At 37.2% G+C, this 144,179-nt stretch overlaps 2 long non-coding RNA genes across 3 annotated transcripts; both read right to left on the bottom strand.

The window, feature by feature from the left end:
* Window positions 1-69,301: 69,301 nt before the first annotated feature.
* Window positions 69,302-93,802, bottom strand: LOC127544656 (uncharacterized). The gene is made up of 6 exons (XR_007949504.1): window positions 93,393-93,802; window positions 83,695-83,797; window positions 78,385-78,493; window positions 71,348-71,490; window positions 70,630-70,744; window positions 69,302-70,184 (listed from the first exon to the last, which is right to left on the bottom strand). It is a non-coding gene; the product is annotated as an uncharacterized LOC127544656 (long non-coding RNA).
* Window positions 93,803-122,559: 28,757 nt separating this feature from the next.
* Window positions 122,560-127,446, bottom strand: LOC127544653 (uncharacterized). 2 transcript variants are annotated; one of them, XR_007949502.1, is made up of 5 exons: window positions 126,609-127,446; window positions 125,830-125,940; window positions 124,420-124,534; window positions 123,689-123,802; window positions 122,560-123,227 (listed from the first exon to the last, which is right to left on the bottom strand). It is a non-coding gene; the product is annotated as an uncharacterized LOC127544653 (long non-coding RNA). The 2 variants fall into 2 exon arrangements; XR_007949501.1 differs by lacking the exon at window positions 122,560-123,227 and having other exon boundaries at window positions 123,234-123,802; window positions 126,609-127,443.
* Between the last annotated feature and the right edge of the window lie 16,733 nt (window positions 127,447-144,179).

Below are 144,179 nucleotides of genomic sequence, written 5' to 3'. Positions count from 1 at the left end.
TGTCAAACACTAGATTGCTATAGTTGACTATTCTGTCTTGTGAACCTACCTATTTCACTGATCAAGTAATCTATTTCTTAGCCAATACCAAATAGTTTTGGTGATTGCTGCTTTATAATATAGTTTTAGATCAGGTATAGCTAGGCCATCTTCATTTGATTATTTTTTTCATTTATTCCCTTGAGATTGTTGCTCTTTTATTCTTCCATATGAATTTTGTTGTTATTTTTCTAGATCATTAAAATATTTTCTTGGGAGTCTGATTTGTATAGCACTAAATAAATAGATTAGTTTAGGGAGTATTGTCATCTTTATTATATTCGCTCAGCTTATCCAAGAGCACTTAATATTTTTCCAATTATTTAAGTCTGACTTTATTTGTGTGGAAAGTTTTTAATAATTTTGCTCATATAATTCCTGACTTTCCTTTGGTAGATAGATTCCCAAATATTTTATGCTGTCCACAGTTATTTTGAATGGAATTTCTCTTTGTAGCTTTTGCTGTTGAATTCTGGTGGTGATGTATAAAAATGCTGAGGATTTATGGGGATTTATTTTGTCTCCTGCAACTTTGCTAAAGTTATGAATTATTTCTAATAGCTTTGTAGTAGAATCTCTGGAGTTCTCTAAGTATACCATCATATCATCTGCAAAGAGTGATAGTTTGGTTTCCTCATTGCCTACTCTAATTCCTTTAATCTCTTTCTTAACTCTTATTGCCGAAGCTAGCACTTCTAATACAATACAATATTGAATAATAATGGTGAGAGTAGGCAACCTTGCTTCACTCCAAATCTTACTGGGAAAGGTTCCAGTTTTTCCCCATTGCATATGATGCTTACTGATGGTTTTAAATAGATGCTCCTGACTATTTTAAGGAAAAGTTCATTTATTCCTATGCTCTCAAGGGTTTTTATTAGGAATGGATGTTGGATTTTATCAAATGCTTTTTCTGCATCTATTGAGATGATCATATGGTTTTTGTTTGGTTGGTTATTGATATAGTCAATTATGCTAATAGTTTTCCTAATATTGAACCAGCCCTGCATTCCTGGTATAAATCCTACTTGGTCATAGTGTATTATCCTGGGGATGATTTTCTGTAATCTTTTTGCTAATATTTTATTTAAGATTTTAGCATCAATATTCATTAGGGAGATTGGTCTATAATTTTCTTTCTCTGTTTTCAGCCTCCCTGGTTTAGGTATCAGTACCATATCTGTGTCATAAAAGGAGTTTGGTAGGACTCCTTCAATCCCTATTTTTTCAAATAGTTTATTTAGCATTGAAGTTAATTGTTCTTTAAATGTTTGGTAGAATTCACATGTAAATCCATCTGGTCCTGGGGATTTTTTCTTAGGGAGTTGATTGATAGTTTGTTCTATTTCTTTTTCTGAGATGGGACTGTTTAGGATATTTATTTCTTCCTCTGTTAGTTTGGGCAAGCTATTTTTTGGAGGTATTTTTCTATTTCATTTAAGTTGTCGAATTTATTGGCATAAAGTTGGGCAAAGTAACTCCTAATTATTGCTCTAATTTCCTCTTCATTAGTGGCGAGTTCTCCCTTTTCATTTTTAAGACTAACAATTTGATTTTCCTCTTTCCTTTTTTTAATCAGATTTACTAAGGGTTTGTCTATTTTGTTGGTTTTTTTCATAGAACCAACTCTTAGTTTTATTAATTAATTCAATATTTTTTTTACTTTCAATTTTATTGATCTCTCCTTTTATTTTTAGAATTTCAAGTTTAGTGTTTGACTGGAGGGTTTTAATTTGTTCCTTTTCTAGCATTTTTAGTTGCAAGCCCAATTCATTGACCTTCTCTTTCTCTATTTTATACAAATAGGCCTCTAGAGATATGAAATTTCCCCTTATTACCGCTTTGGCTGCATCCCATATATTTTGGTATGATGTCTCATTATTATCATTTTCTTGGGTGAAGTTATTAATTATGTCTATGATTTGCTGTTTCTCCCAATCATTCTTTAGTATGAGATTATTTAGTTTCCAATTATTTTTTGGTCTACTTCCCCCTGGCTTTTTGTTGAATGTAATTTTCATTGCATCGTGGTCTGAAAAGGATGCATTTATTATTTCTGCCTTACTGCATTTGAGTTTGAGGTTTTTATGTCCTAATATATGGTCGATTTTTGTATAGGTTCTGTGAACTGCTGAAACGAAAGTGTACTCCTTTTTGTCTTCATTTAGTTTTCTCCAGAGATCCATCATATCTAACTTTTCTAATATTCTATTTACCTCTTTAACTTCTTTCTTATTTATTTTGTGGTTTGATTTATCTAATTCTGAGACTGCAAGTTTAAGATCTCCCACTATTATAGTTTTACTGTCTATTTCTTCTTGCAGCTCTCTTAATTTCTCTTTTAAGAATTTATATGCTACACCACTTGGTGCATATATGTTTAATATAGATAGTGCTTCGTTATCCATGCTACCCTTTAGCAAGATATAGTGCCCTTCCTTATCTCTTTTAATTAGATCAATTTTTGCTTTAGCTTGATCTGAGATCAGGATGGCTTCCTCTGCTTTTTTGACTTCACCTGAAGCATAGTAGATTTTGCTCCAACCTTTTATCTTTAACCTGCATGTATCTCCCCGCTTCAGGTGTGTTTCCTGTAAACAACATATTGTAGGATTCTGGCTTTTAAACCATTCTGCTAACCGCTTCCTCTTTATGGCGGAGTTTACCCCGTTCACATTTATGGTTAGAATGACCAATTCTGTATTACTTGCCATCTTGTTAACCCCTGTTTATGCTTTTCTCCCTTCTTTCCCCTTTACCCCCCTTCCCAGTATTAAGCTTGTGAGCACCACTTGCTTCTCACACCCCTCCCTTTTTAGTATCCCTCCCCCCGCCTTAGAGTTCCTCCCCCTATCTTACCCCTTTCCCTCCCATTTTCCATATTCCCTTCCACTTAGCTTATTCCTTCCCTTTTCACTTTTCCCTTCTCACTTTTTAATGAGGTGGGAGAAGTTTCACCATAGATTGAATATGTCTAAAATTTTTCTCTTAAAGCCAATTCTGAAGGCAGTAAGATACCCACTATATTCATCCTCCTCCATTCTTTCTCTCAGATATAATAGGTTTCCTATGCCTCTTCATGAGATGTACTACCCTCACTTTACCCTTTTTCTGGTACAATGTCCTTTCCACATCAGTTTCTAGAACAAGGTATACATGTATTCTTTATACATCTTTATAGCCGAAATATAGTTCCCAAGATTAATCTTTACCTTTTTAGATTTCTCTTGAGTTCTATATTTGTAGATAAATTTTTTGTTAAGTTCTGGCTTTTTCATCAAAAATAGGTGAAATTCGCTTACTTCGTTGAATGTCCATCTTCTTCCCTGGAAAAAGATGCTCATTCTGGATGGGTAGGTTATTTTTGGTTGCATACCAAGTTCCTTAGCCATTCAGAATATCATATTCCAGGTCCTTCGATCCTTTAATGTGGATGCTGTCAGATCCTGGGTGATCCTTATTGTGGCTCCTTGATACTTGAATTGGGTTTTTCTAGCCGCTTGCAATATTTTTTCCTTCGTCTGAGGATTCTGGCATTTGGCCACTATATTGGGTGATCGATGAATCCTTTCAATGTTTATTTTTTCCTCTGTTCCTATGACTTCTGGGCAGTTCTCTTTGATAATTTCCTGGAAAATAGTGTCCAGGCTCTTTTTTTTCATCATGCTTTTCTGGGAGTCCAATGATTCTCAGATTGTCTCTCCTGGATCTGTTTTCCAGGTCTGTTGTCTTCCCCAGAAGGTATTTCACATTCTTTTCCATTGTTTGATTTTTTTGGATTTGCTTGACTGATTCTTCTTGTCTCCTCGAGTCATTCAATTCCAATTGTTCAATTCTGATTTTCAGTGAAGTATTTTCTTCACTCACTCTTTTAAAATCTTTTTCTAATTGTCCCATTGAGTTCTTTTGTTCTGTGGAATTTTTTTCCATTTTGTCAATTTTGTTTTTTAGAGAGCTATTTTCTGTTTCCAGTTCACCAGTCCTATTTTTCAAGGATTTTATTTCTTTATCCACTCTCTCTTTAACTGACTTCTCCAGGCTCTTTTGTCAAGCCTCCCTCTCCTTTTCCCACTTTTCTTCTAGCTCCCTTGTGAGAGCCTTTTTAATTTCCTCCATGAAATTCATCTGTGCTGAGGAACAGATGATCTCCTCCTTTAGGGATTCACCTGGGGCCTGTCTGTTTTTAGTCTCCTCAGGGTTTAGAGTCTGCTCTCTATCTGTATAGAAGCTGTCAAGAGTTAAAGTCTTCTTCAGTTTCTTGCTCATTCTGTCTAATAATCAAAGACAAACTAGCAAAGAAAAAAAGAAAAAACTGGAGTCTTTCTTTGGGGGAGGGGCTGGGTTGTGTTACCGAGCTTCCTCTACAGACTGCGGGGGGGGAGGGGGGGGAAGGGCCGGAAGTGAGGCACTAGCCCTACTGTGCTGCGCCTGTGCTCTGAAATCCCAGAGCGTGCTGAGTCACTGCTGGGGGGGGGGGGGGAGGGGGGGGAAGGGCCCAGGTCCCGAGAGACTCCAGCTGTTTGGGGTTGTATTCTTCACCCCCGGTGTTTTTAGCTTCTCCGCTGGGCTGCTGACTTGCTGCCGGAGCAAAGTATCCAATCCTGTAGCAAAGCTCTCCCCGCAGAGACGGCTGCGATCACTCCCCACCCCCTCTCCAGTCTGCTCCCGTGCTCTCACTGCCGCTGCCCGCCGCCTGCGCCCGATCTAAAACCATCCCGGCCCTCCAGTAAAAACAGACCTTTCTTGGTGAATCTCAAGGATGGCTTCTCTTGGTAACTATTTGTGGTTTTTTTTTTCCCAGTCAAGCATTAATTCAGAGGCTTGTAATGAAATGGATAGTGAAAGAAAATGCGGAGCTTATGCAGCTGTGAGCCTCCTCTCCGCCATCTTAACCAGAAGTCCCCACATCATTTTATCATAGAAAAAAAAAAAACAGTCAAAAGACAGAGGAGGCTTACAGAAGGTCACACATGATATTTGTTACATTCCCTACCTTGGCATCCAGAGGAGATCCCCTACAGCGTGGCTATCCTTAGTGTTCTATCTAAAAGTGAAAGTTCAAAAAACATATTGTCAGCTCAATATTGTGAAATGGCAAAAGCCCATTGGGTAGAGGGGGGTCAGATGACAAGCCTTCTTACTGTCATCAAGTAGATGGAGCTCTAGAACAATATCTGGAAGTAGAAAATATGAAAGATATCTGCAGATGGACTCTGAACTGGAAGCAGTCTTGTTAAAAAAAAGTGATGTGCAGGAGTAAAAAGCTACTGTGAAGGGAAAAGTGAGGCTCAAGATAAAATACAGTGGTTGTACAAGGCAGCATTAGGGACAGTCTCTGAAGAAACCTTAAATTGGTGGTGTCTGGTGCCATGGGTTATTCTTCAGTCTATTCATTGTAATCTCTCCATCCTGTCTGTGCTCAATGATAAAATGGCCTCTGGTTTGTGACAGGCTGTAATTAACTGGAGCTGAAGGAATAAACAGCATGGAAACCAGATCATAGGGTCACAGGAGAGTGGGGAGAAAAGGGAAAAACACTCACTCATTCAAAATGTGAGCTGCTCATCCAAAGCATTCAGTTTCAAGAAAACAAACATGTATTAGTTGCTTACTATAGGAAGGGCTTCAGCAATGGGAGTCATAGTAGAGGGGGAGAGACAGAGACACGCAGGGTTGGGGAGACAGACAGATAGACAGACAGAGACAGAGACCTAGTAAGAGGAAGAGACACAGAGAAAAACATAGACAAATAGATTCAGAGACCCAGACAGACAGAGACAAAAAGAAATAAAGACAGAGATAGAGAATTATGTTACAATATGTTAAATGGATAGGAGAGGTCAAGTAATGAAATGAGAGATTCCCAATCTGTGGAATCAGGAAAAGTTTCTTGGAAACAGAAATGACTGAGCTGGGTATTAGGAAGGAACATCATTAGGAATGATCATTCTCAGACTACAATAATGCAAACTTTACTGTCTCATTAAATGATGCAGGAATCAAGAACTTTACAAACCTTAAAGTGCTATTTAAATGCTAGCTATTAGAAGGGGCAAGATGTTGTAGTGAATAGATATAATGTTGGACCTGGAGTCAGGAAGACATGGAAAGCAATTTGGGAACACAAATTTGGCTTAGGAAAATCACATCATATACCCTAATAAGCTTGAAAAAGACAGGTGACTTGAATATCAAAGAGCATGGCATTAAACATGCTTATAAGATATCTTTCACAGTTATAGTTGGGAGATGGAAAAAAGAGAGGGAGAAAGAGAGAAGGAAAAGAAGAGAGATATAGAACAATAGTCAGTCAGAAAGGATTACACTGATCACCAAAGAAAAGATAAATAATCTTTGTTACATGTAATTGACATTGTGTTATATAAATAAAATGAACATCACAAGGATTTAAAAAAAGGGAAGAATATGCATCATGTTATTTCTTTTCTACGATTATGATAGCCAATATATATAGGGAACCAATAGAAATATAAGAGGCTAAGAGCCATTTCCTAATAGATAATTGGTCAACGAATATGAGCAAAAGGGTAGTAAATGATCAAATACTGTAAAAATTTGTACCAGATCAAATTTCCCCCATTAAATTGGCAAAGATGACAAAAGTTAGGAGAATTCAATATTGCAGTAGTTGTAAAGAGATAGTCACACTGAGGCACTGCTGGAGGGTGTACAATTTGGTGTAAGTATTCTGAGAAACAATTTGAAATAATGTTACGAAAATGACTAAAATGTCTATAGCTTTAATACAGATTCCACCACTAGGGAAAATGCCATAAGGAAAACAAAGACAGAAATATAAGTATATATGTATGTGTATATATATATATATATATATATATATATATATATATATATATATATATATATTTACCAAGATATTTATGGCAGTGTTTTGTAGGAGAAAAGAATGGGAAATAAAGGAGATGCCAACTGATTGTGGATTTGCTAAAAAATTGTTACACAGGAATTTATTGGAATATTACTCTGTTTTAAGAGTATATAGGAAGAATATCGACAAACATCAGAAGAAATAGAGATTGATGCAAAGGGAATTAAGGTGAACTGAAAAAACTATATATACAATGAATACAGTAAAATAAAAGGAAAACAACCATACATAATTCTTGTTTAATTTTTTTATGTAAATTGGTCTAAAAGAAGAGATAATGTATTTCTAAATGTGCAGGGTATTGCATCTGTTGGGAAATTTGGTTAATTTGCTGGTTAGTTTTCCTGTGCTGTGTTTTTTTTTCTTTCTCTTATTACTTGTTACAGAGAATACTTGTTAGAGAATACAGTCAGAGATACTGAGTAAAGGTGGTGAAGAATCAAGTTGGTAGCTCAGAAGATCTTCAAAGGAGAAAGAGCTGAAATGGGAAATTAAGGTGATGTGGAATCAAAAGATAGCAATTTTTTAAATTAATGGTATAATTTGATTATTGTATGCCTTAGACATTAAAATATATTTTCTCTTTCTTCAAGTGGTTCATAGATCCAATTCCTTTGCTGTATTTATTGAAAAATTCTGGGCCATATTAATTTTCTGTTTTATGGGATTCAAGCTTTTCATTGGTTTTATATCTCTTGGGGAAGCCTTTGATTCTTAAGTTGTCTGTGCACATCAGGTCCACTAGGTTACAGTACAGTTAATAAAGTTGTAGAGATGGATTCCAGAATATATAATAGCACTGTTCAATTAAGTACTTAAAGGTCTGCCATGTTAAAAATGAATTAATTTCTTCACTACCTGGTTTCAGTAGATAGATATTATTTAGAATCGTAGTTAGGGCCGACGTGAAGACAAGATTCCTTTCAATTAGAGCTGTGAATTGAAGCAACTGAAGCCACCAAGCAGAGGTTGGATAGCTGTTTGTCAGGCACACTGGAATTTGTATTTCTTTTTCCAAGACAGATTGTCTCTTCTCACAAAATTACATAATATTAGAGTGGGCAAGGCTTTAAGAGACCACCTATTGGACCTATGCATAGAAAACCAGTCTTACTACCGAATACCCAGTAGGCTTTTGTTTAATGATCTTTTGCAATGGTTCTATAAGGCATCTCATTCCACTGATGGGCAGTTTAAACTTTTGAGAGGTTTTCTCTAGCATCAAGCGAAATTTGCCTCTTTGTAGCATTCACTCCCTTTTTCCTAGTATTACACCATGTGGTCAGATAGAATAAGACTAATCTCATTGAGGTCTCTTCTAAATCTGGCATTCTGTTATTCAAGAACAATAATACTAACAACTGATTAGGGACAATTATTTAATTTTTTAAAAATAATGCATTAAAATTTGTATTGCTAAGTGTTTGAATTCTCATAATATTCTAACTACACAGAATGTTTTCAAAACTTGAGAATCTAGTGGAAGACATCAGAACCATGTGGGAATAAGATAAAGTATATATAATTCCCATCATCCTCTCTGTTATCAGGGGTGTCCGGAAGATACCTTCAATGAGCCTAACAAAAATGCAGCTTACATGCCAATGCTTCTCTTACACTGCAAAGATCAGTCATATTAATCATCTGTGTAATAGCTGAAAGTATTTTGGTTTGCCCTTAGCCTAGGGTGCTAGATGAGAGATCTGACTGAAGATACTGAATAAAGGTGATGAAGAATCAAGTAGGTAACTCAGAAGATCTTCAAAAACCACCAGACTGCAGGGATAAATCAGGTCAGGTTTCAGGATGCATTTGGTGACCAATGTCAACAATCATCTCAGAGTACTATGTCCCTGAGGAAAACATGAGACCTGCAATTCCTGGATATATCCCAAGACCTGTTCAGAGTCCTGGAACTTTTTGCTGAGAAGAATGAAGGGTGAACAAGAGAGTGATCAAAAGAAACAGAGATTTAATGTGGAGTTATAGGTACTGAGGCAAATTCCCTGGGGGTGGAAAGGGTAGGGATAGGATGTATGTGTTACGTATAAGTAGCGTCTAGGATATAATAACTACTCCTATGCATTGTTGATACAAAATGAAAATAATATTTTCTGATATTAACTGATATTAACAGTTTCCTTGAGGTAGGGGAGAGAAGTGCAGTCTTCTCTTCCCCTTTGAGAAACTTCCCTAGGAAAGGAGCATGTTTACCATGAAGCATTTGGGGGTTGGAAGCACAGTGAAGTTGTGGACTAGCTGGTACTAGAAGAAATGACAGAAAGGGGAAGCAACACCCCTTCCATCCCAGGGAAGGATGTGGCAATGAGGGATCTTGTCCTGGTTGTTAGGTGCTAGTTCTAGCTTTAGACAGAAAGAAGGAAGGAAAGAGTGAGCAGGAAGAAGAGAAGAAAATTGGTAAATGCCAGAAAGCTTAAAAAAAGGAGGTAAAGAGTAGAGATGGGGAACAAAAAGGGATTGTGATCTTATTTTTTTATCATAGTCCACACCTTCTTCCATAGGTGACTTCAGGTCATGTCCTGAACCTCCCGAATTATTTTCTTCCTTGGGTCATCTTTTTTTTTTATTTCATTTTGGTTGCCTTCCCCTTGTGACCATTCACTCACTCCCTCCCAAGTGGAACATCAGTGACTCTGAATGATGTCCTAAACTTCTTCAGGGCAGTCTAACCATTTTCAGTATATCAGCCAATCAAGGGGACAAGCTCCAGTTACCTGATTCCTCCCTTGTGGAGATAAACTGATTATGGTTTAAAATTACCTTTAGTGCAGGCAGCACAAGGATTCTGCTCTCAATATTGGTGAAATTTGTGGAAAACATCAGTATCATAAGAAAGAAGGGAAAATATCCATTCCTGAAATTCCTAAAAGGGTGAGAAATAACAACATGAAACTCTAATCAAGTCAGTCCACCCAATCCTCCTTGAGAATAATCCTTGCAGAGTAGACCAAGTCTTATTACCTCTCAGAGTGCTTCAACATAAATTAATTTTTTTTCCAGTTTCCTTTCCCTTCTGTAGGATGTCTAGAACCACATGTTTATTCATCCACCTCCAGTCACAGCTTACAGTTGTCTTTCTGTATCACCCCTGGATTAACTGATACACCAAATTATACACAACCTGTTCCATCCTTAGGAACCCTCCCCTCTCTCCACCACCAAATTCCTCATGAGATATCTAGCTCAGTATCCAGGTGACAGTGAAATCCACAGGAAAAGAGAAATCCAAATGCTGCTATGGTAACCTAGGATGAGTCACACCTGCCTTTGAAAGGGAAAAAGAGATACTTTGGGGTAAGGATTGTTTAGATATTGAAGTGAGGATAGAATGAGGATGGATAGTTGATACTCAGTGAGTATTTCATGAGGACTTCCTTTCAATATTATACACTTACCCTTCCCCAATTCTGGCCCCCAGATCCCTTGGCAACTATATATTGTCCATAATTAACAAATACAAACACTCACTTCAGTTGAATTAAGTCACTGCCAGGACCTTGATCAACTGACACCAAAAAGTATATTTTTGAAGATCTGCAAGAGGTCACCAAGGCCAAGGACATAACTAAACAGATTCTTTCTCCCACCCTCTGGACCACCTTCCTCCTTCCTTTTCCTTCCTTCCTTCTTTCCTTCCTTCCTTCTTTTCTCCCTCACTTCTTTCCTCCCTTCTTTCCTTCCTCCCTCCCTTCTTTCTTCCTTCTCTCCTTTCCTCCTTCCCTCCTTCTTTCTCTCCCTCCCTTCTTACCTCCCTTCTTCCCTCTCTCTCTCCTTCCTTCCTTCCTTCGTTCCTTCCTTCCTTCTTTCCTTCCTTCCTCCCTTGCTTTCTTCCTTATTTCCTTGACACTTGCTGTGAAGATAATGGTTAGCAAACTCTAAGCTGTGACAGCAATGGAAATGATCTCAGAGTCTCTCCTGGACTCATCATTCCCATTGATCATTGTCCTTTGTATATTACCATTGCATTTAAAAGTCAGTGGGTCGGGCAGCCCTGAAGTCAGGAGGCCCTGGGTTCAAATCGGGCCTCAGATACTTAACACTTCCCAGCTGTGTGACCCTGGACAAGGCACTTAACTTCAATAGCCTCAAAAAAAAAAGTCAATGGATCCAAGCATAAACTGATAACCATCATCCCTAACCAGCTCTAGATCTCATATGATTTAAGAAGAAGAATGAGAAGTATCAGAGCCAAATAGACCAGTATATCTTACACACACACACACACACACACACACACACACACACACACACACACCTTGTGCTAGTGTAAAATGTGTAAAATATTAAAGGAGTCAAAGGCACCTGCTGAGACCAACCTCTTGTCTCTCTTGACTTGGCCTCTATTCTTATTTCAAGAAGCCTTTGTCTTCCCTACACACTTGTCAAGTACAGGAGAGTAACTGCTGTCTCAACCTAGGAGAAGGCCTGCTGGTCTATCAAAAGGGGGACATGCTCAGAAGTTTGGGGAAAAAAATAGAATAAAAAACTAGGACCTGGATTAGTTAAACCTTGGGCACAAAAAAGTCATAGCAAAGAATGGTTCTTGCTTTAATATACAAGCTACTGGTGATAGCCACACAGGGGTGAGTAGGGGAATGCTAGAAATTTATTTTTTATATATATTTTATTTTATTTTATTTTATTTTATAATAACTTTATATTGACAGAATCCATGCCAAGGTAATTTTTTTTACAACATTATCCCTTGCACTCATTTCTGTTCCGATTTTTCCCCCTCCCTCCACCCCCCTCCCCTAGATGGCAAGCAGTCCTATATATGTTGGATATGTTGCAGTATATCCTAGATACAATATATGTTTGCAGAACCGAACAGTTCTCTTGTTGCACAGGGAGAATTGGATTCAGAAGGTAAAAATAACCCAGGAAGAAAAACAAAAATGCAGATAGTTCACATTCGTTTCCCAGTGTTCTTTCTTTGGGTGTAGCTGCTTCTTCCATCATTTATCAATTGAAACTCAGTTAGGTCTCTTTGTCAAAGAGATCCACTTCCATCAGAATACATCCTCATACAATATCGTTGTCGAAGTGTATAATGATCTCCTGGTTCTGCTCATTTCACTTAGCATCAGTTCATGTAAGTCTCGCCAGTCCTCTCTGTATTCATCCTGCTGGTCATTTCTTACAGAACAATAATGAAATGCTAGAAATTAAAAAAAAAAAAAACATAAAGTGAGGTGGTGAAAAGCAATAAGAATAGATGGATTTGAAAAGTTTGTCCTACGGGGTATCACCAGGAATGAATCTTGATGGAAACAAAGAGCTCTAAGACTAGAGGATTAGAAGTTCAGGAGGGGGAAGAGTAGTTACAGGTTTGGAGAGAAGATAACGAGTTACATTTCAGATAAACCCAGTTTGAGATACATCCAAGATATCTACGTGAAAACGTACTTTAGGTAAATTTTGGTAATCTCTGGAGCCTGAATTTAGGAAAAAAGATCAAGGCTAAAGTATATAAAGAGTACTTTGCAAAGAGAGGCTAATTGAGCACAGTGGATTTGATGAAATCATCCAGAAAGAGGTGGCAGAAAGAGAAGAAATCACCAGATCAATTTAAGTCTATCTGGGACTCACTACTTATTAGATGAACTTTCCTTATCTGCAAAAGGAGGATAATAATGTTTGTATTAATTCATCAAAAGGTTATTTTTGGAAAAAATGCTTTGGAACCTTGAAACCCTGTAGAAATCTAAGACATTAGCTTTGATATTATCATTATCTCAGATTGGAGCTTGGAAATCTGCAAGATTCTACACAATCATGAGGAAAAAGTTCATAAGTACTTATGATAATGAGACTTTGACTTGTGGACACCCCAAATGAACCTTGACTTTTAAAAGCATTAATTAACATGGTGACATTGCCCCCAAGTGGCAGTACTGAGGAAGCACCTAGTTGGTTGCTAGAACCAAATATATGGTATTAAGAAAATCGATGAGAATTACATGGTCTTTGAGCTAGATGTGACCTTTGAGATCATCTACTTCAATACATTCAGAGTCAGTGAATGGTATTTCTAGGACTTGAGCCCAGATGTTTTGTCTCTTCCTTTATTTAGTCACTACACCATACTACTTTTGTGGGAAGAGGTTTACATATTTATTTATTATTAGGCACTATAGAGTATAGACCCTAGAGAGAAGCAAAACAGAGAGATTCAGGATTCTTGGATTAGTAAGAAGGCAGATGAGATTCAATTTTATGCTGACAGCAACAACCCAAAGTGCTTCTACAATGCTCTGAAGACTATTTATAGTCCAAAGATGTGTGGGCCATCTTAGTTACTTAGTGGTGATGGAGCTGCACTGACTAGTGATAAGAACAAGATCCTTATCACTATTCTAAGGATGAATACAGAGAGGACTGGCGAGACTTATATGAACTGATGCTAAGTGAAATGAGCAGAACCAGGAGAAGTGGGCTGAACATTTCCATAGTGTTCTTAACAGATCCTTATCAACCAATGCCATAGCTACAAGATTTGAATTCTGTGGTTAATTTAATTTATCCTGGCAATATACTTTCCAGGGATGTCTATATAGAAGATGAAGTTGATACATACAGAACTAGTTCAGTGATTGCAGGCTCCAAAAGAAAGTGTGGGAGAGTAGAGGTGATAGGCTGCATACCAAACTGAAAATCTGCATAGCCATTGCGCTAACTTCATTATCGTATGGCTGTGAAATCTGGCCCGCTCTATCAGTGCCATGCCAGAAAATTAATCTGCTTCCATTTGAATTGTCTTAGGAAGATTCTGAAGATCACCTCGCACGATGAGAAACAGGAACTGAGGTACCTCTTGAGCCGAACTGCCTGGCATTCAAAATCTTTGGCAGGGAGCACAACTCTGATGGACTTACCACATATCACTGCAAATGCCAAGAATAAACCTAAGAAACTATTATTTTATTAAAGCTTTTTATTTTTCAAAATATATGCATGGATAACTCTGCAACATTAGCCTTTGCAAAACATTGTGTTCCACTTTTCCCCCACTTCTCTCATCCCCTACCCTAGATGGTAAGCAGTCCAATATATGTTAAACATGGTGGAAATATGTTAAATCTAATAAATGCATACAGATTTATACAATTATCTTTCTGTGCAAAAAATCTAATCAAACAAGAAAAAAATGATGAAGAAAATAAAATGCTAGCCAACAACTACAAAATGAGTGAGAATATTATATTGTAATCCACACTCAATTACCACAGTCCTCTCTCCAGATGTAGATGTCTCTTTGGATCACAAGACCATTGGAACTGGTCTGAATCATCTCATTGTTGCAGAGAGCCACATCCATTAGAACAAATTATCATAAAATATTGCTTTTGCTGTGTACAATGATCTTCTGGTTCTGCTCATTTCACTTAGCATCAGTTCATGTAAGTCTCTCTAGGACTCTCTGAAATCATCCTGCTGGTCATTTCTTATAGAACAATAATATTCCATAGCATTGATATATATATAATTTATTCAGTCATTTGCCAACCAATGGGTATCCACTCAGTTTCCAGTTTCTTGCCACTACACAAAGGGCTGCCACAAACATTTTTTGTACATGTGGGTTCCTTTCCCACCTTTAAGGTGGGAACAGCTTAAAGAGAACAGCTTTGGGAGAACAGCTAGGTGGCACAGTGGATAGAGTAACCAGCCCTGAAGTCAGAAGGACTTGAGTTCAAATCTGACCTCAGACACAACACTTTCTAGCTGTGTGACTCTGGGCAAGTCACTTAACCCCAATTGCCCCAACCAAAAAAAAAAAAAATCTCCTTGGGATATAAGCCCAGTAGAAATACTGCTGAATCAAAGGGTATGCACAGTTGATAACTTTGTATAGTTCCAAATTGCTCTCCAAAATGGTTGGAACCATTCACAACTCCACCAATGATGCATCAGTGTCCCAGTTTTCCCACATCCCTCCCAACATTCATCATTATTTTTTTATTTGGAATACCTTTTCATATGACTAGAAATAGTTTCAATTTCATCATCTGAAAATTGTCTGTTCATATCCTTTGACCATTTATCAGTGGAGGATGGCTTGATTTCTTATAAATTAGAGTCAATTCTCTATATAATTTGGAGATGAGGCCTTTATCAGAACCTTTAGCTATAAAAATGTTTTCCCAATTTATTGCTTCCCTTCTAATCCTGTCCACATCAGTTTTGTTTGTACAAAAGCTTTTTAACTTAATATATTTGAAATTGTCCGTTTTGTGATCAATAATGACCTCTAGTTCCTCTTTGGTCACAAATTCCTTTCTCTTCCACAGGTCTGAGAGGGAAACTATCCTATGTTCTTCTAATTTATTTTGATCTTATCTTGGTGTACAGTGTTAAGTATGTGTAATGACCGCATATTTAAAATCAGCCAGAGTCAGGAATTCAGGGTAAGGGAAAAATCTTCAATCTTTATTGAGGTGAAGAGATATATAAGGATTGCGATAGCAATATGGGCAAGAAAGATTGCGATAGCAATATGGGCAGCTGCAACATGAAGCCAGCTAACAGAGAGAGATCTGAGCTGAGCAAACCGTCCCAATGGCCATGCAAAAAGTCTCTCCTTCCCCTTCCTTTTCCACTCCCTTGCCTCCACCCACCAAAATCGTCATTTCCTATATAACACATCAGGACTTGCACAAAGAGTGGGCGGGGGCCAATCTTTCTCCAAGCTTATATATTAATAGAGTATGGTCCAATTACTATTTAGCCTCATGTGCTTGGGACCTCAGTGCATCAACTCAAGCCTCAGCCCATTACATCTCCCGCTTTCTTTTGTTTTAGAATACAGGTGATCATGCCATCCCTGACTCCTCAGGGAGGTCAGAGCCCCCAAGGGGAGGTGATCACATCCTCCCTGACTTCTCAGGAAGGGAGGTGAAAGCACCGAAAAGGAGGTGATCATGACCCCCCTGACTTCTCAGGAAGGTAGGTGAAAGCACTAAAAAGGAGATAATCACGCCCTCCCTGACATCTCAGGAAGGGAGATGAAAAGCACCAAAGGGAAGTGGGGATTGCTAGCAGGTTTCTGGGCTGAAGGGTCTTATTATGCACAAACCCATCAGCATGGGAAGTATTACACAAGCACATAGCAACAACGCAGAGGCTATTCCTCACAGTCAGTGCAGGCTTGATGTGGTGTAACAAACATGAATTATACACCCAAGTAATGGTATAACAAACAATATGAATCAACATGGTGTTGTAAAAGATTGCCAGAAGTCCTAGAAGGAGAGTATGTAAACAGCAGTCACACATATGTCTTCTTCAGCAGTCAAGAGATAGTCCAAAACCAATCTATTGTCCATTGCTTCACATATCAGGGAATCCAATGATCCCCCCAAGTTTTTAAAGTCCAGCAAAAGTTTTTTTATGTCTTAGGGAATCCAATGATTCTAGCAGATTTTGAAGTCCTGTAACAGTCTTATCATTTCTCAGAAAATCCAATGATTCCTGAGGGCTTTCAAGTCTTAAGTCTCAAAGAATCCAATGATTCCTGGGAGATTTAAAGTCCTACAACAATCTAATGTCTCAGAGAATCCAATGATTTCTGAGGGTTTTGAAGTCCAATGATTTTCTATGTCCATGAGTCAAACGCCATAACTGCCACACTCTTTCAATGGTGAGCACAATCAGCAACAGCACCACCCTATGTTTCTTGGGTCTTCTCCTGCATTTCAAGGGTCTGCTCTGTCTCTCTGCAATGGACAAGGCGAATACGGCTCGTTGGCGCCTATCTGATTCCTTCTCCACCTGTAGAGATACAAGCAAACCCTCTCCCCCAAGCAGTTAGCCTATCTGGTCCCTTCCATTTACCACTTTCTGGGTCTCTTCACATCGCCTGGCAATTATCTAAAGATAGTGGAGCTGCTCGCACTGGACACTGCCCTTCCGGTGGGTTATAAAACCTGTCTGCCGGAGCCAGTGCATCTTTGTCAAAAATCAAGAAGTTAATAGTATAAAGTGCTAGATTTAGTAGTTCTCTAGGGTTACCTGTGGCTCCCCCTTTCTTTTGTTTTTGGAGGAGCATCTTAATGTCTCTGTTTCTCCTCTCCACTATTGCCTGTCCTTGAGGATTAAAGGGTATGCCAGTGGTGTGTAAAATCTTATACTGTGCACAAAAGTGTGCAAAATGTTTGGAGGTGTCTGCAGGACCATTGTCTGTTTTTATTGCTTGTGGCACACCCATAATGGCAAATGCTTGCGTGAGGAATTCAGTGACCACTCGGGCTGTCTCTTTTGCTGCTGGTATGGCAAAAGTGAATCCTGAAAATGTGTCTACCACAACATGGATAAAAGACAGATGACTGAAAGATTTATAATGGGTCACATCCATTTGCCAGATTTCATTGGGTCTCAAACCACGAGGGTTCTTCCCTGGAGGCAGTGTAGGAGCATGGAAAGGAAGGTAAGCTGTACAGCTTTTTACTATGCTCCTAGCTTCCTCTTTTGTAATCCCTAATTGTAAACGCAAAGCTCGAGCAGCCTGATGGTATTTAGAATGGGATTCCTGGGTCTCCTGAAATAAAGGTGTACTGACTAACATAGTTAAAAGGCTGTCTGCCTTTGAATTCCCATCAAAAATAGGGCCTGGGAGTCCACTATGTGAGTGGACATGCAACATATAAATCTTACCTGGATATTTTCTCACTTGCTCCTGAAGTTCCTTAAAGAGCTGATATATATTAGAAGCTGCAAATTTTATTTGGGCTGTGGCAATTCTTTGTATCACACCTACTGAATAGGCTGAATCAGATATTATATTTATGTCTCCTGGGTAATAAGTGAGAGCTAACATGATTGCATATAATTCGTTCTGCTGAGTGGACTGAAAAGGAGTTCTGACTACTCTCTTTATAGTTAAGTCATGAGAGTATACAGCATAAATATTGTGTTTGGATGCATCTGTAAAGATAGTTGGTCCTTTAAGAGGAACTTTAGAAACTTTTTCTTCAAGAATCCATCGCCAATTATGTAAAAGTCTGGTTATCTTTAATGGAGACCCATGTGTAAAATTTGGAGCCATGGCTAATAAAATTTGCCACTCTGGGATGGTCTCACAACACACATTAATTTGTATATTGGTGTAAAAGGTGTATATATTATTAGGTCTTGCCCCAGATAATTGTACTGCTCACTTAATGGCCTTTAACAAAATTCTAGCCACAAGCACTGGGTAAGGAGTAAGGCTTTGTTCTGGTTGTGCCAGGAGGTTTACCCACTCTATCACACTGTCTCCTTGATGAAGGACTGCTGTGGGTGCCTCTTGTGTGGCAAAAACTGATATTTCCAAGGGTTTTTGAGTGACTCTTTCAACCACATTGGATAAAGCCAGTTCAACTTCTCTCAAAGCCTCTTGAGCTTCTTTTGTAAGCTGGCGTGGTGAATTTAAAGCACTGTCTCCCCTTAAAATATCATATAATGGTTGTAATTGATAGGTAGTCAAGCCTAACACTGGTCGCATCCATTGGATATCTCCTATCAATTTCTGAAAATCATTTAAGGTGTTTAGCTTCTCTGTTCTTAAGGACAGTTTTTGTACTGTAAGCACCTTAGGGTATACTTCATATCCTAAATATTGAAAAGGAGCATGTCTTTGAATTTTCTCTTCAGCTATGTATAATTTGTAGTATCTTAGTGTTTCTATGGTCTTTTGTAGACATGCTTCTAGCATTTGTTCCTCAGGTACACATCCCAATATATCATCCATATAATTTAATAGCATAACTTTTGGAAATGCTTTTCTTATTGGAGCAAGAGCAGCAGCAACATACATTTGACACATAGAGGGGCTGTTTTTCATTCCCTGTGGCAAAATTGTCCATTTATATCTTTTATAAGGCTCAGCTAAATTAACGCTGGGCACTGAAAAGGCAAATCTTTTCATATCCTCCTTACAGAGGGATAGAATAGAAACAATCCTTAATATCGATGACCCAAAGAGGCCACTCTCTAGGCAATTGAGTAGGACATGGAAGTCCAGGCTGAAGAGTTCCCATAGTTTCCATCTGTTCATTTACTTTTCTTAAATCAGTGAGCATCCTTCATTTTCCTGATTTCTTTTTTACAACGAACACTGGGGAATTCCAAGGACTTAGAGAAGGTTGTAAATGCCTTGTTCAAGCTGCTCCTGTACTATATCTAATAAGGCCTGAATTTTATCGCTACCTAAGGGCCACTGTTCTATCCACACTGGTGTATCAGTTTTCCATTGGATAGGAACAGGTGAAAGTGTTGGCAGGCCTTCAACAGCAGCCCTGCTTAAAAAACCGAAGTACTCATTTTTAACTCTAATTGTTGTAAAACATCTCTTCCCCATAGATTGATGGGGAGTTTTTCAACTATAAAAGGAGTAAAAACTCCTGTTTTGCCTTCAAAAGTCCATCTCATAGGGGTAGCACTAACTTCAGCTGTTATTGATCCTCTTACTCCAGACATATAGGTGTCTGCTTTAATCTTTGGCCAGTGACTGGCCAATTGGCACCTCTAATAACTGTACGATCTGCACCTGTGTCTACCAATCCTTCCAATGGTAGGCCATTTATATAGATTGTGAGCATAGGTCGGTCAGCTGTTACAGCTGCTGTCCAGTATATTCCTGGATTTTGTGGTCTGGAGTCAGAATCTGGGTGACTATCACCAGGTTGCTTATTAGGATTCTGTATGAGTAAACCTGATGCTATTACTTCTCCTGGGTGATAAGTCACACATTGTCTACCTGTATTAGTGACTGGGATATTATCTACATATTCCCCAGTTTTCCCACATCAGTGTGTGGATGGACACTGTTTTGTACGTACAAAAAGGAGGTGAAATGGTCAAGCCTACTGTGCCTGGAGGTAAGGGATCCATAGGCTGGAGAGGAACAGATTTCACCTCTCAGTTGTCCCAGCTGCATACAGCTCTATTCTCCCCAATTGTAATTCCTTTCTGCCATCAGGTTGCTTCCTGGCTGGTTGATTGTGTAATCCCCTTCTCCCATCATATGGCTTTCTGGCTGATTGGTCATGTCTGGGTACTGGACTTCTAGGCACTCTCTGGGTGCACCATTGGCTGCCATCATGCCCCAAGTGTTTTTTGCCTTGGGCCCTGGGGCTGGGCCCCTCATCCTGTTTCCCTGAATCTGTCTACATTCTGAGGCCCAATGGAAGCCTCTGTTGCATTTTGGACATGGGGTATTGGGTCTTGTTCTCCCACCCTGTTTTCCCATTCTATCTCTATACCAACATTGAGCTTTCAGATGCCCTACTTTTCCACACTGAAAGCATCTATGAGTCTCTCTGGAAGTCCCTTGCCAGGAGGGACTCTGTCTTCCCATGTTTGGATTTTGGGAAGTCTGCATCATAGCCTGGCTATAAAAGGCATCTGTGCCCACTGTGGCACAGCGTCTTATGAGCTCCTCTAAAGGAGCATCCTTGCGCAGTCCTAGTATAATTCTTCTGCAAACCTCATTAGCATTTTCCTTAGCAAGTTGTCTTATCAAAATGTCTGTTATTGGATTTTCTCCATTTGTTCTTGTGATAGCTGTCTGCAAACGTCCCACAAAGTCAGCAAAGGATTCATTTGGCCCTTGTGTTATTTTTGTGAAGGCCCCACCCTTGTCATCTTTATTGTGGTGAGAAGCCCACTCTTTGATAGTATTAGCAGCAATTTGCTCATATGCTGCTATAGAATAATTAATCTGTACTGTGATGTCTGCATAGGAATCTACACCTTTTAGGTGATTGCAACATGAACTCCACTCTGACTATTTTGTTGGGCTTGTATCCTACAGAGCTCACTATATTCAGAAAGCCACAAGTAGTTTTGTCCAGGTTCTAGGCATATCTTTGCTATAGATTTCCAGTCATTAGGGGTCAAGATTTCAAAAGCCAAATTCTGTAATAACATCTTAACATAAGCTGATGTAGCCCCATAAAGAGTGCAAGCTTTTTTCAGGTCTTTGAGGATATCTATATCAAAAGGAGAGTATCTTCTACTTTCTTGACCTGAAGAATTAAACTGTTGAATAACTGGAAAAATATGGTGTTGAAATTCCAATACATTTCTCCCTTCCTCTTTGGCCTTAATTAGTCCCTTTTGCAATCTACTCAAAGGAGCAGCTGGATGCAGGGGGGAAGGTGTTGGTGCTGTCACTGCTCCCCCCCCCCACTACCCCTTCTCCCTCCATCCTGGAGGGTGGAGTTGATGGAGGAGAGTCAATTACTTGCTCCTTAGGTGGGGCTGAAGCTGCCTCAGATTCACCTCACCCTTGAGCCTCACTTAAGTCTCCATGCCCTGTGGGGATATGGCCATTAATCTGTTCTTTGTCTTCCTCCTTTATCTCAGGCTTCCCCATTTGGCTATTCCTAGAGTTTTTTCCTTTTCTCTTAGAACTTATACAGTATCTTAAGGCCAACTGTATCATATTGTATAAATAGAATGCCTCGATGGAAATTGAATGAGGACCGTTTTCACTGTAATATACAGAGAGCTTTGACCAACCAATGCCCAGTTATCTAGAGAGATTTGCTCTTCCTCTATGAACCAAGGGGAGTTGCGTTTTAATGTACCTAGAAGTCTAGCTGCCTGTTCCCAAGTTACAAGTAGCCCTTGATCTTCTATCAGCTTAAGCAGGCTTTCTATAGCACCACTCCTGGGTGGGGCTGGGGGTGGAGGAGTTGGGGTGGGGGATGGAGAATCTTTACCTAGGAACTGTCCCATTTCAGCCAAAAAGTTACTAGTTTAGTCTTTAAGAAAATAAGTTCCCTGTTTGTCTTATACTCACCTAAGTTCCTGGTCACTGGAGACTTCTTAAGTGAAAGTAGGGTCCTTGGTTCCCACAGTTGGGCGCCAAATGTAATGACCACGTATTTAAAATCAGCCAGAGTCAGGAATTCAGGTTAAGGGAAAAATCTTCAATCTTTATTGAGGTGAAGAGATATATAAGGACTGCGATAGCAATATGGACAAGAAAGATTGCGATAGCAATATGGGCAGCTGCGACAGGAAGCCAGCTAACAGAGAAAGATCTGAGCTGAGGACCCAGTCCCAATGGCCATGCAAAAAGTCTCTCCTTCCCCTTCCTTTTCCACTCCCTTGCCTCCACCCACCAAAATCGTCATTTCCAATACAACACATCAGGACTTGCACAAAGAGCGGGCGGGGGCCATTCTTTCTCCAAGCTTATATATTAATAGATTATGGTCCAATTACTATTTAGCCTCATGTGCTTGGGACCTCAGTGCATCAACTCAAGCCTCAGCCCATTACAAGTATGGATCAATGCCTAGTTTCTGCCATACTAATTTCTAATTTTCCCAGCAGTTTTTGTCAAATAGTGAGTTCTTATCCCCAAAATTGGGGTCTTTAGGTTTGTCAAACAATAGATTGCTATAGTTATTGACTATTTTGTCCTGTGAATGTAATCTATTCCATTGATCAACTAGTCAATTTCTTAGCCAATACCAAATATTTTTGGTGACCGCTGTTTTATAATATAGTTTTAGATCAGGTACAGCTAGGCCACCTTCATTTGATTTTTTTTCATCAATTCCCTTGAAATTCTTGAACTTCTATTCTTCCAGATGAATTTTGTTGTTATTTTTTCTAGACCAGTAAAATAGTTTCTTGGGAGTCTGATTGGTATAGCACTAAATAAATAGATTAATTTAGGTAGTATTGTCATCTTTATTACATTCCCTTGATTATTTTAAGGAAAAGTCCATTTATTCCTATTCTCTCCAGTTTTTTTTAATAGGAATGGATGTTGGATTTTATCAAATGCTTTTTCTGCATCTATTGAGATGATCATATGGTTTTTGTTAATTTGGTTATTGATATAGTCAATTATGCTAATAGTTTTCCTAATATTGAACCAGTCCTGCATTTCTGGTATAAATCTTACTTGGTCATGGTGTATTATCCTGAAGATGATTTTCTGTAATCTTTTTGCTAAGATTTTATTTAAGATTTTTGTATCAATATTCATTAGGGAGATTGGTCTATAATTTTCTTTCTGTTTTCAAGCTACCTGGTTTAGGTATCAGTACCATGTCTGTGTCAAAAAGGAATTTGGTAGGACTCCTTCATTCCCTATTTTTTCAAATAGTTTATATAGCATTGGAGTTAATTGTTCTTTAAATGTTTGGTAGAATTCACATGTAAATCCATCTGGTCCTGGGGATTTTTTCTTAGGGAGTTGATTAATAGCTTTTTCTATTTCTTTTTTCTAAAATGGGACTATTTAACCAATTTATTTCTTCCTCTGTTAATCTGGGTAACATATATTTTTGAAGGTATTCATCCATTTCATTTAAGTTATCATATTTATTGTCATAAAGTTGGGCAAAGTAACTCCTAATTATTGCTTCAATTTCCTCTTCATTAGTGGAAATTTCTCCCTTTTCATTCTTAAGATTAACAATTTCCTTTTCCTCTTTCCTTTTTCTAATAAAATTTGCCAAGGGTTTATCTATTTTGTTGGTTTTTTCATAAAACCAATTCTTAGTTTTATTTATTAATTCACTACTTTTTTTAGTTTCATTTTTATTGATCTCTCCTTTTATTTTTAGAATTTCAAGTTTAGTGTTTGATCGGGAGGATTTAATTTGCTCTTTTTCTAGCTTTTTTAGTTGTAAGCCTAATTCATTGATTTTTTCTTTTTTATTTTATGCAAGTAAGCCTCTAGAGACATACAATTTCCCCTTTATTACTGCCTTGGCTGCATACCACACATTTTGGTATATTTTCTCATTATTGTCATTCTCTTGTTTAATTGTGTCTATCATTTGCCGTTTCACCCATTCATTCTTTAGGATGAGATTATTTAGTTTCCAATTACTTTTTGGTCTATTTTCCCCTAGATTTTATTGAATGTAATTTTTATTGCATTGTGATCTGAGGAGGATGCATTTTCTATTTCTGCCTTTCTGCATTTGAATTTGAGGTTTTTATGTCCTAATATATGGTCAATTTTTGTGTAGGTTTCATGAACTGCTGACAAGAAAGTGTATACTTTTCTGTCTCCATTCAGTTTTCTCCAAAGATCTACCATATCTAACTTTTCTAGTGTTCTATTTACCTCTTTAACTTCTTTCTTATTTATTTTGTGGTTTGATTTATCTAGTTCTGAGAGTGCAAGGTTGAGATCTCCCACTGTTATATTTTTCTTCTTGCAGCTGTCTTAACTTCTCCTTTAAGAATTTAGATGCTATACCACTTGGTGGATATATGTTTAGTATTGATATTGCTTCATTATCTTTGCTATCCTTTAGCAAGATATAGTGCCCTTCCTGATCTCTTTTAATTAGATCAATGGTTGCTTTTGCTTGATCTAAGATCAGGATGGCTACCCCTGCTTTTCGGGTTTCACATGAAGTATAGTATATTCTGCTCCAGCCTTTCACCTTTATTCTATATATATCACAATGCTTCAAGTGTGTTGCTTGTAAACAACATATTTCAGGATTCTGTCTTTTAGTCCAGTCTGCTATCTGCCTCTGCTTTATGGGGGAATTTACCCCATTAACATTTATGGTTAAAATACTAATTCTGTGTTTCCTGACATCTTATTATTCCCAAATTATGCTTTTCTCTTTCCTTTGCCCCTTACCCTCCTCCCCAGTATGAGACTTATGAGCACCACTTGCCTCCTGCAGCCCTCCCTCTTTAGAATCTCTCCCTCCTCCTTGAAATCTCTCCCCTTTTCTTAAACCTTTTCCTTACTATTTCTGTATCCCCTTATATTTACCCTAACCCTTCCCTTTTTGTTTTTCCCTCCCACTTTTCAATGAGAAGTGAGAAGTGAGAAGTTTCTATGTAAACCAAATATGTCTAATATTTTCTCTTTGAGCCAAATCTGATGAGAGTTAAGATTCACACTATGTTCTTTCCCTTCCCTTCATTCCCTCAGATATAATAGATTTCCTCTGCCTCTTTGTGAGATGTAGTTTCCTTCTATTTATCTCCACTTTTTTCTTTTTCTAGTACAATTTCCTTTCCACTTCTAGTTTCTTTTTTATATTATAACAGTAAAACAAAATTATACATCCACTCTTTATGTATACTCATAATAGAAATACAGTTCTCAAGAGTTCTTTTTACCATTTTATACTTCTCATGAATCCTATGTTTGGAGGTCAAACTTTTTGTTTAGCTCTGGTTTTTTTGTCAGAAAAAAATGCAATTCACCTATTTCATTGAATGTCCATCTTCTTCCCTAGAAAAAAATGCTCAGTTTGGCTGAGTAAGTTATTCTTGACTGCATACTAAATTCTTTTGCCTTTCAAAATATCAGATTCCAGGCCCTTCAATCCTTTAATGTGGACACTGCTAGATCCTGAGTGACTCTTATTGTGGCTCCTCGTATTTGAATTTTTTTTTTATTCTGGCTGCTTGTAGTATTTTTTTCTTGGTCTGATAGTTCTGGAATTTAGCCACAATATTTCTTGGAGTTTTGATTTTGGGGTCTCTTTCAGTAGGTGATCGATGAATTCTTTCAATGTCTATTTTACCCTCTGTTTTTATAACATCTTGGCAGTTCTCTTTGATGATTTCCTGAAAAATAGTGTCTAGGCTCCTTTTTTCATCATGATTTTCAGGGAGTCCAATAATCCTTGGATTATCTCTCCTAGATCTATTTTCCAGGTCAGTTGTTTTCCCAAGTAGTTATTTAACTTTTTTTTTTCTTTTTTTGGTTTTGCTTGACTGATTCTTGGTATCTCCTTGAGCCATTCATTTCCATTTGTTCAAATCTGATTTTTAATGAATTATTTTCTTCATTCGCTTTTTTTATTTCTTTTTGTATTTGTCCAATTGAATTTTTAAATGAGTTGTTTTGTTCTATGGAATTTTTTTTTTAAAGAAATATTTCCTTTTTCCAATTAACAAATTCTGTTTTCTTGGGAGTTGTTTATCTTTTTCAATTTGCAAATTCTGTTTATCAGGAAGTAGATTTCTTTATCCACTCTATCTTTTAATGACTTATCCTGACCCTCTTGCAAAGCTTTCCTTTCCTTTCCCCATTTTTCATCTAGCTCTCTTTTAAAATCCCTTTTAATTTCTTTTATGAGAGCCTTTTGATGGGAATCAGATCATATCTACCTTTGAATCTAGAGACAACTGTTTTTAATCTCCTCAGAGGTTGGTCTGCTCTCTTTCTGCATACAAGCTAGCTATAGTTAAAGCACACTTTGCTTTTTTGCTAAAATAAACAAACAAATAAAGCCTATAGTCTGCTTTTGGAGGATGTGGAATATTTCCAAACTGCTCTACAGACAGCAGGAAGTGGCAGTGAAGGGGCAGTGGGACAGCACTCACTGGCTACTCTGGGACTTGAAATCAGGTCCTGAAATCAGCAGTAACAGAAAGGCAGCTACTAGGGCTGCCCTGGGACCAACAACTTTGGCTGTACCTGGATGATACTGAGTCACTCAAGGCGTTGGGTGCGTGTGGCCGAGTCCTGACAGACTATAGCATTTTGAGGGTTGTAGTCTTTACCCCCTGTGTTTATAGCCTCTCTGCTGATCTACTGGTTTGCTGCCAGGGCAGAGTAGCTCACACTGTGGTAAAGTTCTCCCCACAGATTTTCTTCCACAAAGACTACACTCCACCCCACTCTGGTCTGCTCAGCATAAACTGTTTCCCATGCTCTCACTGCATGCCTAAGGTCTGTGCCTAGCCTACCCCCATTCAGTCCCCACCCAGGAGCAAAACAAGCCTTTTCTGGTGAATTTTGAGAACATCTTCTGTTGGTAATGTGTTGTACTCCCAATATTCTTGAGTTCTGACAGTTAAGCACTAATTCCAAGGCTGAATATCATTAAAATAGATTGTGGGAAAAGGAGAGTTTAGGAAGATGTATGTGTCCTCTCCACCATCTTGGTTCTGTCTCCCCCCACATGTTTTTATTAAGAAACCGCATGGACAGAGGTCCACAGAGTCATAAAGAAACAGACACAAGCGAATCACAACAGCAACAGCAAGAAGGAACCCAGTTCTTCCCAAGACAACTCATTCCACTTTGGAATAGCTCTAATTGTTAGGAAGTTTTTTCTGACATTTATGGAATCTTAGCTTCTACCTCAGCTTCAGTAGTTTTCTTTTCTTTCTCCTCCCTCCACAGAACAAAAGCAACTTCTGACATTTACTTTTATAACATTTTAATTTTCTTTTTATTTTTCCCTCCCTTCCTCCTCTCCCTCTTCCCCAAGTCAGCAAGCCATGTGATATAGGTTATACATGCCCAATCATGTTAAGCCTATTTCCCCATTAGTCAGGTTGTAAAAGAAGAATCAGAACACAAGGGGGAAACCACAAGAGATTAAAAAAAAAAAACAACAAAAAAATGAAAATTGTATACTTTAATCTGCATTTAGATACCATAGTTCTTTCTCTGGTTGTATCTTCCATTATGAGACTTTTGGAATTGTCTTAGATGATTGTATCATTGAACAGAACAGTCTGTCAAAATTGATCATCACACAATGCTATTACTGTGCAAATGATCTCCTGGTTCTGCTCACTTCCTTCAGCATCAGTTCATATAAGTCTTTTCAGATTTTTCTGAAATCCACCTACTCATCATTTCTTATAGAACAATAGTATTCCATTATACTCATACACCACAATTTGTTCAACATTTCCCAATTAATAAGCATCCCATCTATTTCCAATTCTTTGCCACCACAAAGGGAGCCATTATAAACATTTTTGTCTGTGTGGTTCCTTCCCCCTTTTTTATGATCTCTTTGGGATACAGAGTAAGTAGTGGTATTTCTGGATCAAAGGATATGCACAATTTAGGGATATTTCCAAATTGCTTTCCAGAATGGTTGAATCAGTTCACAATTCCACCAACAATGCATTAGTGTTTCACAAACTGGTTTATATTAAAGGCTCATAAGTCATCGAAATCATAGTAGGAGATGTTTACCCTTGGTTTCTGAAAGAAATTATCTCCCTTAAGACTGGAGAAACTGCCTCAGTGCCACCATTCTATCTCCAGCACTATCTACCTCTTCTAACCTCCTCTTTACACTTGCTCTACTTACCCTCCTTCTTTAACCATCCTTCTGGTTATCCCCTTCCCCTCCCCTTGTGAGCTCTAATATTGATAACAGTGACTCCACTATATTCACAGCATTATTATTTCTTGTAATGGTTCCATACTTGATAACTCTAAAGTGGTTCTATAATGCCAAAGATTAAATGATCAATCTTTTTTATATGTGGTTTTTAGGAAATATAAACCATCCAAGGTTTATTATTTGTGCTATTATTGTATTTCTAAATAATATTGTATTTCTAAACCTACATTCTGCCATTTAAGAGTACATTGTTCTCCAGAAATGCTATTAGACAAAAGTTTACTTTTAACCTGAATGTTGCTACACATGAATTAGACTTTTTAAAAGGTTGTGATTAAGAGAATATTTTTGGATGTCCCAAAACTGTTAAATATTTAATGAAGTATATTTAGTGACAGGATACTGATAGAATAGATATTATCACTGCTATTACTACTAATGTATCACTTATTTAATATATGGTTGAACCCTAGAATATGAATAATTTTAATTTACAAGTGAATGTTTAATGAATGTTAAATGTTTTTAATACCTTTTTATTAAATGTAACTGCTTCATAGTTGATAATTTTATATGAGTTTTTAGATGGGATCAACATATAATGCCAATGTTGAAATAAATGCTTTTCTGTGAAGGTAATTTAGAAGCAATAAACCCTCTAATTGGTAATTAATGGGATCCTAAAATCTGATTTCCCTCAGTATAGGAGATTAGTTCATAGAGAAAAGAGTCTTTTTCTTTCTCCCCTCTCTTCCTCCCTGCCTGCAGCAGGAGTGTATGAACAAAAGAGAGAGAAACAATATATACTCAGTGCAGTAAAGATTATTTGAGATATGGGAAGCATGGGAAGAAAAAAATTCATAATCTGTTTGTAGTGACACTGTGAAGAGGGGATTTAAGAGTTGGAATCTTTGGGAAAAGAATTTTGCTGCCACTTTGAAAGACTCTGGCAGTAAACAGCATGCATTTGTATCATTATCAAAAGGCAGGTTTGGGGACTGTTAATGAAAATTCCAAGAAAAAGGCCTGTGCTTTGGCACAGAATTAGCACTTAACTCTTTCCTGACTCACAAAAAGAGAAAAGTTTTGTGTGAACTGGGAAACAATCAAAAGGTAATTGAGTTTGATAAGAACACTGAGTAACAATTTGGGGAGTCCTACAAACAAAAGTTAAGTAGTGGTCAATTTTAATGGAATATTTAAATTAATGTGTGTGACTGGAGACCTGAATAAATTATATCCGTTTTTGCAATGAATTATATTCTATTGGAATTTTAAGAACTGAATCACTAAAAGACAATGAAAATTTTGTTTAAAATCTATTATCTTAATTTATCAATATTACCAACCCTGTTTTATAATGTTTTGTAAGTGCTATTTGATTAATTGGATATTTTTACCTCTGCTGATAGTTAATAGAAAGGTACAGTTAAAACAATTGGGCTATGACTTATGGAAATTGTAAGATTGTTAAATTTTTATTTCATCATATTGTGAAAACTGAAAACTGGCAGTTACTGTGTGTGGAAGGATGAAATGAAATCCTTATCTGGATTGATTCTGCTTATTCAAAGCATTCCACTTTGGGGTCTAGGAGTGGGCATCAGGGGAAAAGAGGTTTTTTGGGTTGTATAGTTCCCAAATAAGAAATGGGTTTTCTTAGAATCTACAAGTTTATTATATAGAAATCATTTGTAATGATTGCCTTAATACCAGGATGAGTTTAAACTTGAGGAAAAGAAGAAAAGAAAAGAAAATGAAAGATGCTAAATGAAATTTCTTATGCATGTGACTCCTGGTAAGTTTCTATTGCTTATTATTATTCCATAAGAGTAAAAATCACTGCATTCAGCTTTAAGCTGTGATTACTAAAACTTGCTATTTGAGATAAAATCTCTTGGGACTGTAACTGGTACTTTTTTGAGTTCTGAATTCACATATGGATTGCCTGATGGGTCATCAAGTCAGTAATCTAGCATTCAAGAGAAATGTCACAAGCTCCTCAGAGGAAGTGGAGGTTTATACCTGGATAAAAGCCAGAAGGACTGTAACCTCCCACCCAGAAGTTATTGATCATCAGTCTTGCCTAGTTCCCAGGCCTTCAGAAATCTCTGGCCAGTCTCGTACAGTGATTCTTTAATCTTGCCCAATCATATGTTGTCAGATATCTCCGGCCACCACCTCTCCCAGCGGTGGTTCTCCCTTCCAACAGAGCACCTGAAGACAAGAGGCTCACAAGGTAAGGTCTTTATTCCACGTGTTCACATACTGCACTCTTACTGACCTCCCGCTGACTCCTATTGAACTCCATCTACTTCCTGGTCCTTACTGCTTATATAGGGTCTATGAGGTCATATGCACAGCCAATAAGGGAAAGAAACATCTCCCGTTGATGATGCAATCTCAATGGGACCAGAGTTTTTGCTCACCAGATGGTCCATGCTGATCACAGAGACCACATTAAGGTCTCTTTACTTCCTGATTGCACTGTGTGAGTTTCCTCTCCAGACCTTTACAAAGGACAACCCTTGCTTTGTTATTGCATGATTGGTTGTCATCTTTGCATCTTACCTGAAGTCAAGTTGAGCTGAGAATGCTTTATTCTGCCACACATGTGTCTTTAAACTTAAGCTGAAGGATCAGTTTGATTCTCTTATAATCATTTACCTTCCTTTTTCTTTTAAAGCCCATTTCCATAATCAAAGCCCAATTCTATAATCAGTGGTCAGTAGAAGACATGAGCACAAGGAAAGTATTAAAGATCTATCTGTTTTCAATCTGAAAATATGTAGTTATTGAATGAGCATTTGGCATAGTCATATAGTTTTTACTAAATACATATCTGTAAAAAAATAAAGACATTAAATGCTTCAGAATAATGTAAGAATATCTGGGTACTGATACAACCATTGTGGAATCTAGCTGTTATTCTATTGATTATTTAAATTAAATCACAAATTCATTTAGAGTTTGGAAAAGAGAATTTTACTGCAATCCATTTTCTTATTACATTACACATAGAGAAATAAATATAGAAAGAAATACCCTTATTAAAGGAAATACAAAGACAATGTTCTCAATACTGCTGAAATTCAGTGAAAACATCACCACAAAAAAGAAAATATACTTATATCCACTGTAAAAAACTACTATTACTAAGAGTAAGATGAAGATCAGCATGACACTCCAAGCACACCAGTTCATCCATTCTTCCTTGAAAATAAATCCTGCAGAGTAAAACAAGGATTGTTATCTCTTAGAAAGTGTTGCACGGTAGACTACTTTCCCTTCTCAATGCCCACCTCTAGAATGGTTAGAATCACTTGTCTCTTCCATCTTTCCCAGTGACATCCCACAGCTAGATTTCTCCACCACCTCTGAATTACCTAACACACTGTTATATACAATCTGTTCCATCCTCATGAACCCTCCCCTTTCCCCACCCCAAATTCTTCAAGAGATCTCTGGGCCACAATATATATGAAGAAGAAAAACCCACAAGTGGGAACTTGCATTGACTTACATCTGCCTTTGAAAGGAAAAAAAAAGGACCCTTGGGATCAGAACTGTCCAAAGGTTGGAGTAAGAACAGAATGCAGAAAGGGAGTATTTCATGAAGACTGCCCTTTAATATTGTACAATTACCATCCCCCAGTTTCTGCCCCAGTCACCATTACCTGAGCAACTGTGCCTTGTCCACAAATAACAAATACAAACACCCATTTCCAGTGAGCCTGTCACTGCCAGGATCCCATTTATCTGCCATGCAAAGGCATGCTTCTTAATATCTGCAAGAAGTTATTAAGGGTCAAGGGCATACCTACTCAGATGTTCCCCCACCCTCTGAACTGTCAATTCTGTCTAAAGGACTCAGGAGCCCTTAAAAAACTGGGAGCAGGAGTTATCTCCAACTAAATCTGTCTCATAGAAGATGACCATTAGCCCAACTCTCCTGCTGAGGAGGGAAGGTACTGAAGTGGAGAGACATGAATTTCCTATGATCTCATGGTCTCCAAAGACAGCTCATCACTTCTTTGCACCCATTTTTTCTCATTCAGGGAACATTTCAGAAGAGGAAAGAGACACCCAAGCTTAGGGTTAAAAGACTGGGAGTCTCCAGGGACTCAGAGAATTCCTTAGTTCCAGCCATAGACCCCTGAGCAAAGAGAACTCTGGGATTGTGATATATCTTGTGCTCCTGTAATTTTCTATCTTTATTGGCTAATGAGCTAAGCACAATAGAAAACCCCAAAGATTGTTTATTACTGGGCCTACTGTTGCTATTGTTGTGTTAAATTGGTTAGGGAAAGGGGGAGGCAGTGAGCATTCATATCCTTGTAACTTTCCTACTCAAATTGGCCAATGGGGCTCAAGATGAATTCTCTGACTTTATTTTTATCATACTTACTTGGGTCAGTGAGTAATATATATGTACTAAATACATGTGATACCATCCAGAAGCCAATGATGTCCCTCATCATCTTTCCCACTTCGGGATCCATTGACATCATCTCTTCCTCACCTGAAACACATCATACCAACTGAGGATAATGTGACCTTCAAACTCTGTCATGGCACAGAAAAAGGCATTCCATATTGGTCTTTGGGAATCTTCTCCCCAAGAAGAAAAAAGTCAGTTATAGAGACATCCTTCCAGAAGAGAGGAACATTCTGGGTCCTGCTCAGGGAGAAAGATGAAGATCTAGCTGAACATAGAAGGAAGAGGGACCATAGTCATACAGCCCAGGCTTCTCAACCACTGTGTTCAGGGTCTCACTTCCTTAACTGTGTTCTATGGCACCTCATGAGGAAGAGAACAAACAAATAATGTTCAGACCAGTAATACTTTTTCCCATTGAATTATAGCCATTAAAGCTTTGTATGTATCAAATAAATACAATACTTTTCCAGATCAGAATAATATCAGCCACTTCTGACATAAAAATAACAGCAAGGTAACATTTGATAATCCCACTGATAAAATATGATTTTGTGGTTCTCTGATTTTAGGGGGGCTTCTGTTCTAACAATAAGTCAGGAAATCTTAAATCTTTTGGTTTTGGAGTCTGCCTCAGAGACTTCCTACAATTCCCAATCTGAGAACAACAATCTGTCTGATTCTGAATAGACTATTTCCCAGTTCACTGATGACTGATAATCTTATCAATGGAAACCATGTTCCAGAGCCACCCCTCAATTCATTGCTGACCAGTAATGTGGTCATTGAGAACCAAATTCCAGAGATTACTCCCTAGACCTACCCTTGGGCCATACAATTAATATGCCAATGGTAGAACCAAATTTGGGAGACCACTCCTTCCTATCTATGAGCCATGGAATTAGCATATCTATGATTGAAAGCTGGATAAATGTATCTCCTAGCTTCTCTTTCTCTGTGGAAATCCCTTAGAATTCCAGCCCACAGTTGTAATGGCCTTATTACTGCAATAAATCTTTGTCCCTTAGCTAAGGAGATGGGTTCAAGCCTGCAGATTCTTTTGAGGCACCTGACAACAGTGGTCTGGGACTCCAAACTTCTGGGGTCCTCCCTTTCCTTACCTCAACATCATCATGCTTCCTTAATTCTATGTCATATCCCTTGGCCTATTCTATTTAGAATTATGAGTTTTCTCAGTATCTATAAAGGCCCGAAGTATTCTTTAGTCAAATTGATTTGGGAATGTCTGGTATTTGGCACCTCTTCTGTCTTATCGATATACTAGCTCGCTCTCTCTCTCTCTCTCTCTCTCTCTCTCTCTCCCTCTCCTCCCCCCCCCCCCCCCGTGTATATATGTGTACTGGATAATTAGAAATTGGCCAAAATGATGCTTCTTCTACATCCCTCCCTGACTACTTTCTTCTTTCTTTCTTGGTTTCCCATTTTCTCTCTCTTCCTCTCAATCTTCCCCTTTTCTTTCCCCTCTCTATTGAAATCTGAAAAATTAACACTGGAACTTAACACTACATTGAAAAAAAAATTAAGAATAGAATCTCACATCTACATAGGTGCAGGAGAGGAATAAGGTATCTTACCTAGAATATACCCTTCATGGTATGTTTCTCAAGACCAACTTGGGACTAATTTTCTTGACTTCAAATCAGAGCTATAAACTCTTTTGCCACATCAGTCTAGCTCTTTAGATATGGTTATCCTTGGAAGTGCCCTGCAACATGCTGTCTATATTCCATTGGAGTAGAATCCTTTTGTCTCTTTTATTTAAAAAGACATATTTGTTTAATGAAGAGTGACTCCATGCTACCAAGAGACAGAATTCAAAATCTTGTCTCATCAGAAAACAGAACAAATCTGTTCCCTCATTCTCATGTGACAGATTAAAAATTTTGAGAGACGAATTTTCTGGGTAATTTGTTGTTTTGTTAATTACAACTAGTGAATAATTGATTAAAGGATAGTAATTTACTGTCTCTCAGAAACCAAAGATGGATCATAGAAACCTATTTTGGCTTATATGCCCTTAGAAGAGTGGATGTTTCAGAGAGATGGCAATCAACTCTGAGTAGTTAACAATTAATGAGAAGAATGAATATCATATTGAGAGACTGATTTATTCTAATGAGGGATGACTTTGATCATGTCACTGTTACCCCCAGACCATCCCAAACACTGGAATATCTAAATGAAGGATTTTCCCCCACTCTTACCCACTTAAGTCTGAGTAGAAGACAATAGGCTTCCCCAGGGAGAAAAGTGATGGCTAAAGAAGACTGAGGGGCATGTTAAGTCCAATTTCCTTATTAGTCCTGTTTTTCAGGGACTGATTTGAGGTAATAGAGAATGAGAAAATGGGAAGGGAAAAAAACATCCTGGATCTCCTCAATAGCAACTGGTTATCAATTCAAGAGAGCATTTGGTTCATATAATGGCAGAATCACATTCAGTCTTTATCTTCTAGAGAATAAGAATTCTAAAAACTGTCTTTTTCACTTATGTGACATCTTAGAAGCAGCAAAAAAGTGGCTAGATAATGCTTAGTAAAGACATGGAGAGAGAAAGAAGAGACAAAGAGAGGAATTAGTTACTGGGGAAGTTGTTAAATAATAATACATTTTATGACTTGAAAGATAATGGGAAGGAAGAATAAGATCTCTCAGCTTTCAGTGATTCCTCCATTCAACTTCTAATGATGTTGTGGGAAATGAATAAACAACAACAAAAAAATTATATATCTGATCCCTTTCTGGATTAAGAGGGCAGTGCTAGAAATCTTATGGGAGAAGTAATGTAAAACTGCTCTGAGAATTCTGTTATTTGGAGTTTTGCCCATTTCCCTGCCTAGGGAAATATTGGGAACTAAGAGATGAGAATGAGGCACACAAGAGATAGTTGAAATGAGGAAGGAGGTTTGAATGAATAAGGGAGAAGACAGAGACAGCCAGTGATTATGGCAAATATGGGGACCTGGTATAGAGTCTGGCACCATGGCAGCTAAGCCCTTCATCTGCCATAGGGAGATTCCGGGATGGCAGCACCAAAATAGATGATAAGTCTGATCATTCATGGATTCTCTTCTCAGCCCCAACCATGAATCTAGGTGATGGAAGAAGTGTCTTTTTTCTCCTCCCACTGTCTCTTCCCCCTTCTCTTCCATCTTTTTGGACAGAGACTTAAATCCAAAATTTCTTGTTCCATTTGAATTGTTCTTTAATGTTTAAAAGTAACTTTTGTTAAGCCTTGTTACTCTAGATAAACGAAATCTATCTCCATTGTGCCCTAGGGTTTTGTATACCCCGAAGCTGCCCCATGGGGTAGGGTTATCAAGCTGCCCCATGGGGCATCCTCAGATTGACACTTTAGAATTGGAACCATGAGGCTGGAGTTTAGGCCAAGAATCTTTCTTCTGGTGTTGGGGCCAGGGAAGGAAAAGCTGAGACCATGACCAGTGTTTTCCTCAACTTGAGGCCCATGAAGATCAAGACTAGGGTGGCTGGGCCTAGCAACTATTAAAAGTCCAATTAGTTGTTGAAATAAAAGAGAAGGTAGATCTCTCCTGTAGTGCTGCCCATTCCCTAAGATACTGAATATGACCGGCCTTTAATCCTACACTCATTACCTGTGAGTGTAGGAGCAGATTGGGGGGGGGGGGAGGAGGGGAGGAAGAGGGGGTGATAAGGGTTCCATGTAGAAGTACTTGTTTTTTTCTGTTCATTTTTGCTAGGTGTAGTTGACTATATGAACAGAATAAGTTTAGTAACTGAGTCCTTTGAATATGAGAAACAGATTTAGTTGCTTGACAGAAGAGATTTTAAGAATAGGATAGGGCCTCTAGAGGTATCATGGCCAAGCAGATATTTTGATCAAGATGCCAAATGTGTGTGCCCACTGGTGGCCATTTCTCTTCCTCTGAGTCCTTTACCCTCATCCTCTTGTAAACCTTGCACTGCCGTACTTCACCCTGGGATTACTCCCATTCTTTGCTTCTTTGTCTACTACACACTGCTGCTGAAGGAAGCTGGAGAAAATTATGAAACTCTGCTGACTAGGTTCATTACAAATTGATGTTCTATAACCTCATTTGAGCCTGAAGAAAGGATATTCATTTACAACTCGCACATCATCTCACCCCATTCTAGTTCAGCAGATTGCTCATTTCTATTATTCCCTCTCTCTCACTGATTTGTTTACTGGCCACTTCCTCAGTGCCCACAAACACTCATCCTCAAAAACCCCTCACTTGACCCATTGATCCCAATTATCTCTTCTTTTCTTTTGCGGCTAAAGTCCATGAGAAGGTGGGGGTCATTGTCAATCACCCGGATCTATGTCTTGTTACTAGACTTTGTTGATTCTGAAGGAGATATGAGGCTGATTCCTTTGCAGTCCTGCCTCACTTAAATCTGATTTACTTGCAAGTAAAAATATCATCCCCCTGATGTGTCACTGATCCTCTTTCAGAGTAAAGCAGGAACAGCAATCTGTGAGTAGTAGTACCTGCCCTTCTCCTCCCTATCTCCCCCTCCCCCAGCACCAAAGTGAGCACTTTCAGTTGAGCAATGCTGCTATTTAGTTTGTGGCAGGTCTCTTTGTAGAGATTAGAAACTGGAAACTGAGTGGATGCCCATCAGATGGAGGATGTCTGAATAAGTTATATTCTATGAATGTTATGGAACATTATTGTTCTATAAGAAATGACCAGCAGGATGATTTCAGAGAGGCCTGGAGAGACTTACATGAACTGATGCTGAGTGAAATGAGCAGAACCAGGATATCATCATGCACAGCAACAAGAAGACTATACAATAATCAATTCTGATGGATGTGGTGCTCTACAACAATGAGATGATTCAGACCAGTTGCATTTGTTTAGTGATAAAGAGACCCATCTACACCTAGGGAGAGGACTGCGGGAACTGAGTGTGGAGCCCAACATAGCATTCTCACTCTCTCTGTTATCTGGTTGCATTTTGTTTTCTTTCTCAGTTTTCCTTTTTCTTTCTTCTTGATCTGATTTTTCTTGTGCACCAAGATAACTGTAGAAATATGTATACATATGTTGGATTTAATATATATTTTAACATATTTAACATGTATTGGACTACCTGCCAGTTAGTGAAGGGGGTAGGAGAAAGGAGGGGAAATTTTGGAACAAAAGGTTTTAAAAGAGTCAATGTTGGAAAAATTACTCATGCATATGTTCTGTAAATAAAAAGCCTTAATAAATAAATAAATGAATGAATGAATGTGTAAATGAATAAATAAATAAATATTTTTAAAATGCTGCTATTTCCTCTCTCCTCTTCTTCTTTCTTACCCGTCTTCTCTTGCTCCTATTCTTTTCCTTCCTCCTTTCTCTTTCTTTCCCGCTTCTGTCCACCTGAGGAACCATATGCTTACATGTCATTTTGATTGCTTATACTTTGCAAGATAACTTTGGGTTTGGGGACTTTTTTTTCTTCTTCTCCATGTATTTATTTATACTGTCATTTTATATGCACACACATGAACAAGATGAAGAAACTTTTCTCAGTCATCTATTTTTTTAAATAAATAAATAAACAAGCATTAATAAAGCTCATTGGGATTCAAACAGAGCTTCTTGATGATGCCTTTAAATACAAATCACTTTTGTTCTCAATGAATGGATAATAATTGACCTGAGCCCAAGCCTCATTTGGTTTTTGATGTTTGTTTGTGTTTGGTTTTTGATGGTTCAGGGTGTAAAAAACAATTTTTTCTATACTGACATAAAATCTTCCTTCCCAGAATGATACTTTTCGGATGTCTTACACTCAGAGATATTCTGCAATCCAGTGCCACTGGCCTAATTGCAGTTACTCAAATAAGACAATTTATCCTGACTCCTGGCATTTTCTTTGGTTGTTTGCATGCCTGTCTGGCAAGCCAATTCATCCTATCTTCAGCTTCTAGTTTCCTTCAGCTGTTAGTTCAAAATTCTTCCTTCTACAGGAAATCTTTCTCTGTCCCCTTTAATTCTAGTATCTTCCCTCTGTTGATTATTTCCCATTTATTATGTATATAGTTTTACGTAAATAAGTATTTATATGTTGTCTCACTGATTCTACTATAAAGTCATTGAGAATAGAAACTATATTTTACCTTCCTTTGTATCCTCAACCCTTAAAAAAATGTCTAACACATAGCAGATATTTTCAATTGACAGAGTGGATACTGCAGTCTTTTGGAAAGATGTCTCGTGTATATATCTGTGGCTCACAAGAGACTTCTTGGCTTTAGTAGAGCGTTACCTAACAGATAAATAAGACTAGGCTCTCTCTCACTATGGAAGATCATGCCATATGGCTTTTTGGAAGTTAAAGCGAAATCACTCAAGAGACAATTTATAATGTTTACAAGACAGTGTCACCCTTGTAGTGTCTCAAGTATCAAAGTGTGGTGGTACTGGGGAAAAATGTTTACATTTAACAGCTTTTTTATGTCTTGCTCACTTCTATGAGTGAGTGGGGGCAGAGCAGAGGACTATTTTATTAGCTAAGGATTTCCATAATACTAGGGGTATAATATGAGTGGAACATAGAAAGTTCACCCAATATTTGGGTAGGCTACTTGAGTACCATCCTGACACTTTCTAATTGTCTATGTTTGAACAAAGGATAAAAGAATGAGTGAAGAACCTCTATCCTGAGTGTTGTGGAAGTACTTGCAGGTATTATGGTGGAAGAGGCCAGTCTTAGAATTATATAGGTAGTGCTTAGAGCACCACCCAGGCCATTTATCCCAACCCACTAATATAGATGAGGAAACATCCAGAGAGGTTAAGTAGATAACTGAGCATCAGAGATGAGACTTGAACCCAGGCCCTCTGATTCATTCCAATGTGGCAAGCTTCTTGAATAATTCTTTGTTTCCAGATAACCACAAAGGAGGCAAAAAATTGAAGCATTCTAACTTGACATAATAGCTAGGAACTTAAATATCATCATCATGCTTTGTTCAAGTACTGAGATGAAATCAGGGATTGTTGGATATGTAGAAAAAGATAGGGTACCAGGAAGAGTCCAAGAGGGAGAAAAGGAAAAATAGGGAGAAATATGAAAGAACTTGGAGGTAATTTTGGGTAATAAAAGAATTGATGATTGTAACAAATGGTCATGTGGCAGAGAGGACCAAATCTCAGTAGAATCATGACTCAGTTCTCAAGAACCAGTTTTCAAGTCCTGGGAAATGAACAAGAGCAGCCAGTCTTACCTGAGGTCAATGTGAGCATCTGGAATAAGAGGAAGGAAACTGAAAAAGGTGAGAAAATGGACCCCAATGGTCGGATGGTCTTCATTATACCTAGAGGAAACAGAAGAGAGGAGAATGGAAATGTGTGATAGGAAGACAGGGAGTTGGTACTGGTGATGAGACATGGGGTGTTAACATGGTAACACAACTAAGTCCATGTCTATGACAGGGATATGGAGATTCAGTCTTTATGACAGGAGGAGGATAGGGAAAATAAATGATTTTTATAGAAGGAGTGCTAATCAGTAAATGGTACAAGTATATCAATTACAAATCTAGGATCAAGTACCTGCTAGTAATGGTCTGGGATAATTTTCCTTGAAGACAGAGGAAGGTATTGAAAAAGACACAGATAAGCTGCATCTCTGAGTTAAATGCAAATAACTCTGGCTTGAATCTGGATCAAGATCAGCTACCTTCTCTGTAGAAGGATGTCTGTGTCTCTTCATACATGTTTTCAACAAAGAGCAAGGGAGCAAGTCTGGCCCCAGAGATTCAAGCAGAGATGGTGTATGAAACTTGAGGGAAGGAAGGAAGCATCTTTAACCAGTCTCAGGAGCATTGACCAATATGAGCCTAGGGAGAAGAGGACATTCCTTGGGGGGAGTGAATCCTTTGGGGGAGGGTGACAACACATCTACCTTAAGTTCTCACCCAATCCTCAATTCCCCAGGAATCAGAAATGTAAACTGGGATAGAGACAAGAATTTATTGGGGGAAATAGAGATAAGCCGTGTTCTATACAATGGTCCCACTGTATGTGTTGGAGTTGGGGTGATGGTCAAGGCTTTGTCTGACAGAAGCTATCTTTCTTCTCAAGACCATATAATTAGGTTCAGATACCGCCAAATGAGTATGATATACTTTCTTCCTTTCTAGGAGAGGGTGACTTAGTATCTACTTCTTTTCTATGTGTTTATGGGAGGGGAGTTGTTTCCTTCCTGGGAGAGAATGTGTCCTGTCTGGGGGAGGTGGATACTCTATCCTCTTCTTAGGTAGAAAAGAGCTACCACATGGTAGATCCTGTGTCTGGGCCTCCCCCTTCAGGCTAGCCTCTGATGCTGCCTCTCCCTCTTGTGGATCTTTGATCATGGGTGTTGTTAGAAACCAGAGGTCAGATCTGAGCTCAAAGGTGAAAAGTACCCCACCTTGGGATATGAGAGATGGAACCTGAGAAAGGATCAGTGCTTAAAGGCTGCTTCCAGTTCCTGAGTGAGTCCAGTTTCTCAAAAGGAATTCAGCTTTCACATTGGAAACCGGCAACTGCTAATTTGGTGCTAGAATGATTATTCCCTAATCCTAGTTAATTCCTTCTCCTCTAGGACTCCTGCCACAGTCTCACTCATTATCCTCCCTTTTTTACTCTGAACATATTTTCAGGGACTGGGCTGTAGCCCCCTTCCTCCCTTAATACAGTGCCCCCATGTTTAACATATATTAGATTACATGCTGTCTAGGGGGAGAAGGTGAGGGAAAAAATTTTGGAATGCAAAGTTTTGCAAGGATGAATTTTGAAAACTTTCTTTACATGCATCTTGAAAATAAAAAGATATTATTTTTAAAAATTCAGTGCCTCATCTCCTAAGTTCTCTATTCCTGAAGTGCCTTCAATTTGGAAATTCCTTTAGCCCTGTTTTGGACCAGAGTCCTTGTGTCCATTCAAAAGTCTGAAACATTGCAATGTCTATTAGAGACATGACCAGAGTTTGTATTTTGAATCTATTTAGCGGTATCTGATATCATGTGACCTTGAGTGTCATAGAGAGAGGGATTTAATAGTCATTCTTTCTCAAACAATGCTAGTAATAAACTTTTTGTGCAACAATTTGAAAATTGCAAAATATTTTATAGACATTATTTCAAGTAAACCTTTTTTGAAACAGACCTTTTATGAAATTCTTCCAAAATATCTTCTGCTGAAAATTTGTTACACTCTAAATATTTGTGGGTTCTGTTGCTTTAAAACCCATTCAGAGGCTTGATATGGTATTGATCTGAGGGAAAGCAGGAAGAGGTCAAAGACCTGTATACTTTCTGCCATCGTGACTCTGCTCCCCTCAACTAAATCACACAGAATTCCGAGTTGCAGACATCTCATTATCTCCATTTTAAAACTGAATTCAGTAATCATCAAAGACTTGAAGAACTTTTCCCACACTCACAGAGAGTCAGCTGCAGGACATGAGCCCGTGTTTCCTGGATTCCAAGGTTCTATCCTCCCCTCATGTGTTCTCCACTCCCGGCTATTCCCGCCTCTGCCCCACATTCTCACAACCACACCCCTCCCCTAGCAGACGCCCTGGACCTCCCCGGGAGCCCTCTCCCAAGTCTCAGGCTTTCTGGTCCATTTCCCTCAATGAAGTACTGGGGAAAGGGCAGATGCGGGCGTAGGGCATCATAGCACTGAGCGTCCGGAAGATGAATGGGACCTTGGAGATCCTTAAGTCCAATATCCCTCCCTAAACACTCGCACCTGGCTCGCCATCCCCCTCCCCCTTCTCCCAGTCCGCTCATTTTATCATAGAAAAAAACAGCCAAAAGACGGAGACTTACAAATATTTGTGACATTGCCTACCTTGGCATCTATGGGAGATATCCTAGAGTGTGGCTGTATTCTGTGTTCTATCTAAAAGTGAAAGTTCAAATAACATACAGAAAGTCAATTCAGTGATTTTGAAATGGCAGAAGCCTATTGGTAAGGGGTGGGTCAGATGACAAACTTTGGTTAATGTTATCAAGTAGGTGGAGCTCTAGAACAATATCTGGGCATAGAACATCTGTCTGCAGATGGACTCTGGACTCGAAGCAGTTCTGTTATTAAAAAAAAAAAAAAAGGTGATATGGAGTCAAAAGCTATTGGGAAGGGAAAGTGAGGTTCAAGATAAAGGTTGTACAAGGCAGCATTAGGGACAGTCTCTGACAAAACCTTAAACTGGGGGTGTCTGCCGCCGCGGGTTCTTCTTCTGTCTGTTCCTTGTGGTCCCTCCGTCCTGTCTGTGCTCAATGTGGCTTTGTTTGTGACAGGCTGTAATTACCTAGAGCGAAAGAATAAACAGCATGGAAACCGATCACAGGATCACAGGGGTGGAGGGGAGGGGAGAGAGGGGAAGACACTCACTCATTGAAAAGGTGAGTTGCTCGAAATTAGGCAAGGACCCACACTTAACACCATATACCAAGTTAAGATCAAAATGGGTCCATGACCTAGGCATAAAGAATGAGATTATAAATAAATTAGAGGAACATAGGATAGTTTATCTCTCAGACTTGTGGAGGAGAAAGAAATTTGTGACCAAAGATGAACTAGAGACCATTACTGATCACAAAATAGAAAATTTTGATTATATCAAATTAAAAAGCCTTTGTACAAACAGAGCGAATGCAAACAAGATTAGTAGGGAAGCAACAAACTGGGAAAACATCTTTACAATTAAAGGTTCTGATAAAGGCCTCATTTCCAAAATATATCGAGAACTGACTCAAATTTATAAAAAATCAAGCCATTCTCCAATTGATAAATGGTCAAAGGATATGAACAGACAATTTTCAAATGAAGAAATTGAAACTATTACCACTCACATGAAAGAGTGTTCCAAATCACTATTGATCAGAGAAATGCAAATTAAGACATCTCTGAGATATCACTACACACCTGTCAGATTGGCTAAGATGACAGGAAAAAATAATGATGAATGTTGGAGGGGATGCGGGAAAACGGGGACACTGATGCATTGTTGGTGGAGTTGTGAACGAATCCAGCCATTCTGGAGAGCAATCTGGAATTATGCCCAAAAAGTTATCAAACTGTGCATACCCTTTGATCCACAGTGTTTCTATTGGGCTTATACCCCAAAGAGATACTAAAGAAGGGAAAGGGACCTGTATGTGCCAAAATGTTTGTAGCAGCCCTGTTTGTAGTGGCTAGAAACTGGAAAATGAATGGATGCCCATCAATTGGAGAATGGCTGGGTAAATTGTGGTATATGAATGTTATGGAATATTATTGCTCTGTAAGGAATGACCAGCAGGATGAATACAGAGAGGCTTGGAGAGACCTACATGGACTGATGCTAAGTGAGATGAGCAGAACCAGGAGATCATTATACACTTCGACAACGATATTGTATGAGGATGTATTCTGATGGAAGTGGATTTCTATGACAAAGAGACCTAACTGAGTTTCAATGGATAAATGATGGACAGAAACAGCTACACCCAAAGAAGGAACACTGGGAAATGAATGTGAACTATTTGCATTTTTGATTTTCTTCCCGAGTTATTTTTACCTTCTGAATCCAATTCTCCCTGTGCAACAGGAGAACTGTTCGGTTCTGCAAATATGTATTGTATCTAGGATATATTGCAACATATTTAACATATATAGGACTGCTTGCCATCTTGGGGGGGGGGTGGAGGGAGGGAGGGGGAAAATGAAACATAAGCGAGTGCAAGGGATAATGTTGTAAAAAAATTACCCTGGCATGGATTCTGTCAATACAAAGTTATTATTAAATAAAATAAAATTTAAATTAAAAAAAAAAAAGAAAAAAAAAGAAAAGGTGAGCTGCTCATCCAGAGCATTCAGTTTCAAGAAAACAAACGTGTATTAAGTAGATGCTTTCTATATATATATATATATATATATATATATATATATTATATATATAATATATATATATATATACAGAGAGAGAGAGAGAGAAGAGAGAGAGAGAGAGAGAGAGAGAGAGAGAGAAGAGAGAGAGAATTATAGTTATAATATGATAAATGGATAGGGGAGGTCAAGCAATGAAATGAGAGACTATGGAGAGAGGCATGACTGAGTTGGGTATTAGGAAGATAAGGAATGACAAATGAACATTTTCAAACTGCAATAATGGAAACTATACATTTACTGAGTCTCATCAAATGATGGAGTAATCAAGAACTTTACCAATATTAAAGCATTTTTTAAATGCTAGCTATTTGAAGGGGAAAAATATTGTAATAAATAGATATGATGTTGGACCTGGAGTCAGGAAGTCCTGGAGAGCAATTTGGAAATACAAATTTGGCTTAGGAAAATCACATCATATGCCCTGATCAGCTTGTCATAGATGTATATGACTTAAATATCAAAGAGCATGTCATTAAAATGCTTATCAGGTATCCTTTGCAGTAATAGATTAGAGAGGAGGTGGAATGAGAGAGAGACTAAGTCAGTTGGTCAGAGAGGATGATGCTAATCACCAAAGAAAAGATAAATAATCTTTGTTACATGTAATTGAAATTGTGTTGTGTGAATAAAATGAAAATCACCAGGATTAAAAAAGAAGCTTCAACTGGGAAGAATTTGCATCATGTTATCTCTTTTCTAAGGATATGATAGTCAATATGTATAGGGAACCAGTAGAAGTAGGAGAGACTAAGAACCATTTCCTGATGGATAATTGGTCAGTGAATATGAGCAAAAGAAGGGTAAATGACTAAACACCACTAAAATTTGTACCAGACAAATTTCCCCTGATAACTTGGCAAAGATGACAAAAGTTAGGAATGTTCAGTGTTTCAGCAGCTGTGAAGAGATAGTCACACTGAAGCACTGCTGGTGGATCTGCAAACTGGTCCAGGTATTCTGGGAAACAACTTGAAATAATGTTAAGAAAATGACTAAAATGTCTATAGCTTTAACAGAGATTCCAGTGCTAGAGAAAATATTATAAAGGCAAAGACGGGAATATAATATTCTAAGATATTTATAGCAGCATCCTGTAGGAGAAAAGAACTAGAAATAAAGCAGATGCCAAATGATCTGGCTAAAAAAATGCTACACATGAATATAATGGAATATTACTATGTTTTAAGAAATAGTATATAGGAAGCATACAGAGAAGCATAAGAAGACATATAGATTGATGCAAAGTGAACTGAAAAAACTCCACACATAATGAATACAGTAATATAAAAAGAAACCAACAACAATAAACAATCCTTGTTTAATATTATTGATGTAAATTGGTGTAAAAGAATAGATGTGATCATTATTTCTCAAAGTACAAGGTGTTGCACCTATTGGAAAATTTGGCTAATTTGCTAGTTAGTTTTGTTATGTTGTTTTCTTTCTTTCTCTTATTATTTGTTGCAGAGGGTGTCTTACTAGGTAGAACAAAGATAAAGTGGGGAATTAAGGTGATGTAAATCAAAAGATAACAATTTTTTAAATTAATGGTAAAATTTGATTATTATAGGCCTTAGACATTAAAATATATTTCCCCTTTTTTCAAGCGATTCATAGATACTATTTATTGCTGTGTTTATTGAAAAAATCTAAGCAGTATAATTTTCTGTTTTATGGAATTCAGGTTTTTGATTTATTTTACATCTCTTGGGAAAACTATGATTCTTAAGTTGACTTTGCACATCAGGGCCACGAAGTGGTACAGTGGAAAAAGTTGTAGAGCTGGATTCCGGAATATGATATCAGTGTTCAACTAAGTACTTGAAAGTCTGCCATGTTTAAAATGGATTAATTTCTTTGCTATGTGGATTCAATATGTGGACATTATTTAGAATTGTATTTAGGGCTGATGTGAAGAAAAGCTCCCTACCAATTAGAGGTGTCCCAGAAGTGGGATGAGCTGTTTGAAGGACTGATTAAATTGATGAAGCCATCAAGCAGAGGATGGATGGCTATTTGTCAGGCACACTAGAATTTGTATTTCTTTTTCAAGGACAGATTGTACCATATCACAGAATTAAACAATATTAGAGTGAGCAGGATTTTCAGAGACCACCTAGTGGAACTATACATAGAAAACCATTCTTACCTGCATACACAATAGGCTTTTGTTTAGGGATCTCTTGCAATGGTGACTCCACTCTTCTGTAAGGCAGTTCATTCCACTGATGAGCAGTTTGAACTGTTGGGAAGTTTTCTCTGGCATCAAGCTGAAATTTGCCTCATTGTAGCATTCACTCCCTTTCCCCTAATACTATACCATGGGATCAGATGGAATAATCCTAATCTCATTGAGGTCTCTTCTAGCTCTGGGATTCTGGGATTCAAGAACAGTAATAGTAACAACTGATTAGGAACGATTATTTAAAATTTTTTAAAGTAACGCATTAACTTTTTTTATTGCTACTTGTTTGAATTCTCAGAATATTCTAACTACATAGAATAAATTGTTAAGTCATTAGAGTTGACAAGAGACAATAATTATCTAATTTAGCATGGTTCATGATCTAATCCTATAAGGAGATGTTATGGGTCAGAGAAAACAAGGTACTAAGTAGAACTAATTGATACAATGCTTGTGTTCACACCTTTACTCATTGGAGTTCACATCTTTGGGAGATTTCAGGGTTTAGTGTGAGATATCTGAATTCACAACTCCCTTGAAGCTCTTAGGGCCAGAGAGCACTATGGAAGAAACCCATAATCCCTCTCTCTCGCATCCCACAATCCCTCTCTCAAAGGAGCATAAATAGAGTTTCAATGGGCCAGTCAAAAAAGTTTTTCAGAGTGAAGAAGCTATGAGTCGAGAGTTGAGCTGAATTTCGATTGAGAGGGGAGCGTCAAGTGAGTTCAGCCAGAAGCCCTCTCTGAGTGAGGAGTTTTACTTCGGAACATTGACTGGGGTCGGAGAGGAACACTCTGGGAGATTGAGAGCCAGAAGCCCTCTCTCAGAGGCAAGACATTCACCTTCGTGCTGGCTGGAGGCTGCAGGACAAACCTTTGGATTTGGAGACATTCGGAGGGAGTTCTTGGAACCAAGCAGAGAGAGAGGCCTCTAAGCTAACCGGGCTATATTGGAGGCAATAAAAGAGCTGAATTTTTATCACCTGGATGCATTTGGGGTAATTATTGATCTGAATTGAAACTAAGGTTGTCTCCAGAAAACCTCCCTGAGAAACCTGCTCTCACCCAGAGAGAACCATTCTTATATTTTATTATTATAAAAGAAGAAAAACTCCACAGTTTTCAAAACTTAATTATCAAGTGGAAGACATCAGAACCATGTGGAACAAGACAAAATATATATAATTCCTGTCATCCTCTTTGCTATCAGAGGTGTCCTGAAAGTACTTTCACTTAGCCTACCAAAAATACAGTTTACATGCTAATACTTCTATTATACTACAAAAATCTATCATATTATTAATCATTGGTGTAATAACTGAAAGAAATTTGGCTTGCCTTGTAGTCTAGGGTGTTAAATGAGATATTTGACTCCCTTGGGCCCACTCTCTCTTCACTGCAGGTAATGAATAAATGTAATAAAGAATCAAGTCAGTAACTCAGAAGATCTTCAAAGACCACCGACTACAGGGATCAATCAGGTCAGGTTTCAGAGTCCATTTGGTGACTCATGTCAACAATCATCTATGTCCCTGAGGAAAACATGAGACCTGCAATTCCTCAGGATGTATTCCAAGACCTGTTCAGAGTCCTGGTTAATTTTGCTGAGAAGGATAGAGGACAAGAGAGTGATCAAAGGAAAGAGAGATTTAACATGGAGTCATAGATACTGAGGTAAATTCCCTGGGGGAATGGAAAGGGTAGGGACATGAAGTGTGTATTGCTTAGTGGTCAAGTCTAAGATATAGCTACTCCTATACATTGTTAATAAAAATTGGAAATAGAAGCATGAATCCTGATGTTAGCAGTTTCCTTGAGGTAGGGGGAGAGAAGTCCAGTCTTCTCTTCCCCTTTGGGAAATTTCCTAGGGAAGGAGCATGTCTATTATGAAGCACTTGGAGGTAACATTGTGGAATAACGGTGCTAGAAGAAAAAAAGGACAAGGAGGGGGAAGCAACACCCCTCCCATCCCAGGGAACTATGTAGAAATAAGGGTCTTTGTCCAGGTTGTTAGGTGCTAATTCTAGCTTTAGACAGAAAGAAGGAAGGAATGAATGAGCAGGAAGAAGAGAAGGAAATTGGTAGGACAGAAAGCTAAAAAAAAAAAAAAAAAAAAAAAAAGGAGGGAAGGAGTGGGGATTGAGAACAAAAGAAGACTGTAATTTTTTATTTATCATACTCCACATCTTCTTCCTTAGAAGACTTCAGGTCATGTGCTGAGCCTCCTGAATTATTTTCTTCCTTAGGTCATCTTTTTTTCCTTTATTTCATTTTTAGTTGCCTCCCCCTTGTAACCATTCACTCATTCTCTCCCAAATGGAACATCATGACTCTGAAGGTGAAACTCTAGATGACCATAATCTTCTTCTCCAGGCATCTGGCTATTTTAAGTACACCAGCCAATCAAGGGGATAATCCCCAGTTACCTGAATTCCTCACTGGTGCACATAAACTGACTATGAGTTAAAATTATATTTAGTTCAGGTAGCACAAGGATTCTGCTCTCAATATTGTGAAATTTGTGGAAAATATCAGTATCATAAGAAAGAAGAGAAAATATCCAGAGAGGGTTTCTCAAATTATTATTCCTAAAAGGGTGAGAAAGCTCAATAGGAAGCTCCAAGCAAATCAGACAATCCAATCCTCCTTGAGAATAATCCCTGAAGAGTGCACCAAGGTTTATTACCTCTCAGAGAATTCTCCAACATAAACTATATAGAATGGTTGGAAGCACATGTCTGTTCTTCCACCTCCGATCACAGCATACAGTTGTCTTTCTCTATCACCCCTGTTTTAAATGATAAACCAAATTATGCACAACCTGTTCCACCCTTAGAAACCCTCCCTAATCCCACCACAAATTCCTCATGAGATATCTGGCTCACTCTCCCGGTGATAGGGAAATTCACAGGAGAAGGGAAATCCAAATTCTGCTATGGAAACCTAGGGCAAGTCACACCTGCCTTTGAAAGGGAAAAAGGGATACTGGGAGTTAGAACTGTCTAGAGACTGAAGTGAGGATAGAATGAGGATGGGTAGTTGATATATAGTGATTATTTAATGAGGATTATCTTTTAATATTATCCATTGACCCTTCCCTAATTCTGCCCCCATGTCCCTATTACTATGGCAACTACATATGTCCATAAGTAACAAATATAAATACTCACTTCTGTTGAATAAGTAACTGCCAGGATCCTGATCAACACCAAAAGGCATGTTTCTGAAGATCTGCAAGAGATCACCAAGGATCAAGGACATAACCGACTCTTTCTCCCATCCTCAGAGTAGTCAGCTCTGATAAAAGGACTCAAGCTCCCAAAAGATTGGAAGTAGGAGTTTTCTCCAATTAAATCTCTCATAGAAGATGACCACACATTCAACTATCCCATCAAAGAGAGAAGGTACTGAAGTGGGGAGATCTCATGGTCCCCAGAGTAAGCTCATTCACACTTTTTATATCCAATTTTTCTCATATTAGGAGCATTTCAGAAAAATGATAATGACCACCAGCCTCAGGACAGAAGGTGTTAGTGAAAAGATCCAGGGACTCAGAGAGAATTCCTTAGCTCCTGTCATAGATCCCCAAAGAGAAACACTGAAATGATAATACCTCTTGTACTCCTGTAAATTTTCTGTCTGCCTTAGCTTATGAGTTAAGCATCCCAGAAAACCACAAAGATATTTAATCTAAAGGTTACAAATGCCATTGTTGAGTTAAATGGATTGGATGAAGTGCACAGGATTCTCATATCCTTGTACCTTCCCTGCTTAAACTGATCCATGGTATTCAAGAGGAATTCCCTGCCTTGACTTTTCATCATACTTACCTACATAAATGAATAAGAAGAATGCAGAAAGTAAATATGACTGTCTACTATTACAGGAGCAATCTGCAAATGGCTGCTGGGGATCTGATTGTGACCAGCAGAATAGATGCCTTCATGTGAGGAGATGATAACAATACAAGGAGACTGAGAGCCAGTTGTATTCTCTGACTTGTCTCCTGTTCCCTCTTGCCTCCAATTTATGTCATTTCTAATTCACAAAGAATATCTGCATCAGTAAAGACTGATTTACAATTTCTTCAACTGTATAATAATTCACAACTGGGGGGGAGAGGGGAGTGGGCTTTGGACAACAGACCTGCCCCTAATGATATAGTCCCCTTTAACCCTTTACAAGCTTTCGAGGTTTCCCACTTAGGGGGGATCCTTAAGTCTACAAATGATAGTCTTCATCATAAGTCTCACCAGGGAATACACTGGTATCATCACTTCCTCACTAGAAGCACATATTGCCTACTAAGGAGAATGTGGCCTTCATATGCTCTCCTGGCACAGGAAAAAGCATTCCATGTTGGTCTTTGGGAATCTCATACCCAAGTATGAGTTAGCTATAAAGATATTCTTGTTGAGGAAAGGAGCCATCTTGTGTCTGCTCAGAGAGGAGAATGGAGGTCTGGCTGAGCACTGAAAGAAGAGGGGCCATGGTTATACATTCCAGGCTTTCTAACCACTAGCCCCCTCCCTGGTCTTTCTGCTCTTTCTTCCATTCCTTGTCCCCATTACTCACCTACAAATATCTCCCTCCTTTTTTTTCTTTCTTTTTTCCTTCCTTCCTTCCTTCCTTCCTTCCTTCCTTCTTCCTTCCTTCCTCTTCCTTCCTTCCTTCCTTCCTTCTTTCCTTCCTTCCTTCCTTCTTTTTTGTCTTTCTACTTTGGTTTCTTTCTTCTTTCCTTCCATATTCTTTTCTTCTTTCCTTCTCTTTACCTTCCTCCCCTCTGTCTTCCTCATCTTCAATTCTTTCTGTTTTTTCTTTTATCTCACGCTGCATCCCTTCCTTTCTTTTTTCATTCTTTCCTTCTTTTCTTCCCTAAGGCTTAGAACTAGGAATGCTTGGCACATATAAGCCACCAAATAAATATTTCTTGGACTGAATTTTTGTCGCTTGGCCCTTAGAAAGAATTTTGGGTGTTATGTGCTGCTGTTAACATTTTTCATATGAGAAACTGAGGCAAAGTTAAAGGACTGGCCCAGTGTCACACATCAAGGAAGAGGCAGAAAATAAACTCAGATCTTTCTGGCTCTACTCACCACTCAATGTCCACTGCACCACTTAGCTCCTTCTGAATAGAGTTGTGCTAGGGGTTTCATTTCCTTAATGACACCTCACAAGGAGAGGTTCAAAGGGATAATGTTGGTGTCAGTGATATTTTTCCTATTAATTTATTAGTCATTAAAATTATGTATGTGTCAAATAAATGCAGTAGTTTTCCACATCAGAATATATCAGCCACTTCCCACATCAAAATAACAAGATAATATTTTGTTACCAAATTTATATTCCTTCTCCCACATACTTCCTTAATGCTATGACATATTCCATAGCCCAGCCTGATAAGAATGGTGGTTCTCTCAGTATGTTTGAAAACCCAAAGTAATTCGTGGTCAAACTGGTTTGGTGTGTCTGGTCTTTGAAACCTCCTCTTTCCTCCCAATATCTCTCTGTCTTTGTCTCTTTCTTTCTCTCTGTGTCTCTCTGTCTCTTTATCTCTTTCTTTCTCTACTTCTCTGTCTCTCTGTCTCCCTCACCTTCTGTGTATGTAGTGTTTTATATGTGCTAGGTCACGAGGACCTGGGCAAAATGATGTTTGTTCTGCACTCATCTCTTGCTAATTTTTACCTTCTTCTTGTTTGCCCCCTTTTTTCTCCCAATGTTTCCACTTTTTTTCTTTTCCCCTTTTATTGAAACTTGAAAATTGGCATTAACCTAATACAACAGTGACAAAGAAATAGGAAAAGACTATCTCAACTCTACATAAATAGAAGATATCAGATGCAGAAGAAGAATAATACAAACCTCAATCTTACCCAGAATATACCCTTCAAAGTGTGTTCTCCCAAACTGACTACTTAGGACTAATTTTCCTGACTTCAGAGTTATGAACTCCTTTCCCACATTGGTCTAGCCCCGTGAATTTGGTTACCCTCGAAACTCTGGTGCAACACATTGTTTATACTCTCTCAGAATAGAACCAGACCTTTTGTTTCTTTTGTCTCAGGGGACAGATTTACCTAATAAGAAGTGACCTCTTGCTACCAGGAGACATGATCCAATGTCTTGTATCAACAGAAAACAGAACAAATCTGTCTTCCCATTTTCACATGATATTTTAAAAGTTTGAGAGACAAAATTTTGGGATAATTAATGACATTATTAATTAACTAATTAATTATCGTGGATAATAAAAGAATTGTCATTTGGTTCTCTTATAGATCAAAAATTGACCATTTCAGCCTACAGATTTTTATATGCTCTTGGAGAAGTATGTGTTACTGATAGATGGTAATCCATTATGATTGGTTAACAATGAGAACAATAAATATTATAATGAGAGGTAGTCTTATTTTAATGAGTGGTGTCTATGATTATGTCACACTTAATCCAACATTACTCCAAGCCCCAGAAGACTGATTATAACACCACCAAGACTGAAAAAGATTGAGGAAAATATTAAATTCAATCTCCTTATTAGCCCTTTATTCAGGGGCTGATTTGACCTAGTTGAGTATGAGGAAATAGGAAGGGGAAAAACATTCTGGATCACTCCAATAATAACTGCTTATTAATACAAGAGAGCAATAATAATTTCCTTCACTTGGTCCATACAATGGCAGAATCACATACAGCCTGGTAAGCCTTCTAGATCATAAAGACTTCCAAGACTGTCTTTCCAATTGTCTGAAGTTTTAGAAGCAGCAAAACAAGTGGCTCCATATGGATTAGATGTTATTGCTGTTTGTCCTTCATTCTCCAAGAGGACCATGACATCAGAAGGTGATGCCTTGCCATGCAAGTGAATTAGATTTAACTGAGAGAGGTTGTGCAAAGTCACTAGTATCACTTTCTCCTCCAGAGCCATCTGGGTCCGGCAGCAAGATACAGATCAGGACAACTGGAGATGGTCCTCCATGCAATGGGAGACCTTGGCCATTTAAAGTTAAGATCTTTTAACAAGTTACACTTTGGCAGGAGCAACACCCATTCAGTGATTAAGGCATTGGTAAGAATTGAGGGAAAGAATGGTCCTGCCTGGTCAAAGAAGAGAAAAGTGCATATGATTTTATGAATGAAGACATGGAAAAGGAAAGAAGCAGCAAAAGAATGAAACCAAAAGTAGTTACTGTGAAAGTTTCAGAAAAAAAAATTAGATGATATGGGAATGTGAGGGATAGAATTCCTATCCAAAAATGACTACTCAGAGACTTCTCAAAGTAAAAAAGCAGAAAAGTTGTTGTTTATTAATAGATTCTCATGAGAATGAGCAATTCCACCATGAGGAGGGAAAGAGAGGGCTCATGGTAAAAGGGCTAAAGATTTACAAAAGATATACAGTTTTTATAGGTTTGGTTACAAAGGATTACATCAGAGGTTGGGGAACATAATGAAACAGATACAGAACATTTTCAGTTTCCCTGATTCTGAGAGGAAATCATCCATCAGACCTTCAAACTTCAGATTACTGGGCTGATAGCATTTAATAATCTAAATATTGATAACATTGAACAGGAACAAACATCATCATCTCTGGTTAAGTAAATGTATCTAAAGTTCAAGTAAATATTGGCTAGCACACACCATACTTATGTTGGTCACAGAAACATAGAAATAATAATTTTAAAAAAAGATAAAAGTACAGAAAAAGAATCTAAACATTCCTATAAGTTCTTTACCTTATCTCTCCATTCCACACAGGAAGAAAGAATAGAATCTCTGTTTCTCTCTCAGCTTTCAGTGATTCTCCTACTCAATTCTTAATTAGGTCCTGGCAAACAAACCAGAAAAAGTGACGATATGGAGTCAAAAGCTATTGGGAAGGGAAAGTGAGGTTCAAGATAAAGGTTGTACAAGGCAGCATTAGGGACAGTCTCTGACAAAACCTTAAACTGGGGGTGTCTGCCGCCGCGGGTTCTTCTTCTGTCTGTTCCTTGTGGTCCCTCCGTCCTGTCTGTGCTCAATGTGGCTTTGTTTGTGACAGGCTGTAATTACCTAGAGCGAAAGAATAAACAGCATGGAAACCGATCACAGGATCACAGGGGTGGAGGGGAGAGGAGAGAGGGGAAGACACTCACTCATTGAAAAGGTGAGTTGCTCGAAATTAGGCAAGGACCCACACTTAACACCATATACCAAGTTAAGATCAAAATGGGTCCATGACCTAGGCATAAAGAATGAGATTATAAATAAATTAGAGGAACATAGGATAGTTTATCTCTCAGACTTGTGGAGGAGAAAGAAATTTGTGACCAAAGATGAACTAGAGACCATTACTGATCACAAAATAGAAAATTTTGATTATATCAAATTAAAAAGCCTTTGTACAAACAGAGCGAATGCAAACAAGATTAGTAGGGAAGCAACAAACTGGGAAAACATCTTTACAATTAAAGGTTCTGATAAAGGCCTCATTTCCAAAATATATCGAGAACTGACTCAAATTTATAAAAAATCAAGCCATTCTCCAATTGATAAATGGTCAAAGGATATGAACAGACAATTTTCAAATGAAGAAATTGAAACTATTACCACTCACATGAAAGAGTGTTCCAAATCACTATTGATCAGAGAAATGCAAATTAAGACATCTCTGAGATATCACTACACACCTGTCAGATTGGCTAAGATGACAGGAAAAAATAATGATGAATGTTGGAGGGGATGCGGGAAAACGGGGACACTGATGCATTGTTGGTGGAGTTGTGAACGAATCCAGCCATTCTGGAGAGCAATCTGGAATTATGCCCAAAAAGTTATCAAACTGTGCATACCTTTGATCCAGCAGTGTTTCTATTGGGCTTATACCCCAAAGAGATACTAAAGAAGGGAAAGGGACCTGTATGTGCCAAAATGTTTGTAGCAGCCCTGTTTGTAGTGGCTAGAAACTGGAAAATGAATGGATGCCCATCAATTGGAGAATGGCTGGGTAAATTGTGGTATATGAATGTTATGGAATATTATTGCTCTGTAAGGAATGACCAGCAGGATGAATACAGAGAGGCTTGGAGAGACCTACATGGACTGATGCTAAGTGAGATGAGCAGAACCAGGAGATCATTATACACTTCGACAACGATATTGTATGAGGATGTATTCTGATGGAAGTGGATTTCTATGACAAAGAGACCTAACTGAGTTTCAATGGATAAATGATGGACAGAAACAGCTACACCCAAAGAAGGAACACTGGGAAATGAATGTGAACTATTTGCATTTTTGATTTTCTTCCCGAGTTATTTTTACCTTCTGAATCCAATTCTCCCTGTGCAACAGGAGAACTGTTCGGTTCTGCAAATATGTATTGTATCTAGGATATATTGCAACATATTTAACATATATAGGACTGCTTGCCATCTTGGGGGGGGGGTGGAGGGAGGGAGGGGAAAAATGAAACATAAGCGAGTGCAAGGGATAATGTTGTAAAAAAAATTACCCTGGCATGGATTCTGTCAATACAAAGTTATTATTAAATAAAATAAAATTTAAATTAAAAAAAAAAAGAAAAGGTGAGCTGCTCATCCAGAGCATTCAGTTTCAAGAAAACAAACATGTATTAAGTAGATGCTTTCTATAGGAAGGGCTTTTTTCAACAATGGGAGACAGAGTATAGGGGAAGAGACAGAGACAAGCAAAAAACAGACAGACAGAGACAGAAACAGAGACAGAGGCCTAGACAGATATATATAGACATAGATATATATATATATATATATATATATATATATATATATATATATATAGAGAGAGAGAGAGAGAGAGAGAGAGAGAGAGAGAGAGAGAGAGAGAAAGAGAGAGAATTATAGTTATAATATGATAAATGGATAGGGGAGGTCAAGCAATGAAATGAGAGACTATGGAGAGAGGCATGACTGAGTTGGGTATTAGGAAGATAAGGAATGACAAATGAACATTTTCAAACTGCAATAATGGAAACTATACATTTACTGAGTCTCATCAAATGATGGAGTAATCAAGAACTTTACCAATATTAAAGCATTTTTTAAATGCTAGCTATTTGAAGGGGAAAAATATTGTAATAAATAGATATGATGTTGGACCTGGAGTCAGGAAGTCCTGGAGAGCAATTTGGAAATACAAATTTGGCTTAGGAAAATCACATCATATGCCCTGATCAGCTTGTCATAGATGTATATGACTTAAATATCAAAGAGCATGTCATTAAAATGCTTATCAGGTATCCTTTGCAGTAATAGATTAGAGAGGAGGTGGGAATGAGAGAGAGACTAAGTCAGTTGGTCAGAGAGGATGATGCTAATCACCAAAGAAAAGATAAATAATCTTTGTTACATGTAATTGAAATTGTGTTGTGTGAATAAAATGAAAATCACCAGGATTAAAAAAGAAGCTTCAACTGGGAAGAATTTGCATCATGTTATCTCTTTTCTAAGGATATGATAGTCAATATGTATAGGGAACCAGTAGAAGTAGGAGAGACTAAGAACCATTTCCTGATGGATAATTGGTCAGTGAATATGAGCAAAAGAAGGGTAAATGACTAAACACCACTAAAATTTGTACCAGACAAATTTCCCCTGATAACTTGGCAAAGATGACAAAAGTTAGGAATGTTCAGTGTTTCAGCAGCTGTGAAGAGATAGTCACACTGAAGCACTGCTGGTGGATCTGCAAACTGGTCCAGGTATTCTGGGAAACAACTTGAAATAATGTTAAGAAAATGACTAAAATGTCTATAGCTTTAACAGAGATTCCAGTGCTAGAGAAAATATTATAAAGGCAAAGACGGGAATATAATATTCTAAGATATTTATAGCAGCATCCTGTAGGAGAAAAGAACTAGAAATAAAGCAGATGCCAAATGATCTGGCTAAAAAAATGCTACACATGAATATAATGGAATATTACTATGTTTTAAGAAATAGTATATAGGAAGCATACAGAGAAGCATAAGAAGACATATAGATTGATGCAAAGTGAACTGAAAAAACTCCACACATAATGAATACAGTAATATAAAAAGAAACCAACAACAATAAACAATCCTTGTTTAATATTATTGATGTAAATTGGTGTAAAAGAATAGATGTGATCATTATTTCTCAAAGTACAAGGTGTTGCACCTATTGGAAAATTTGGCTAATTTGCTAGTTAGTTTTGTTATGTTGTTTTCTTTCTTTCTCTTATTATTTGTTGCAGAGGGTGTCTTACTAGGTAGAACAAAGATAAAGTGGGGAATTAAGGTGATGTAAATCAAAAGATAACAATTTTTTAAATTAATGGTAAAATTTGATTATTATAGGCCTTAGACATTAAAATATATTTCCCCTTTTTTCAAGCGATTCATAGATACTATTTATTGCTGTGTTTATTGAAAAAATCTAAGCAGTATAATTTTCTGTTTTATGGAATTCAGGTTTTTGATTTATTTTACATCTCTTGGGAAAACTATGATTCTTAAGTTGACTTTGCACATCAGGGCCACTAAGTGGTACAGTGGAAAAAGTTGTAGAGCTGGATTCCGGAATATGATATCAGTGTTCAACTAAGTACTTGAAAGTCTGCCATGTTTAAAATGGATTAATTTCTTTGCTATGTGGATTCAATATGTGGACATTATTTAGAATTGTATTTAGGGCTGATGTGAAGAAAAGCTCCCTACCAATTAGAGGTGTCCCAGAAGTGGGATGAGCTGTTTGAAGGACTGATTAAATTGATGAAACCATCAAGCAGAGGATGGATGGCTGTTTGTCAGGCACACTAGAATTTGTATTTCTTTTTCAAGGACAGATTGTACCATATCACAGAATTAAACAATATTAGAGTGAGCAGGATTTTCAGAGACCACCTAGTGGAACTATACATAGAAAACCATTCTTACCTGCATACACAATAGGCTTTTGTTTAGGGATCTCTTGCAATGGTGACTCCACTCTTCTGTAAGGCAGTTCATTCCACTGATGAGCAGTTTGAACTGTTGGGAAGTTTTCTCTGGCATCAAGCTGAAATTTGCCTCATTGTAGCATTCACTCCCTTTCCCCTAATACTATACCATGGGATCAGATGGAATAATCCTAATCTCATTGAGGTCTCTTCTAGCTCTGGGATTCTGGGATTCAAGAACAGTAATAGTAACAACTGATTAGGAACGATTATTTAAAATTTTTTAAAGTAACGCATTAACTTTTTTTATTGCTACTTGTTTGAATTCTCAGAATATTCTAACTACATAGAATAAATTGTTAAGTCATTAGAGTTGACAAGAGACAATAATTATCTAATTTAGCATGGTTCATGATCTAATCCTATAAGGAGATGTTATGGGTCAGAGAAAACAAGGTACTAAGTAGAACTAATTGATACAATGCTTGTGTTCACACCTTTACTCATTGGAGTTCACATCTTTGGGAGATTTCAGGGTTTAGTGTGAGATATCTGAATTCACAACTCCCTTGAAGCTCTTAGGGCCAGAGAGCACTATGGAAGAAACCCATAATCCCTCTCTCTCGCATCCCACAATCCCTCTCTCAAAGGAGCATAAATAGAGTTTCAATGGGCCAGTCAAAAAAGTTTTTCAGAGTGAAGAAGCTATGAGTCGAGAGTTGAGCTGAATTTCGATTGAGAGGGGAGCGTCAAGTGAGTTCAGCCAGAAGCCCTCTCTGAGTGAGGAGTTTTACTTCGGAACATTGACTGGGGTCGGAGAGGAACACTCTGGGAGATTGAGAGCCAGAAGCCCTCTCTCAGAGGCAAGACATTCACCTTCGTGCTGGCTGGAGGCTGCAGGACAAACCTTTGGATTTGGAGACATTCGGAGGGAGTTCTTGGAACCAAGCAGAGAGAGAGGCCTCTAAGCTAACCGGGCTATATTGGAGGCAATAAAAGAGCTGAATTTTTATCACCTGGATGCATTTGGGGTAATTATTGATCTGAATTGAAACTAAGGTTGTCTCCAGAAAACCTCCCTGAGAAACCTGCTCTCACCCAGAGAGAACCATTCTTATATTTTATTATTATAAAAGAAGAAAAACTCCACAGTTTTCAAAACTTAATTATCAAGTGGAAGACATCAGAACCATGTGGGAACAAGACAAAATATATATAATTCCTGTCATCCTCTTTGCTATCAGAGGTGTCCTGAAAGTACTTTCACTTAGCCTACCAAAAATACAGTTTACATGCTAATACTTCTATTATACTACAAAAATCTATCATATTAATTAATCATTGGTGTAATAACTGAAAGAAATTTGGCTTGCCTTGTAGTCTAGGGTGTTAAATGAGATATTTGACTCCCTTGGGCCCACTCTCTCTTCACTGCAGGTAATGAATAAATGTAATAAAGAATCAAGTCAGTAACTCAGAAGATCTTCAAAGACCACCGGACTACAGGGATCAATCAGGTCAGGTTTCAGAGTCCATTTGGTGACTCATGTCAACAATCATCTATGTCCCTGAGGAAAACATGAGACCTGCAATTCCTCAGGATGTATTCCAAGACCTGTTCAGAGTCCTGGTTAATTTTGCTGAGAAGGATAGAGGACAAGAGAGTGATCAAAGGAAAGAGAGATTTAACATGGAGTCATAGATACTGAGGTAAATTCCCGGGGGGAATGGAAAGGGTAGGGACATGAAGTGTGTATTGCTTAGTGGTCAAGTCTAAGATATAGCTACTCCTATACATTGTTAATAAAAATTGGAAATAGAAGCATGAATCCTGATGTTAGCAGTTTCCTTGAGGTAGGGGGAGAGAAGTCCAGTCTTCTCTTCCCCTTTGGGAAATTTCCCTAGGGAAGGAGCATGTCTATTATGAAGCACTTGGAGGTAACATTGTGGAATAACGGTGCTAGAAGAAAAAAAAGGACAAGGAGGGGGAAGCAACACCCCTCCCATCCCAGGGAACTATGTAGAAATAAGGGTCTTTGTCCAGGTTGTTAGGTGCTAATTCTAGCTTTAGACAGAAAGAAGGAAGGAATGAATGAGCAGGAAGAAGAGAAGGAAATTGGTAGGACAGAAAGCTAAAAAAAAAAAAAAAAAAAGGAGGGAAGGAGTGGGGATTGAGAACAAAAGAAGACTGTAATTTTTTATTTATCATACTCCACATCTTCTTCCTTAGAAGACTTCAGGTCATGTGCTGAGCCTCCTGAATTATTTTCTTCCTTAGGTCATCTTTTTTTCCTTTATTTCATTTTTAGTTGCCTCCCCCTTGTAACCATTCACTCATTCTCTCCCAAATGGAACATCATGACTCTGAAGGTGAAACTCTAGATGACCATAATCTTCTTCTCCAGGGCATCTGGCTATTTTAAGTACACCAGCCAATCAAGGGGATAATCCCCAGTTACCTGAATTCCTCACTGGTGCACATAAACTGACTATGAGTTAAAATTATATTTAGTTCAGGTAGCACAAGGATTCTGCTCTCAATATTGTGAAATTTGTGGAAAATATCAGTATCATAAGAAAGAAGAGAAAATATCCAGAGAGGGTTTCTCAAATTATTATTCCTAAAAGGGTGAGAAAGCTCAATAGGAAGCTCCAAGCAAATCAGACAATCCAATCCTCCTTGAGAATAATCCCTGAAGAGTGCACCAAGGTTTATTACCTCTCAGAGAATTCTCCAACATAAACTATATAGAATGGTTGGAAGCACATGTCTGTTCTTCCACCTCCGATCACAGCATACAGTTGTCTTTCTCTATCACCCCTGTTTTAAATGATAAACCAAATTATGCACAACCTGTTCCACCCTTAGAAACCCTCCCTAATCCCACCACAAATTCCTCATGAGATATCTGGCTCACTCTCCCGGTGATAGGGAAATTCACAGAAGAAGGGAAATCCAAATTCTGCTATGGAAACTTAGGGCAAGTCACACCTGCCTTTGAAAGGGAAAAAGGGATACTGGGAGTTAAAACTGTCTAGAGACTGAAGTGAGGATAGAATGAGGATGAGTAGTTGATATATAGTGATTATTTAATGAGGATTATCTTTTAATATTATCCATTGACCCTTCCCTAATTCTGCCCCCATGTCCCTATTACTATGGCAACTACATATGTCCATAAGTAACAAATATAAATACTCACTTCTGTTGAATAAGTAACTGCCAGGATCCTGATCAACACCAAAAGGCATGTTTCTGAAGATCTGCAAGAGATCACCAAGGATCAAGGACATAACTGACTCTTTCTCCCATCCTCAGGGTAGTCAGCTCTGATAAAAGGACTCAAGCTCCCAAAAGATTGGAAGTAGGAGTTTTCTCCAATTAAATCTCTCATAGAAGATGACCACACATTCAACTATCCCATCAAAGAGAGAAGGTACTGAAGTGGGGAGATCTCATGGTCCCCAGAGTAAGCTCACTCACACTTTTTATATCCAATTTTTCTCATATTAGGAGCATTTCAGAAAAATGATAACGACCACCAGCCTCAGGACAGAAGGTGTTAGTGAAAAGATCCAGGGACTCAGAGAGAATTCCTTAGTTCCTGTCATAGATCCCCAAAGAGAAACACTGAAATGATAATACCTCTTGTACTCCTGTAAATTTTCTGTCTGCCTTAGCTTATGAGTTAAGCATCCCAGAAAACCACAAAGATATTTAATCTAAAGGTTACAAATGCCATTGTTGAGTTAAATGGATTGGATGAAGTGCACAGGATTCTCATATCCTTGTACCTTCCCTGCTTAAACTGATCCATGGTATTCAAGAGGAATTCCCTGCCTTGACTTTTCATCATACTTACCTACATAAATGAATAAGAAGAATGCAGAAAGTAAATATGACTGTCTACTATTACAGGAGCAATCTGCAAATGGCTGCTGGGGATCTGATTGTGACCAGCAGAATAGATGCCTTCATGTGAGGAGATGATAACAATACAAGGAGACTGAGAGCCAGTTGCATTCTCTGACTTGTCTCCTGTTCCCTCTTGCCTCCAATTTATGTTATTTCTAATTCACAAAGAATATCTGCATCAGTAAAGACTGATTTACAATTTCTTCAACTGTATAATAATTCACAACTGGGGGGAGAGGGGAGTGGGCTTTGGACAACAGACCTGCCCCTAATGATATAGTCCCCTTTAACCCTTTACAAGCTTTCGAGATTTCCCACTTAGGGGGGATCCTTAAGTCTACAAATGATAGTCTTCATCATAAGTCTCACCAGGGAATACACTGGTATCATCACTTCCTACTAGAAGCACATATTGCCTACTAAGGAGAATGTGGCCTTCATATGCTCTCCTGGCACAGGAAAAAGCATTCCATGTTGGTCTTTGGGAATTTCATACCCAAGTATGAGTTAGCTATAAAGATATTCTTGTTGAGGAAAGGAGCCATCTTGTGTCTGCTCAGAGAGGAGAATGGAGGTCTGGCTGAGCACTGAAAGAAGAGGGGCCATGGTTATACATTCCAGGCTTTCTAACCACTAGCCCCCTCCCTGGTCTTTCTGCTCTTTCTTCCATTCCTTGTCCCCATTACTTACCTACAAATATCTCCCTCCTTTTTTTTTCTTTCTTTTTTCCTTCCTTCTTTCCTTCCTTCCTTCCTTTCTTCTTTTCCTTCTTCCTTCCTTCCTTCCTTCCTTCTTTCCTTCCTTCCTTCCTTCTTTTTTGTCTTTCTACTTTGGTTTCTTTCTTCTTTCCTTCCATATTCTTTTCTTCTTTCCTTCTCTTTACCTTCCTCCCCTCTGTCTTCCTCATCTTCAATTCTTTCTGTTTTTTCTTTTATCTCACGCTGCATCCCTTCCTTTCTTTTTTCATTCTTTCCTTCTTTTCTTCCCTAAGGCTTAGAACTAGGAATGCTTGGCACATATAAGCCACCAAATAAATATTTCTTGGACTGAATTTTTGTCGCTTGGCCCTTAGAAAGAATTTTGGGTGTTATGTGCTGCTGTTAACATTTTTCATATGAGAAACTGAGGCAAAGTTAAAGGACTGGCCCAGTGTCACACATCAAGGAAGAGGCAGAAAATAAACTCAGATCTTTCTGGCTCTACTCACCACTCAATGTCCACTGCACCACTTAGCTCCTTCTGAATGGAGTTGTGCTAGGGGTTTCATTTCCTTAATGACACCTCACAAGGAGAGGTTCAAAGGGATAATGTTGGTGTCAGTGATATTTTTCCTATTAATTTATTAGTCATTAAAATTATGTATGTGTCAAATAAATGCAGTAGTTTTCCACATCAGAATATATCAGCCACTTCCCACATCAAAATAACAAGATAATATTTTGTTACCAAATTTATATTCCTTCTCCCACATACTTCCTTAATGCTATGACATATTCCATAGCCCAGCCTGATAAGAATGGTGGTTCTCTCAGTATGTTTGAAAACCCAAAGTAATTCGTGGTCAAACTGGTTTGGTGTGTCTGGTCTTTGAAACCTCCTCTTTCCTCCCAATATCTCTCTGTCTTTGTCTCTTTCTTTCTCTCTGTGTCTGTCTCTTTATCTCTTTCTTTCTCTACTTCTCTGTCTCCCTGTCTCCCTCACCTTCTGTGTATGTAGTGTTTTATATGTGCTAGGTCACGAGGACCTGGGCAAAATGATGTTTGTTCTGCACTCATCTCTTGCTAATTTTTACCTTCTTCTTGTTTGCCCCCTTTTTTCTCCCAATGTTTCCACTTTTTTTCTTTTCCCCTTTTATTGAAACTTGAAAATTGGCATTGACCTAATACAACAGTGACAAAGAAATAGGAAAAGACTATCTCAACTCTACATAAATAGAAGATATCAGATGCAGAAGAAGAATAATACAAACCTCAATCTTACCCAGAATATACCCTTCAAAGTGTGTTCTCCCAAACTGACTACTTAGGACTAATTTTCCTGACTTCAGAGTTATGAACTCCTTTCCCACATTGGTCTAGCCCCGTGAATTTGGTTACCCTCGAAACTCTGGTGCAACACATTGTTTATACTCTCTCAGAATAGAACCAGACCTTTTGTTTCTTTTGTCTCAGGGGACAGATTTACCTAATAAGAAGTGACCTCTTGCTACCAGGAGACATGATCCAATGTCTTGTATCAACAGAAAACAGAACAAATCTGTCTTCCCATTTTCACATGATATTTTAAAAGTTTGAGAGACAAAATTTTGGGATAATTAATGACATTATTAATTAACTAATTAATTATCGTGGATAATAAAAGAATTGTCATTTGGTTCTCTTATAGATCAAAAATTGACCATTTCAGCCTACAGATTTTTATATGCTCTTGGAGAAGTATGTGTTACTGATAGATGGTAATCCATTATGATTGGTTAACAATGAGAACAATAAATATTATAATGAGAGGTAGTCTTATTTTAATGAGTGGTGTCTATGATTATGTCACACTTAATCCAACATTACTCCAAGCCCCAGAAGACTGATTATAACACCACCAAGACTGAAAAAGATTGAGGAAAATATTAAATTCAATCTCCTTATTAGCCCTTTATTCAGGGGCTGATTTGACCTAGTTGAGTATGAGGAAATAGGAAGGGGAAAAACATTCTGGATCACTCCAATAATAACTGCTTATTAATACAAGAGAGCAATAATAATTTCCTTCACTTGGTCCATACAATGGCAGAATCACATACAGCCTGGTAAGCCTTCTAGATCATAAAGACTTCCAAGACTGTCTTTCCAATGGTCTGAAGTTTTAGAAGCAGCAAAACAAGTGGCTCCATATGGATTAGATGTTATTGCTGTTTGTCCTTCATTCTCCAAGAGGACCATGACATCAGAAGGTGATGCCTTGCCATGCAAGTGAATTAGATTTAACTGAGAGAGGTTGTGCAAAGTCACTTGTATCACTTTCTCCTCCAGAGCCATCTGGGTCCGGCAGCAAGATACAGATCAGGACAACTGGAGATGGTCCTCCATGCAATGGGAGACCTTAGCCATTTAAAGTTAAGATCTTTTAACAAGTTACACTTTGGCAGGAGCAACACCCATTCAGTGATTAAGGCATTGGTAAGAATTGAGGGAAAGAATGGTCCTGCCTGGTCAAAGAAGAGAAAAGTGCATATGATTTTATGAATGAAGACATGGAAAAGGAAAGAAGCAGCAAAAGAATGAAACCAAAAGTAGTTACTGTGAAAGTTTCAGAAAAAAAAAATTAGATGATATGGGAATGTGAGGGATAGAATTCCTATCCAAAAATGACTACTCAGAGACTTCTCAAAGTAAAAAAGCAGAAAAGTTGTTGTTTATTAATAGATTCTCATGAGAATGAGCAATTCCACCGTGAGGAGGGAAAGAGAGAGCTCATGGTAAAAGGGCTAAAGATTTACAAAAGATATACAGTTTTTATAGGTTTGGTTACAAAGGATTACATCAGAGGTTGGGGAACATAATGAAACATATACAGAGCATTTTCAGTTTCCCTGATTCTGAGAGGAAATCATCCATCAGACCTTCAAACTTCAGATTACTGGGCTGATAGCATTTAATAATCTAAATATTGATAACATTGAACAGGAACAAACGTCATCATCTCTGGTTAAGTAAATGTATCTAAAGTTCAAGTAAATATTGGCTAGCACACACCATACTTATGTTGGTCACAGAAACATAGAAATAATAATTTTAAAAAAAGATAAAAGTACAGAAAAAGAATCTAAACATTCCTATAAGTTCTTTACCTTATCTCTCCATTCCACACAGGAAGAAAGAATAGAATCTCTGTTTCTCTCTCAGCTTTCAGTGATTCTCCTACTCAATTCTTAATTAGGTCCTGGCAAACAAACCAGAAAAAGTGACGATATATCTGATTCTTCTTTGGGTAAGAGGGTAGTGTTGGAGATCTCCTAGGGCAAGTAGTTTAAATCTTTTCTGAGAATCCTAGGATGTGAAGTTTTGCTCATTTTTCTGCCCAGAGAAAAATTCAGAATTAATATAGAGTAATGAAGCAAGTTTCCATGAATCTTTCAGTCTTTCCATGAGTTTCAGGAAGGAGACAGAGAAGCAGACACTTATTCTGGCAGAGTGGGAGATGGTGTTGAGCATGGCACCAGGGTAGCCAAGGTCTGCATCAACCCTGGGTAGACAGGATGGCAGAGAAAGTGGAACATAAGCCTGATAATTCATGGATATCCTCCTCATCCCTAGCCATGAATCCACATGACTGAAGAAGATGGAAAGAAGCAAAGGTGGAGGGACAAGATAAGAGATGCATCCTTGGAAGGAGAGTAATTTAGGGTAGGGGGAGGTAGCAGGTAGAAGTAAAGCAAAGGAGTCAACAGAGATAATAAATAGCAGATTCACACATATAAAATAAAGATCAGGAATAGAGTTTATCAGGTTAAAATTAAAAGTAGAGGTAGTAATTATGATCTCAGTCAAAGTTAAAGCTAAAATATCTCCATGGAAAAACAATGTACCTGAAAAATAGATTGAGGAAAGATCATTTAAGCATTATTGAGCTATCTGAAACCCATGATCCAAAAAAGAATCTAGACATTATATTTCAAGAAAATGAGAAATTTTGCCCCATATATCTTAGATCCAGGGGGCAAAATAGAATGGAAAGAATGCATTGATTACCTCCTGAAGGAGATTTCCAAATGAAAATTTCCAGGAATATCACAGAAAAATGCCAAAGCTCTGAAGTCAGAGAGAAAACACTTCAGGCAACCAGAAAGGAAAAAACTTGCCCAGGGTCACACAGGTAGTAAATATTAATTGTCTGAGGTCACATTTGAACTCAGGTCCACCTAACTTCAGGGCTGGCCCCCAACAACCAACTCTTTGATTAAACATCTCTATTTAAAGGAAGTTTAGTGGTGCAATAGATAGAGTGCAGGACTCAGAGTCAGGAAGATCTGAATTAAAATCCTGTCTCAGAAAATTCCTAGCTATTAGTCTATGGGCAAATGATTTAACCTTTGTTTATATACAAATCAGTGATCCACTAGAGAAAGAAATGGCAATTCATACTTGTATGAGAGAAATGACTATTAATAATCAATGACTTGGAGAGTCCTAAAGCTTACTCCTTTTTTGTGAAGTCCTTATTTTAAATGTTCAGTTTCTGAAGGTTGAGCTATCTTTCTCCTCTATCTAGATTCCACACAGCTAGGGCAGCCATTGTATTCTGTTCAGGTTAAAATTGCCCAAGGTTGTCAGGGACTTAAAAGTATAAGACTTAATCAAACTTCAAGTCCTGCTCCTCATCAATTCTCTCACTCATTGTTAATTATCCGGGTTAACTGTCACTCTGGGAAACACCTGTTCTTCAATAATATGTCAGAAACTCAGCATAAACCTACATTTCATACTCCATACCAAAATAATGTCAAAATGGGCACATGATTTGGGCATAAAGGATGATACCATAAACAAATCAGGAGAACAAGGGATAATTTATCTATTAGATCTTTGGGAAAGGGATGAATTTATGACCAAAGAAGAACTAGAAACATTATAAAAGGCAAAATGGACAACTTTGATTACATTAAATTAAAAAGTTTTTAGAAGACAAAATCAACAGAAACAAGATTAAAAGGGGAATACAAAGATAGTAATAAATCTTTATAGGCAGTACTTCTGATAATCTCTTTTTTTTCTGAAACTATTAGAGTTAAGTGACTTGCCCAGGGTTCACACAGCTAGGAAGTATTAAATGTCTGAGACTAGATTTGAACTCAGGTCCTCCTGACTTCAGGGTTGGTACTCTATTCACTGTTCCAATCTCATTTCTAAAACATATGAATACCTGTATCAAAAATATAAGAATACAAGTCATTCCCCAATTGAAAAATGGTCAAAAGATATGAACAGACAATTTTCAGATGATGAAAACCAGCTATACCCATATGAAAAGAATGTTCTAAATCACTATTGATTAGAGAAATGCAAATTAAAATAAATGGGGTACAACCTATCAGATTGGCTAAAATGACAAGAAAAGATAATGATAAATATTGGAGGAGATGTAGGCAAACTGGGAAACTAATGCATTGTTGGTGGAATTGTGAAATTGCCCAAGGTCCAACCACTCTGGAGAGCAATTTAGACCTGTGCCCAAAAGGCTATAAAATTGTGCATACCCTTTGACTCAGAAGTACCATTATAAGATCTGTATCCAAGGGAAATCATAAAGTAGGGAAAAGGACCCACATGTATAAAAATGTTTGTAACAGTTTTTTGTGGTAGCAAAGAACTGGAAAATGAGTAGATGCCCATCAATTGGGGAACGAGTTGCAGTATATGAAGATAATGGAATATTACTGTTCTATTAAAAAAATGTTCTATTGTTCTGCTTTCTTCCTTGGGCCTTCCCTTTCCCCTGGCTTCATCTCTGTTAGCTTCCCCCATGGAACTATTCCTCCATTTCCTCTCAAACTGAGCATCAATTACCATGAGGGATAAACCCTTCATGATCATTAACTGTTTCTCCAGGACAGTAGGGCCACTTTCTGATGCTAGCAAGTTTAAGGGATAAGTTCTGAATTCCAGAACCGCTGTTACTTGAACCACTGCTTTGTGAAGACAAGTTGAATACAGGTTAGAAGTCTCTTCAGACTTTGAATAACTTTGGTATTCTCAGCTTGACAATGATTGAAAACAATTCCAAAAGAGTAATGATAAAACATACTATCCAACTCCAGAGAAAAAACTCATATTGATTGAATATAAAGTGAACCATCCAACTTATTACTTTATTGGATTTTTATTTTATTTGAGTCTTCTTATACAAAAGGAGTAATGTGCAAATGTCCTTACATAATTGTGTATATGTAAATTATATATAAGAACTTACAATCTTGGGGGGCAGGGAAGAAGGGAGAGAGGGTTAGAATTTGGAACTCAATGCTTTAAATAAGAATGGGAAGAAAAGACTTCTGAGATGGAGCCAAGATTGTAAAGTTAGGAAGCAGCTTGAGTTCTCCCTCGAAAACCACATGAAACCAAACTTCTGAATAGAGTCTGATGGAATGAAACCGCTCTCCAGCTCAAGATAGACTGTAAAAACTTCAAGAAATGTCAGTCTCACTGGGGTGAAAAGGGGGTTCAGGTCAGCTCAGATAGACTGTGGGAAAGCCAGAGAGAGGGTCTTCATCACAGAACATGAGCAACTAAGACCGCCAGTCCTGGCTCAGTAGAGGAGCACAGCAGGAAGGGAGTTTCCAGTCCCAGGTTAGAAGACAAACTCTGGGAAATCAGGATGTTTCCTGAACAGAGCAGGCAAAGCTTCCCCCTGCAAACACAAGGGGTGCCTGTATTCAAAGCCAAGGCTCAGAGCTGGACAGGAAGCTGGGGATAATGACCACTTTGCCCCAGGAACAGTTCTCTACTTTAAAAGAATGAAGGGAAGAAAAACCAAAAAAAATACCCTTAATATAGGCATCAAAAAGATGATACTCTCAATATTGGTGAAATTCATTGAAAAAAGCAGTATCATAAAAAAAGAAGAAAAATATCAAATTATAAATTTTAAAATAAATATTATTAAGATTAGGATGAAGATCAAAATGAGGATCCAAGAACACCAGTTTATCCAATCCTCCTTAGGAATAATTCCTGCAAAACAAAGGATCGACATCTCTTAGAAACTGGTCCAAGGTAGATTATATGATTTTTCTTCCCAATTCTCTCCTCTAGGGAGATGAGAACCACTTGTCTCTTCTACCACCCCCAGTCATAACCCAGAACTCACTCTTTCTACCACCTCTACATAACTTGACACACTGAATTATACACAACCTATTCTATGCTTAGGAACCTTTCCCCTGCCCACTCCCAAATTCTCAGAAGATTTCTGGGAAAATATGTTTCAAGAGAATCACAGTCACAGCTGTCTTTGAAAGGGAAAAATGGATACCGGAGTCAGGATTGTCCAGACATCAGAGAAAGAACAGAATGAGCACAAGGAGGTAACCCCCCACTGAGATTTTTATGAAAACTGCCCTTTAATATTGTCCAATAACTCTTCCCCTACCCATCCCTGCCCTCAGATTACCATTACCTGGACAACTGTGCTTTGTCCACAAATAACAAATACAAACACCCACTTCCATTGAATAAGTCACTGACAGCATCCCATGCATGTGCCACAAAAGAGTGTTTTTTCTGAAGCCTTTCTGCAAGAGAACAACAAGAGTCAAGGGCATAACCACTTAAATGCTCAAAATTACCCTCTAGACTGTCAGCTTTGGCTAAAGGAGCTCCCAAAAAACTGAGAGTAGGAGCGTTCTCCAACTAAATCTGTCGCACAGAAGACTGCTGGCCCAGCTCTCCCATTGAAGACACAGACATGAATTGAGATCCCATAGTCCCCCCATAAGGTAGCTCATCACCACTCTTTTACATCTATGTCTTCTCATACAGGAACATCCCAGATAAGAAAAGAGACCAGTAGCCTCAGGGATAGAAGGTGTTAGTGAGGATTCCAGGGATCTAGAGACAATGCCTTAGCTCCAGTCACAGACCCCTGAGGAGAGAGGAATTTTGAGTTTCTGATGTCTTGTACTCCCACAATTCTTCTGTCTGTATTAGCTTACGGGCAAAGTACCACAGAAACTCCCAAAGGTGTTAATTATAAAGACTACTGGTACTATTATCGCCTTAAATTGGCTAAGGGAAGGATGGAGGCAACCAGTGCTCATATCCCTGTACCTTCCCCATTCAAACTGGCCCTTAAGGCTCAAGAAGAATTCCCTGCCCTGACCTTTCATCATACTTACTTATATAGGTGAAAAAGATGAATGTACACAGTATATATGATGTTGTCCACAAACCAATGGTGTTTCTCATCATATTTCCCAGCTGGGGATCCATTGGTTTTGTCTCTTCCTCACCTGAAAGAATCTGACTTGCACACTCTGTCCTGGCACAAATAAAGGCATTACATATTAGTCTTTAGAATCTCCTCCATAAACAGGTCAATTACAGTGACATCCTTCTCCAGAAGAGGGGCATTCATGGCCATGCTCAAGGAGGAGGATGGATATTTGACTGAGCATAGGGAAAACAGGGGCCATGGTCATAACTACAGGCTTCCCAACCACTAGTCCCATTCCTGGGTCTCTTGGGCCCCTGCTGTTTCTTGCATCCATTCTTTGTCCACATATGCCTTCCCCTAAACCCCATTAAGTGTCTACCAACCTCAGAACAGAGCAGTTATTAAGAATAAAGTTCCTTCCCTCATTTTTTCTCTCCTTGCCTTCCTCCTTCCCTCTAACTTTTTTTCTTCTTTTGTTTCTTCTTTATTCCTTCTTTCCTTTTCCTCCCTTTCTTTTTTTTTCCTTCTTTCTTTCATTTGCTAGTATTTAGCACAGTACTTGGCAAATATGAGGGACTCAATAAATGTTTATTGAAATGAATTGTTTTCAATTGAACCTCAGCAATAACCCCATGTGTTATGTGTTTTTATTAACACCATTGTACATATGAACAAACTCAGGCTGAGAGGTTAAGGCATTGACCTAGGGTAATATAAATAGTAAGTTATCAAGAGGAGAAAGTGAACTCAGACCTTTCTTATTCCAACTCTAAGTATCTACTACACCACTCAGCTCCTTCTAAACAAGGCTATGCTCAACATCACAGTCTTTAACTTATTTTATAGCACCTCATGAAGAGGAGTTCAAAGGAATAATATTGATACCAGTGATATTTTTCCTATTAATTTATTAATCATTGAAATCATATATGTGTCAAATGCAGTAGCTTTCCATACCAGAATTATATCAGCTACTTCCCACAACTTATTACTAGCAAAGTAACATTCTTGATGCCAAATTTCTCAATCTTTCATCTTGCTTCCCATGACATATTCTATATCCCATCCTGATTGGAAATATGTGTTTTGTCAATGTATTTAAAAGGCCAAAGTATTTGCTAGTCAAATTAGTTTGGAAACTTCTGATCTTTGGAAGTTCCTCTATACTCCTAATATAGTAATGATGGATCTATCTCTCTCTATTTTTCTCTTTCTCTCTCTCTCTCTCGCTCTTGCTCTCTCTCTCTCTCTTTCTGTGTGTGTGTGTGTGTGTGTGTGTGTGTGTGTGTGTGTGTGTGTGCTGGATCACTAGGACCTGGGCAGAATGATACTTTTTTGACAAACATCTCTTGCTACTTTCTTATTTCTTCCTTAGTTTCCCCTTTCTCTCTCTCTCTCCTTCCCAGACTTGCCACTTTATTTTTCTCCTTCTTTTGAAACCTTAAAAAATGGCCCTGGAACCTAATGCAATAGTGAGAAAGAAATATGAAAAATGTTCACCTTTATATAGATAGGAATTCTCAAGTACAGAACCAGAATATAACCTAGAACATACCCTTTATGGTACATTCTCCCAGATCTACTTAGGAATAATTTTCTTGACTTCAATATTAGAGTTATAAATGCCTTTTCCACGCTGGTCTATCCCCTTGGATTTAGTTACCTACCATTGGAACTGTGGTGCAATATGTTGTTTTATACTCTCTCAGAGTGGAACCATATCTATTTTCTCCTCTGAGGAGAGGTGGACATAATCATGAGTGACCCCATGCTACCAGAAAACAAACCTTGTCTCACCAGAAATCAAAACAAATTTCTTTCCCCATTCTCATGTTATGTATTAAAAGTTTAAGAAATATAATTCTTGGGTAATTAGTTGTATTATTAAGTGTGGCTAGGAAAAATTAATAAATGAATGGTCATTTGATTGTTTCTTGTAAACCAAAAATGTATCGTGGCAGTTCATTGACACATACACCAGAGTGAATGTTCCAGATAGATGGCAGTCAACTTTGATTGGTTAACAACTAATGAGAAAAATAAATATGATAATGAGAAGCAAACCTATTTTTATGAGGGGCAGTTTTAATCATATCATTCTTACTCCTAAACTTTCCCTAGTATGGACCATCAAGACAAATTATCTATACCCACCCCAATTAAATTCAATCTCATTATTAGACCTATTCTTTAGGAGCTGATTTAATCTAGCAGAGAATGAGGAAATAGGAAAGGAAAAAAATCCTGAAGCTCCCCAGTTATAATTGGTTAATTGTATAAGAGTGCCATAATCATTTATCTCACTGGGTTCATAAAATAACAGAATCACACACATACTTGTAAGTCTCCTAGATCATATTGACCCTAGAGATCATCTTCTCCAACTGTCAAGTGAATTCATGAAGAGAAAAAAGATGCAAAGAAAACTAAGAGTAGTTATTAGGAATTGTTAGGTAATAAGATTATGGGAAGGAAAAAGAACAGAACCTCCCTAAATTCTTAATTAGGTCCTTGAAAACAAAAAATTATTATATATTTGATCCCTCTCTGAGTAGGAGTGTTGTAATGGACATCTCTTAGAAGAAGTAGTTTAAATCTTCTCTAAGAATTCTGGGTTTTTTTTTTTTCTCATATTTCTGTGCAGGGAAACATTCAGAACTAACAGATGATAATGAGGCAAATTTCCATGAATCTTTCAGTCTTTCTATGAGTTTTAGGAAGGAGATAAAGAGGCAGACACTGACTCTGACAGAGGTGGGGAGATGGTGTTGAGCATGGCACCAGGGCAGCCAAGGGCTGCATCAATCCTGGATAGACAGGATGGCAGCACCAAAAATAGAAGATAAATGTGATCATTCATGGATGTCCTTCTCATCCCCAGCTATGAATCCAGGTGACTGAAGAAATGCCTTTGTTCTTCCCCCACTTTCCATTCTCCTCTTTCCTTCTATCCTTTTGAGCAGAGATTTAGACTGTTCTTTAACGGTTAAAGTTAAATTTTTTTGAACCTGGTTTCTCTAGATAAAAGATATCCATCTCTATCGTGCCCTTGAGTTGCAACTATCCCATAGATGAGGAGTTTTAAATTGCTTTAGTCATCAGATTAACACTTTAGGATTGGAACTGCAGGGCTGGAACTTTAGGCCAAACTCTTTCTTCTGGTGTTAGAGTCAGGGAAGGAAGAGCTGGGACTGTGACCAGCGTTCCCCTCAACTGGAGGCACATGGAGATCAAGACTAGAGCGGCTGGACCTGGCAACTATTAAAAATCCCATTAGTTGCTGAAATGAAAGAGAAGGTAGCTCGCTCCCATGGTGCTTCCAATACATTCCCTAAGATTTTGAATAAAGCTGGCCTTTAATTTCATTCAGTATCTGGGAGTGTGGGATTAGATGGGAGATGGGGGTAAAAAGCTCCATGTAAAAGCACTTTTTTTCTTTTCTCTTCATTTTTACATCTGTAGTTAACTATATGGCCAGAATATGCTGAGTGTCCTTTGAATATGGGAAGCAAATTTAATTGACTGACAAAAGAGATTCAAAGAACAGAATAATGGCTCTAGAATTATTATGATATTTTGATCAAGAGGCCAAATTTATTTTTCCAGTGGTAGCCATTCTACCACATCTCCACCTTGGTCTCCTATTTTAGGGAAGGGGAACAACATAATTCCTGCAGTTTCAAGTACCCTTTTCCTAACCTCTGTTAGAGGACTCCACTCAAAGGAGTCTAACACCTTGTGTTGAATGGGATTCTTAAATTGTATAGTTGAGCGATCTGAAGTCTTCTAAGAAGATACAGGCTTTTCTGAATTCTTATCTAACTTGACACATTAGCTATGTGAACCTGGGCAAATCATTTAACATTTGTCTGCCTCAGTTCCCTCAATTGTAAAATTAATAATCATAGTATTTATTTTCTAGGGTTGCTAGACAAAATTAGATATCTGAAAAGTACTTAGCAAAGTGTCTAACACAGACTAAGTACTTAATAAATGCCTGTTTCCTTCCTTCCAGTGGAAAATGAAAATCTACCTAAACTCCCTCCTCAATAATAACAAACTCCCTCAGGTCATAACTCTTTCCCATCTCAGTGACTCTAAATCCCTGGTCATCATGCAAACCCTATCCTCTACTCCCCTTTTCTGATCCCTTATTCCCATTCCCCTCAACCCCATCCAATGTCCTATTCTGTAGTTATCCACTCTTTCTATTATGTTCTTTGATATGCCTGTCCAAAGAGATCAATCTTGTTTTCATCGTCAAATCTTTCCTTTCCCACTCCTTCTATCACTTGACTCTCACTGAGAACTGCCTCTCTCTTGATAACAGAAGTCCCTGGCTACTCTTAACAACAACCCTGGCTAAATTTTCATTTTTCCTTCAACTCACTTGTCAAGATGAGATTTTTGTAATATTCATTGCCATCTCCAGATTTTCTCTCTACTACTCTCAGTCAATAATCTTTCCTCCTTTAAGGTTCACTCAATCCATATCTATAACCCACTCATTTGAAGGAGCTGTTGATTATAGACCTCTAGTACACTCCCCTTCTTTACTTTCTGAGTTCTGTCTTTAGCTCATGGTCTCTCATCAATTTCTACTTTCATAGTAGGAGACTCCAATATATGAATTGCTAGTTCCTCAGAGGCACTACATACCAAGTTTCTCAATTTATTCATTCCCCATGACCAGATACTCCTTTAACCAATTTAAGCCACCCACAAAAATGATCATGCCCTTGACCTGGTTGTATCTGCAGATATACAATTTCTGTGTTCACAGATTTTAAAATTCCTTTGTTTGATCATAATTTATTATCATTTCTTCTCTTTTTTTGCCTTGTAATCCCAACCCTATTCCACATCCACTTTAAGACCGCCCAATTTCTTAACCCTTTGATTTTCTTTTAAGAAATCACCCCCTACTAGTTATATTCTCTTCCTTTCCCCATCTAGACTTTTTGTTGAAGTTTACATTGTCCTCTTCTTCTGAATCCCTTACACCTCATTCTCTTGTAAACCATCACCTGCCATATATCAATTTGGGATTACTGGAGGAAACTGAAAAAGGTGAGAAATCATGGTCTGATGATCTCCATTATATTTGGAGGAAACAGAACATGGGGAGAAAGGGAATATGTAATAGGAACACAAGGAGGTGTTGGGACACGGGAGTGTTATTAAATGCATTGGGAACATAGGTCAATGTCTGTAACAGGGATATGGAGGTTCAGTCTTTATAACAGGGAGGAGAGTAGAAAAAATCAATGATTTTTTAGCAGGGGTGTTAATCAATAAATGGTATAAGTACATCAATTACAATTCTGGATCAGGCAGCAACTAGTAATGATCTAGACTAATTTTCAATGGAGACATAGGAAGGCATTAAAAGAAAGAGGCAGATAAATTAAGTTCTCTGTTGTATGCAAATAACTCTGACTAGAATCTAGATCAAGATTAGCTACCTACTCTGTAGAAGGATGTCTGTGTCTCTCCATACATGGTTCTAACAAAGAGCAAGGATAGAGGGAGAAAGTCAGTGAGAGGCAGGCCCAGGAGCACTAGCCTAGAGTGCTAGAGATATAAGCAGAGAGGGTGAATGAGATTTGAGGAAAAGAGAGAAATATTCCTAAAACCAAGCTTAGGAGAATCAGCCAATATGAGTTTAGGGAGAAGAGGACATTCCTTAGGGAGAGTGCTAGAGATAGCTTTTTCTTTGGGGGAGGGTGACAACATATCCTACTTACATTCTCACCTTGCTCTCAGTTCCACAAGGCTCAGAAATGTGATCTGGGATAGAGCGTGATAAGGCAAGAATTTATTGAGGGCCATGGAGGCAAGTAGAATTCTGTACAATGGTCTTTCTGTTTGTGTTAGAATTGGGATGATGGTCAGGGTTTCATCTGGTAGAAAGAAGAAATCTTTCTTCTTAAGGCTGTATAATAACTTTCAGATTCCTCCAAATAATATACTTTCTTGCTTTCTAGAAGAGGGTCCCCAAGTGGAAAATTCTTCTACATGTGTTTATAGGAGGGGGGCTGTTTCTTTCTTGGAAGAGAATATGTCCTATCTGGAGGAGGTGGATCCTCTATCCTCTCCTTCTTAGGAGTATCTTCTTTTCAAATAACTAACAAATTAGATCTTGTACCTGGGCACTGAACTTTTCCTTCTCCCTTTAAGCTAGCCTCTTAGAGGCCCCTGCCTCTCCCTCTTGTGATCTTTGATCATGGGTGGAGTTAGAAATCAAAGGACACACCACTTTCAGAGGTGAAAAGTACCCAACCCTGGGATATGGGAGGTGGAACCCTAGAAAGGAGCAATGCTTGAAGCCTGCTTCCAGTTCCTAAGTAAGCCCCATTTGTCAAAGGGAATTCAGCTTTCACACTTTCTGGGCTGGCAATTGCTAATTTGCTGCTGGACTGATTATTCTTTAGTTCTAGTTAATTCCTTCTCCTCTGGGGCTCCTGCCAAAGTCTTATTATCCTCCCTTCTATGTTCTGAACAAATTTTCAGGGATTGTGCTGCACCCTCCTTCTTCCCTTAATGCAGTGTCCCCATGCTTAACATATATTGCATTATTTGTTGTCAAGGGGAGAGAAAAAAATTGGAATACAAAATTTTGCAAGAATGAATGTTGAAAACTATCTTTATATGTATTTTGAAAACAAAAAGCTACTATTAAAAAAAAATCAGCACCTCATCTCTTGAGTATTCTTAATTCCCTATTTCTGAATTGCCTTCAAATTTCTTTAGCCCTGTTTTGGTCAAAAGTAAAAAGTCCTTGTGTTCATTCAGAAACCTGAAGCATTTCAGGTTCTATTTGTGTTTTGAATCTATTTGGAAGTATCTGATACTGGGTGGCCATGGATCTCACAAAAAGAAGAATTTAATAGTCATTCTTTTTCAAATAATATTAATAAACTTTTTGTACAGCAATTGAAAATTTGAAAAAATATTTTCTAGACATCATTTCAAATAAATCTTTTTTTGGAAACAGACCTTTTATGAAGTTTTTCCAAAATATCTTCTGCTGGAAATTTGTTACACTCCAATTATTTGTGGGTTCTGTCACTCCAAAACCGGTTCAGAGGCTTGATCTAGTATAAATCTAAAGAAAAGCAGAAAAGAGGTCAAAGACCTGTCTATTCTCCAGCATCCTGGCTCTGCCAACCCCAAGTAAATCTTAAAGAACTCTGACTTGAAGGTACCTTATTATCTCATTGTAAAACTGAGTTAACTCATCATCAAAGACTTTAAGGGCTTTTCCCATACTCACAGTTAGAGTTACCAGCAGGACATAAGCTCATGTTCCCTGGATTCCAACTTTCTATCCACCACCTTATCAGTTCTTCACTTATGGATATTCCCCGCCTCTAGCCCAAATTCACACATACATTCTCCTCCCCTAGCAGACTCCATGGATCTTCCAGGGAGTCCTCTCTCAAGTCATCAGGCTTTCTGGTCCATTTCCTTGAATAAAATATTGGGAAAAAGGCAGGTAAGGGAGTGGGAAATCATAGTATTGAGAGTCACAAAGATGAATGTGACCTTAGAGTTTATCATGTCCAACATCTCCTCCCTAAACACTCACACCTGGCATGCCATCCCACTCCACATTCACCCAGTCTACACAGTTTATCATAGAAAGAAAAAAAAGCCAAAAGACAGAGGAGACTTATGGAAAGCCACACATGGTATTTGTGACAGTGCCTACACCTTGGCATCCAGAGATTTCCTAGACTGTGGCTATATTCTGTGTTCAATATAAAAGTGAAAGTTCAAGGCAATGATTGTGAAAAGGCAGTAGTCATTGGGTAGGGTGAGTCAGATGACAGGTCTTGGTTATTATCATCAAGTAGGTAGTACTCTAAAAATTATCTGGGCATAGAAAATGTGAAAGATATCTTCAAATGGATTCTGGGTTGTAAACAATTCTGTTGTTAGGGAAAAAAAAGGTGATATAGAGTCAAAAGCTATTGTGAAGGGAAAAGTGAGGCTCAAGAAAAAGTACAATGGTTGTACAAGGCAGTATTAGGGACAGTCTCTGAAGAAACCTTAAACTGGTTGTCTCTGGTGCCATGGCTTATTCTTCTGTCTGTTCATTGTGGCTCTTTCCATTCTGTGTATGCTCAATGATAAAGTGGCCTCTGGTTTGTGACTGGCTATAATTAACTGGAGCGGAAGGAATAAACAGCATAGAAACCAAGTCACAGGATCACAGGAGAGTGGGGGAAGAAGGGGAAGATACTCACTTATTGAAAAGATGAGCTGCTCATCCAAAGCATTCAAGTTCAAGACAACAAACATGTATTAGGTGCTTTCTATAGGAAGCTTTGTTTTCAGTAATAAGAAAAATAATAGAGGGGGAGAAACAGAGAGATATGCAGAGAAAAAGACAGAGACAGAAACAGAGACAAAGCCCTAGACAGAGAGAGACAAAGAGAAACAGAGAAAGACAGAGACAGAGAATTATGGTTATAATATGATAAGTGGATAGGGGAAGTCAAAAAATGAAATGAGAAATTGTGGAGAAAAGAATTTCTTCTAATCTGTGGAATCAGGAAAGGTTTCCTAGAAGCAGGGATGACTGAGCTGGGTATTAGGAAGATAAGGAATGACAAATGATCATTTTCAAACTGTAATAATGCAAACTATACTTTTACTCAGATTCATCAAATGATGGAGTAATCAAGGACTTTAATCTTTAAGTACTATATAAATGTTAGCTATTAGAAGTGGCAAGATGTTGTAGTGAATAGATATAATGCTGGACCTGGAGTCAGGATGACCTGGAAAGCAATTTGGGAACACAAATTTAGCTTAGGAAAATCACATCAAATATTCTAATAAGCTTGACAGATATGTGACTTGAATACTAAAGAGCATGTCATTAAAAATGCTTATCAGATATCTATCACAATTATATTAGAGAGAGGAAGAGAGAGAGAAAGAGAGAGAGAGAGAGAGAGAGAAATACAGATCAAAGTCAGTTGCTCAGAGAGGATTATACTGATCACCAAAGAAAAGATAAATAATGTTTGTTATATGTAATTGAAATTGTGTTGTGTGAATAAAATGAACATCACAGGGAGTAGAAAAGAAGATAGCCACAGGGAAGAGTCTGCAGTGTGTGTATATATATATCTTTTCTAAGGGTATGGTAGTCAATATGTATAGGGAATCAATAGAAATATGAGAAGCTAAGAGTCATTCCCTAATAGATAATTGGTCAATGAATATGAGCAAAAGAATGGTAAATTATAAACCACGAAATTTGCACCAGATTAAATTTCCCCTAATAAATTGTCAAAGATGACAAAAGTTAGAAGTATTCAATACTGCAGCAGTTGTGAAGAGATAGTCACACTGAAGCACTGTGGGTGGATCTGCAAAATGGTCCAAATATTCTGGGAAATAACTTGGAAATAATGTTAAGAAAATAACTAAAATGTCTATAGCTTTGATAGAGATTTCACTGTTAGGGAAAATCATAAGAAAGCAGACAGGAATATAATAAACCAAAATATTTATAGCAGCATCCTGTAGGAAGAAAGGACTGGAAATAAAGCAGATACCAGTTGATCTGGGTAAAAAAAAAAATGCTACACATGAATATAATAGAATTTTACTGTGTTTTAAGAAATAGTATATAGGAAGAATAGAGAGAATTATAAGAAGATATAGATTGATTCAAAGTGAATTAAGGTGAACTGAAAAAACTATACATACAATGAAAACAGTAATATAAAAGGAAAACAACACCAATAAACAAATGTTGGTTCATTTTTTATGTAAATTGATGTAAAAGAATAGATATGATCATGTAGTTCTCAAAATGCAAGGTGTTACATTTATTGGAAAATTTGGTTAATTTGCTGGTTAGTTTTGTTGTGTTGTTTTCTTTCTTTCTCTTATTATTTGTTGCAAGAGGATGTCTTACTAGGCAGGACAAAGATAAAGTGGGAAATTAAAGTGATGTAAAATCAAAAAATAATTTTAAAAATTAATAGTACAATTTTATATGCCTTAGATATTAAAATATATATTCCCTTTTTTCAACTGATTCACAAATCCTATTTGTTGCTGTATTTATTGAAAAAAATCTAGGCAGTATTATTTTCTGTTTTATGGAATTCAGGTTTTTGATTTATTTTACATCTCTTGGGGAAACTATGATTCTTAAGTTGACTTTGCATATCAGGGCCACTAGGTGGTAGAGTAGATAAAGTTGTAGAGCTGGATTCAGGAATATGATAGCAGCAGTATTCAACTAAATACTTGAAGGTCTGCCATGTTGAAAATGGAATAATTTCTTTGCTATGTGGATTCAATAAGTGGACATTATTTAGAATCGTATTTAGGGCTGATGTGAAGAAAAGCTCCCTACCAATTAGAGGTGTCCCAGAAAAGAGATGAGCTGCCTCAAGGACTGATTAAAATCATTGAAGCCATCAAGCAGAGGCTGGCTAGCTGTTTGTCAGGTACACTAGAATTTGTATTTCTTTTTCAAGGACAGATTGTATCATATCACAGAATTAAATATTATTAGAGTGAGCAGGACTTTCAATAACCACCTAGTGGATCTATGCAGGAAAAAAAACATTCTTACTATTGTATACACAATAGGCTTTTATTTAATGATCTCTTGCAATGATAACTCCACTGTTCTGTTAAACAGTTCATTCCACTGATGGAAAGTTTGAATTGTTAGGATGTTTTCTCTTGCATCAAGCTGAAATTTGCCTCTTTATAGCATTCACTTCCTTTTTCCTAATACTATACCATAGGGTCAGATGGAATAAGACTAGTCTCATTGAGGTCTCTTCTAACTCTGGGATTCTGTGATTCAAGGGCAGTAATAGTCCCAACTAATTAGGAACAATTATTTTAAAATCTCTTGAGTTATACATTAAAATTTTTATTGCTACTTTTTTGAATTCTCATAATATTCTAACTACATAGAATGAAAGTTTTCAAAACTTAAATATCAAGTGGAAGACATTGGAATCATGTGGGAACAAGACAAAGTATATATAATTCCCATCATCCTCTCTGCTATCAGAGGTGTCCTGACACTATCTTCAGTGAACCTACAGAAAACACAGTTTAGATGCCAACACTTCTATTACACTACAAAAATAAACCATATTAATTATCTGTGTAATAAATGAAAGAAATCTGGTTAGCCCTGTAGTATAAGGTATTAAATGAGAGACATGACTCTCATGAGACCACTCTCTCTTCACTGCAGATAATGAGTAAAGGTGATAAAGAATCAAGTCAGTAACAAAAAAGATCTTCAAAACTCACCAGACAACAGGGATCAACCAGGTCAGGTTTCAGAGTACATTTGTGACCCATATCAGTAGTAATCTCAGAGTACCATGTGCTATAGGAAAATATGAGACCTGTGATTCCTCAGGATATATCCCAAGACCTGTTCAGAGTCCTGATTCTTTTTGCTGAGAAGGATGAAGGGAGGATAAGAGAGTGATCAAAGGAAACAGAGATTTAACATGGAGTTATATCCTGAGGCAAATTCCCTGGGAGTGGAAAGGATAGGGACATGAAGTATGTGACACTTAGATAGGGTATAATAACTGCTCTTATGCATTGATGATACAAATTGGAAACAGAAGCATGAATCCTGATCTTAGCAGTTTCCTTGAGGTGGGGGAGAGAAGTGCAGTCTTCTCTTCCCTTTTGGGAAACTTCCCTAGGAAATGAGCATGTCTACCATGAAGCACATGGGGGCTGAAAGTATGGTGACATTGTGGAATAACTGGTACTAGAAGAAAAAAAAGGACAGAAAGGGGGAAGCAATACCCCTCCCATGCCAGGAAACTATGTAGGAATAAGGGTCTTTCTCCAGGTTGTTAGGTGCTAATTCTAGCTTTAGACTGAAAGAAGGAAGGAAAGAGTGAGCAGGAAGACGAGAAGGAAATCGGTAGGACACAAAGCTTAAAAAAAAAAAAAAAAAAAGGAGGTAAGGTGTAGGGATGGAGAACAAAAAGAGACCATGATCTTATTTTTTATCATAGTCCACACCTTTTTCCATAGATGACTTCAGGCCATGTCCTGAGCCTCCTGAATTACTTTCTTCATTGGGTCATCTTTTTTTTTTCCTTATTTCATTTTTGGTTGCCTCCACCTTGTGACCATTCACTCATTCCCTCCCAAGTGGAATATCAGTGACTTTAAATGAAACTCTAGATGACCCTTCAGGGCAGTCTGGTCATTTTAAGTACATCAGGCAATCAAGGGTACAAGCTCCAGTTACCTGAATTCCTCCCTTGTAGTTAAAATTACCTGTAGTCCCGGTTAAGATGGCGGAGAGGAGGCATACAGCTGTGTAGCTCCGCGTTTTTCTCTCACTATCCATTTCATTACAAGCCTCTGAATTGATGCTTGACTGAAAAAAACCCACAAATAGTTACCAAGAGAAGCCATCCTTGAGATTCGCCAAGAAAGGTCTGTTTTTGCGCGAGGGCTGGGATGGTTTTGGATCAGGCGCAGGGTGCGGGCAGGTAGCTGAGAGCATGGCAGGAGGCTCACAGCCAAGCAGACTGGAGAGGGGGTGGGGCATGATTGCAGCCGTCTCTGCGAAGAGAGCTTTGCTACAATACTGGATACTTTGCTCCAGCAGTAAGCCAGCAGCCCAGCAGAGAAGCTAAAAACACCGGGGCGAACAATACAACCCCAAACAGCTGGAGTCTCTCGGGACCTGGCCACCCCCTCCCCCCCACAGTGACTCAGCACACTGTGGGATCTCAGAGCGCAGGCGCAGCACAGTAGGGCCAGTGCCTCGGTGCTGCCCCGCAGTCGGTAGAGGAAGCTCGGTAACACCACCCAGCCCCTCCCCCAAAAAAGCAGACTCCAAATTAGGGGTGATTTCCTTTTCTCTTTTTACTAGTTTGTCTTTGATTCTCTGACATAATGAGCAAAAAATTGAAGAAGACTTTAACCCTTGACAGCTTCTATGCAGATAGAGAGGAGACTCTAAATCCTGAGGAGACTAAAAACAGACAGTCTCCAGGTGAATCCCCAAAGGAGGAGATCATCTGTTCTTCAGCACAGATGAACCTCATAGAAGTAATTAAAAAGGCTCTCACAAGGGAGCTAGAAGAAAAATGGGAAAAGGAGAGGGAGGCTTGGCAAGAGAGGCTGGAGAAGTCATCCCACTCAGTTAAAGAGAGACTGGATAAAGAAATAAAATCCTTGAAAAATAGGATTAGTGAACTGGAAACAGAAAATAGCTCTCTAAAAAACAAAATTGGCGAAATGGAAAAAAATTCCACAGAACAAAAGAACTCAATGGGACAATTAGAAAAAGATTTTAAAAGAGTGAGTGAAGAAAACACTACATTAAAAATCAGAATCGAACAATTGGAATTGAATGACTCGAGGAGACAAGAAGAATCAGTCAAGCAAATCCAAAAAAATCAAACAATGGAAAAGAATGTGAAATACCTTCTGGGGAAGACAACAGACCTGGAAAACAGATCCAGGAGAGACAATCGGAGAATCATTGGATTCCCAGAAAAGCATGATGAAAAAAAGAGCCTGGACACTATTTTCCAGGAAATTATCAAAGAGAACTGCCCAGAAGTCATAGGAACAGAGGATAAAATAGACATTGAAAGAATTCATCAATCACTCACTGAAAGGGATCATAAAATCAAAACACCAAGGAATATAGTGGCCAAATGCCAGAACCCTCAGACAAAGGAAAAAATATTGCAAGCAGCTAGAAAAACCCAATTCAAGTATCGAGGTGCCACAATAAGGATCACCCAGGATCTGGCAGCATCCACATTAAAGGATCGAAGGGCCTGGAATATGATATTCCGAAAGGCTAAAGAACTTGGTATGCAACCAAAAATAACTTACCCAGCTAGAATGAGCATCTTTTTTCAGGGAAGAAGATGGACATTCAACGAAGTAAGCAAATTTCACCTATTTTTGATGAAAAAGCCAGAACTTAACAAAAAGTTTGATCTACAAATATAGAACTCAAGAGAAATCTAAAAAGGTAAAGATTAATCTTGGGAACTATATTTCTGATATAAAGAGGTATAAAGAATACATGTATACCTTGTTCTAGAAAGTAGATGTGGAAAGGACATTGCACCAGAAAAAGGGTAAAGTGGGAGTACTACATCTCATGAAGAGGCAAAGGAAACCTATTATATCTGAGAGAAAGAATGGAGGGGGATGAATACAGTGGGTATCTTACTGCCTTCAGAATTGGCTTTAAGAGAAAAATTTTAGACATATTTAATTTATGGTGAAACTTCTCCCACCTCATTGAGAAGTGAGAAGGGAAAAGTGAAAAGGGAAGGAATAAGCTAAGTGGAAGGGAATGCGGAAATGGGGAGGGAAAGGAGTAAGATAGGGGGAGGAAATCTAAGGCAGGCAGGGGGGGTTACTAAAAAGGGAGGGGTGTGAGAAGCAAATGGTGCTCACAAGCTTTATACTGGGAAGGGGGGGAGGGGAAAGAAGAGAGAAAAACATAAACAGGGGTTAACAAGATGGCAAGTAATACAGAATTGGTCATTTTAACAATAAATTTGAACGGGGTAAACTCCCCCATAAAGAGGAAGCAGTTAGCAGAATGGATTAAAAGCCAGAATCCTACAATATGTTGTTTACAGGAAATACACCTGAAACAGAGAGATACATGCAGGTTAAAGGTAAAAGGTTGGAGCAAAATCTACTATGCTTCAGGTGAAGTAAAAAAAGCAGGGGTAGCCATCCTGATCTCAGATCAAGCTAAAGCAAAAATTGATCTAATTAAAAGAGATAAGGAAGGGCACTATATTTTGCTAAAGGGTAGCATGGATAATGAAGCAATATCGCTATTAAACATATATGCGCCAAGTGGTGTAGCATCTAATTTCTTAAAAGAAAAATTAAGAGAGCTGCAAGAAGAAATAGACAGCAAAACTATAATAGTGGGAGATCTCAACCTTTCACTCTCAGAATTAGATAAATCAAACCACAAAACAAATAAGAAAGAAGTCAAAGAGGTAAATAGAATACTAGAAAAGTTAGATATGATAGATCTCTTGAGAAAATGTAATGGAGACAGAAAGAAGTACACTTTCTTTTCAGCAGTTCATGGAACCTATACAAAAATTGACCATATATTAGGACATAAAAACCTCAAGTTCAAATGCAGTAAGGCAGAAATAGTAAATGCATCCTTTTCAGACCACAATGCAATGAAAATTACATTCAACAAAAAGCCAGGGGAAAGTAGACCAAAAAATAATTGGAAACTAAATAATCTTATACTAAAGAATGATTGGGTGAAACAGCAAATCATAGACATAATTAATAACTTCACCCAAGAAAATGATAATAATGAGACATCATACCAAAATGTATGGGATACAGCCAAAGCAGTAATAAGGGGAAATTTCATATCTCTAGAGGCCTATTTGCATAAAATAGAGAAAGAGAAGCTCAATGAATTGGGCTTGCAACTAAAAATGCTAGAAAAGGAACAAATTAAAAACCCCCAGTCAAATACTAAACTTGAAATTCTAAAAATAAAAGGAGAGATCAATAAAATTGAAAGTAAAAAAACTATTGAATTAATTAATAAAACTAAGAGTTGGTTCTATGAAAAAACCAATAAAATAGACAAATCCTTAGTAAATCTGATTAAAAAAAGGAAAGAGAAAAATCAAATTGTTAGTCTTAAAAATGAAAAGGGAGAACTCACCACTAACAAAGAGGAAATTAGAGCAATAATTAGAAGTTACTTTGCCCAACTTTATGCCAATAAATTTGACAACTTAAATGAAACAGAAGAATACCTCCAAAAATATAGCTTGCCCAAACTAACAGAGGAAGAAGTAAATATCCTAAACAGTCCCATCTCAGAAAAAGAAATAGAACAAACTATCAACCAACTCCCTAAGAAAAAATCCCCAGGACCAGATGGATTTACATGTGAATTCTACCAAACATTTAAAGAACAATTAACTCCAATGCTAAATAAACTACTTGAAAAAATAGGGATTGAAGGAGTCCTACCAAACTCTTTTTATGACACAGACATGGTACTGATACCTAAACCAGGTAGGCTGAAAACAGAGAAAGAAAATTATAGACCAATCTCCCTAATGAATATTGATGCTAAAATCTTAAATAAAATATTAGCAAAAAGATTACAGAAAATCATCCCCAGGATAGTACACTATGACCAAGTAGGATTTATATCAGGAATGCAGGGCTGGTTCAATATTAGGAAAACTATTAGCATAATTGACTATATCAATAACCAACCAAAAAAAAAAACCATATGATCATCTCAATAGATGCAGAAAAAGCATTTGATAAAATCCAACATCCATTCCTAATAAAAACACTTGAGAGCATAGGAATAAATGGACTTTTCCTTAAAATAGTCAGGAGCATGTATTTAAAACCATCAGTAAGCATCATATGCAATGGGGAAAAACTGGAATCCTTCCCAGTAAGATCTGGAGTGAAGCAAGGTTGCCCACTATCACCATTATTATTCAATATTGTATTAGAAACACTAGCCTCTGCAATAAGAGTCGAGAAAGATATTAAAGGAATTAGAGTAGGCAATGAGGAAACCAAACTATCACTCTTTGCAGATGATATGATGGTATGCCTACAGAACCCCAGAGATTCTACTAAAAAGCTATTAGAAATAATTCACAATTTTAGCAAAGTAGCTGGATACAAAATAAATCCCCATAAATCCTCAGCATTTTTATACATCACCAACAAAATCCAATAGCAAGAGATACAAAGAGAAATTCCATTCAGAATAACTGTTGATAGCATAAAATATTTGGGAATCTACCAAAGGAAAGTCAGGAATTATATGAACAAAATTACAAAAAAAGTTTCCACACAAATAAAGTCAGACTTAAATAATTGGAAAAATATTAAGTGCTCTTGGATAGGCTGAGCGAATATAATAAAGATGACAATACTCCCTAAACTAATCTATTTATTTAGTGCTATACTATAAGAGGCTCTGGACCTGAACCTCCTGGAGTGAGTTAAAGACTCCTTTGTGTCAGGACCCACCCTAACCCAGGATTCCTGGATTACCACGCTAACAATGCTGACGTGGCGGAACCTGGTCGGGCGCGGGGGAGGCACAGAAAGGATGAGCTCCTCCTTCAGGGAGGGATTGGGGAGGAGTCTCTACCCCGATTGATGAATGACAGGTGGAGGGAAAAAGAACTATAAAAAGAATAGACACAGGACAGTTCAGGGAGACACCGCTGACTTGTAACATCAATAAACATCACTGTGTTCTATCGACCTCGGCTCTCTCTCTGGTGATTCCCTCCTCCCGTCTCCACGAGGAGGGCCACAGACGTCCGAAGCCCCATCCGGCTCGGGGAAGCTAGACAAGGCAGTCTCTGTTAAGGTTCCCTGCGACTGGTTTTGGCCCCTGACACTATACCAATCAGACTTCCAAGAAAATATTTTAATGATCTAGAAAAAATAACAACAAAATTCATATGGAACAATAAAAAGTCGAGACTCTCAAGGGAATTAATGAAAAAAAAAATCAAATGAAGGTGGCCTAGCTGTACCTGATCTAAAATTATATTATAAAGCAGCAGTCACCAAAACCATTTGGTATTGGCTAAGAAATAGATTAGTTGATCAGTGGAAAAGGTTAGGTTCACAAGACAGAATAGTCAATTATAGCTATCTAGTGTTTGACAAACCCAAAGACCCTAACTTCTGGGATAAGAATTCATTATTCGATAGAAACTGCTGGGATAACTGGCAGAAATTAGGCATGGACCCACACTTAACACCATATACCAAGATAAGATCAAAATGGGTCCATGACTTAGGAATAAAGAAGGAGACTATAAATATGGAGGAACATAGGATAGTTTGTCTCTCAGACTTGTGGAGGAGAAAGAAATTTGTGACCAAAGATGAACTAGAGACCATTATTGATCACAAAATAGAAAATTTTGATTATATCAAATTAAAAAGCCTTTGTACAAATAAAACTAATGCAAACAAGAGTAGAAGGGAAGCAACAAACTGGGAAAACATCTTCACAGTTAAAGGTTCTGATAAAGGCCTCATTTCCAAAATATATCGAGAACTGACTCAAATTTATAAGAAATCAAGCCATTCTCCAATTGATAAATGGCCAAAGGATATGAACAGACAATTTTCAGAGGATGAAATTGAAACTATTACCACTCATATGAAAGAGTGTTCCAAATCATTATTGATCAGAGAAATGCAAATTAAGACAACTCTGAGATACCACTACACACTTGTCAGATTGGCTAAGATGACAGGAAAAAATAATGATTAATGTTGGAGGGGATGTGGGAAAACTAGGACACTGATGCATTGTTGGTGGAACTGTGAACGAAGCCAACCATTCAGGAGAGCAATCTGGAATTATGCCCAAAAAGTTACCAAATTGTGCATACCCTTTGATCCAGCAGTGTTTCTATTGGGCTTATACCCCAAAGAAATACTAAAGAAGGGAAAGGGACCTGTATGTGCTAAAATGTTTGTGGCAGCCCTGTTTGTAGTGGCTAGAAACTGGAAATTGAATGGATGCCCATCAATTGGAGAATGGCTGGGTAAATTGTGGTATATGAATGTTATGGAATATTATTGTTCTGTAAGAAATGACCAGCAGGATGAATACAGAGAGGCTTGGAGAGACTTACATGAACTGATGCTGAGTGAAATGAGCAGAACCAGGAGATCATTATACACTTCGACAATGATATTGTATGAGGATGTATTCTGATGGAAGTGGATTTTTTTGACAAAGACTCAAATTCAATTGAAAAATGATGGACAGAAGCAGCTACATCCAAAGAAAGAACACTGGGAAACGAATGTGAACTATTTGCATTTTTGTTTTTCTTTCCGAGTTGTTTTTTACCTTCTGAATCCAATTCTCCTTGTGCAACAAGAGAACTGCTCGGTTCTGCACACATATATTGTATCTAGGATATACTGCAACATATTTAACATATATAGGACTGCTTGCCATCTAGGAGAGGGGGTGGAGAGAGGGAGGGGAAAAATTGGAACAGAAGCGAGTGCAAGAGATAATGTTGTAAAAAAAAATTACCCTGGCATGGATTCTGTCAATATAAAGTTATTATAAAATAAAATAAAATATTAAATAAATAAATAAAATAAAATAAAATAAAATTACCTGTAGTTCAGGCAACACAAGGATTCTGCTCTCAATATTGGTGAAATTTGTGGAAAACATCAGTATCATAAGGAGGAAAAATATTCATTCCTAAAATTTCTAAAAGGGTAAGGAATAACAACATGAAGCTCCAAGCAAGTCAGTCCATCCAATCCTCCTTGAGAATAATCCTTGTATGGACAGAAGCAGCTACACCCAAAGAAAGAATACTGGGAAATGAATATAAACTGCTTGCATTTTTGTTTTTCTTCCCAGGTTATTTATACCTTCTTAATCCAATTCTCCCTGTGCAACAAGAGAACTGTTCAGTTCTGCACACATATATTGTCTCTAGGATATACTGTAACCTATTTAATATGTTAAGGACTGCTTGCTATCTGGGGGAGGGGTGGAGGGAGGGAGGGAAGGGAAAAATCAGAACAGAAGTAAGTGCAAAGGATAATGTTGTAAAAAATTATCCTAGCATGGATTCTGTCAATAAAAAGTTATTTTAAAAAAGAGAGAGAGAATAATCCTTGCAAGACCAAGTCTTATTACCTCTCAGAGAGCGCTTCAACATGAACTAGTTTCCTTTCCCTTATATAGGATGGCTAGAACCATATGTCTGTTCTTCCACCTCCAATCACAGCTTACAATTGTCTTTCTATATCACCGTTGGATTAACTGATACACCAAATTATTCACAACATGTTCCATCCTTAGGAACCCTCCCCTCTCTCCACCACCACATTCCTCATGAGATATCTGGCTCACTATCTGGGTGATAGTGAAATCCACAGGAGACGGGAAATCCAAATGCTGCTTTGGTAACCTAGGATGAGTCACACTTGCCTTTGAAAGGGAAACAGATATTTCTGGTCAGAGCTGTATAGAGATTGAAGTGAGGAAAGAATGAGGATAGGTAGTTGATGCCTAGCGAGTATTTCATGAGGACTTTTCTTCAATATTATCCACTGACCCTTCCCCAATTCTGATCCCCAGGTCCCCATTATCTTGGCAACTATATATTATCTCTAATTAACAAATATAAACACTCATTTCTGTTGAATAAATCACTGCCAGGATGCTGATAAACTGACACCAAAAGGCATGTTTCTGAAGATATCTACAAGAGGTCACCAAGTATCAAGGACATAACCACACAGACTCTTCCCAAACCTCTGGACAGTCAGCTCTGACAAAAGGACTTCAGCTTCTAAAGGACTGGGAGTAGGAGTTTTCTCCAACTAAATCTCTCATAGAAGATGACCACATACTCAACTCTCCCATCAAAGAGAGAAAATACCAAAGTGGGAGATCTCAAGTTCCCAAGAGTAAGCTCACTTTTTACACCCATATTTTCTCATATTAGGAGCATTCCAGAAAAATAATAGAGACCACCAGCTTCAGAGATAGAAGGTGTTAGTGAGAGAATGCAGAGACACAGAGAGAATTCCTTAGATCCTGTCATAGATCCCCAAAGAAAGAGAATCATTGAAATGATAATTCGTCTTGTACTCTTGTAAATTTTCTGCCTGCCTTGGCTTATGAGTTAAGCACCTGAGAAGACCACAAAGGCATTTATTTTAAGGGTTACTGGTGCCATTGTTGGATTAAATGGATTGGGTGAAGTGCACAGGATTCTCATATCTTTGTACCTTCCCTGCTTAAACTGATCCATGGTGCTCAAGAGGAATTCCCTTGCCTTGACTTTTCATCATACTTACCTACATAAATGAGTAAGAATGTAGAAATTAAATATGACTGTTTACTGTTATGGGAGCCAGCTGCTAGTGGCTGCTGCGGATTTAATTCTGACCAGCAGAATAGATCCCTTCATGTGAGAGGATGATAACAATACAAGGAGACTAAGAGCCAGTTGCATTCTCTGATCTCCCTCCTCTTCCTTCTTGCCTCTCATTTATTTCATTCCCAATTCACAAGCAATGTGATCTGCAATTCCTTCAAGTATGTTATGATTCACAGCTGTGGGGACTTTGGAGAACAGATTCTCCCCTAATGTTAGTCCCCATTAACCCTTTACAAGCTTTCTAGGTTTTGCACTTAGTGATCCTTAGCAGTCTACAAATGATAGTCCTCATTATAAATCCAACCAAGGACTTCACTGGTATCATTTCTTCCTCACCAGAAGCACATCATGTCCACTAAGGAGAATATAGCCTTCATACGCTCTCCTGGCACAGGGAAAAGCATTCCATATTGGTCTTCGGGAAACTTATACTCAAGTAAAAGAAAGTTAGTTATAACTCCTCTTGTTGAAGAGAGGACCCATCTTGGGTCTGATCAGTGAGGAAGATGGAGGTCTGGCTGAGTATAGCAAGAACAGGGGCCATGAGCATACATTTCAGGCTTTCTAACCACTAATTCCCTCCCCGGTCTTTCTTCTCTTTCTTCTATTCCTTGTCCCCATTGCTCACTTACAAATGTCTCCCTCATTTTTTTCTTCCTTCTTTCTTTCCTTCCTTCCTTCCTTCCTTCTCTTTACCTTCTTTCCCTCTCCCTTCCTCATCTTCATTTCTTTTTCTTTCTCCTTTCATCTCATTCTGCATTCCTCCCCTTCTTTATCCCTTTCTTCTTTCCTTCTCTAATGCTTAGAACTATGCTTGGCACATATAAGCTACTAAATAAATAGTGGACTGAATCTTTTTCATTTGATTCTTAGAATTTTGGGTGGTATGTGCTGTTGTTAACATTTTTCATATGAGAAACTGAGGCAGAGATTAAAGGACTGGCCCAGGATCACACATCAAGGAAGAGGCAGAAAATAAACTCAGATCTTTCTGGTTCCACTTACCACTCAGTGTCTACTGCACCTCTTAGGTCCTTCTGAATGGAGCTGTATAAGGGATCTCATTTCCTTAATAACACCTCACAAGAAGAGGTTCAAAAGAAAAATGTTGGTGTCAGTGATATTTTTCCTATTAATTTATTAGTCATTAAAATCATGTATATGTCAAATAAATGCAACAGTTTTCCACATCAAAATACATCAGCCACTTCCCCCATCAAAATAAAAAGCTAACATTTTGTTACCAAATTTATTCTCCTTCTCTCATCATGCTTCCTTAATGCCATGATATATTCCATGGCCCAGCCTAATTAGAATGATGCTTCTCTCAATATATTTGAAAGCTGGAAGTAATTCTTGGTCAAAGTGGTCTTTGACACCTCCTTTTTCCTCCCAATGTTTGTCTGTCTGTCTGTCTGTCTGTCTCTCTCTCTCTCTCTCTCTCTCTCTCTCTCTCTGTTTCTCGCTCTCACTCTCGCACTCTCCTTCTCTGTCTCCCTGTCTTCCTCACCTTCTGTGTGTGTGTTTTATGTATACTGGGTCACAAGGACCTAGGCAACATGATGTTTGTTCTGTACTCCTCTCTTGCTACTTTCTACCTTCTTCCTTGTTTCCCCCCCTTTCTCTCTCTCTCCCTCCCAATCTTTCCACTTTCTTTTCCCCCTTCTTTTGAAACCTGAAAATTGTCATTGGAACTTAATACAAAGTGAAAAAGAAATAGGAAAAGACTCTCAGTTCTACAAAAGTAGAAGGTATTAGCTGCAGAAGAAGAATAAAACAAATCTGAATCTTACCTAGGACATACCTTTCAAAGTGTGTTCTCCCAGACTACTTAGGACTAATTTTCCTGACTTCAGGTCTAGCCCCATGAATTTGGTTATCCTTGAAACTCTGTGCAACACATTGTTTATACTCTCTCAGAATAGAACCAGATCTTTTGTCTCCTTTGTCTCACGTGACAGATATGTCTGATAAAAAGTGATCCCATGCTACCAGGAGGAATGATTCAAAATTTTGTCTCATCAGAAAACAAATCTATCTTCCCATTTTTGTGTGATGTTTTAAAAGTTTGAGACAAAAATTTCAGGTAATTAATCACATTAATTAATTAACCAATTAATTATAGTGAATAATAAAAGTACTGTCATTTGGTTCTCTTATAAATTAAAAATTGATCATTTTTATATGCTCTTGGAGGAGTGGATGTTCCTGATAGATAGCAATGCACTATGATTGGTTAGCCATTTTTTTTAAGGTGAATTTTTATTTTCTTTTTTAAAAATAACTTTTTATTGACAGAACCCATGCCAGAGTAATTTTTTACAACATTATCCCTTGCACTTACTTCTATTCTGATTTTTCCCCTCCCTCCCTCCCTCCACTCCCTCCCCCAGATGGCAAGCAGTCCTTTACATATTAAATAGGTTACAGTATATCCTAGATACAATATATGTGTGCAGAACCGAACAGTTATCTTGTTGCACAGGGAAAATTGGATTCAGAAGGTATAAATAACCCGGGAAGAAAAACAAAAATGCAAGCAATTTATATTCCTTTCCCAGTGTTCTTTCTTTGGGTGTTGCTGCTTCTGTCCATCATTGATCAATTGAAACTGAATTAGATCTCTTTATCGAAGAGATCCACTTCCATCAGAATACATCTTCATACAGTGTCAGGGGCCGAGACCTAGTCACTGGGAACCTTAACAGAGACTGCCTCTTCCAGCTTCCCCGAGCCGGACAGGGCTTCGGACGTCTCCAGCCCTCCTCGTGGAGATGGGAGGAGGGAAATACCAGACAGAGGAGCCGAGGTGGATAGACACAGCGATGTTTATTGGTGTTACAAGTCAGTGGTGTCTCCCGCAAGCCATCCCGAGTCCATTCCTTTTATAGTCCTTTTCCCTCCTCCTGTAATTCATCTAGAGGGGCAGGGACTCCTCCCCAATCCCTCCCCGAAGGAGGAGCCCATCCTTTCTGTGCCCCCCTCCATGGGCCAGGTTCCACCACTTCAGCGTGGTAATCAAGGAATCCTGGGTTAGGGTGAGTCCTGGCACAAAGGAGTCCTCAACTCACTTCAGGAGGTTCAGGTCCAGGGCCCCCGACAATACAGTATCGTTGTTGAGGTATATAATGATCTCCTAGTTCTGCTCATTTCACTTAGCATCAGTTCATGTAAGTCTCGCCAGTCCTCTCTGTATTCATCCTGCTGGTCATTTCTTACAGAACAATAATATTCCATAACGTTCATATACCACAATTTACTCAACCAATCTCCAATTGATGGGCATCCATTCATTTTCCAGCTTCTAGCCACTACAAACAGGGCTGCCACAAACATTTTGGCACATACAGGTCTCTTTCCCTTCTTTAGTATCTCTTTGGGGTATAAGCCCAGGATAACACTGCTGGATCAAAGGGTATGCACAATTTGATAACTTTTTGAGCATAGTTCCAAATTGCTCTCCAGAATGGCTGGATGTGTTCACAATTCCACCAACAATATATCAGTGTCCCTGTTTTTCTACATTCCCTCCAACATTCCGCATTATCTTTCCCTGTCATTCTAGGATTGGTTAACAATTAATAAAAGCAATAAATATTATGAGAGGGCTTATTGTAATAAGTGGTATCTATGCTTATGTCATTCTTAATCCAACATCACTCCCAAACCCTTAAAACTGAGTACAACACTATAGGCTTCCATATCTGGGTGAGGTCTGAAAAAGATTGAGGAAAATATCAAATCCAATCTCATTATTAGCCCTTCATTTCAGGAGCTGATTGGATCTAGTTGAGTATGAGGAAGGGCAATAAAACATTGTGTATCACCCCAATAGCAATTGGTTATTAATACAAGAGAGCAATAATCATCTCCTTCACTTGGTTCATACAATGGCAGAATCACATACAGCCTGGTAAGCCTTCTAGATCATAAAGACTTCCAAGACTGTCTTTCCAATTGTCTGAAATTTTAGAAGCAGCAAAAAAGTGGCTCCATATGGGTTAGTTGTTATTATTGTTTGTCCTTTATTTTCCAAGAGGATCATGACATCAGGAAGGTGATGCCATACCATGCAAGTGAATTAGATTTAAGTGAGAGAGAAAATCACTAATATCACTTTTTCCTCCAGAGCCATCTGGGTCTGGTGGCAAGATACAGATCAAGACAACTAGAGATGGCCCTCCATGCAATGGGAGACCTTGGCCATTTAAAGTTAAGATATTTAACAGGTCACACTTTGGCTGGAGCAACACCCACTCAGTGATTAAGTTATTGATAAGAAATGAGAGAAAGAATGCTCTTCTTGCCTAGTCAAAGAAAAGAAAAGTGCATATGATTTTATGAAGACATAGAAAAGGAAAGAAGCAGCAAAGGAATGAAACCAAGAGTGGTTGCTGTGAAAGTTGTTAGGCAATTTAAAAAAAAAGATGATATGGGAAGAGAGAAAAAGAGAATCTCTGTTTCTCAACTTTCACTAGTTCTTCTACTCAATTCTTAATTAGGTCCTAGCAAACAAACCAAAAAAAGTGATGATATATCTGATTCCTCTTTGGGTAAAAGGATAGTGTTGGAGAGATCCTAGGGAAAGTAGTTTAAATCTTCTCTGAGAATCCTGGGATGTGGAGTTTTGCTCCTTTTCCTCCTCACAGAAACATTCAGAATTAGCATAGAATAATGAGGCAAGTTTCCATGAATCTTCTAGTCTTTCCATGAGTTTCAGGAAGGAGAGAGAGCAGACACTTATTCTGGCAGAGGTGAGGAGATAGTGTTGAACATGGCACCAGGGTAGACAAGGTCTCCATCAACCCTGGGTAGACAGGATGGCAGCAAAAAGTAGAAGATAAGTCTGATCATTCATGGATATCATCCTCATCCCTAGACATGAATCCAGGTGACTGAAGAAGTGTCTGTTTTTTCTTCCCATTGTCTCTTCTCCTTCCTCCTTTCATTCTTTTGGGCAGAGATTTAAATATAAAACTCCCTGTTCCATTTAAGCTACTCATGAATGTTTAAAGGTACTTTTGTTAATCCTGCTTTGCCTAGATAAAAGAATTCAATCTCTGTTGTATCCTTAGATTTGGTACATACACCCTGAAGTTGCCCCTCTGGGCAGGGATATCAGTCTGACCTCATCATCACATTGACATGTTAGAATTGGAAGTGTGGACATGGAACTTTAGGCCTAGACTCTTTCTTCTGGTACTAGAGCCAGGGAAAGAGGATCTTTTCTGGAACCATGACTGTACTTCCCTCAATCTGAAGCACATGAAGATTAAGATTAGAGTGACTGAGCCTGGCAATTATTGAAAATCCTATTAGCAGCTGAATAGGGCTTTGTGCTCCCACTGTGCTTTCTTTATTTTCCTGTGATCCTGGACACACAATCCAGCCTTTACTCTTGTTCATTACTTGTGAGTGTGGAGTGTGGAGTGTGGAGTGTGGAGAATGGGGGATAGAGGGTCCCATATAGAAGTACTTAATGCTTTTCATTTTTGCAATATGTAGTTAACTATATGACCACAATGTGCTGAATAACTGTGTCCTTTGAATATGAGAAGCAGGTTTAATTGGCTGATAGAAGAAATTCTAAAAGCAGGGTAGGGACTCTAGAGAAATCATGTTCAACTCTGGATATTTTGATCAAGAAGCTACATTTGTGTGTCCACTGCTTCCCATTGCACCAGATCTCCAGTCTGGGCTTCTGCCTTGGGCAACAGTGTTAATCCTTCAGTTCCAAGCATCATTTTTCTAACCTCCTTTAGAGAACTCGACTCTGAGTCCAATGTCCTATGTGAACATTTTTTTTTTTTTTTTTTTTTTTTTTTTTTTTTTTTTTTTTTTTTAACTCTTCTTTTTTTTTTTTTTTTTTTTTTTTTATAATAAATTTTATTTTTATTTAATAATAACTTCGCATTGACAGAATCCATGCCAGGATAATTTCTACACGACATTATCCCTTGCAATCACTTATGTTTCGTTTTTTTCCCCTCCCTCCCTCCTCCCGCCCCCAGGATGGCAAGCAGTCCTATATATGCTAAACATGTTGCAGTATATCCTAGATACAATACATATTTGCAGAACCAAACAGTTCTCTTGTTGCACAGGGAGAATTGGATTCAGAAGGTAAAAATAACTCGGGAAGAAAATCAAAAATGCAAATAGTTCACATTCATTTCCCAGTATTCCTTCTTTGGGTGTAGCTGTTTCTGTCCATCATTTCTCCAATGAAACTCAGTTAAGTCTCTTTGTCAGAGAAATCCACTTCCATCAGAATACATCCTCATACAATATCGTTGTCGAAGTGTATAATGATCTCCTGGTTCTGCTCATCTCACTTAGCATCAGTCCATGTAGGTCTCTCCAAGCCTCTCTGTATTCATCCTGCTGGTCATTCCTTACAGAGCAATAATATTCCATAACATTCATATACCACAATTTACCCAGCCATTCTCCAATTGATGGGCATCCATTCATTTTCCAGTTTCTAGCCACTACAAACAGGGCTGCTACAAACATTTTGGCACATACAGGTCCCCTTCCCTTTTTTAGTATCTCTTTGGGGTATAAGCCCAATAGAAACACTGTTGGATCAAAGGGTATGCACAGTTTGATAACTTTTTGGGCATAATTCCAGATCGCTCTCCAGAATGGCTGGATTCGTTCACAACTCCACCAACAATGCATCAATGTCCCCGTTTTCCCGCATCCCCTCCAACATTCATCATTGTTTTTTCCTGTCATCTTAGCCAATCTGACAGGAGTGTAGTGATATCTCAGAGTTGTCTTAATTTGCATTTCTCTGATCAATAGTGATTTGGAACACTCTTTCATGTGAGTGGTAATAGTTTCAATTTCTTCATCTGAAAATTGTCTGTTCATATCCTTTGACCATTTATCAATTGGAGAATGGCTTGATTTTTTATAAATTTGAGTCAGTTCTCTATATATTTTGGAAATGAGGCCTTTATCAGAACCTTTAATTGTAAAGATGTTTTCCCAGTTAGTTACTTCCCTACTAATCTTGTTTGCATTCGTTCTGTTTGTACAAAGGCTTTTTAATTTGATATAATCAAATTTTCTATTTTGTGATTGGTAATGGTCTCTAGTTCATCTTTGGTCACAAATTTCTTTCTCCTCCACAAGTCTGAGAGATAAACTATCCTATGTTCCTCTAATTTATTTATAATCTCGTTCTTTATGCCTAGGTCATGGACCCATTTTGATCTTATCTTGGTATGTGGTGTTAAGTGTGGGTCCTTGCCTAATTTCTGCCATACTAATTTCCAGTTATCCCAGCAGTTTTTATCAAATAATGAAATCTTATCCCAAAATTTAGAATCTTTGGGTTTGTCAAACACTAGATTGCTATAGTTGACTATTCTGTCTTGTGAACCTAACCTTTTCCACTGATCAACTAATCTATTTCTAAGCCAATACCAGATGGTTTTGGTGACTGCTGCTTTATAATATAATTTTAGATCAGGTACAGCTAGACCACCTTCATTTGATTTTTTTTTCATTAATTCCCTTGAGATTCTCGACTTTTTATTGTTCCATATGAATTTTGTTGTTATTTTTTCTAAATCATTAAAATATTTTCTTGGAAGTCTGATTGGTATAGCACTAAATAAATAGATTAGTTTAGGGAGTATTGTCATCTTTATTATATTTGCTCGGCCTATCCAAGAGCACTTAATATTTTTCCAATTATTTAAGTCTGACTTAATTTGTGTGAAAACTTTTTTGTAATTTTGCTCATATAATTCCTGACTTTCCTTTGGTAGGTAGATTCCCAAATATTTTATGCTATCAACAGTTATTTTGAATGGAATTTCTCTTTGTATCTCTTGCTCTTGGATTTTGTTGGTGGTGTATAAGAATGCTGAGGATTTATGGGGATTTATTTTGTATCCTGCTACTTTGCTAAAATTATGAATTATTTCTAATAGCTTTTTAGTAGAATCTCTGGGGTTTTCTAGGTATACCATCATATCATCTGCAAAGAGTGATAGTTTGGTTTCCTCATTGCCTACTCTAATTCCTTTAATCTCTTTCTCGACTCTTATTGCAGAGGCCAGTGTTTCTAATACAATATTGAATAATAATGGTGATAGTGGGCAACCTTGCTTCACTCCAGATCTTACCGGGAAAGGTTCCAGTTTTTCCCCATTGCATATGATGCTTACTGAAGGTTTAAAATATATGCTCCTAACTATTTTAAGGAAAAGTCCTTTTATTCCTATGCTCTCAAGTGTTTTTATTAGGAATGGCTGTTGGATTTTATCAAATGCTTTTTCTGCATCTATTGAAATGATCATATGGTTTTTGTTTGGTTGGTTGTTGATATAGTCAATTATGTTAATAGTTTTCCTAATATTGAACCAGCCCTGCATTCCTGGTATAAATCCTACTTGGTCATAGTGTATTATCCTGGGGATGATTTTCTGTAATCTTTTTGCTAATATTTTATTTAAGATTTTAGCATCAATATTCATTAGGGAGATTGGTCTATAATTTTCTTTCTCTGTTTTCAGCCTACCTGGTTTAGGTATCAGTACCATATCTGTGTCATAAAAGGAGTTTGGTAGGACTCCTTCAATCCCTACTTCTTCAAATAGTTTATTTAGCATTGGAGTTAATTGATCTTTAAATGTTTGATAGAATTCAGATGTAAATCCATCTGGTCCTGGGGTTTTTTTCTTAGGGAGTTGATTGATAGTTTGTTCTATTTCTTTTTCTGAGATAGGAGTGTTTAGGATATTTACTTCTTCCTCTGTTAGTTTAGGTAAGCTATATTTTTGGAGGTATTCTTCTATTTCATTTAAGTTGTCGAATTTATTGGCGTAAAGTTGGGCAAAGTAACTCCTAATTATTGCTCTAATTTCCTCTTCGTTAGTGGTGAGTTCTCCCTTTTCATTTTTAAGACTAACAATTTGATTTTCCTCTTTCCTTTTTTTAATCAGATTTACTAAGGGTTTGTCTATTTTGTTGGTTTTTTCATAGAACCAACTCTTAGTTTTATTAATCAATTCAATAGTTTTTTTACTTTCAATTTTATTGATCTCTCCTTTTGTTTTTTGAATTTCAAGTTTAGTGTTTGATTGGGGGTTTTTAATTTGTTCCTTTTCTAGCATTTTTAGTTGCAAGCCCAATTCATTGACCTTCTCTTTCTCTATTTTATACAAATAGGCCTCTAGAGATATGAGATTTCCCCTTATTACCGCTTTGGCTGCATCCCATACATTTTGGTATGATGTCTCATTATTATCATTTTCTTGGATGAAGTTATTAATTATGTCTATAATTTGCTGTTTCACCCAATCATTCTTTAGTATGAGATTATTTAGTTTCCAATTATTTTTTGGTCTACTTTCCTGTGGCTTTTTATTGAATGTAATTTTCAATGCATCATGGTCTGAAAAGGATGCATTCACTATTTCTGCCTTACTGCATTTGAGTTTGAGGTTTTTATGTCCTAATATATGATCAATTTTTGTATAAGTTCCATGAACTGCTGAAAAGAAGGTGTACTCCTTTCTGTCCCCATTACATTTTCTCCAGAGATCTATCATATCTAATTTTTCTAGTATTCTATTTATCTCTTTGACTTCTTTCTTATTTATTTTGTGGTTTGATTTATCTAATTCTGAGAGTGCAAGGTTGAGATCTCCCACTATTATAGTTTTACTGTCTATTTCTTCTTGCAGCTCTCTTAATTTCTCTTTTAGGAATTTAGATGCTACACTACTTGGTGCATATATATTTAATATAGATACTTCTTCATTATTCATTCTACCCTTTAGCAAGATATAGTGCCCTTCCTTATCTCTTTTGATTAGATCAATTTTTGCTTTAGCTTGATCTGAGATCAGGATGGCTACCCCTGCTTTTTTGGCTTCACCTGAAGCATAGTAGATTTTGCTCCAACCTTTTACCTTTAACCTGCATGTATCACCCCGCTTCAGGTGTGTTTCCTGTATACAACATATTGTAGGATTCTGGCTTTTAATCCATTCTGCTAACCGCTTCCTCTTTATAGAGGAGTTTACCCCGTTCACATTTATGGTTAAAATGACCAATTCTGTATTACTTGCCATCTTGTTAACCCCGGTTTATGCTTTTCTCCCTTCTTACTCCCTTACCCCCTCCCTTACCCCCCTTCCCAGTATTAAGCTTGTGAGCTCCCCTTGCTTCTCACAGCCCTCCCTTTTTCAGTATCCCTCCCCCCCCTTAGAGTTCCCCCCCCCCAACTTACCCCTTTCCCTCCCAGTTACCGTATTCCCTTCCACTTAGCTTATTCCTTCCTTTTTCACTTTTCCCTTCTCACTTTTCAATGAGGTGGGAGAAGTTTCACCATAGATTGAATATGTCTAAAATTCTTCTCTTACTGCCAATTCTGAAAGCAGTAAAATACTCACTATTTTCATTCCTCTCCATTCTTTCTCTCAGATTTACTAGGTTTTCTTTGCCTCTTCATGAAATGTAGTACCCCCACTTTCCCTTTTTTCTAGTACAATGTCCTTTCCACAACTAGTTTCTAGAACAAGGTATACATGTATTCTTTATACATCTTTACAGCCGAAATATAGTTCCCAAGATTAATCTTTACCTTTTTAGATTTCTCTTGAGTTCTGTGCTTGTAGATCAAATTTTTTGTTAAGTTCTGGCTTTTTCATCAGAAATAGATGAAATTCGCTTATTTCGTTGAATGTCCATCTTCTTCCCTGGAAAAAGATGCTCAATCTCGCTGGGTAAGTTATTTTTGGTTGCATACCAAGTTCCTTAGCCTTTCGGAATATCATATTCCAGGCCCTTCGATCCTTTAATGTGGATGCTGCCAGATCCTGGGTGATCCTTATTGTGGCTCCTTGATACTTGAATTGGGTTTTTCTAGCCGCTTGCAGTATTTTTTCCTTTGCCTGAGGGTTCTGGCATTTGGCCACTATATTCCTTGGTGTTTTGATTTTAGGATCCCTTTCAGTAGGGGATCGATGAATTCTTTCAATGTCTATTTTACCTTCTGTTTCTATGACTTCTGGGCAGTTCTCTTTGATAATTTCCTGGAAGATAGTGTTCAGGCTTTTTTTTTCATCATACTTTTCTGGAAGTCCGATGATTCTCAGGTTGTCTCTCCTGGATCTGTTTTCCAGGTCTGTTGTCTTCCCCAGAAGGTATTTCACATCCTTTTCCATTGTTTGATTTTTTTGGATTTGCTTGACTGATTCTTCTTGTCTCCTCGAGTCATTCAATTCCAATTGTTCGACCCTGATTTTCAGTGAGGTATTTTCTTCACTCACTTTTTTAAGATCTTTTTCTAATTGTCCAATTGAGTTCTTTTGTTCTGTGGAATTTTTTTCCATTTCGCCAATTTTGTTTTTTAGAGAGCTTTTTTCTGTTTCCAGTTCACTAATCCTATTTTTCAAGGATTTGGTTTCTTTATCCACTCTCTCTTTAACTGACTTCTCCAGGCTCTTTTGCCAAGCCTCCCTCTCCTTTTGCAGAGCCTCCCTCTCCTTTTCCCATTTTTCTTCTAGCTCCCTTGTGAGAGCCTTTTTAATTTCCTCCATGAGATTCATCTGTGCTGAGGGACCTAAGGTCTCTTCCTTCGGGGATTCACCTGGGGACTGTTTGTTTTTAGTCTCCTCAGGGTTTGGAGTCTGCTCTTTATCTGTATAAAAGCTGTCCAGGGTTAAATTCTTTTTCAGTTTCTTGCTCATTCTGTCTATTTATCAAAGACAAACTATCAAAGAAACAGAAGGAAAAAAAAACCCCTTGAATGGAGGCTGCTTTCTTTGGGGGAGGGGCAGGGTATTCGTGAGGCACAGGTCCTACTGTGCTATGGCGCCTGCGCACTGAGATCCGAGCGCTCTGAGATCCGAGCGGGCTAAGACACTGTGGGGGAGGGGTGGCCAGGTCCCGAGAAACTCCAGCTGTTTGGGATTGTATTCTTCACTCCCGGTGTTTTTAGCTTCTCTGCTGGGCTGCTGACTTGCTCCTATAGCAAAGCTCTCACCGCAGAGACGGCTGCGATCGCGTCCTACCCCCTTTCCGCTCCACCCGGTTCTGAGCTGCTATCTGTGCTCTGGTTGCCGCTGCTGCCCGCAGACTGCTTCCAAATACCGTCCCCGCCCTCGCGCAAAAACAGACCTTTCTTGACGAGTCTCAAGGATGGTTTCTCTTGGTAAGTAATTGTATGGTTTTTTTTTCAGTCGAGCATTAATTCAGAGGCATGAAATGAAATGAATAGTGAGAGAAAAACACGGAGATTACACAGAAGTGTATTTCCTCTCCGCCATCTTGGCCGGAAGTCTCTGTCCTATGTGAACAGAGGCACTTCAGTGGTGCAGTGGATAGTGCATTAGACCTGAAGTCTTCCAAGAAGAGCTATCATTCTGAATTCCAATTTAAATGTAGATACTTATTACTTATGAGAACCTGGGCAAATCACTTAACTTTTGTCTACCTCACTTTCCTCTAATATAAAAATAGCATTTCCTTTCTAGGATTGTTGTGAAAACCAAATGAGATATTTGAAAAGTGCTTAGCTAAATGTCTGGCATCTAGTAGGTACTTAATAAATGCTTATTTTCTTTCTTCCAATGCAAAATGAAAATCTACTTGGACTCATTCCTCAACAATTAACAAATTCCCCTCTGGCCATAATCTAATGATCTAATGATTCTAAACCCCCAAAGTCATTCAAACTTAATTCTCTACCCTCCACTGCCTAATCCCTTATTCCCATTCCTCTCAACCCGACCAGTACCTCATTCTAATTTAACTAGTCCTTCGACCATGTGATAAACCTGCTACAGAGACTCCAACCTTGCTTTTACTTTCACACCTTTCCTTTTTCACTCTTTCTATTCCTTGGCTCTCACTGAAAACTAATTGTTTCTTGATAACAAAATTTCCCTGGCCACTCTTCAACCCAGGCTGAACTTTTACTTATTTCTCTAACTTACTGGTCAATATGGGAGAGTTGCAATACTCCTTGCTCCTCACTGCCATTTCCAGATTTTTTCACTACTATTATCATTCATTAATCTCTCCTCCCTTAATGGCTTCTCAGTCCATATCTACCACCCAATCATTTCTGATGTTGCTTAAAACTGCCTTTCTTTATTTACTTCATGAGTTCACTCTCTCCTCAATGTTTATATTTATAGAAATGGACTTCTTCACACACACATACACACACATACATACATATGTATACATATACACATATATACATACATGTGTGTAAACGCATATATATGCACACTCACCCACAGATGCTGGTACTTGTTGTTAATTGGTTTCAGAAGGCAAAATGAGTGGTGAAAACAGCAAGTAGAATATGGGTTTTTCCCATAAAGAGTACATCTCTAAAATTCAAATTAAGACAACTGCAAGATACCACTTCATATCTCTCAGATTGGTTAAGAAGACAGGAAAAGATAATGATGAAAGTTGGAGGAGATAAGGGAAAACTGGGACACTAATGCAATATTGTTGATGTTGTGAAATGATCCAACCATTCTGGAGAGCAATTTGGAACTATACCCAAAGTGTTATGCCACAGTTTTCTTTAACTGTCCTGGCTCAGTTTCCCTGCACTAGTTTCCCTTGTCTCAGTTTCTCTTATCTGTTTTGTGTCAATCCTCTAAGCTGTAAATCCCACTCTGGTCCATTAAGACTGAGGACCATTTACTCTAAGGTTATAAATTGTTAACAAGATAAACAAGAGAGTAGACCTCCTGATTCTTTTCTGTCCTCAACAATCTACAATATCCCTCTAAAATATTTCAAGATATTTCACTGACATCTTTATCTCTGTGTATTCAGACATCCTGTTTCTGGGTTTGTTTGTTTTTTTAGTTTATGGTCTCCCCTATCCTGACAGAAGCTTTCCCACGTTTTCCCTCTTCTTTGTCTCCAAAAGTTATTTAAGAAGTGGGGGTTCCTCCATCCATGGCTGGAGACTGGCAGCTGGTGGCTGTATGCTGGATGTTGGATTCTTTGGGATGACAGTCTCCTCCAGCCCTGGGACCAACATGGATTCCTTGGTCCCAGTATATCTTTATCTCTGTCTGACTGGATAATTTGAGACGAGAGTCCTGTCCAGTCAATTTTACTCTCCCATTAATATAATATTAAAAACTATCTAATCTCTCTCCTGCCTCAGTTTCTCTGGCATTACAAAAGGACTATAAAACTGTGTATACCCTTTGATCCAGCAGTATCTCTACTAGTTCTTTTTCCCAAAGAGATCAAAAAGAAAGAAGAAAGACCCACATGTTTTAGCAATCCTTTTTTGTAGTGACAAGGAACTGAAAATTGAGTGGATGCCGATCCATTGGAGAATGTATATAAAGTTATATACATGAATGTAATGGAATATTATTATCATATAAGAAATGATGAACAGGCTGATTTCAGAAAAGCCTGGAAATTCTTACATGAACTGATACTGAGTGAAGGGAGCAGAACCAAAAAAACATTGTACCCAGTAGCAAAATTATGTGATCATCAACTGAAATGGACTTGACTCTTTTCAGCAATAAGGTGAACATAAATAATTCTAATACACTTTTGTTGAAAAGTGTCATCTGCATCCAGAGAAAGAACTATGGAGACTGAATGTAGATTGTAACATAGTATTTTCACTTTTTTTTGTTGTTCTTGTTTGCTTGTGTTTTTCTTTTCCTGTTCATGTTTTTTTTTCCCTTTTGATCAGATTTTTTTTTTATGCAGCATGAAAATTGCGAAAATAAGTGTACAAGAATTTTAAATTGTAGAAAATTATAAATTTAACCTATATTGGACTGCTTGCTGTCTTTGGGAGGGGGAAAGAAAGAGAGAGAGAAAAAAATTTGGAACATAAGATTTTTCAAAAGTGAATGTTGAAAACTATCTTGGAATGTATTTTGAAAAATAAAATACTATTTTAAAAAAGAAAAAAAGAAGAAATTCTGAAAAAAGCATCCTGAAAGATATTTTTCAATGAACATATTTCTTCTTAAAATTTTACATGGCCATTAAAAAAATACATTTCTAGTGTGAAGCCTAATGATCCTACACATCCAACTCCCCAAAAGTACAAGTGAGGTTCATAGATACAGAGAAGCAAGCCAGTTCAGTTCAGCCCAGTGGGACTTCTCCCTTCCCAACCCAAATCACTTTCTGAGGGGAATCTTGACTTTATAATCTGCCTCCACCTGTTGCTATTCAAGCTTCCTTGGGAGGTGGGGGGAGGTGAAGATCCTGAATGTAAAGGCTAAAACTATAGTCCACATACTCTATTCCCAAGGCTCTGGCCTCTATCAGGCTCAGAGCTACCAGGCATCCTAGGTCCTCTTCAGCTGCTGCCATCTTCCTCTCCTGCCCCAGCTGCTTCTTCTCTAACTCAGCATGCCAGTTGTTCCATGTCCCTTCCGGTACTACTGTTTTGGGAGCCAGGAGACTTTATACTGCAGCCACAACATACTACAAGAATTGCACCAGACAAGCCCATGAAGGGCACAACTTTGGCATTGTGGGATCCAACCTGACAGTCCAGAACACTGCTGCTGTCACTGTGGAGGAGCTGCCCATGACCAAGAATAATGGCAGTCACAGGGGCTGAACATTATACCTGGCCAACCTTACATTCCTATTGCTCAACCAAGAAATCAACAATTGTGATGAATGCCAAGCAAGCATCAAGGGTGAAGCACTTTTTTCTCATTGAAATGTGTTGAATACATAATTTGATGAGTTTCAAAGCAGATGAGCACTGAGACACTACTTTCTGTATATACACATATACACGCACATGCACATACACACAATATGTGTGTGTTTGTATATATGTACACATATACATATGTATATGTTTGTGTGCGAAAGTGTGTTGTGTGTATATATATATGTGTGTGTGTGCATTCTCAGACACCCTAAACTCCTTATTCTTCAACTTAGTCATTTTCCATGACTACTTACTTCTCTACCCCATTTAAGTCATCCACAAAAATACCTTGATCTTGCCACATCCACAGATGTATAACTTCTGTGTTAGTGAGTTTTGAAATTTCTTCAACTGATAATTTATTATCATTTTATCTCTCTATCATTTTGCAACCCCGAACCCTGTTGTTCATCTACATCATGAATCCCAGTCTCCCAACCCCTCAGTTTTTTTTTCCCCCAGGCAATCACCTCTCCACTAGTTACACTCTCTTCCTTTGCCCATCTTGACCTCTTGGTGAACTGGTGAACTGATCTGTACTGGTTTAAGTCTACAGAGTTTTCTTCTCCTGAATCCATTAGTTCCTCATCCTCTTATAAATCTTGCCCTCATATACCTCAGCCTTGGATCCCTTCCACTCTTCATTGCCTTGGGAGATGTAAACATTTACTGCATGAAGCTGAAGAAAATTATGAAACTGTACTAACTAGATTCATTATACACATCACCTCATTATTCCACTCTTCAAAGTGGCTCTTCCGATCCTTTTTATCCCTCTTAACCTCCATTGGCTCTGTCTTTTTCCACTCACCTAACTAAGAAGCTTGACTCATATTTTACTGAAAAAATGTAAGTTCATTCATGGATTCTTTTCTTTTCACTCCTCCTCCTCTTACATCACTCATATGCCTTTTGCTACCATGTCCATCCTTTTCTTTGCAAAGACAGATTTCTCTCCATATACAAGTAACCTCATTCTAATTCAAAATAATGCTTCTTTCTATTATCCCTATTATCTATATCTATCTATAATATCTATATTATATATATAATATATACTCTATTTATTTTTAATACCTTCATCACTCATCCTCAAAAAACTCTCACTTGATCCATCCATTCTAGCTATATCTTTTTTTTTTGAAGGATTAAACTCCTGCTCACCCTCTTTCCTTTCCCTCAGTCCACATCAAGTATCATACCCTTATCTGCAGGTGATTCACAGAAAGTAATTTAAATTTTTATTGGTAAAACATCCTAAGATATCTTGGAGTTTATGGCCAGATTTCTTTTTTAAAAGACCATAATTGGAGCAGGTAGGTGGTGCAGTGGATATAGCACCAGCCCTGAAATCAGGAGGACCTGAGTTAAAATCTGTCAGACATTTAACACTTCCTAGCTGTTACCCTGAGCAAGTCACTTAAACCCAATTACCTCAGCAAAAAACAAAACAAAACAAAACAAAACAAACAAACAAAAACATGCTTTAAACCAAAATCACTCTGGCTCTCATTGATTGACTAACAATAATTCCAATCCAAGACTGGCTTGGTCATCATTTGAACCCTCTGATGGCTCAGAGGGAGTGCAAATAGCAGTTGTTTCTGTTATGATCTGAAACTCTGAGGGCCCTCCCATCCCAGAGTGATTGGTTTGGGATTAGGTTAAAGAGGCCTTTCTTGCCTCATTTCTTACCTAGTTTTAAATTACTGAATAGGTGCTATCTCAGTCAAACTGAGACCTGAAAAAGACCTAAAAGGCCAAGGTCTTTCATTGCATCTCCAGTCATTCTGATCTATATCTTGCCATTGGCTTCAGATGACTCCAAAAGAGAGAATGAGCCTGGTGACTTTGCACAGTCCTCCCTCACTTAAATCTAATTCATTTGCAAGTCATGTCATCACCTTCTTGTTGTCGTGGTCCTCTTTTTTTTTTCTCATGCTTCAATCAATATTCAGACCTAATCAGTTCCTTCTCTGGGTATGGACAAAATTTTTCATCATATAATTATGGAAATATGTATAGAAAATTTACATATATTTAACATATATTGGATGACTCTAAGGGAGGAGAAAGAAGAGAGGGAAAAAATTTGGGACACAAGGTTTTGCAAGAATGAATGCTGAAAACATATTTTTGAAAATACAAAGCTTAAGGACTAGGAGATCATTATATACTTCAACAACAATACTATATGATGATCAATTCTGATGGACGTGACCCTCTTCAACAATGAGATGAACCAAATCAGTTCCAACAGAGCAGTAATGAATTGAACCAGCTACACTCAGCAAAAGAACTCTAGGAGATGACTATGAACTATTACATAGAATTCCCAATCCCTATATTTTTGTCTGCCTGCATTTTTTATTTCCTTCACAGGCTAATAGTACACTATTTCAAAGTCTGATTCTTTTTGTACAGCAAAATAACTGTTTGGACATGTATACTTATATTGTATTTAATTTATACTTTAACATATTTAACATGTATTGGTCAACCTGCCATCTGGAGGAGGGGATGGGGGGAAAGAGGGGAAAAATTGGAACAAAAGGTTTGGCAATTGTCAATGCTGTAAAATTACCCATGTATATAACTTGTAAATAAAAAGCTATAATAAAAAAAGAAGAAAATACAAAGCTTAAAAAAAGATTTTTTATCTTAAGTCCTTCAGAATAGTCATGGATCATTGTACTGCCAAGAATTGCAAAGTCATTTACAGTTGATCATGCCAGAACACTACTACTGCTTTGTATGCAGTACATTTCACTTTGCTTGAGTTCATGGAGGACTTTTCAGGTTTTTTCTTAAAGCATCTTGCTTATCATTTCCCATAGAACAATGATATTCCATCATAATTACAAACCACAATTTATCAAGCCAATCCCCAATTGATATATGTTCTTTTCCACCTTGGCTTCACCCCCAGAAATTTTTTTTGTCCTGGAAAGAGATTTGTCACAGATATTTTTGTACTTATAAGTCCTTTTCTGTAAAGGGCTGAAACTCTTGAGTTCATGCACTGAGGTCGGACAACCAAGCACTTAAGGCTAACTACTGATTCGACAATATATGCATATGCTTAGAAAATGGCCCTTCCCACTATCCTGTGCTGGCTAGATAATTTGTGTATACAGAGAATTGTAGGAGGGACTAGGGGGTGGAGAAAGACTAGCCAGAGTCACTTTGGTGGTAGACAAGGAAGAAGGAGGTTGTAGAGATTCTGCATCCATCCAATTCACTTCTACCTTTAAAGACCAAGAATAAAGACCAAGGACTTTTGTTTATCCTGACTCCGGCTGATTCTCAGGTATCCAAGGTGCTAATGCGGTCATCCCACTTTTCCTTTTTTTTTTTAAATGAAAAATCTCTGGGGGTGGAGCCAAGGTGGGGAAGAACAGACATGACTTTCTGTGACCTCCTTTGACCTTCTCTCAAACCAATAATAGATTCAGCTTCTACACTGGTTTTGAAGTGACAGAACCCACAAATATCTGCAGTATAAAACATTGCTAGAAGAAGATATTTCAAAAGAACTTCAGAACAGGTATATTTTAAATGGACAGGAGAACAGTCTGCCAAAACCAGGCCATCACAAGGGCTCCAGGGCAAGGAGCTGGAGCAGGGAGCCAGAGTATGACAGCATACACCAGGAAATCTTCTGTGAGGCTCTTAAGCTACTCTGTACTGGTTACAAGCAGGTATTAGCAGATGTGAAATACCCAAAAGCGAATATAAAAGGCAAATTGTGAGCCATTGAGTTCAACTAAAGAACTCAGCATCTGGATTATCCAATACTAGTCAAAAATACCTGTGCCAGGGCAAAATAAAGCAGCTGTCACTTCTTTGCCTTAAGAGCAGATCTCAACCCTTTAAAAAATGAACAAAAAGGCAAAAATAGCTCTGACCATAGACAACTTTTATGGAGAGAGAGAACAAACCAAATCCTGAGGTTCCTAAAAGCCGATCAACTTCAGATGAAGTCTCCATTTAACAAGGCTTTCTTGGAAGATTTCAAAAAGGATCTTAAAAGAAAGAAGAAAAGTAGGGAAAGGAAATGAGATCTTTGCAAGAGAGTATGGAAAAAAAGGAAAAGGAAAAACAGAAATGATCTGAAGAAAATTCTTTTTTTTCCCATTTTTTAATTATAACTTTTTATTGACAGAGCCCATGCCTGGGTAATTTTTTTATAACATTATCCTTGCACTCACTTCTGTTCCGACTTTCTCCCTCTCTCCCTTCACCCCCTCCCCCAGATGGCAAGCAGTCCTATACAAGTTAAATATGTTACAGTGTATTCGAGATACAATATATGTGTGCAGAACCAAACAGTTCTCTCGTTGCATAGGAAGAATTGGATTCAGAAAGTAAAAATAACCCAGGAAGAAAAACAAAAATGCAAGCAGTTTACATTCATTTCCCAGTGTTCTTTCGTTGGGTGTAGTTGCTTCTGTCTATCCTTGATCAATTGAAATTGAATTAGCTCTCTTTGTCGAAGAAATCCACTTCCATCAGACTACATCCTCATACAGTATCATTGTTGAAGTATATAATGATCTCCTGGTTCTGCTCATTTCACTTAGCATCAGTTCATGTAAGTCTAGCCAATCCTCTCTGTATTCATCCTGCTAGTCATAAGAAAATTCTTTTAAAAAAAGATTTGATGAAGGAAAAGCATATAACTCCCTACAAAATATATTTGATGAAATAGGAAAAGCATATACCTCCCTACAAAGTAGGTTTGATGAAATGAAAAAAGCATATAATTCCTCACAAAATAGATATGAAAAAGATACCAACTCTTTGAAAAGCAGAATTTGTGAAATGGAAAAAAATGGCAAAGAACAAAACTCAATTGGCCAAATACAAAAGGAGCTAAAAAAAAAAAAAAAAAAAAAAAAAGGTAACTGAATGAAATAAAACACTAAAAATTAGAATTGAACAAAGGGAAATGAATGACTCAATAAGACTTCAAGAATCAGTCAAACAAAACCAAAAGAATGAAAAAATAGAACAAAATATGAAATACATCCTAGGAAAAACAACTGACCTAGAAAATAGATCAAGGAGAGACGATCTAATTATTGGACTTCCTGAAAACCATAATGAAAAAAAAAAAGAATCTAGATTTTATTTTAAAGGAAATCATAAAGGAAAACTGCCCTAGTGTCCTAGAATCAGAAGGTAAAATAGCCATTGAAAGAATTCACCAACCACCTCATGAAAGAGAACTCAAAATGAAAACTCCAAGGATTACTGTGGCTAAATTTCAGAACTACACTGTATAAGGTCAAAATGGGTTCATGATTTAGACATAAAGAATGATATTATAAACAAATTAGAAGAGCATAGGATAGTTTACTTCTTAGACCTGTGGAGGAGGAAGTTATTTGCAACAAAAGAAGAAATAGAGATCATTACTGATCACAAAATAGATAATTTTGATTATATTAAGTTAAAAAGTTTTTGTAGAAACAAAACTAATGCAGACAAGATTAGTAGGGAAGCAATAAACTGGTAAAATATTTTTACATTCAAAGTTTCTGATAAAGGCCTTATTTCTAAAATATATAATTGACTCAAACTTATAAGAATTCAAGCCATTCTCCAATTGATAAATGGTCAAAGGAAATGACTAGACAATTTGCAGATGAAGAAATTGAAACTATTTCTAATCATATGTAAAGATGCTCCAAATTACTATTGATCAGAGAAATTCAAACTAAGACAATTCTGAGATACCCCTATACACCTCTTAGATTGGCTAAGATGACAGGAAATGAGAATGACCAATGTTGGAAAGGATTTGGGAAAACTGGGACACTGATACCTTGTTGGTGGACCTGTGAATGGATTGAACCATTCTGGAGAGAAATTTGGAACTATGCTCAAAAAGTTATCAAACAGTGCATATCCTTTGATCCAGCAGTGTTTCTTCTTGGATTATATATCAAAAAGAGATTAAAGGAGAGAAAGAGACCCACATGTGCAAAAATGTTTGTGGCAGCCCTTTTTGTAGTGGAAACTGGAAACTGAGTGGATGCCTATAAATTGATGAATGACTGAATAAATTATTGTATATGAATGTTATGAAATATTATTGCTCTGTAAGAAATGACCAAAATCCTGATTTCAGAGAGGCCTAGAGAGACTTAGATGAACTGATGCAAAGTTAAATGAGCAGAACCAGGAGATCATTATATACTGCAATAACAAGACTACACAATGATCAATTCTGATGGATGTGGCTCTCTTCAACAATGAGATGATTCAAACCAGTGCCACTTGTTCAATGATGAAGAGAGCCATCTACACCCAAAGAGAGGAACATGGGAGCTGAGTGTGGACCACAACATAGTATTCTCACTTTCTCTATTGTTTGTTTGCATTTTGTTTTCTCTCTCAGTTTTTTTCCTTCCTTGTTGATCTGATTTTTCTTTTGCAAGATTACTGCATAAATATGCATACAGATATTGGATTTAATATATATTTTAACATATTTAACATGTATTGGACTACCTGCCATCTAGGGGAGGAAATAGAAGAAAAAAGGGGAAAATTTGGAACAAAAATTTTCAATATTGAAAAATTGCCCATGCATATGATTTATAAAAAACAAACAAACAAACAAAAAAACCTTTAATTTAAAAACAAATAAATAAATAAATTTCAGAACTATCAGACCAAAGGAAAAATATTGCAAGTAGTCAGAAAGTAACAATTTAAATATCTAGGAGACACAATCAGGAATGCTCAGGACCTAGCATCTTTCATCTTAAAGGACTGGAGGGTCTGCAATCTGATATTCAGAAAGGCAAAGAATTTAAATTACAGTCAAGAATAAGCTATCCAGCTAAAATGAGCATTATCTTTAAGGGGAAAAGATCCACATTCAATGATACAGATGAATTTCATCTATTTCTGATGGAAAGACCAGAGCTGAACCAAAAAACAAAAATTATCTCCAAACATTGGACTAAAGAGAAGCATAAAAAGTTATAAAGGAAAAAAAACTCTTGAGAACTATATTTCTGATATGGTATATAGATATACTTAGAGAGTATAGGTATAATTTGGTTTTATTATGATAATATGAAAAAAAACTGGAGGTGGTAATGGGATTGGACTGGGAAAAGAAAGTAAAATAATGGAAATTACTTCTCAAGAAGAGGCAAAGAAGACTTATTATAATTGAGGGGGGATGAGCATGGCATGAATCTTTCACTCATTAGATTTGGCTCAAAGAAAGAATATCAGACATATTTGGTTTCACAGAGAAACTTATCTCACCTTATAGAAAAGGGAAAAAGAAAAGGGAAGGCTAATAGAAAGGAAAACAGAAATAGTAGGGAAAAGGTATAAGAAAGGGGGAGGGGCCGTAAAGGGGAAGGTTTGAAGGAGGTTGTGATCAAAAACAAAATACTTGGGATAAGGGAAGGAGAAAAGGAAAGAGAAAAGCATAACTAGAGTAAATAGGTTTGGCAGGAAATAGAAAATTATTATTTTAACTGTGAATGTAAAAGGAATGAACTCTCCCATAAAATGGAAATGGATAGCAGCCTGGATCAAAAGCCAAAATCCTACAATATGTTGTTTACAAGAAACACATTTAAAGTAGAGTGATACATACAGAGTGAAGATAAAGAGCTAGAGCAGAATTTATTATACTTCAGGTGAAGTAAACATAAGAGCAGATCCTGATCTCAAATCAAGTAAAAGCAAAGATAGATCTAAGTAAAAGAGATAAGGAAGAAAACTACATCTTGCCAAAGGGTACCACAGATAATGAAGCAATATCAATACTAAACATATATGCATCAAATGGTATAGCATGGAAATCCCTAGAGGAGAAATTAAGAAAGGTGCAAGAAGAAATATACAGCAAAATTATCCTACTAGGGGATCTCAGCCTTGCTGTCATGGAATTAGATAAAATGAACCACAAAATTAATAATAAATAAATTAAAGAGGTAAACAAAATGTTAGAAAAGTTAGGTATGATAGATCTCTGGAGAAAATTAAATGGAGACAGAAAGGAGTTTACTTTTTTCTCAGTGGTTCATGGAACTTATACAAAAATTGACCATGTGTTAGGGCATAAAAACCTCAAAATCAAATGCAGAAAGGCAAAAATAGTAAATGTATTTTTTTCAGATCACAATGCAATAAAAATCACATGTAATAAAAGGCTAGGGACAAATAGAACAAAAATAATTGGAAATTAAATAATCAAATCCTAAAGAATGAATGAGTAAAACAATAAGTCATAGACACAGTCAATAACTTCATTCAAGAGAATGACAATAATGAGACAACATAATAAAATTTGTGGGATGCAGCCAAAGTGGTTGTTAGAGAAAATTTTATATCTTTATATGCTTACATGCATAAAAAGAGAAAGAGAAGATCAATGAATTAGGCTTACAACTAAAAAAGTTAGAAAAAGGACAAATTAAAAATCCTCAATTAAATACCAAATTTGAATTTCTGAAAATAAAAAGGGAGATTAATAAAATTGAAAGTAAGAAAACTATTGAATTAATAAATAAAACTAAGAGTTCGTTTTATGAAAAAAGCAGCAAAATAGATTTTAGTTAATTTGATTAGAAAAAGGAAAGAAGAAAATCAAATTGTTAATCTCAAAAACTGAAAGGGAGAACTTTCCACAAATGAAGAGGAAATTGGAGCAATAATTAGGAGTTATTTTGCACATATATGTCAATAAATTTGATAATCTAAGTGAAATGGAAGAATATCTACAAAAATATAGGTTAATAGGTTAACAAAAGGGGAAATAAATTATTTAAATAGTCCCATTTTAGAAAAAGAAATAGAAAAGACTAGTTATCAACTCCCTAAGGAAAAAATCTTCAGGAGCAGAGGATTTACATGTGAATTCTACCAAACATTTAAAGAACAATTAATTCCTGGTATATGAACATTATGGAATATTATTGTTCTGTAAGGAATGACCAGCAGGATGAATACAGAGAGGACTGGCGAGACTTACATGAACTGATGCTAAGTGAAATGAGCAGAACCAGGAGATCATTATATACCTCAACAATGATACTGTTTGAGGATGTATTCTGATAGAAGTGGATCTCTTCGATAAAAAGAGCTAATTCAGTTTCATTTGATCAAAGATGGGCAGAAGCAGCTACACCCAAAGAAAGAACACTGGGAGATGAATATAAACTGCTTGCATTTTTGTTTTTCTTCCCAGATTATTTATACCTTCTGAATTCAATTCTCCCTGTGCAACAAGAAAACTGTTCGGTTCTGCATACATATATTGTATCCAGGATATACTGTAACCTATTCAACATGTAAAGGATTGCTTGCCATCTAGGGGAGGAGGTGGAGGGAGGGAGGGGAAAAATCAGAACAGAAGTGAATGCAAGGGATAATGCTGTAAAAAATTACCCTGGCATGAGTCCTATCAATAAAAAGTTATTAAAAAAAAAGAACAATTAATGCCAATACTATATCAATTATTTGAAAAATAGGAAAAGAAGGACTCCTACTACATTCCATTTATGATTCAGATACAGTGCTGATACCTAAACCAAGTAGGGTGAAAACAAAGAAAGAAAATTATAGACTAATTTCCCTAATGAATATTGATACAAAAATCTTAAATAAAATATTAGCAAAGAGATTACAAAAAGCCATCTTCAGGATAATACAATAATAAAACGATCAACAAGATGATTTTAGAGAAGCCTAGAGAGCCTTGCATGAACTGATGCTGAGTGAAATGAGCAGAACCAGAAGATCACTGTACAGGGTAACAGGATTATTATATGATGATCAATTATGATGGACATGATACTTTCCAACAATGAGATGATTGAAGTCAGGTCCTATGATCTTGGGATGAAGAGAGCCATCTATACCCAAAAAGAGAACTGTGGGAACTGAGTATGAGTCACAACTTAACATTCTCACCTCTGTTTTGTTGTTGCATTTTGGTTTTTTTACTCATTTTCTTTCCTTTTTGATTTGATTTTTCTTATGCAGCAAGATAATTATATTAGTATATTGACATATATTGAATTTAATATATATTTCAATATGTATAATATATATTGGATTGCTTACCATATTGGGGAAGGAGTAAAGGGAAGGAGGGGAAATTTTGGATCACAAGACTATGCAAGGATCAATGTTGAAAAATTAACCATCCATATATTTTGAAAATAAAAAGCTTTAATAAAAAAAACAATTAAAAAATATTATCTTGAAAAGCAAAAAAAAAAAAAAAAAAGAAAAAGAAGAAGAATCACTTTTATGATTCATGCCCAACAGCAGTATTTTTAGGTCAAAGAATAGGCATGAATTTATAACTTTGGGGGCATAAATCATATCTTATGATCATTTATCAATTGGGACATGGCTCTTATTTTATATAAATTTGACTCAGTTTTCTCTATGTCTGAGAAATGAGATCTTATCAGAGAATGTTGCTGCAAGATTCTTTTTACAATTACTATTACTAACTGCATTTCCCCCAATTTATTCTATTCTTTTTATCCTTTCATTCTGTCCGTCCTCAAAAGTGTTTTGCAACTGACCACTCCCTCTCCCATATGGCCTCCCTTTTATCACCTTCTCTACTTCCCACATTCCATTCCCTCCTTCTTTCTCGAAGGGTAAACTAGATTTCTATATTCATATTGAGTGTAGATGTTATTTTTCCTTTGAGCCAGTTCTGATGAAAGTACATTTCACTAACACCCTCTCCTCTCCTCCTCCACAGTAAAAACTTTTTCTTGCCTCTTTTTATGGAAGATAATTTACACCATTCTATTTCTCCCTTTTCCTTCATCCTAGAACATTTTGCTCTCTTAAATTCATTTTCCCCCATTTTATTTTATTTTTATTAAAGCTTTTTGTTGACAAAACAGATGCATGGGTAATTTTTCAACATTGAGCCTTGCAAAACTTTCTGTTCCAAATTTTTCCCTTCTTCCTCCCAGTCCCTCCCCTAGACGGCAGTTAGTCCAATACATGTTAAATACATTAAAATATATGTTAAATCCAACAAATGTATGTATATTTATACAGTGTTCTCACTGTACACAAGAAAAATCAGATCAAGAAGAAGAAAAAAACCTGAGAAAGAAAACAAAATGCAAGCAAACATTAACAGAAAGAGTAAAAATGCTATGCTGTGGTCCACACTCATTTCCCACAGTCCTCTTTCGGATGTAGCTCTTCATCACTGAACAATTAGAACTGGTTTGAATCATCTCATTATTGAAGAGAGCCACATCCATCAGAATTGATCATTATATAGTCTTTTTGTTGCAGTGTATAATGATCTGGTTCTGCTCATTTCACTTCACATCAATTCATCTAAGTCTCTCCATGCCTCTCTGAAACCATCCTGCTGATCATTTCTTACTAAACAATTCTATAACAAATCATGTTCTTACAAAACAATTCTATAATATTCATATGCCATATTTTATTCAGCCATTATCCAATTCATGGGCATGCACACAGTTTCCAGTTTCTAGTCACTACAAAAAGGACTGCCACAAATATTTTTGCACATGTGGGTCCCTTTCCTTCTTTTAAGATCTCTTTGAACCCCAGGTTTTAGGATAAGAATTCACTGCTTGACAAAAACTGCTGGAAAAATTGGAAATTAGTATGGCAAAAACTAAGCATTGACCTTAACTTGTACTTAACTTAACACTGTACACTAAGATAAGGTCAAAATGGGTTCATGATCTAGGCATAAAGAATGAGATTATAAATAAATTAGAAGAACATAAGATAGTTTACCTCTCAGACTTGTGGAGGAGGAAGGAATTTGTGACCAAAGAAGAATTGGAGATAATTATTGATCACAAAAGTCTTTGTACAAACAAACTAATACAGAAAAGATTAGAAGGGAAACAATAAACTGGGAAAATATTTTTTACAATCAAAGATTTTGATAAAGGCCTCATTTTCAAAATATATAGAGAATTGACTCTAATTTATAAGAAATCAAGCCATTCTCCAATTGATAAATGGTCAAAGAATATGAACAGACAATTTTCAGATGAAGAAATTGAAACTATTTCTAGTCATATGAAAAGATGCTCCAAGTCATTATTAATCAGAGAAATGAAAATTAAAACAACTCTGAGATACTACTACACACTTGTCAGATTGGCTAAGATGACAGGAAATGACAATGACCAATGTTGGAGGGGATATGGGACAACTGGAACACTGATACATTGTTGATGGAACTATGAATACATCCAGCCATTCTGGAGAGCAATTTGGAACTATACTCAAAAAGTTATCAAACTGTGCATACCCTTTGATCCAGCAGTGTTACTACTGGCCTATATCCCAAAGAGATCTTAAAGGGAAAGGGACCCACATGTGCAAAAATGTTTGTGGAAGCCCTGTTTGTAGTGGCTAGAAACTGGAAACTGAGTGGAGACCCATCAATTGGAGAATGGCTGAATAAATTGTGGTATGAATATTATAGAATATTACTGTTCTGTACAAAATGATCAGCGGGATGATTTCAGAAAGGCCTGGAGAGACTTACACGAACTGATGCTGAGTAAAAAGAGCAGGACCAGGAGATCATATATACTTCAATAACAATACTATATGATGATCAATTCTGATGGACATGGCTCTCTTCAACAATGAGATAAACCAAACCAGTTCTATTTGTTCAATAAGGAATAGAATCAGCTACACCCAGCAAAAGAACTCTGTGAAACGAGTATGAACCACTACATGGCATTTCCAATCTCTCTGTTTTTGTCCGCTTGCATTTTTTGTTTCCTTCACAGGTTAATTGTACATTAATTCAAAGTCCAATTCTTCTTGTGCAGCAAAATAACTGTATGGATATATATACATGTATTGTATTTTAAGATATACTTTAACATATTTAACATGTATTGATCTACCTGCCATCTAGGGGAGGGGGTGAGAGGAAGGAGGGGAAAAATTGGAACAAAAGGTTTTGTAATTGTCAATGCTGAAAAATTACCCATGCATATATCTTGTAAATAAAAAGCTATAATAATAATAAATACACACACACACACACACACACACACACACACATATATATATATATATATATATATATACATATATATATATATATATATATATATATATATATATATATATATCTTTGGGATATAAGCCCAGTAGAAACACTGCTGGATCAAAGGGTATGAAAAGTTTAATAACTTTTTGAGCATAATTCCAAATTTTTCTCCAGAATGGTTGGATCCATTCACAGTTCCACCAACAATGTATTTCAATCCTTTCCAGTACTGGTCATTCTTGTTTCCTGTCATCTTAGCCAACTGAGAGGTGTGTAATGCTATCTTAGAGTAGTCTTAATTTACATTTCTCTGATCAATAGTGATCTGGAGCATTTTTTCATATTACTAGAAATAGTTTCAATTTCTTCATCTGAAAATGTCTATTCATTTCCTTTGACCCTTTATCAATTAGAGAATGGCTTGAATTATTATAAGTTTGAGTTAATTATATATTTTAGAAATGAGGCCTTTATCAGAATCTTTGAATGTAAAAATGTTTTCCCAGTTTAATGCTTCCCTTCTAATCTTCTCTGTATTAGTTTTTTTTCTACAAAAACTTTTAACTTAATATAATCAAAATTAACTATTTTGTGTTCAATAATGTTGGGGGGGGGTGTAGGAAAATTGGTATACTAATACATTGTTGTCGAGTTGCAATGTGGAATTACACCCAAAGGGCTATCAAAAATCCAGCAGTATTTCTCCTGGGCCTGTATCCCAAAGAGATAATAAAAAAGGGAAAAGGATCCACATGTGTAAAAATGTTTGTGGGCATCCTTTTTGTAGTGGCAAAAAACTGAAAACTGAATGAATGCTCATTAGTTGGAGAATGGCTGAATAAATTATGATCTGTGAATGTTATGGCATAATGTTGTTCTATAACAAATGATCAGCATTTGGGAATGGTTACACTTTATCTTCAAAAAAAAAAAAAGAAATTATCAGCAGGATTATTTCAGAGAAGCCTGGAGATACTTAGATGAAATGATCCAAAGTATATAGAGCCAGAACAACATTGAGACAGCAATAACAAAAAATTATATAATGCTCAATTCTGACAGATGGACTCTTTTCAACAATGAGGTAATTCAGGCCAGTTCCAAAGGTCTTGTGATGAAAGAGCCATCTGCACTCAGAGAGAGGACTGTCAGGACTGAGTGTGGATCACAACATATTATTTTCACTTTTTTTGATGTTCTTTGCTTGCATTTTTTTTTACTTTCTCTTTTTTTTCTTTTTGATCTGATTTTTGTTGTGCAACATGATAATTGTGGAAATATGTATGGAAGAATTGCACATATTTAACATATATTGGATTACTTGCCATCTAGGGAAAGGAGTGGGGAGAAGGGAGGAAAAACTCATATTGATTGAATAGTGTGAAGCATGCTAGTTGTCACTTTATTGCTTTTTTTTCTTTTAATTTAGACTTCTTGTACAAAATGACTAATATGGAAATGTTTTACATAATTTACATAACTAGAATGAAACTACTCTCCAGCTCAAGAGAGATTGGAAAAACTTCAAGAAAGATCAGCTGCACTGGAGTGAAAAAGGTGTTCTGGCCAGCTCAGATAGATTGTGGGACACTGGTGAGAGAGTCTTAATCACAGCTCATGAGCACCTTAAGACCCTCAGTCCTGGCTCAGTAGAAGAGCAAATCAATGGGATAGCTTCCAGTCCTAGCTCAGAAGGCAAATTCTGAGAAACTAGCCTATTTACCTGAAAAGAGTAGGCAAAACTTCCCCCTGCAAACCTTATGCTCAAAACCTGTACAGGAAGCTTGGGATAGGGCCCCCTATCCACCAGAAGCAGAGCTTGACTCTAAAAGTTTGGGAAGAAAACGCAAAAAATATATCCTTAATACAGACATCAAAAAGATGATGCTGTCAATATTGGTGAAATTAATTGAAAACATCAGTATCATAAAAAAAGAGAAATAATATTGAATTATAAATTTAAAAAAAAATATTGTTAAGAATGTGATGGAGAGCAAAATGAGGCTCCAACACCAATTCGTCCAATCTTCCTCGTGAATAAATCCTGCAGAAGAAAGAATCAGCAATGATCTCTTAGAAACTGGTCCAAAGAGAAGACTATATGATTTCCCTTCCCAGTTCTCTTCTCTAGGAAGATAGGAACCACTTTTCTCTTTTGCCACCCCAAGTCACAGCCCAGAGGTGGCTATCTCTACCACCTCTGCATACCTGACACACTGAATTATACACAGCCTATTCCATCCTCAGGAACCTTTCCCTCCCCACCCCTAAAGTCCTCAAGAGATCTCTGGGACACATGCTTCTGCTGATATCTGGGGAGAGTCACAGTCACATTTGTCTTTGAAAGGGAAAAAATGGATACCTGGGTCAAGACTGTGTAGAGACTGCAGTAATAACAGAATGAGCATAGGGAGTTGACACCCAGTGAGTTTTTTATGAGGACTGCCCCTTAATATTGTCCAATTACCTTCCCCTTACCCATCTTTGCTCCTAGGTCACCATTACCTGGACAACTGTGCTTTGCCCACAAAAAACAAATACAAGCACCCACTTCCATTGAATAAGTCACTGACAGGATCCCATGCACGTGCCACAGAAAAGCTACTTTCTGAAGACGTTCTGCAAGAGAACAACAAGAGTTAAGGACACTACTACTCAAATGCTCCCCTATCCTCTGCACTGTCAGCTTTGGCTAAAGGACTCAGGAGCTCCCAAAAAACTGACAATAGGAACCTTTTCCAACTAAATCTGTCCCACAGAAGAAGACTGCTGGCCCAGCTCTCCCACTGAAGACACAGAAGTGGAGAGATGTGAATTGAGATCCCAAGGTAGCTCAAAACCACTTTTTTTGCACCCATGTCTTCTCATACAGGAAACATCCCAGATAAGGAAAGAAACCAATAGCCTCAGGGATAGAAAGTGTTACTGAGGGTTCTAGGGATCTAGAGACAATTCCTTAGCTCCAGTCTCAGACTCCTGAGAAAAGAGGAATTTTAAGTTTCTGATATGTCTTATAATCCCACAATTTTTCTCTCTGTATTAGCTTATGGGCAAAGCACCCCAAAAAATCCTAAAATGTGTTTATTATAGGTATTAGTGATACTTTTTTGGCTTAAATTGGTTAGGGGAAGGGTAGAAACAACCAGTGCTCATATCCCTATACCTTCCCCACTCAAAACTGGCCCTTAGGGCTCAAGAGGAATTCTCTGCCCTGATTTTTTTAAAATTATACTTACTTCTGTAGGTAAAAAAGATGGATGTAGAAAAGAAATATGATATTGTCCACAAACCAATGATGTTCCTTATAGCATTTCTCACTTGGGGATCCATTGGTTTTTGTCTCTTCTTCACCTGAAAGACATCATGTAACTCAGGAGAATCTGACCTACATGCTTTGTCCTGGCACAGGTAAAGGCATTATGTATTAGTCTTTGGAATCTCCTCCCCAAACAGGTCAATTATACAGACATCCTTCTCTAGGAGAGAGGCATTCATGGCTCTGCTCAGGGAGAAGGCTGGTTATCTGACTGAGCATAGGGAAAACAGGGATGATGGTCAACCACTATTCCCATCTCTGGGTCTCTTGGGACCCTGCTGCTGCTCTCTCTTCCATTTCTTGCATCCATTCCTTGTCCACAGATGCCTCCTCTCAAACCCCAGAAAGTGTCTACTAGGACAGAGCATATTTATTAAGAATAAAGTTGGACTCTGCAGTGGGAGCTACAAGGAGTGTATTAGTATGATAGTTATAATGAGGTACTTCTTTCTATACTTTGGAGAGTCAGTAAAGCAATAGTTAGTCAATAAGAGTTTATTCTCTTCAGTGTCCTAGACATTGTACTAAGTTTGGGGGATAAAAAAAGGCAAAAGATACTTTCTGTTCTGAAGGAGATATCAGTCTAAAGGGGGAGACAACTTACAAACAGCTATGTGCAAATATGCTATATCGAAGATAAATAAGAAAGCCCATTGTTCCTTAATGTATTCCTTCTTTCCTTCATTTTCCCTCCATCATTTCCTCCCTTTCTCTTTTCCTTCCTTCTTCCCTCTAGCCTTCCATCCTTCTCTCCTTCCTTCCTTCTTCCTTTTTTCTTTCCTTCTTTTCCTTTTCTTTTCTTCTTCTCTTCCCATTTATTCATGCCTCTCCCTCTTTTCCTCCCTCTGTTCCTCCATTCCTTTCTTCCTTCCTTCATTCCCCTTTCTCCTTTCGTCCCTCTCCTTCTTTGTCCCTTTCTTCATTCCTTCTTTCATTCCCTCGTACTTTGCAGACTGCTTGGCATATATGAGGCACTTAATAAAATGTTTATTGAATTGAATTGTTTTCAATTGTACCTCAGGAATAATGTCATGTAGTATGTACTGTTATTAACTTCATTTTACATATGAACAAACTGAGGCTGAGAGGTTAAGGGAATGACCTAGGATCATATAACTAGCAAGTTGTCGAAGGAAAAAGTGAACTCAGATCTTTCTGCTTCCAACTGTGAGTATCTACTATACTGCTCAGTTTGTCTGAACCAGGCAAAATCAGAGAAGAATTTAATAGTCATTCTTTCTCAAATAATAATAAACATTTTATAAAACAATTTGAAAAATGCAAAACATTTTATAGATATCATTTCAAGTAAATCTTTTTGGAAACATACCTTTTATGTAGTTCTTCCAAAAATATCTTCTGCTGGAAATTTGTTATACTCCAAATATTTGTGGGTTCTGTCACTTCAAAAAATCATTCAGAGGCTTGATCTGGTGCTGATCTGAGGGACATGAGGAGGAAGTAAGACAAAGACCTGCCTAGTCTCTGCTTTCTTGGCTCAGCCACCCCCAAGTAAATCTTAAAGAATTCTGAGTTACAGGTACCTTATTATCTCCATTTTAAAAATGAGTTAACTAATCATCAAAGACTTTAAGGGCTTTTTCCATACATACAGAGTTAAAGTCACCAGCAAGATATGAGCCCATGTTTTCTGAATTCCAACTTTCTATCCACCCCCTCATCTGTTCTCCACTTATGGATATTCCTCACCACTGCCCCAAATTCACACACACACACACACACACACACACACACACACACACACACACACATTCTCCTCCCCTAGCAGACTCCACGGATTTCCCAGGGAGTCCTCTTTAAAGTCTTCAGGCTTTCTGGTTCATTTCCTTCAATAAAGTATTGGGGAAAGGGTAGATGACAGCATGGGAAATTGTAGTATTGAGAGTCACAAAGATAAATGGGACCTTGGAGATTTGAAGTCCAACACTCCCCTCCCCTCCCTAAACACTCACATCTGGCATACCATCCCATTCCACATTCATCCAGTCCACGCATTTTATCACAGGAAAAAAAAAACAAACAAACAAACAGCCAAAAGACAGAAGAGACTTATGGAAGGTCACAAATGGTATTTATGATATTAACTACCTTGACATCCAGGGGAGATCTCTTAAGAGTGTGGCTATATTCTGGTGTTCTATCTGAAAATGAAAGCTCAAATAATAAACAGGAAGTCAAGTCAATGATTGTGAAATGGTAGAAGTCCATTGGTTAGGGATGGGTCAGATGACAAACCTTGGTTACTATCATCAAGTAGGTGGAGCTCTAGAACAAAATCTGGAAATAGAAAATGTGAAAGATGTCTTCAGATGGACTTTGGTCTGGAAGCAGTTCTGATTTTAAAAAATAAAGGTGATATGGAGTCAATAGCTACTATTGTAAAAGGAAAATTGAGGCACAAGATAAAGTACAGTGGTTGTACAATGCAATATTAGGGACAATCTCTGACAAAACCTTAAACTGGTGGTCGTCTCTGGTGGCATGGGTTATTCTTCAGTCTATTCATTATGATCTCTCCAACCAGTTTGTGCTCAATGATAAAGTGGCCTCTGGTTTGTGACTGGCTGTAATTAACTGGAGCTGAAGGAATAAACAGCATAGAAACCAGATTACAGGATCACAGGAGAGTGGGGAGAAAAAGGAGCAAACACTCACTCATTGAAAAGGTGAGCTGCTCATCCAAAGCATTCAGTTTCAAAACAACAAACATGTATTAGGTGTTTTCTATAGGAAGGACTTGGTTTCCAGCAATGGGAGACATAATAGAGAGGGAGAGACAGAGAGACACACAGAGAAGGGGAGACAGACAGAGACAGAAAAGAGACAGAGACCTAGACAGAGAAAGAGATCCAGTTAGAGAAAGAGACAGAAAAACATACTGACAGAAACGGACAGACAAAGAGAAACAGAGAAAGACAGAGATAGAGAATTATGATAACAATATGATAAGTGGATAGGAGAGATCAAGCAACTAAATGAGAGACAGGAGACAGGAATCTCTTCTAATCCATGGAATCAGGAAAGGTTTCTTGGAAACAGAAATGACTGAGCTGGGTATTAGAACATAAGGAATGACAAATGAACATTTTCAAACTGCAATAATGGAAACTATACTTTTACTCAGTCTCATCAAATGATGGAGTAATCAAGGATTTTACAAATCTTAAACTGCTATTTAAATGCTAGCTATTAGAAGGGGCAAGATGTTGTAGTGAATAGATATAATGTTGGACCTGGAGTGAAGAAGACCTGGAAAGCAATTTGGGAACACAAATTTGGCTTAGGAAAATCACATCATATGCCCTAATAAGCTTGCCATAGATGTGTGACTTGAATATTAAAGGGCATGTCATTAAAAATGCGTCTCTGATATTTTTCACAATTATAGCTGAGAGAGACAGAAAAAGACATACTCACACAGACACAAACCAACAGTTAGAGGATTACATTGATTACCAAAGAAAAAATAAATAATCTCTGTTACATGTAATTGAAATTGTGTTGTGTGAATAAAATGAGCATCACCAAGATTAAAAAAGAAGCTGTCAACTGGAAAGAATTGACATCATGTAATCTCTTTTCTAAAGAATATGACAGCCAATATGTAGGTAATCAATAGAAATATGAGAGGCTAAAAACCATTCCCTAATGGATAATTGGTCAATGAATATAAGCAAAAGAATGGTAAATGACTGAATGCCATAAAAATTTACACCATCAAATTTCCCCTAGTAAATTGGCAAAGATAACAAAAGTTAGGAATATTCAATATTGCAGCAGTTGTGAAGAGATAGTCACACTGAAGCACTCTGGTGGATCTGCAAATTGATTTAAGTATTCTGGGAAACAACTTGAAAAATGTTAAGAAAATGACTAAAATGTCTATAGCTTAAACAGAGATTCCACTGTTAGATAAAATACCATAAGGAAAGCAAAGACAGAAAAATAATACGCCAAGATGTTTATAGCAATATTCTATAGGAGGAAAGAATTGGAAATAAAGTAGATGCCAATTGATTGTGTATTGGCTAAAAAAATTGTTATACATGAATATGATTCATTATTACTGTGTTGAAGAGACAATGGTTAAAGTGATTAAGCACACCTTTACATATGACTAGAAATGGTTTTAATTTCTTCATCTGAAAATTATCTGTTCATATCCTTTGACGATTTATTGGAGTATGGCTTGAATTCTTATAAATTTGAGTCAATTTTCTATACATTTTAGAAACAAGGCCTTTATCAGAACTCTTAAATGTAAAAGATATTTTCCCAATTTAGTGCTTTTCTTCTAATCTGTTTTCTAAATAAAGCTTTTTATTTTCAAAACATATGTATGGATAATTTGACAAAATCCTTAATCACTATTGATCAGAGAAATGTAAATTAAGGCAAGCCTGTGATACCACTACACACCTCTCAGATTGGCTAAAATGACAGGAAAAGATGACAAAATGTTAGAGGGGATGTGGGAAAACTGGGACATAATACATAGTTAGTGGAATCGTGAATGTATCCAGCCACTCTAGAGAGAAATTTGGAACTATGCCCAAAGGGCTATCAAACTATGCATTCCCTTTGACCCAGCAGTGTTTCTACTGGGCCTATATTACAAAGAGATTTTAGAGGAGGGAAAAGGGCTCACATATGCAAAAATGTTTGTGACAGCCCTTTTTGTAGTGCCAAGAAACTGGAAACTGAATGGATGCCCATCAGCTGGAGAATGACTGAATAAGTCATGGTACATGAATGTTATGGAATATAATTGTTCCATAGGAACATGATGGACATGATTCTTTCCAACAATGGGATTATTAAGGCCAGTTCCAATGATCTTGTGATGAAGAGAGCCATTTACACCCAGAGAGAGGACTGTAGGACTGAGTGTGGATCACAATTTAACATTCTCTTTTTGTTATTATTCACTTGCATTTTGTTTTCTTACTCATTTTCTTTCCTTTCTGATCTGATTTTTCTTATGCAGCAAAATAATTGTATAAATATGTTGACATATATTTGATTTAACATATATTTTAACATGTATAACATATATTGGGTGGCTTGCCATCTAGGGGAAGGAATGAAGGGAAGGAGGGGAAAATTTGGAACACAAAGCTATGCAAGGGTCAATGTTGAAAAATTATCTATCCATATGTTTTGAAAATAAAAAGCTTTAATAAAAAAAAATAAATTATCATGAAAAGAAAAAAGAAAAATCATTTTTGTGATTCATGCCCAATAGTAGTATTGTTAGGTCAAAGAATAGGTATGAATTTATAATCTCTTGGTGTTGGAATCTTTACAAACTGCTAACCCATTAGAGTTGATAGATTATTGATCTGATCTTCTTCTTGTAAGATCAGATCAATAATCTATCAACTCTAATGGGTTAGCAGTTTGTAAAGATTCCAACATCTTGGGCCATAAATCATATCTTATCATCATTTAGCAATTGGGACATGGCTCTTATATAAATTTGACTCAGTTTCCTCTATGTCTGAAAAATGAGATCTTATCAGGGAATGTTGCTTCAAAATTCTTTTTACAATTACTATCACTAACTGTATTTCCCCTAATTTATTCTATTCTCTCTATTCTTTCACTCCCTCCACCCTCCAAGTGTTTTGCAACTGACCACTCCCTCCCCCATATGGCCTCCCTTTTATCACCCTCCCACCTTTCCATATCCCATTCCCCTCCTTCTTTCCTGAAGGGTAAAATAAATTTCTATACTCATATTGAATGTGAATGTTATTTTTTCTTTGAGCCAATTTTGATGACAGTAAACTTTATTGACACCCTTTCCTCTCCCCTTCCAGAGTAAAAGCTTTTTCTTGCCTCTTTTTATGAAAGATAATTTACATCATTCCACTTCTATCTTTGCTCTCACCTCATAATTTCATTTTTTAAAAGATATTATCCCTTCATATTCAATTCACACTTGTGCTATCTATCCACATATATGCCTTCTACCAACCATACTAATGAGAAAGGTCTAATGACTTGTAAGTATCATCCCCATGTAGAAATGCCAAGAGATAAACCTTTTTAAGTCCCTTATGATATTCCTTTCCTGATTATCTTCTTATGCTTCTCTTGACCCCTATAGCTGAAAATCACATTTTCTATTCAGCTCTGCTCTTTTCATCATAAACACTTGAAAACCCCTTATTTAATTGAATATCCACCTTTTCCCCTGAAAGATTATATGACATTTTTCAGGGTAGGTGATTCTTGGTTATAATTCTATCTCCATTCCTCTGGAATATCATATCTCAAATTCTCCAGTGTTTTAATGGAGAAGCTGCTAAAGTTTGTGTTATTCTAACTGTGGGTCCACTATATTTGAATTGTGTATTTCTGGATGCTTGTAATATTTTCTATTTCACCTGGGAGTTCTGCAATTTGGCTATAATATTCCTGAGAATTTTCATTTTGGAATCTCATTCAAAAGATGATTGGTGGATTCTTTTAATTTCTATTTTAACCACTGGTTTTAGAATATCAGAAAAGTTTCCCTTGATAATTTCTTGAAAGATGATGTCCAACCCTTTTTTTTGATCATAATTTTCTGGTAGATCAATAATTTTCATTATCTCTCCTGGATCTATTTTCTAGGTCAATTATTTTTCCAATGAGATGTTTCACATTTTGTTCTATTTTTTCACGTTTTTGTTTTTGCTTTATTGTATCTTGATTTCTCATAAAGTCATTAGCTTCCATTTGCCTAATTCTAATTTATAAGGAATTATTTTCCTTGGTGAGCTTTCCCATTTGGCCATTTTTGCTTTTTAAGGAATTCTTCTTCTCTTTAGATTTTTCTATTTCTTTTGCCCTACTCTCAATTCTTTCCCTAATTTTTTTTAAAAGAAAGAAAATTTTATTTTATTTTTTAATAATTATCTTTTTATTGCCAGAATCCATGGTAATTTTTTACAACATTATCCCTTTCACTCACTTCTGTTCCGACTTTTCTCCTCCCTTCCTCCACCCCCTTCCCCAGATGGCAAGCAGTCCTATACATGTTAAATATGTCACAGTATTTCCTAGATACAATATATATGTGCAGAACCAAACAGTTCTCTTGTTGTACAGGAAGAGTTGGATTCAGAAGGTAAAAATAACCCAGGAAGAAAAACAAAAATGCAAACAGTTTACATGCATTTCCCAGTGTTCTTTCTTTTTGTGTAGCTGCTTCTGTCTATCATTGATCAATTGAAACTGAGTTAGATCTTCTCTTTGTCGAAAAAATCCACTTCCATCAGTATATATCCTCATACAGTATCGTTTTTGGAGTATATAATGATCTCCTGGTTCTGCTCATTTCACTCAGCATCAGTTCATATAAGTCTCTCTAAGCCTCTCTATATTCATCCTGCTAGTCATTTCTTACAGAACAATAATATTCCATAACATTCATATACCACAATTTACCCAACCATTCTCCAATTGATGGGCATCCAATCATTTTCCAGTTTTCTAGCCACTACAAACAGGGCTACCACAAACATTTTGGCACATACAGGTCCCTTTCCCTTCTTTAGTATCTCTTTGGGATATAAGCCCAGTAGTAGCACTGCTGGATCAAAGGGTATGCACAGTTTGATAACTTTTGGGGCATAATTCCAGATTTCTCTCCAGAATGGTTGGATTCATTCACAACTCCACCAACAATGCATTAGTGTCCCAGTTTTCCTGCATTCCCTCCAACATTCATCATTATTTTTTCCTGTCATCTTAGCCAATCTGACAGGTGTGTAGTGGTATCTCAGAGTTATCTTAATTTGCATTTCTCTGATCAATAGTGATTTGGAACACTCTTTCATATGAGTGGACATAGTTTCAATTTCATCATCTGAAAATTGTCTGTTCATATCCTTTGACCATTTATCAATTGGAGAATGGCTTGATTTCTTGTAAATTAGAGTCAATTCTCCACATATTTTGGAAATGAGGCCTTTATCAGAACCTTTGACTGTAAAAATGTTTTCCCAGTTTTTTGCTTCCCTTCTAATTTTGTTTGCATTAGTTTTGTTTGTACAAAAAGCTTTTTAATTTGATATAATCCAAATTTTCTATTGTATGATCAATAATGATCTCTAGTTCTTCTTTGGTCACAAATTCCTTCTTCCTCCACAGGTCTGTGTTCCTCTAATTTATCTATGAGCTCATTCTTTATGCCTAAATCATGGACCCATTTTGATCTTACCTTGGTATATGGTGTTAAGTGTGGGTCCATGCCTAATTTATGCCATACTAATTTCTAGTTTTCTCAGCAGTTTTTGTCAAATAATGAATTCTTATCCCAAAAGTTGGGATCTTTGGGTTTGTCAAACACTAGATTATTAAAGTTATTGACTGTTTTGTCCTGTGAACCTAACTTATTCCACTGATCAACTAATCTATTTCTTAGCCAATACCTAATGGTTTTGGTGACTGTTGCTTTATAATATAGTTTTAGATCCAGTACAGATAGGCCACCTTCATTTGATTTTCTTTTTCATTAATTCCTTTGAAATTCTTGACCTTTTGTTCTTCCATATGAATTTTGTTGTTATTTTTCTAGGTCATTAAAATAGCTTCTTGGGAGTCTGATTTGTATAGCCCTAAATAAAAAGATTAGTTTAGAGAGTATTGTCATCTTTATTATATTCATTCAGCCTATCTAAGAGAACTTAATATTTTTCCAATTATTTAAATCTGACTTTATTTGTGTGGAAAGTGTTTTGTAATTTTGCTCATATAATTCCCGACTTTCCTTTGGTAGATAGATTCCCAAATATTTTATTCTATCAACAATTATTTTGAATGGAATTTCTCTTTGTATCTTTTGCTGTTGGATTTTGTTGGTGATGTATAAAAATGCTGAGGATTTATGTGGATTTATTTTGTATCCTGCAACTTTGCTCAAGTTGTGAATTATTTCTAATAGCTTTTTAGTAGAATCTCTGGGGTTCTCCAAGTATACCATCATATCATCTGCAAAGAGTGATAGTTTGGTTTCCTCATTACCTACTCTAGTTCCTTTAATCTCTTTCTTGACTGTTATTGCAGAGGCTAGTGTTTCTAATACAATATTGAATAATAATGGTATAGTGGGCAACCTTGTTTCACTCCTGATCTCACTGGGAAAGGTTCCAGTTTATCCCCATTACATATGATGCTTACTGATGGTTTTAAATATACCCTCTTGACTATTTTAAGGAAAAGTCCATTTATTCCTATATTCAAGTGTTTTTATTAGAAACGGATGTTGGATTTTATCAAATGCTTTTTCTGCATCTATTGAGATGATCATATGTTTTTGTTAATTTGGTTATTGATATAGTTAATTATGCTAATAGTTTTCCTAATGTTGAACCAGTCCTGTATTCCTGGTATAAATCCTACTTGGTCATAGTGTATTATCCTGGGGGTGATTTTCTGTAATCTTTTTGCTAATAATTTAAGATTTTAGCATCAATATTTATTAGGGAGATTGGTCTATAATTTTCTTTCTATGTTTTCAGTTTACTTGGTTTAGGTTTAGGTGTCATAAAAGGAATTTGGTAGGACTCCTTCAATCCCTATTTTTTCGAATAGTTTATATAGCATTGGAGTTAATTGTTCTTTAAATATTTGGTAGAATACACATGTAAATCCATCTGGTCCTGGAGATTTTTTCTTAGGGAATTAATAGCTTGTTCTATTTCTTTTTCTAAGATGAGACTGTTAGGATATTTACTTCTTCATTTGTTAATCTAGGCAAGCTATATTTTTGAAGGTATTTTTCCATTTCATTTAAGTTATAGAATTTATTGGCATAAAGTTGGGCAAAGTAACTCCTAATTATTGCTCTAATTTCCTCTTCATTAGTAGTGAGTTCTCCCTTTTCATTTTTAAAACTAACAATTTGATTTTCCTCTTTCTTTTTTAATCAGATTTACTAAGGGTTTGTCTATTTTGTTGGGATTTTTTCATAGAACCAACTCTTAGATTTGTTAATTCAACATTTTTTTACTTTCAATTTTATTAATCTCTCCTTTTATTTTTATCAAAATATCTTAAAATCTAAAATGTTCCCAAGCTTCAGCTACTACCTCCATCTATGCTTATAACTTCAGAATCTATATAGCCAGTCCTGTCTCCAGAAGAGTCCCTTTCTTTTGAACTCAAGACTCACTTTTCAAATGCCTTGATGATATATGAATGTTACAGCAACATGTAAAACTCAACACATCTAACACAACAAATCATCTATTTTCCAAATCTATTCTTTTTGACTTTGCTTCTTCTCTCTATAGTCTATCCATTTATCTAGTCTCACAGGATTACTTTAGACTAAAATGTGTATCTTCTAAGTAATTTATTTAATATATCAAATGGGACTGGTATTCAAAATAAAAATAAAATAAAATAAAATAAAATGCTAACTAGATTTACACTTCATTGCCTTTGAACAGGACTCTGATGGCTGGAAAGAATTTTTATAAATGGACCCTGGATGAACAATTTTTAAAAAAAAATTCAATAAACACTTATTAAATGCCTATTATGTGCCAGACTCTCTACTAAGTAAGAATGGCACACACAAAGATATGGGAGTTGGAAAATCTTTGTTCATGCAATGAGGATTATGTCAGTCTGATGGGAATGAAGGTTTAAGAGGAGCATAAAGCTGTTAAAGTAGGTGCCACACATTTGCCAAGATGCCATAGTAGGTTTCAGGCCTGAAAGTGCAAGACTCAGCTACCTGGGGGAAGACCTTTGTTAGGTATCCATGCACTGCCCTGCTCTCTCAAGCCATCGATCAAAGACTTCGGAATCAGTTGACCCAGAACACACAGAAGTGCAGTTTGGGGAAAAAATGTGAACTGTGGAGTCAGACTCCAAGTGTGGGTCTTCCATTAAGGCCTGAAGGCACCAACTTGGTGTGAAGGCAGAGACAGAGACTACTTTCCCTGCCCACTTTTCCACTCTCCCACTCTCTCTTCAGTTGAGGCAGTAACAACTCTTAAAAATTTTAATGCCCACCCTGTTTGTAGTGGCTAGAAGCTGGAAAATGAATGGATGCCCATCAACTGGAGAATGGTTGAGTAAATTGTGGTATATGAACATTATGGAATATTATTGTTCTATAAGGAATGACCAGCGGGATGAATACAGAGAAGACTGGTGAGACTTACATGAACTGATGCTGAGTGAAATGAGCAAAACCAGGAGATCATTATATACCTCAACAATGATACTGTTTGAGGATGTATTCTGATGGAAGTGGATCTCTTCGATAAAGAGAGCTAACTCAGTTTCAATTGATCAAAGATGGACAGAAGCAGCTACACCCAAAGAAAGAACACTGGAAAATGAATATAAACTGTTTGCATTTATGTTTTTCTTCCCGGGTTATTTATACCTTCTGAATTCAATTCTCCCTGTGCAACAAGAAAACTGTTCGGTTCTGCACACATATATTGTATCTAGGATATACTGCAACATATCTAACATATATAGGACTGCTTGCCATCTGGGGGAGGAGGTGGAGGGAGGGAGGGGAAAAATTGGAACAGAAGTGAATGCAAGGGATAATGCTGTAAAAAATTACCCTGGCATGGGTTCTATCAATAAAAAGTTATTAAAAAACAATTTTAATGCCCATCCCCAAACCCCAATCAAACACTAGGAAACTGAGGTGAAAGAGCAGGGACTATTTGTTGCCTCTTTCTCCACTCAGCCATCCTGGCATAGGAAGGGAAGGTGATGATGGAAACAGCATCACGACCCAGTTCCCACCTGGAGCTGCTCTAGGCAGCTTGGATGACTTCTGTCTCGGTGGCTCAGCACAGGATCGCCTCCTTTGTGGAAGGCCCAGCAGCACTGTATACTTGAGTTTGAGTCCCTCTATCTTGCAACTGTATTCTAGCTTGGTGTCCCTAAACAAACTGCTTCTCCAAGCAGTTTCCTCTAAGTTTCCTCTTCTGTAAAGTGGGGACTCATTTTATGGGATTAGCAAAAATGTATGTTTAAAACTTCAGATATATCTCTTCTCCTATCCATGGAAAAGGTGTATTGTCAACACAATGAAAGTGAGAATAAATTGCCCTTGCATTCTAGACAATTAGAGGACATTCAATGTTCAAAATGAACTTTTGATCTTTGAATCTTGCCTCAAAGAAAATACGATTTAAAAAGTTTTGCTGATTAAACAAGTGCAAAAACTAATGTTAATAGAGGCAGGGGCTACCAGTCTTCAGATGGAAAGCACATTCTGTGCTCTAACAGCTCCTTGGGAGAATTTCTTAAGCCAAGGAAAAATTAATATTATAAAAGAAGAAAATAGAAATGGGAGTAGAGGGGTAATCTCAAAAAAAGAATTAGAGTATGTGGTAAAGGAACCTCAAGTTTCCCTTGTTACTACTTCATTTTTAAGAAATTTGAGTGGCTACAAGAGAAAATTAAACAGTCAGGCTATAAATTCTCAGAATAGTGATTCAATAAAGTTGTGGTCTAATAGGGGTGGTTTGGAGTATTAGCAACAAAATTGTATCTAATAGGAGAGTTTGTAGAAGATTCTGTTTTGCAAAATCATTTAGAGGGTCTCATTGCTTTTCCCTTTTTGAATGTATGAAAGTGGGAATTCTGCTTATAGGGTCCATAAAGATGCTAGTTCCCTGAGGGATGACAGCAAAGAAGTGACATTTTTTTTTAAAAAAAGAGGGATTGCTGGATTAGATTTAAGCCCATGTCCTATGAACTACTAAACCATTATCCACATCTGGGCAGACCCGTGTGAAATTTGAAATTTGAGAAGACTAGGGCAACTCTAACAGTTGCTCCAACAAATGGGACTGTCTACAAAAATAACCTTTTAGGGATGGAGAGAGGAGGCATGCCTATCACCCTACTAGCTGGGCAGAAGAAATGTAATAAGAAGCTCTGGGTAAGGTTCTTTTTATAAAAATTTATTTTTTTTAAATTCTGGAGTAAATTTTATAATGTATAAATCTTTATCTCCCATCTATGGATGGGTATTTATACTTTTAAGTAACTGATCCCATTAATTTGACACTGTGTAAAGGTCAACTGTACCACACAAGCACATTTTGTGACTTCTGGATATAAAATTTTTAAAGACTTTAACATTTTAGTTCCAATATTCAGGCAATACTACAAACAGAACATTGTATATGAGTTGTAATATTCCGTGTAGTAACTTGGAACACTTTCATTCCCTTCAAAGTTATTTGTTTTTATAAATAAAAAGTTGTGCTACAGAGTACATTTGGCATACTTTACATATGTTCAGTTACCTAAACAAATGTAGCTCTTCCTTTTATTTGTAACATTTTATGTTAAAGTTAAAGTTACATGCTTTCTTTTTAAAGTGCAATTTTAACTATGGGTTTTACCACCTAACAGCCATGTTTTGTATTATTGTTCATAATGACAGGATGAATGAACACCTGAAAAGACCATGTCCTTGGCAGCAACCCAGAATCTGAGTGGGTCCCATTGAGGAGCAAGCTGACCCTGTAGAGCTATCTTCTACAAACATGGAAATCTTGTACTGAAGTACATTGCTAATTTATACAATCTGTAGATAAGCTATAAACATCATCTCCCAAGGTATTGTGTATAAACAGGATGACTACAAGGGTCAGTGGATTTACTGTTCTAAACAAGTAGCATACCTTTTTTTACAATCCTTTCCCATAAAAGGGATTTTCCTCTTGTTAATTGCAAGTTCTTTAGGAACTTTGCCTCCCTTATGCCTCTTGACCTGGAGTTGGTTGGGGCCTGTGAATTAATTTTGGATGACTCCCCACCTTCTCAATTTGTTGTACCTCATCATGTTGTGCCTCATCAATAATACTGTCAATATGATAGAATTTTTTCTAAGAAGCTTTGGGTATGGTTTTTAAAACATGATACGGATAAAAAGATAATTGATGACTTCCCTATGGGAGTATTAATGAAATGTTAGTGGGACATCCGAAACCAGGATAGTAAGATTCCTTCTTTCTCATCAAAATTTAGGGCATTCTTGAAAGTCTCTGTTCTCTGGTCACTTCTCCATCCCATGTGGTGTTTTCAAGTCTTTGTAGTCAGATTTGAGGAACTGTCAGAACTGTCCCGTTTGGATGAGGTTCTTTTAAAGGACTACAAAGAAGAACATGATAGCATTTGGGGACCTAGAAGAGCTTAAATCTTCCACAAACATCCCAGAAAAGCTCTAAAAGCACATCTATGGAATGATGATAAAATCAAAGAGAAATAGCTCCTCCATTCAGTATAGGACTACAGAAGAAAACTGCTAGAAACCTGAGGAAGTTCTGAGTGAAGACAAGTTAAGAAACCAAAACATGAAGGCAGAATGTACAAATAGCCTAGGTGCAGTACAGGACACAGACAGGGGGACACCAGCACCTAACCAGCAGTGAGGAAGGCCAGCTGAGTCACAAGAAAGTACTGATCAGGACGAGCCATGCTCCAAGCCCAGGCAGATTCAAGCAGTGACACATTCAGCTCAGTCAACCTAGCCAAGCAAACCAACTACAAAGCACCATCCCAAGAAATCCAACTCAAGGTACCAGAGAAGATTAGTGCCTCATGGTAATCAAGATTACCTACAGTCCAGCACACAGGCAGCTTACTCCCATAGGAGAAAGTCAAGCCCTTTAAATATATAAGAAAAAAAAATCAAACAAGTCTTTAAAGAACTCCCAAAGAAAAAATCCCACAACCAGATGGCCTTTCAAATTAGTTCTTTCAGACATTCAAAGAACAATTAATTGCTATAGTACATGAGCTACAAAAAGTAGAAAGGGGATCCTTCTGACTTTTTCTGTAAGACAAAAATACCATCAATACCTAAATCAGGGAGAGATAAAGACAACTTTAAACCAATTATCTCTAATTTATTGTTACAAACTGTTAAATGAAACATTAGCAAAGTGGTTACAATATTTTTTTGTTTTTTAATTTTTCAATAGCTTTTTATTTATAAGTTATATGTATGGATAATTTTACGGCATTGACAATTGCCAAACCTTTTGTTCCAATTTTTCCCCTCCTTCCCCTCACTCCCCCTTCCCCTAGATGGCAGGATGACTAGTAGATGTCAAATATATTAAAGTATAAATTAGATACACAATAAGTATACATGACCAAACCGTTATTTTGCTATACAAAAAGAATCGGACTCTGAAATATTGTACAATTAGCCTGTGAAGGAAATCCAAAATGCAGGCAGGCAAAAATATACGGATTGGGAATTCAATGTAGTAGTCATCTCCCAGAGTTCTTTCACTGGGTGTAGCTGGTTCAGTTCATTACTGCTCCATTGGAACTGATTTGGTTCATCTCATTGCTGAAGAGGGCCACATCCATCAGAATTGATCATCATATAGTACTGTTGTTGAAGTATAAAATGATCTCCTGGCCCTGCTCGTTTAACTCAGCATCAGTTCATGTAAGTCTCTCCAGGCCTTTCTGAAATCATCCTGTTGGTCATTTCGTAAGTAGTTACAATATTAAACAACATTTAAAAGATCATACATTATACCTAGGGTAAATTTATATTAGGACTGAAGGGTAGCTTCAATATAAGGAAAATTATAAACATAATAATGTAGATTAGTAACAAAAAATTGCAAAAACCATGTGATTATGTCAGCAGATGTGAAAAAGCTAGGGAAAAAAATCAACACTTCTTTTAAAAACACTAGAAAGCATGGGAATGAACTTTTCCTTAAAATGGTAAGAATAATCTCTCTAAAGGCAAGAACCAGTATTATACGTAATGGTGATACAGTAGAAACCTTTCCAATAAGATCACTAGAACAAGAAAGTTCATTACCATAATGTTTATCTAGAAATGCTAATCATAGCAATAAGACAAGAAAAAGAAATTAAAGTAATAAACATAGGCAAAGTAGAAATGATTGCTTTGTGAAAAACATATAATGAACCCTAAGGAATAAACTAAAAATTAATTAAATTAAATCAGAAAGCCCAAAATACAATATTAACTCCCCCTTTCCAAGCAGAAAAAACTAAAAAGAGATATTCCATTCAAAATAACTATAGAATAAAATAGATATAGGCCATAATCAGGGTAAAGGAATAAAGTGGTTTCCCTTTGTCTCTTCAGGATAGCTTGAAGACTACAGAATGAAGGGCCATTCTAAGTACTGGTAACCAATTTACCAACAAAAGGTTACTGTGCTGTATCTGTCCATGAGATGCCTCCACACATTAAAGTGAATAGCCCTTCTCCAGAACAAGGAATAGCCTTCTCCAATCAAGGAGAGGTTGCAGTGTTGTTTCTTATCTCTGAGGTTCATCCTCCCATAAGAGTGAATGACCCTTCCCCATCTGGCCTCATCATCCGAGAAGAGCAAGTAAAGATAAAAAGTTCATCTTGATGGGCATAACAATGTAGGGGAAGTGAATATGGACAGTGCTAAGGGAAGAAGCTTAAACTTTTCTCCTCTGGATGGATGAAGTACAGAAAGTGGGCCCAGCTGCTGAGTAAGGAGCTACTTCTCACATTTGCCAACCCCTTCCTCTAACAGTGATAATGTGACCTCTGAGTCATTTTCAAATCTTAGGACTGTGCCTAATACCTGGTAGGTGCTACCTACATATCCAAAACCACTATGATTATCTGGTAGGCCCTAGGAACCATGAAGGTCCTATCTATAAACTTCTGCAGGAAAAGAGTACCTTCATATCCTTTGGAAGCTTCTAGAGAGGTGTTTGTGGTATATAGTCTATGGCACTCCAAAGAGGCTCACAGATTTCTCCCCCCAAGGGAAGAAGGGATCAAAATCTGCTAGAGATGGGAAAATAACACTTCTAGACCTCAAACTATATTATAAGGCAGTAGACATCAAAACTATTTGGCATTAGTTATAAACTAGAGAATAGAAGAGAATTATAAATCTCCTAAACTAATTCTCCTAAATAGGAGAGAATTAGAAGCAATGGAACTCAATAACCCATTGTTAAATAAACCAGCAAGTATAAAAAGATGCCCTCAGTTTGCAGGCGGGGGAAATTATGAGGAAAAATATTATTCTGGAAAGCTGTCTGGCAGAAATTAGGTTTAGACCAGCACCTTGTGTTATTCTAAATGGATTCAAAACTTTAATGTTAAAAATCTTACAATTTAAAAAATTTGAAGATAAACATATCTCACAGCCATGGGAAGGAGATGTATTCTTACCTAAATAAGGGATAGGGCAATTACAAAAGACAAAATAAATAACTTAGATTACATGAAGTTAAAAAATTTCTACACAAATAACATTCATGTGACTAGGATAAGAGAGTAAGGGGTGAATCAAATAGGGGAAAAGACTTTCCATCAAATCTCTCTTATAAGTATTTGATGTCCCAAATATATAAACAAACACAGAGCGACAGTTCTCAAAAAAATTGTTAACTGTAAACAATAATGAAAGAATGCCCTAAATCATGAAATAGCAAGAAAAAAAGAAAAAAAAAGATGGGAATGATCATTGTTGGAAGGATTGTGGGAAGATAGAAACATTAAGGCATTGTTGGTGGACCTGTGAATCTGTAGAAACATTAGAAAGCAATTTGGAATGATGCAAATACCCTTTAAGAATCCAATATTAGGCTTATATGGCTAGGAAGCATTGATAAGGAGAAATTACCCAAACCACACTATTTGTTACAAATGGTATTACAGTTGTGGTAAGTAATAGCAAAGAATTAGAAACAAAGTAGGTTCCCACTGATCAAAGAATGGCCAAATCACTTGTGGTCCATTAATGTAACACAATCTTACTGTGAAATCAGAAAACAGAAATGTAAGGTATACAGAATAGCATGGAAAGAGCTAATTGAACAGATGCAAATTGAGGAGAATAGAGCAAAGAAAACAATATACACAGTGACTTGCAACAATGTAAACAGAATGAACACACCCTTCTACCCTCAAAATTGATGATGAAAAAGAAAAAAAAGCATGGCCACATGACTCAAACGAAGAGATATGAGAACACTCTCTCCTCCCATTTTTTGAGGTCAAATGTTCATAAGTGTTACATAGTAAACATGTTTTCAGACTTTTTAAATGTACGGACCAGTTGTGATTATTTTTTTCCCCATTATTTATTAAATGGCTTTCTGTGAGAGGTAGGAGAAAATGATACTGTGAAAAACTATGAATGATGTAAAAAACAAAAAACAACAATAAAAATTGAATTTTTTTAAAAAGAAAAAATGTATGCGTGTATTTACTAGAACATAAACAGAAATTATATAACCTACAAAATATTCTACAGAAATATACAATTACATAATTAAAGAAATATTTATTGCTGCTAGGCATACTATGCCAATATAATAAAAATGAAAATAATGCCCAAATTAATTTACTTATTTGGTATTATACTAACCAAAGCACAAAAAAAAAAAAAAAAAAAAGAGAGAGAGAGAGAGAGCTAAAAAATAATAATGAAATTCAGTTGATTGATCAGGGAGAAAAATTAGGTAAACAATATACAAAACCAAATGAATATAGCAGCATAGTGTTAAATAAATCCAATGAGCTCACAAGGTAAGGACTCATTAGTTAGTCAAAAAATGATGAGAAAACTGGAAAACAGTCTTGCAGAACTTAGTAAAGATGCTTATCTTATGTCATATATCAAGATAATATCTAAATGGTTTCATGACTTTAATATAAAAGGCACTATAATAAACATATTAAAAGAGTAGGGAAATTATCCCTAATCATGGATAGGGGAAGTTCAAGACCAGAAAGAGACAGAAAAGATCAAAGAAAATAAAATAAATAGTTTTGATCACATAAAATTTAAAAAGTTTTCAATACAAAAAACTAAAATTGCAAGTAAAAGAGATAAGTGGGGGAGGGGGAGGAGAAATCTCTGCAAGACATTTCTTTGATAAAAAGTCTCATGTCCCAAGATAAGGAATTGATTCAAACAAACCTTCCTAGATAAATGATATAAGTAAATGAACAGGGAGTTCTCAAAAGGAAGACTTCTAAGCTATTAATTAAAGAATTGATACAAATCATTAATAATTAGAGAAGTACACATTAAAGCAATTTTGAGGTGTTCTTTCACTCCAACAATGACAAAGATGAGAATAAGGGAAAATCACAATTGTTGGGAAGATCACAATAAAACCAGCACACTAATGTGCTGTTAGTGGGACTATGAATTGGTCTAACCATTGGGAAATACAACTTAGAATTATACCTCAAAAGTCACTAAACTGTACTCTCTTTGAACTATCAACACCATTACTAGACCTATTCTCTAAGGAACTCAAAAACATTAGAAAAGGAGCCATATAGGCAAAATTTTCTATACTAGGTCTTTTTGCATTAACAAAGAACTAGAAAGTGAGAATATACCTATCAACTAAGGAATGTCTGAACACATTATGATATGTGAATTCAAAAAAATACCAGATATAATGAAGGAAATGGTTTCAGAGAAACCTAGGAATACTATTATGAACTGATGCAGAATGAAGTGAACAGAACCAGAGCAGTTTATACAGTAACAATGTGAAGAAAAATAACTTTGAAACACTTAAGAATTCTTATAAAGGCGATAGCAACTAAAATTCCAGAAGACAGATGATGAAGTATGTATCTCCTAAAAATTTTATAGA

The sequence above is a fragment of the Antechinus flavipes genome, chromosome 1 (assembly GCF_016432865.1).
Source record: "Antechinus flavipes isolate AdamAnt ecotype Samford, QLD, Australia chromosome 1, AdamAnt_v2, whole genome shotgun sequence".
Taxonomy (NCBI): domain Eukaryota; kingdom Metazoa; phylum Chordata; class Mammalia; order Dasyuromorphia; family Dasyuridae; genus Antechinus; species Antechinus flavipes.
Note: the sequence above shows the minus strand (reverse complement) of the source record. Positions and strands in the feature narration are given on the sequence as shown.